Source organism: Triturus cristatus, chromosome 3_1, assembly GCF_964204655.1.
Source record: "Triturus cristatus chromosome 3_1, aTriCri1.1, whole genome shotgun sequence".
NCBI lineage: Eukaryota > Metazoa > Chordata > Amphibia > Caudata > Salamandridae > Triturus > Triturus cristatus.
In genome coordinates this window covers 558794158-558938336 of record NC_140583.1, presented here as the reverse complement: position 1 = coordinate 558938336, position 144179 = coordinate 558794158, and positions in this window count along the sequence as shown.

Here is a 144179-nt window from a genome sequence, read left to right as displayed (position 1 = left end):
GCCTGTTTCATGCACAGGAGTACAGAGTGATTGGTCACTCACATTTGCATCCTATGTTTCCTCCAATCCTTTCAAACCTAGCACAGTCAGTGGGTTCTTATTGTGTTTTTTTCTTCAGCATGATGTCAACCCCACAAACACATTGCAACAAAGTAGATTCATTCCAACTGACTTCTGCTGTGCACCTTCCAGAACAAATTCAAACTTAAAAATTGGTCTCCATGACAACCAGCATGCATGTAGGCCTTAATACTTGTCCCTCATGTGTCCCCTATGTAAAATTGAGCTTCACCCACAGGTACGGTGCGTTCCGGTCCCCTAGGGCACCCCAAATGCATAGCAACGGCCCGTACACGCGTGCGTACGTTCACTATCACCATGGGTGTCCTCGCGTATGCGTACTCGTACTGGTACGGCCCGTACACATGCCTGTACGCTCACTATCACTACGAGTACGCATACGCGAGGACACCCATAGTGATAGTGAACGTACAGGCGTGTGTACGGTCCGTACCACTATGGGTGTCCTCGCGTATGCGTACTCGTACTGGTACGTCTCGTACACACGCCTGTACGCTCACTATCACTACGAGTACGCATACGCGAGGACACCCATAGTGATAGTGAACGTACAGGCGTGTGTACGGTCCGTACCACTATGGGTGTTCTCGCGTATGCGTACCCGTAGTGATAGTGAGCGTACAGGCGTGTGTACGGGCCGTACCAGTACGAGTAGTGTCTGTCTCTGCGCTGCTGCTGTGGTGGTGTGTGCTGCCACTCTTTCACAATGTTGGCTGTTCATTAGCTGCTGTCATGTGCAAAACAGTGCCTTCACCCCCATGTGTTGATGCAAGGCGTCCGCCATTTGCTGGCGAGTCTTTCCTGTGTGGGGACACAGTGTTTGTCTGGCTGTGACCTAGGCCATATGGGCAGAGGGCATTGTTGTCTGCTTCTGAGTTGCACTATGTGATTTTTTGGGCCCACCCTCCCGCCATCCGGGTTACCGTGTCATGTGTTGGTGTCTTCTGTGGCCTGTGACTTGACATTGTCCAGCTGGGTGCATGGGGCATGGTGGCGTCAGTGGCATGTGCGTGTTCATGGAGTGTGGTTGAGTCATGCGATAGCTTGGCGTGGTTGCGTGCCTGTTTGTGAGTTTGGTTGTGGATGACGTTCCCCCCATGTGAGGTGCGTTGTTTGTGTACTCACCCGGGTCTCGGAGTCCTCCTAATCCTGCGACTGCCTCCACCGGCAGTATGGCCATCACCCTCTCCTCCCAGGGATGGTAGTGTACGGGTCTGCGGGACGGTCCTCCTCCAGTGACGTTGGCCTGGTTGTGTTCATCCGTCATCTTGGCTCGGACCCTCCTCCGCAGATCGTACCACCTGGCTTGGCATTCCTGCTTGTTCCTTCTGGTGTCCGCAACAGCATTCACAGCATCGACGATGGTCTGCCACATGGCTGTTTTTTCTGAAATGCTGGTCTGTCTGACCAATGTTCCAAAGAGCTGTGGCTCGACTCTGAGGATTTCATCGACAAGGACCTCCAACTCTCGGTTACTGAACTTTGGATTCTTGTTAGTGGGCATGGTGAGGGGTGTGGGTGTGGATGGTGGGGGGGTGGGTGTGGATGGTTGTGGGTGTGTGGGTGTGGTTGTGCAGGTGTGTGTGTGAACATGATGAGGGGGTGTTTATGAAGGTGGTTGTGTGAAGGTGTGCAAGTGTAAGGTGTGGTGAAGCTTCTAGTTTGGTGCTGTAGGTTGTCTGTGGGGTCTGGCAGCAGTGAGTCTGTTGCAAAGGCTCATGGTTTGTGTGTGTGGGCCCTTTTTATTGGTCCATTGGTGGGTGTGGCTGTGTTTGAAGTTTGGGTGGGTGTGTTATAAGGAGTGGTGGTGTTTGGGGCCTCTGTTTGTTTTTGGCAGTTGCAGGTCAGTGAATGTGTTGTTTTAGTGGTTGTTGGACATGTTTAGTGGCTTTGTGCCATACGAATGGTGTATTCTTGTGTTGTTTTGGTTTGTCCTGCTTGTGTACGTGCATTTTTAGCGTGTGTACGGGGTGTACATGGGCCATTTTGTTGTACAGTGCTGTCCTTGTGTGTGGCTTGGTACGACTCGTACATGCGGTTGTGATGTTGGGGCCTGGGGTGCGCTCCGTACTTAGGAGGTTGTGGTGGGGGTACGACTCTGACGTGATCGTGATCGGCACCTTAATATTAAATATATAAATTATTAGTATCTTTAACAAAATTAATTACATTTAATATACATTTTAACTAAATATAAAAAATAAACTTACATTAGAAAATATAAAAACACAAACATTAATTTTGTACATAAACATATATTTACTTTTAAATAATGTATTAACTTTATATTTATTTAATTTTTTAACTTGTACATTATATAAAAAATCAAATATATACATACATCAATAATTTAAAATAAAAAAACATTCTATAGTTAATTAAAACATTATACTATTAAAAAAATGAAAACGTACATTTCAAACTACAATAAATATAACAGTAGGGAAGATGTTCAATAGCGGAATAATTAAATATACTATTGCTACTCCAGGAAATACAACTGTAGGTAAAGTGTTGGCTAGCGGAGGGGTAAAAATTACTATTCCCACTCCAAAGAGTGCAACAGTAGGGAAAGTGTTGGATAGCAGAGGGTTCAAATTTACTATTCCCACTCCAGTGAGTGCAAAAGTAGGGAAAATGTTGGATAGCGGAAGAATTAAATTTACTGTTCCAACTCCAGTGAATACAACAGTTGGTAAATTGTTGGATAGCGGAGGGGTAAAAATGACTATTCCCACTCCAAAGAGTGCAACAGTAGGTAAAATGTTGGATAGAGGAGGGGTAAATATTACTATTCTAACTCCAGTGAGTGCAACAGTGGGGAAAGCGTTATATAGCGGAGGGGCAAACATTACAATTCCTACTCCAAAAGAGTGCAACTATAGGCAACGTGTTGGATAGCGGAGGGGTAAAAATTACTATTCCCACTCCAGTGATTGCAACAGTAGGGAAAGTGCTGGATAGCGAAGGGGTAAACATTACTATTCCCACTCCAGTGAGTGCAACAGTAGGGAAAGTATTGGATAGCAAAGGGGTAAAATGTACTATTCCCACTCCAGTGAGTGCAAAAGTAGGGTAAATGTTGGATAGCGGAAGCATTAAATTTACTATTCCTACTCCAGTGAGTTCAACAGTAGGGAAAGTGCTGGATAGCGGAGGGGTAAAAATTACTATTCCCACTCCAGTGAGTACAACTGTAGGGAAAGTTTTGGATAGTGTAGGGGTAAAAATTACTATTGCCACTTCAGTAAGTGCAACAGTAGGGAAAGTATTGGATAGAGGAGGGGTAAAAAATTACTATTCCCACTCGAGTGAGTGCAACAGTAGGGAAAGTTTTGGTTAGCAGGGAAACAAAAATTACTAATAACATTTCAACAAATGTTTTTTTTTTTAATAAACTTAATAATAAATAAAGAATATTTTAAAAATATACGATTAAATATATTAAACATATAAAAAGAGCACATATAATATTAATTACATATACCAAAAAGGTACAAATATTATATAAACTAAATTAATAAATACATTGATAAACAATATTTATTAAAAAGGAGCAAATATTAACAAACAAACAAATCATTTAAAACATAAATGTATTTATTTTATTTCCTACCCTATAACACCACACCAATAAAAAAAGACGTCATCATTTTTATTTAAATTCATTACCATAATTAACATAATTAATAATGAATTAAAAAAATATTGTTAATAAAAGTTTTTTTAATTGAGTACAAATTCTTTAACACTATAATATCCACAACACACACCTAAAAATATTTACCCAATTACCATAAATAATTAATTTAAATTAATTAAACAACTAATTAATAATTCATTAATAAAAAATAAATTGCTTCCAATCCCTCCCACCATTTACACCTATAAACACCTCAACACACACCTAAAATTAATTACACAATTACCAAAGTTAATTACTAACTAATTAACTAACAATTAATTAATAATTCATCAATTAAATTTTTTTTTTTATTCCCAACCTTTCTGCCATTTTCTCCTATGAACACAACACACTCCTCAAATGAATTACACAATTACCATAATAATTGTCAAATAATTAATTAAAATTAATTAACAACTAATTATTAAATAATTAATAATAAACTAATTTACACATTTAAGACTATAACATCTCAACTAAACAAATATTAATAAATAAAAATTATTGAATAAATGTAATATAATTAAATTACTTCCCCACTATTCCCCTATAAACCCATAACCCGCTATGGAACAAAAAACACAAGATTCAAATTAAAAACAAATTATTAAATACAAAAATTTTAACACATATAATAAACATTCAAACAATTCTTATGCAAAAAGAGTACATAACACACATAAAATATATAGTAAAATACAAAACATTTATACAAAAATCTATATTTTTAACAACTATATTTTTGCAAACAATATTAAACACTTCGATATAATTTTAAAATCAATATTACTTACCTAAAACCGATATTCTTGACCACGATAATTAGTCTGTCGATATTCCTGACCCACGATATTTTTGACACGATATTTGTGCAATTCAATATCTTTACTCGATATTCTGTCTCTGTACCGTCTGTAGGTTGTACCTCTAGCTATAAATCCCTTACTGCCGCCCACACTTGATCCCTTGGTAATGACTTTACAAGCAGTCAGGGCATCATTACACTCATGCATCTCCCAATTCATTCATCTTACTCAATAATATTTCCAGATAACAATAACAGTTTATTTATTTATTTAATTTATTTGAAAAGTTTTATAAAGCATGAACATGGCCCAGCATGGTATCAGAGCGCTGTACATTATTGCCCGCTAGTTAAGCTTGAGCGGGAATGCATAATCGAAAACCTACCTATAAACAGTAGAAGCAGATTACAGACAAAGGAAAATAGACATCAGCATCTTGAGCAATAGGTAGATTGCAATGAAGGTCAGGTAGGAGCTCATTTCAAATGGTATGTGAGGTCACAGAACTACTGACTCACATGTCTATTCATGATCAAGCCTTTGATTACTGACCCGGCAGGTAACAGAGCAATGTACAACGTTGTCTGCTGATTGGACTTGAGGAGGCAAAAAACCATCGTAAATTATGAAAAAACATTAAAAGCATAATAAAGGCAAATGGAAATGAAAATCAGCATCATGAACAGTAAACGGATTGCATCGCAGGTGTGGGAGGTCAAGTATGTAGGGTGATTTTAAAAAGTTTAGGAAGTTACAGAACTATTGTCTTCAGTGGCTCTTCATGAGCAGGCGTTTGACTTCTATTTTAAAAGAGGAGCACAAAGGGATTGTTCTGATTTCTGGCGGGCGAGCGTTCCATATTCTCGGAGCAAGCTCGGAGAAGGCGAGGTTGTAAGTACTCTAAAGTTTGTTGGCACGGTTGTAAGTACTTGTGTGTTGGCTTTAAAACTTCAAAGATTATGCTCTAATACATCTGAGATTGCGTCCTTGCCTTCCAAGAGGTTTTTGGGGGTGGATCTTGGTGATTGTCGTGTCCCCACAATCCCAAAAAGACGCAGGACACAGGTAAGGGTTATCTCTTTCCTTTATTATACTTCTTCGCAGAGCTGCTCATAATCACGTCTGTCCATGCTCCCTCGTCCCCTCTACTGTCCCCTCCCCACACCCTTGGCCGGATGTGGTGTCCAGTTACCCTGGGGTCCCGATGGTCCACAGCAGGGTCCTAGTGCCCTGCCCCAGGTCACTACAGTGATCATTGATGATAAGGCCTGGAAATACTGCTACTCTCAGATTAAGCTAATTTACATGAACCGCACCACTAACGTATCCATTTCAACATTTAGAATGGGATGTAATATACCCCTGCTATGATACATACATTTAATTGGTCCATTTGTATCAAATGCCTTAGATGCGCCATGGGGACACAGGCTTTCTTCATCCAGCTTGGCAGTGCCCAGACATGTTCTTTTACTTGGGCAGGGTCCATGAAATACTGGGTACCATTACAGGCTTTCCACTGACTCTGACCCTCGTGACAGGTATACCTGGCCACGAGACTGATGTCCCATTAGCTGTGAGATGGCTAATAGCACTGCTGTCGGCTAAATGTAGAGTAGCTATGACTTGGTTGAAGGGACCCTCCCCCCAACCCCCAATACAGGTGACTGGTTGTGCCTACTGCAATGACTCAGCCTTCATAACCCAAGGATACACAGGGTCTATTACAGGATTTTCTGGATAGAAAGAAGCAGTCTGATGTGCAAGAACATTAACTGAAATCTAGATTGACGGTATGACTGGAAAAAATATAAGCCTTTCCAACTGATTTTTGCTGTATATGTTCTAAAATAGAACTGGTTCACTTGTGCCGTAGTCTCTGCTATGCCTTAACCAGACTCTAATTTCATGTCCAATTATTCATTTCCAGAAGTATTGTACTATTTGAGGTGATGTCAAAATGCCTTGCACGATATTGTCCTATAATTATGGCTCTAATGTCTGTAAATTTACAGAAGTTCATGTGAAAATGAAGTAATTGCCGCTTTGATTGAGGCTGTATAGCTATGTGTTTCTGTTTTGGTTGTGGTAGTCTGAGAAAAAGATTTTTTTTAAATAAATCATATGGTCATGCACAGCTGTACCTGATGAACGGATGGTAGAGGACCGAATTGCAGCTGCTAGGATGCTCCCTGAGGTTACCAATGGTGTTGGCCGTGATAAGGATACCAGGGGCTGTTGTCTCACTGTAGGTACAAAGAGAGTCATACCATGTGGCTATCTGGTGAAGTTCGGAAACCACCCTGCGAGCGGGGGTTTGGAGGGGGGGGGGGGGGGTTGGGCCGGTTTGTGGTATTAAGATTTACAATGTTTGTCTTGTCTGGTATAAAACGATAAACAAATGTAATACCCAAAAAGAGAGCCATATACAGAGGAAAAAGACATCTAAAGACATACATGATGATAGTAAGGTGTTGTGCTGGTTGCACACTATGAGACAGAGTCTTCTCCTGGATTTTAACACAAAGCTAAATGGAAATATACTTTTGCTGCCATTACAATGCTAAATCGAAGGATAAAGAAAAAGAACAAACGATATCATATATCTTGCCACTTAAAAGAGATAGGTTGCACTCAAACCTCAAAGAACAGACTTTTTACGTGCCCCTCTGTGTCATCCCTCTGTTTTGTGTAGGTAGGCCTGGTTTCACCCAGCACTAGGAGCAGAAGTAGAGGTGGTGGAAGGCATTGGAGGGAACAACAACACAGACCTTTAAATCTGGATTAAAATAAAATAGTGCATACTCATATCAGTGTTATAACATGCCAATACCAACATGTAACACCAGTAAAATAAGCTGTTAGCATACATCAAACAAAGGTATCTTTTTAACTCTCCAAGAGACTTTCTTTTAGTGACTCAAAGGAATTACCGAAATTACTTTCTGCCTTTGGTGTACCGGCCTAAGTAAACTCTGTAGCAAAGTGCAAATGTTTCCGGATTGGGGCTCTTCGGTTGTACAATGTTTGTTAGGGTGATAGTTATTAAACTAAAAAGAAGTTAGATGCTGCACTGAAGGAAAACCAGCAAAGATTGCTCTAGTAGAGGCTTTTTCATATATACCATAAGGTCAGTGAAGTGAGAGAGAGAGAGGGAAAAGAGAGAAAGAGAGAGAGAAAGAGAGAGAGAGAGAGAGAGAGAGAGAGAGAGAGAGAGAGAGAGAGAGAGAGAGAGAGCACTCATGTCCCACATAATAAGTTTTCACGCTGGGATAGGGAAGACTGACAAGAAAAAAACCAGACTGAGGCCCAGATGTACGGCCATTACGTTTTGCGGACCCCAAACTGCGATTTTTTGCGACTCGCATTTTTGCGATTTATAAAACGAAATGTACTAATGTGTCTCAGACACATTTAGCAATTCCCAATTGGGTTCCAAATGACCTGCCTCATCAATATTCATGAGACAGGACGCAATATGTGACCCATTTGGAGTGGTCTACTATCACAGGGATGGTGGTACACCACCATGTCTGTGTTTGCTTTTTAGGTCGAGCATTCGAGACCTCTTGTATATACTTTAGTATATACCTAACTGTGTATGTACTTTGTGGGCTCTGGAGATCAGCCCTAGGACTTGTCTGCTTTTTTTCTGTTCAATTGCCTCTGTTTAACTGTCTTGATAGAAAACGATCAGTAGAGGTCAGTAAAATACCAGAATTTTTTTCTGTTGAGGGACTTTTCTTTTAAAAAAAATTTCTGGCAACTGCTCTATTTAACTTTCTTGATAGAAAATGGGCAGCAGAGGTCAGTAAAATAGCAGAATCACTTTATCAGCCTCTAGATTCCAGTCCATAGAGATTGTCTTCCATGAGCACCTGAAGACAATAATATTTTTTTCAAATCTTGAATTTTCAGTGATATGACCAACAAAGGCCCTCATTTTATATTAAAAACAGAGCTTTGGACTATACCATTTCCCGCTGAAAGGCAATATTTCTCTCCATGTGTTCCTGGCATGCCACGCAGTTTGATGCTTACTTTCCCTCCATGTTAAAGAACAGTAGATGTTTCAGCACCCAGGCTAATGTGCTGCATAGCTAAATACATATCTTGTCCCAAAAGCGAGACTGATTGCATTGCAAATGCTAGTTAAATAAAGCAAACATTTTTTTTTCTCGAATACAGCTCATTTTCCTGGAGTAAAAAAAGAAAATATTTTTTTAAGGGCAGGCAGTGGTCCGTGAGACCACTGCCTGCTCCTAAAAAATATGTTCCCTGCCAAACACAAAGAGGAAGAGGTCCCCCAGGTTCCCTTTCCCGTTTCCTGCTGGCTTACCAATTTGAAATTGGTGGTAACTGCAATTTTTTGCGACCACATTTGTGGTTGCAAAACAATCGTATATCCCCCTGAAACTATTAGGAAGGGACGCCCTGGACACGCTCCTTCCAAATGCGACTCGGAAAGCCTATTTTGCGAATCGGTAATAGGTTACCGACTTGCAAACTAGAGTTTGTACATGCTACAACAGTTTTCAGCAGTTGCAAACAGCCCAATTTTCCCTTTGTGACAGCTAAAAACAGTTGTACATCTGGCCTTGAGTCCCTAATCCATTAGTAATTATCTTTTCTGTTTGTTTATTGTTTTAGTTGAACCTCTTTGACCAAATCAGCAAGGGACTCACTGGAGACCGTCATTAAACTATTTGGTGACGATCACGATCCTGCAAAAACCGGGTACGAACCGTCGGACGGAGCATAATCTCCGCCCGACGCGTACCCGGTCGTCAATTTTTACAAACAAGGAATTACGATTCGCACGGGTACACCATTACCGTACGATTCGTAAAAAAGCCCGACCGAACAAAAAACACCTACCAATGCGATCCGGGAAAGCGCCGACCTGACGTCGGGACGCACGCAGCCAGCCATTCACGACCCAGGAATCACGATTCGCACCGACGTCACCCCGCACGGTGAATATTTTGCGGCAGCCAAAAACTGCCGGGAAATCAGGACGACGCGAACAAGGACCACCAGTACGCGACGGACAGACGCCGCCGCGAACAAGGAGGACCAGTACGCGACGGACAGACATGGACCCGAACCTACGAGTCATCCCTGCCCTCATAGCAGTACACCTCCTCTACAGGTTACGACGCAGACGCCGCAGAAGGTCAGAATAACTAAGGGAGGGGGGAAAGTGGGGTGGGGTGGGGGTGGCACGACCAGGGCAGGCCACAAAACAACCACATAAGTCACACACCACACATGGCCTGGACATACCTGACTCCCATGCCCTGGTCACCACGAGGGGGTGGGGGCGTGTCCTGATAAGCCAGCGACCGCCACAACGGAAGTCCGTCACCACGCGAACCGGCAACACAACCAGACAGGTACGTCCCGTACCCACGCCTGAAGAGCGTGGGTACGAGTCGGACCACGCCCACACACGTCACCCCAACAATGGCGGGACGGATCGCACCCACGTGGCAAAGGCCTGGGTACGGGCCGCACAAACATCACATAGCGTGGGGACGGATATGTACGGACCCTACCCCCACCCCGTATGCAAGGAGCGTACCCCCCACCCCAACAGTGAAAGTACGACCCGTACCCCCACCCGCGTATGCATGGAGCGTACCCCCACCCCAACAGTGTAAGTTCGACCCGTACCCTCACCCGCGTATGCATGCAGCGTACCCCCCATGCCAACAGTGTAAGTACGACTCGAACCCCCACCCACGAATGCAAGGAGCGTACCCCCCAGCCCAACAGTGTAAGTACGACCCGTACCCCCACCCGCGTATGCAAGGAGCGTACCCCCATGCCAACAGTGTCAGTACGACCCGTACCCCCACCCGCGGACGTACGGAGCGTACCCCCACCCCAACAGTGTAAGTCCGACCCGTACCCTCACCCGCGTATGCATGGAGCGTACCCCCCATGCCAACAGTGTAAGTACGACCCGTACCCCCACCCGCGTATGCAAGGAGCGTACCCCCATGCCAACAGTGTCAGTACGACCCGTACCCCCACCCGCGGACGTACGGAGCGTACCCCCACCCCAACAGTGTAAGTCCGACCCGTACCCTCACCCGCGTATGCATGGAGCGTACCCCCCATGCCAACAGTGTAAGTACAACTCGAACCCCCACCCACGAATGCAAGGAGCGTACCCCCCAGCCCAACAGTGTAAGTACGACCCGTACCCCCACCCGCAAATGCAAGGAGCGTACCCCCCAGCCCAACAGTGTAAGTACGACCCGTACCCCCACCCGCGAATGCAAGGAGCGTACCCCCCAGCCCAACAGTGTAAGTACGACCCGTACCCCCACCCGCAAATGCAAGGAGCGTACCCCCCAGCCCAACAGTGTAAGTACGACCCGTACCCCCACCCGCAAATGCAAGGAGCGTACCCCCCAGCCCAACAGTGTAAGTACGACCCGTACCCCCACCCGCAAATGCAAGGAGCGTACCCCCCAGCCCAACAGTGCAAGTACGACCCGTACCCCCACCCGCGTATGCAAGGAGCGTACCCCCCATGCCAACAGTGCAAGTACGACCCGTACCCCCACCCGCGTATGCAAGGAGCGTACCCCCCATGCCAACAGTGTAAGAACGACCCGTACCCCCACCCGCGGACGTACGGAGCGTACCCCCACCCCAACAGTGTCAGTACGACCCGTACCCTCACCCGCGTATGCAAGGAGCGTACCCCCCATGCCAACAGTGTCAGTACGACCCGAACCCCCACCCGCGGACGTACGGAGCGTACCCCCACCCCAACAGTGTAAGTTCGACCCGTACCCTCACCCGCGTATGCATGGAGCGTACCCCCCATGCCAACAGTGTAAGTACGACTCGAACCCCCACCCACGAATGCAAGGAGCGTACCCCCCAGCCCAACAGTGTAAGTACGACCCGTACCCCCACCTGCGAATGCAAGGAGCGTACCCCCCATGCCAACAGTGTAAGTACGACCCGTACCCACACCCGCGGACGTACGGAGCGTACCCCCACCACACCAGTGTCAGTAGACTCGTACCCTCACCTCGAATGCATTGTGCGTACCCCCACCGTGTATGTGCCAAGCGCACATATCCAGAAATCGGAGGTGTGTGTGCAGAGTCCACCCAGCAGTGCCCTGACACAGGAGGGGTGGGTGTGGAGTCCTCCCAGCAGTGCCCTGAGCCAGGAGGGGTGTGTGCAGAGTCCTCCCAGCATTGCCCTGAGACAGGAGGGGTGGGTGTGGAGTCCTCCCAGCAGTGCCCTGACACAGGAGGGGTGGGTGCAGAGTCCTCCCAGCAGTGCCCTGAGACAGGAGGGGTGGGTGCCTATCACTCCCAGCAGTGCCCTGAGACAGGAGGGGTGGGTGCAGAGTCCTCCCAGCAGTGCCCTGAGACAGGAGGGGTGGGTGCCTATCACTCCCAGCAGTGCCCTGAGACAGGAGGGGTGGGTGTGGAGTCCTCCCAGCAGTGCCCTGACACAGGAGGGGTGGGTGCAGAGTCCTCCCAGCAGTGCCCTGAGACAGGAGGGGTGGGTGTGGAGTCCTCCCAGCAGTGCCCTGACACAGGAGGGGTAGGTGTGGAGTCCTCCCAGCAGTGCCCTGACACAGGAGGGGTGGGTGTGGAGTCCTCCCAGCAGTGCCCTGAGACAGGAGGGGTGGGTGTGGAGTCCTCCCAGCAGTGCCCTGAGACAGGAGGGGTGGGGGCCTATCACTCACAGCAGTGCCCTGAGACAGGAGGGGTGGGGGCCTATCACTCACAGCAGTGCCCTGAGCCAGGAAGAGTGTGTGCAGAGTCCTCCCAGCATTGCCCTGAGACAGGAGGGGTGGGTGTGGAGTCCTCCCAGCAGTGCCCTGACACAGGAGGGGTGGGTGCAGAGTCCTCCCAGCAGTGCCCTGAGACAGGAGGGGTGGGTGCCTATCACTCCCAGCAGTGCCCTGAGACAGGAGGGGTGGGTGCAGAGTCCTCCCAGCAGTGCCCTGAGACAGGAGGGGTGGGTGCCTATCACTCCCAGCAGTGCCCTGAGACAGGAGGGGTGGGTGTGGAGTCCTCCCAGCAGTGCCCTGACACAGGAGGGGTTGGTGCAGAGTCCTCCCAGCAGTGCCCTGAGACAGGAGGGGTGGGTGCCTATCACTCCCAGCAGTGCCCTGAGACAGGAGGGGTGGGTGTGGAGTCCTCCCAGCAGTGCCCTGACACAGGAGGGGTGGGTGCAGAGTCCTCCCAGCAGTGCCCTGAGACAGGAGGGGTGGGTGCAGAGTCCTCCCAGCAGTGCCCTGAGACAGGAGGGGTGGGTGTGGAGTCCTCCCAGCAGTGCCCTGACACAGGAGGGGTGGGTGCAGAGTCCTCCCAGCAGTGCCCTGACACAGGAGGGGTGGGTGTGGAGTCCTCCCAGCAGTGCCCTGAGACAGGAGGGGTGGGTGTGGAGTCCTCCCAGCAGTGCCCTGACACAGGAGGGGTGGGTGTGGAGTCCTCCCAGCAGTGCCCTGAGACAGGAGGGGTGGGTGCAGAGTCCTCCCAGCAGTGCCCTGAGACAGGAGGGGTGGGTGTGGAGTCCTCCCAGCAGTGCCCTGACACAGGAGGGGTGGGTGTGGAGTTCTCCCAGCAGTGCCCTGAGACAGGAGGGGTGGGTGCAGAGTCCTCCCAGCAGTGCCCAGAGACAGGAGGGGTGTGTGCCTATCACTCCCAGCAGTGCCCAGAGACAGGAGGGGTGTGTGCAGAGTCCTCCCAGCAGTGCCCTGAGACAGGAGGGGTGGGTGCAGAGTCCTCCCAGCAGTGCCCAGAGACAGGAGGGGTGTGTGCCTATCACTCCCAGCAGTGCCCAGAGACAGGAGGGGTGTGTGCAGAGTCCTCCCAGCAGTGCCCTGAGACAGGAGGGGTGGGTGCCCATCCCTCCCAGCAGTGCCCTGAGACTGGAGGGGTGTAACACATGTGTGTGAGGCCAGAATTATCCACATGCATACTGGCTACAAGGGAACATGTCCCCATGAACTCATGTCAACAGACTCCACACACAAGTACAGTGATCACCAAGGATGCCACGATTGTCGCAGGTGGAGACATGGCCCTGCATGCATGGCCAAAGTAGAAGGGCTCCGTCACACACACAGCTCATGTAGACACAGCTCTGCGCTAAACATTGGGAACACCCTGCAGGGAAGAAAGCTGGGTACACAGAGGAAGGAATACACCCTGGGACAAGTGCACCATGCAGTAACTGCTTACATGAACAAAGAAAGTTAGCCAACACCTTGTGATGGCACACAGATCACAGGGTCCCACCAATGAGCAGTACACTACTACATATCCCACACACCCAAACCCTTACACACCACCCACAACCATGTAGCAGCCCCACCAACACCAATACCAGCATAGCAGTAGTGTGATAATGAAAACAAAATTAAGCTTTATTCAGCATGAGCACAATGTCCGTGGATCGCAGGCAGTTCAATCTTCACAAAGCCCATAGGGCAGTCAATGATTCTCAGCTGGATGGGGGACACAGTGGGATGCGTGTCCCCTACCTTGCCTGCACAGTCAAATGGCATCGTCTTCCACACTGGTGAGGGCATCAGGGGGGGGGAAGCAACAGGCACCGCAGGGACATCAGGGCAAAGGGGCGGCGTTGTGGGTGCAGGGATGGAGGACTCCACCACAGGGGGTGGGTCAGTGCCAAAGGCGGAGGCCAGGATGGCACTGCACACCTTTGCAAGGTCCTCCAGGGAGTCCCCTGCACCCAAAGGGACCTCAGGCCCCAAGGAGGGGGGGGGTCAGAGGGATGGGTCGCAGCGCCACCGGGGGAGGGTGGAGACAGGGGGGGAGACTCAACCACCCTGACCGGGGACCTCCTTGACCGCTTGCGTGGTGGTGTAACTGTGGGGCTCAGGGACAGAGCGGCCATGAAGGAGTCCTTGGGGGAGATGTGGCCAGGAGAGCTGAGGGGAGGGGATTTGGAGGGAGTGGACTGGGTGGAATGCGGACTCCCACTATGGCTGCGTGTCACACGTTTGCCCCCCGACCCAGTGGGTGTGCCTACCTCACCCTGTGTGTGCGTGTCAGGAAGAGTGCGGTGGACCTTCCCTGCTGGTGTGGTGCCCGTGTCCGTTGATGTGGGTGCATGCCGACGTCTGGGTGTACGTGTGACAGGCATGGGAGTGGGAAGTGTGGATGGGGCAGGGGTAGGTGGGGGGAGGTCGCGCTGCAGGAGACCCACTGCTGCAGTCAGTGTGGAGTCGATGGACCTCAGCAAGTTGCGTTGGTCAGCCTGCGATGAATGAATGCCCTCCAAGAAAGCCTCGATGTTGGTGAGGGTTTTGCCGTGGGCATGGAGGACATTAAGGATCGCAGCCTGACCAACCTGCAGTTGCCGCTGGATGTCCACAGACTCTGCATTGGCGGCAGCAGTGGAGACAGGGGCAGGGGGTGCGGTGCCTGGCAGGAAGGAGACATGCTGTGACCGGGCACGCTGGGAAGGGACACGAGCAAGTGGGAGGCGGCTGGTGGAAACTGAGGGGGCGGTGCGAGGTGTTGTTCCGCTGTCAGCTGCTGGTGCAGCCTCCGCCCACTCGGAGACATCGTCCCCGGACCTGTCAGCTTCGTAGTCTGATGTGCCAGTCGACAGGTCCTCGGCCACACTCTCCTCCGCCTCTGTCCCACTCGATGTGCCAGACCCGATGTCACGGCTGGCACTGGTGCTCGGTCCCTCCGCCTGGTCTGTGTCCATGTCTCCCTCTGTGTCCCCCGACGATGCTGTGGGCAGGGTGGAGAGACAGAAATTATTCAGACACCTGTACACATCTGTCACATGAGTCCAATCTACATAGGTAACATTGCATGGCCTGAAAAGGAAGATCCCTAACATCTACTGAACAGGGTACCGATGTAGGGCATGAAACACACAGTTGGTTGAGCCACCATGCCACTGAAATACCATGGAGAGCATGAGACAATAGCTAAACACAGGAAAAGGAGTCTGACATAGCACCCAGGCCCTGGGGACAATCCAGCACTGCATCTGCACCACACAGCGTTGGCGAAAATACCGATGACCAGGGACCATATCCATGAACTTGAGACACATGCTGCATAGGTAATGCTGAAAACATGCACAACATGACTCGGTCACTGCACATTGCGTGTGTGTCCAGGCACATCACACACTGCCCAGACCCAGCAAGTGGTAATCAGGATTTAACACATAGGCATTGCCCGCCCCAACAAGACCCTACACGAGGCAAATTGTTGAGACACAGGTGGCACCAACATCTCATAGTCTGGGTGATACACACAGGGGCAGGCAAAAAGCAAGATTGGACGCCAAACAGCCAAGGTGCGCCTGTACAAATAATGAGGTACCAGTGCCCATCCTCAGATGAGTATAACAAGACACACAGGCACTGGCAACTGTGAGTATGAAGAAGGACAATCAGGTCAGGCTGCACAGTGGACACCTGTACAAATTAGCACGTCTATATACATGGTGACAGGGGACAATGGCACAGAGCACAACTTACGCTGTAGACACTGACAGTGGCCACGTTTATGATGACACATACACCACTGAGGAAAAGGTGCCCCAGGGGACAGTAGTGGGCACGCAACTACATGCTACTGAATGGTAATGACTGCAACACACGTCACCATCCCTGCACTATGTGTATCGCACACTCATGCACATCATGTCACAGGCCACTACATAGGACATGCGCGCTGTAAGGCATGACACATGAGAGACCAACTCCCATGTCTGGAGTCAGCATCAGTGCCAACTGACATGGAACCCACATGCAGTGAACTTGACAGTGCACAGGCAAGGTCCCACAACCTGTTACACACCACCCCCACACATGATGCTACAGACATTGTTCCCGTGGACAAAGCGCCAGCCTACATTACCCTGTGAAGGAGTGACTACACACAGACCAGGGAACACATTGCAAGGAGGGGAAGGGTGGCAGGGGCACAGCGCTATACTGGGGCAAACAGGATCTGCACAGCACCTTTAAACCCTGCCAGTGGATTCATGCTACTGTGCCCTTACAAATGCCGGTGACACACAACAAACACACATGTACCTACCCCCTTCCGGCTGCTGCATCGCCTGTAAGCGCCTCTCCAGGTCTGGAAAGACCACCGGCAGCACACGCCTGTGGAGGTGGCTCAGACGGCGGCGGCCGCGGTTCTTGTGGCTCTCAGGTGAGTCCCCCAGCAGGAGCCGTGCAATCCTCCGCGTCCAGCACCGGATATCCTGCCAGCGTTTCCTCACCTGGGGCAGGCTCCGCCTCCGACCATCCACACCCCTCACGGCACTGACGGCGGTCAGCCAGATCTGCTCCTTGGCAGTGGCGCCTACCTGTGAGGAGGAACAAGTGACACCACATCAATACACCAGCCACATGTCACAGAGAGACATATGGGTACAAATTAGCTGGTTACAACAAGGCATGTCATGCAGCCAACGCATTGCACCTTTGTCATAGGGACATCATCCCCTGGTGAGGGAAAAAGCACTACGTGCCACAGTGGGTACACAGGTGGAATGATGGCAATGTCACAATCAATGATCAAGGCTCACACTGTGCATCACACCCACCCCTCCTGTCTCAGGGCACTGCTGGGAGGACTCTGCACCCACCCCTCCTGTGTCAGGGCACTGCTGGGAGGACTCCACACCCACCCCTCCTGTCTCAGGGCACTGCTGGGAGTGATAGGCACCCACCCCTCCTGTGTCAGGGCACTGCTGGGAGTGATAGGCACCCACCCCTCCTGTGTCAGGGCACTGCTGTGAGTGATAGGCCCCCACCCCTCCTGTCTCAGGGCACTGCTGGGAGACATCAGGCACCCCCCCCCTGGGACCCCCCCGACAGTACATGGCATGTGTGTTACACCTGGACGCAATGGCAGAAGTCACAGTCACCACATAGGGACAGTCTGTGGCAGTGGCCTATGCACTCACCTGATAACCTGGTCGCCCATACAGCATGGAGTACTGTGGGAGGATCACATCCAGCAGAGCCATGTTCTCCTCCAGGGTGAATGGCTGTGTCCTCTCCACAGCCCTTGACATGGTTCCAGGGAATCAGTAGCAGCAGCTGGGTCGACGAATGCAAAGATGTGCAGGCAAGTGCTCCCTCATGGGACCTGGCTGCCTTATATGTGCCCTTCTGCCCAGTCTCATGCACAGGAGTACAGAGAGATTGGTCACTCACATTTGCATCCTATGTTTCCACCAATCCCTTCAAACCTAGCAGTCTGTGGGTTCTCTATCGGTTTCATTCTCCTGCATGATGTCAGCCCCACAAACACATTGCAACAAAGTAGACAAATCCCAACTGACTTCTGCTGTGCACCTTCCAGAACAATTTCGAATTTTGAACTTGGTCTCCATGACAACCAGCATGCATGTAGGCCTTAATACTTGTCCCCTATGTAATTTGGAGCATCACACACAGGTACGGTGCGTGTGGGGGCCCTAGGGCACCCCAAATGCATGGCAACGGCCCGTACATGCATGCCTACGCTCTCCATCACTTTTGGTCTGCACGCGTATGCGTACTCGTAGTGATAGTGAGCGTAGATGTGAGTGTACGGTCCGTACCACTACGGGTACGCATACGCGTGCAGACCCATAGTGATAGTGAGCGTAGATGCGAGTGTACGGTCCGTACCACTACGGGTACGCATACGCGTGCAGACCCATAGTGATAGAGAGCGTAGATGCGAGTGTACGGCCCTATCACTATGGGTCTGCACGCGTATGCGTACCCGTAGTGGTACGGACCGAACACTCGCATCTACGCTCACCATCACTATGGGTCTGCACGCGTATGCGTACCCGTAGTGGTACGGACCGAACACTCGCATCTACGCTCACCATCACTATGGGTCTGCACGCGTATGCGTACCCGTAGTGGTACGGACCGTACACTCACATCTACGCTCTCTATCACTATGGGTCTGCACGCGTATGCGTACCCGTAGTGGTACGGACCATACACTCACATCTACGCTCACTATCACTACGAGTACGCATACGCGTGCAGACCCATAGTGATGGAGAGCGTAGATGCGAGTGTACGGTCCGTACCACTACGGGTACGCATACGCGTGCAGACCCATAGTGATGGAGAGCGTAGATGCGAGTGTACGGTCCGTACCACTACGGGTACGCATACACGTGCAGACCCATAGTGATAGAGAGCGTAGATGCGAGTGTACGGTCCGTACCACTACGGGTACGCATACGCGTGCAGACACATAGTGATAGTGAGCGTAGATGCGAGTGTTCGGTCCGTACCACTACGGGTACGCATACGCGTGCAGACCCATAGTGATAGTGAGCGTAGATGCGAGTGTTCGGTCCGTACCACTACGGGTACGCATACGCGTGCAGACCCATAGTGATAGGGCCGTACACTCGCATCTACGCTCTCTATCACTATGGGTCTGCACGCGTATGCGTACTCGTAGTGGTACGGACCGTACACTCGCATCTACGCTCGCCATCACGATGGGTACACATACGGCAGCACTCCCACAGTGATTTGGGAACATGCACAGGCCCTCTCAGCAGCAGTACGGCGGATTTTACACATCACTGTGGTGATAGGCGACACACATGTAGGAATAGGGCGGACATACTTGTCCATGGATGGACATACTTGTCCAGGAATGGACATCAAGGCATCGTCTGTGCATTACCACATGTGTGGGGCACAGGTGTCACAGGCTGTGATGTGGAACATGCCTCCTGAGTGGAGAAGGCACCAGATGTATGATGAGATGTGTACATGTGTACTGTGTGAGGGTGCAATGTGTGCCAGGCATGCCCTTGACTCCTTTGACATGTGTGCATGTGGGACTGCGCACTTGGGGTGAGCGTCACTGGCATGGCACGGACACCAACACACGGAAGTGTCCCATGATGCCCGGTACAGGGGTCATGACACATGACTTATCACTACCCACAGTGCACAATGTGACTATGCCATATACGTGTCCGGGATTTACATCAGGTTGATGTTGTAGCACCCTCAAAAGCTGCAGCCGTTGCAGCAACCAACATGTGGCTGTGTGTAGATTGTCATTGCACACTGTTCCCAACACCATGCCACATGTGTTATCGGATGTGAGGTGCACATGTATGCAAGGGACACGGAGTAGCGTGACAAGGCCATGTCAGCAAACTCACAAGGAATGTGTGGGGAGTCATGACATGTGCACCTTCATGGCAAGGTGTGTGGGCTGGACTAGTGTAATGTCATGTGACCTGTGGCTCAAGTGTTCCGCTGCCAGTCTCTGCAATCGGCATCACACTTCTGCTGATGTGTGGGTGTATGTCACTCCTGTCTTGCGTCGGGCAGTGCACTTGCACTGGGACACAGCTATTTCCATGGCGTGGCATGGGGAGGTTCTCAATCACCGTGTGTAGCTGGGTCTTGGAAGGAGTGTCACCTTGCATCCATACGTGTCCTGGGCATGTAGCACATGCCTGACTCCCTATGTGGCATGTGTGTATTGCCAGATTTACATGTGCTCAGTAGACATGAGTTGTTCTCGTAGTGCACTCACTCTTCCTTGTCACTTCCAAATTACTGCAGAGCGCCTCCTGTTGCCCGAAGAATTCCAGACTTGGCCACCATGCAGGAGAATGACAGGATCCGGCTCTACCGCTTCACCCAACCGTTGATTCTGGAGCTGACGGCGAGACTGGCACCACACCTGCAACCGCAGCACAGGTATCCTACGGCACTGACACCCCAGCTGAAGGTAATGGCTGCCCTACATTTCCTTGCCACGGGTACCTTCCAAAATACCATAGCTCATGTTGGTGGCATGTCCCAGAGCATGTTCAGCGGTGTGCTGCATGATTTCTTGGAGGCCATGTTGATTCACCTGGATGACTTCATCAAGTTCCCAACCCCTGAACAGATGACTGAGGTCAAGCGTGGTTTCTATGCCCTGGGAGGGATGCCCCATGTCATTGGGTCCATAGATGGGACACATGTAGGTTTGGTACCACCACACGCACGGGAGGTGGCGTACCGCAATCGGAAGCACTACCACTCCATCAATGCCCTTGTGGTGTGTCTGTCCAACATGGTGATTTCACATGTCTGTGCTCGTTTCCCAGGATCAGCACACGATGCCTACATCATGAGGCGTAGCGGGATGCCTGATATGATGATGCAGCTGCGCAACGAACGGGCATGTGTTGTTGGTGGGTACAGTCTGTCTGTCCTGTATTCTGTTTGGCCGAGCAGCACTACCGCTTCGCCAGTTCTAACGATATCCATGTGCTTTCCATTTAGGGGACGCTGGCTATCCCAACATGCCTTGGCTGCTGACACCTCTCCGCAACCCCATCACGCCGGCCCAGCTCCGCTACAACACCGCCCATGGCCGGACAAGGCGAGTGATAGAGAGGACGTTTGGCATGCTGAAGAGCCGATTCAGGTGCCTCCACAAGACCGGCGGCGCACTCCCATATGCCCCGGCGAAGGTCTGCAAGATCTTCATGGTCTGCTGCATGCTGCACAACATGGCAGTTGAAAGAGCTGTGCCACTCATCCTGAATCAACATGACGAGGACCATCCACCCGTGGAGGACGAAGGGCTTGGCAATGGGGCTAGTGATGTGGAGGATGTGGAGCCGCAAGAGGACATCCGGACTCGGCTCATACGCGACTTCTTTGCTTAGTGGTGAGTACCAGTGTCTGAGTGTGCACGCCTTGGTCCCCGTGTGGCATGTGTTGTGATGCGTGTCTCCACCTGCATGTATGGCACGTGAGTCAGAGGTGTGTGTGGGTGTGTCACTGGAGTGATGGTGGCAGTGATGGTAGTATTTCCCCACTCATAATTGTGACCTAGCATGTTGTCATCCATACATGTGTCGAGTCAATGCACATGCAAGTGGCTGTGCTTTTTGTGGCTGACTTCTTGTGTGTCTCTCTTCCCCAGGTACCTGCGCATGCCGTCTTCTGGTTGCATTGTTGTGGCACTGCTATTCCTCATGGACATGGCATCGTGGGCTGACTCAGCGTTACAGGCACGGACACGTTTGGAAGTCTCCATGGGGTAAGGGATGCATCTGGGGTGTATTGGGTGTGGCAGTTGTTCACGATGTGTGCACACTGCCCCGGTCGGGGTTTGGTTCCTCAGCAGACATGTGGCATCCCCATGGGACACGACATGCAGCTGGGTACACCTGAATAGATGGGCTGCCTGGTTGTCAGTCATCAGTGATGGGATAGTGGATTGTGATGAAGGCATCAATGTGTGTGACACTGCCCTCGGACACATACGGTTAACATTGTCTTGACATGGCGTGGGACTTCCACATCAGCGGATGTATGGTGTATGGCAGTCTCTCCGTGAGCAGCTGTGGGTATTTAGCTGTTAGCCGACACTTGTGTGCCAGTTCCATGGCTATCACGCATTTGTGCTGCAGAAGGGGGGTGCAGTGTTGGAGCCACATGTTACTCCACATGATGTGTTCATGTGTACTTCAAGTTGCCTCTGCAATCCCAAAAACATGACTATTAAAGGTGTCCCTATGCCTCCAAGGTGCCTCTTCTCAGTCAATGCTGGTGTGTTGGCACGGTGCATCCTGCATGTCTGGCATGGTATTCCCTGATTGTGGCTATGTGTCAATGTGTCGAGTGGCAAGATGCAAGCTGTGTGTGTGTGCTGAGACTGTGTATTGGGCATGATGTCCATGACTGTGTGGGTATTGTGACATGTGCCATCCCCATGCATCCAACGTTGTCCATGACCCCATTCTCTGCATCCACCGGACTCAAGCTTGCAGGACATGGTTCTGCCACCTGTCTACACGTACCTGGGTGCCCCCCAGGACACGGGCCAGGATCCCTGACCTCTGCGCATGACTGTTGCTGTACTCAATGTGTCTGTCAGCACGGTTGTTCGGCCACCCCCTCAGCTGGTTCTGACCATCACGGGTGTGTATGGTGCTCCATGTCTGTCTTGCCTAAAAAACTGTGACCCATGTGTCCTGTGCCAGACTCAGGCCCCAGGGTGTGGATGGTTGAAGTGAACAGATGACTCAGGCATGTTTAGACTGTACAAGACACATGTTAGGTAATAATGCTACCAGCAGGCATCTACTCTTAATAGTGTGATTTATTATTGGGGGGGGGGGGGGCAAAGTGAGGGGCTTTCCGGGATTAGGGAATCCAAAGTTCAGTAGGGGAGTTGGTGTCCTTGCCATTGGAAATCCTCAGAGTCCATGCCACAGTCTTTGTCAACATTGGTCAGCCAGTGACCAGCAGGGCCATGTGGCAGAGAATGTCTCTTGATGCTGTGATGCTGTTGCTCCAGTGGGCCAGGTGCCAGGCCAGGTGTCCTGGGAGATGGTGATGTAGCAGCCACCCTCACGGTCCTTTCCGTGGACGACCCGGCTTCCTGCGGGGAACCTCAGCAGCAGGCCGTGACGACGTCTGGGATGCTCCGTCGGATGTTTCCTCCTCCTCCTCATGATCCCTCCCTGTGGGTGGTGATGTTCTCCGCCTTCTGGCACAGGGAGGGTCGGCCATGGTGTCGGCCATCCGACGGAGTTCAGCGTGAATCCCCTGGGACGCCGTCACTTGCTCAGCCTGTCTGTCCTCCATCCTCCGTTGGTGTAGCTGTAGACAGGCTATTAGCTCCGCATGTTGCTGGGCCTGCTGGACCTTGATCCCCTCGAGGACGGACACAACCTGGGCCATGCCCGTGGTGTCCTGCCGGTATGAGTCCAGGATGTTACGGACATGGGAAAATACCGGATCCCCAGCCAACTGGTCAGGCTCGCGCCTCCGCCGTCCTCCACTCCCACCACCCCTGCCCACTTGCGTCTGGCCTGCACTTGTGGGCACATCGGGTCTCCGGGACCCCTGAGGGGTGGCATTGGCGTTGTTGCCTGCCTCCTCCTGGGTGCCCGGGACACCGTGTCCCTCCTGGCGAGCCTGGCTGCATTGTGGTGTTGGGGCAGGGATCCTGGGTGTCTCCTGGGATGTGGCAGGAGTGGGGGTGGTGGTTGGCACGGTTGTACCTGACGCAGGTGCTGCAGGTGGTTGGACACCAGAGGGGCCAGGTCGGTCGGGGTCGTCCGCAGAGTGGTGAGAGTGGTCGCTGCCGGTGGGATCGGTCTCCTGCAGATCCGGGTCCTGTGAGTGTTCCCCCCCAGTGTTGGGGGGTGCAGCACGACGTTGACCTGTGTGTGAGAGAGACAATGTTAATTTGGATCCATGCAACATCCATGTTTCATCCGTTACAAAGTTGGCACATTTCCTCTTGGAATTAGGATCTGTCTTGCATTCCACTCACAGTGCACTTGTGCATGTGTGTGTCCCTTGGGCACCAATTTGGCCCCTTTAACTATGTGTGGCACAGTCTTACTTGCTGCGTCAAGTGTGACTGCAGTCAGCAGTGGAGTGTGCATGTGTGCCGAGCTATGCATTTGCGCCTTCCTTGTAGCACTGTACATGTGCACATGGAGTGGATCCACACACTTATATGATGCAGGTGGCTGTCCTTGTGCTCGTGTACAGGTTGTAACATGGCCCTGCGTTTTGCCATGATGAAGAGGGGGGGTTCTGGCACTGGCCACCCTTGTCTACATGCACGCAGTCCACCTGCTGACGAGCAGACATTCCCACACACCAAAGGACTGATTTGCTCTCCCTGTGTCTCCCTCCTTCTCTGTCCCCCTCTCCCTCCCTCTCTGTCCCCCTCTCCCTCCCTCTGTGTGTCAGCCTCCTCCCTGTGTCCATCTTCCTGTGTCTCCCTCCCTCTCTGTCCCCCTCTCCCTCCCTCTCTGTCCCCCTCTCCCTCCCTCTGTGTGTCAGCCTCCTCCCTGTGTCCATCTTCCTGTGTCTCCCTCCCTCTCTGTCCCCCTCTCCCTCCCTCTCTGTCCCCCTCTCCCTCCCTCTGTGTGTCAGCCTCCTCCCTCTGTCCGTCTCCCTCCCTCTCAGTCCCCCTCTCCCTCCCTCTCTGTCCCCCTCTCCCACCCTCTGTGTCCCCCTCTCCCTCCCTCCGTGTGTCAGCCTCCTCCCTCTGTCGTCTCCCTCCCTCTCAGTCCCCCTCTCCCTCCCTCTCTGTCCCCCTCTCCCACCCTCTGTGTCCCCCTCTCCCTCCCTCCGTGTGTCAGCCTCCTCCCTCTGTCCGTCTCCCTCCCTCTCAGTCCCACTCTCCCTCCCTCTGTGTCCCCCTCTCCCTCCCTCTGTGTGTCAGCCTCCTCCCTCTGTCCGTCTCCCTCCCTCTCAGTCCCCCTCTCCATCCCTCTCTGTCCCCCTCTCCCACCCTCTGTGTCCCCCTCTCCCTCCCTCTGTGTGTCAGCCTCCTCCCTCTGTCCGTCTCCCTCCCTCTCAGTCCCCCTCTCCCTCCCTCTCTGTCCCCCTCTCCCACCCTCTGTGTCCCCCTCTCCCTCCCTCCGTGTGTCAGCCTCCTCCCTCTGTCCGTCTCCCTCCCTCTCAGTCCCACTCTCCCTCCCTCTGTGTCCCCCTCTCCCTCCCTCTGTGTGTCAGCCTCCTCCCTCTGTCCGTCTCCCTCCCTCTCAGTCCCCCTCTCCCTCCCTCTGTGTCCCCCTCTCCCTCCCTCCGTGTGTCACCCTCTGTCACCTTGGCCCAGCTTCCTGGGCACACACTGTTAGCAGATCTTTGAGTGGCCCTTGGCCTGTTGATGTGAGTTTGTTTCTGATCTCCAGGCACCCATTTTGTCTGCTGTGTGTCTGTGCGCTGCTGCTGTGGTGGTGTGTGCTGCCACTCTTTCACACTGTTGGCTGTTCATTAGCTGCTCGCATGTGTAAAACAGTGCCTTCACCCCCATGTGTTGATGCAAGGCGTCCGCCATTTGCTGGCAAGTCATTCCTGTGTTGGGACACAGTGTTTGTCTGGCTGTGACCTAGGCCATATGGGCAGAGGGCATTGTTGTCTGCTTTGGAGTCGCACTATGTGATTCTTGGTGCCCAGCCTCCCGCCATCCGGGTTACCGTGTCATGTGTTGTTGTCTTCTGTGGCCTGTGACTTGACATTGTCCAGCTGGGTGCATGGGGCATGGTGGCAGCAGTGGCATGTGCCTGCTCATGGAGTGTGGTTGAGTAATGCGATGGCTTGTGGTGGTTGCGTGCCTGTTATTAATTTTGGTTGTGGTTGCAGTTCCCCCCATGTGAGGTGCGTTGTTTGTGTACTCACCCGGGTCTCGGAGTCCTTCTACTCCTTCAACTGCCTCCACCGGCAGTATGGCCATCACCCTCTCCTCCCAGGGATGGTACTGTACGGCTCTGCGGGAGGGCCCTCCTCCGGTGGCGTTGGCCTGGTCGTGTTCCTCCTGTCTCTTGGCTCTGACCCTCCTCCGCAGATCGTACCACCTGTTCTGGCAATCCTGCTTGGTCCTCCTGGTGTCCGCAACAGCATTCACAGCATCGACGATGGTCTGCCACATGGCTGTTTTGGCTGCCTGGCTGGTGCTTCTGACCAATGTTCCAAAGATCTGTGGCTCGACTCTGAGGATTTGATCAACAAGGACCTCCAACTCTCGGTGACTGAACTTTGGATTCTTGGTAGTGGGCATGGTGAGGGGTATGGGTGGGGATGGTGTGGGTGTGGGGGGGGTGTGGATGTTGGGGGGGGGTGTGGATGGTTGTGTGTGTGTGTGAATGTGATGAGAGGGTGTTTGTGAGGGTGGTCGTGTGAAGGTGTGCAAGTGTAAGATGTGGTGTCGCTTGTAGTCTGGTTCTGTGGTGTCTGGCAGCAGTGGGTCTGTTGCAAAGGCTCATGGTTTGTGTGTGTGGGCCCTTTTCATTGGTCCATGGGTGGGTGTGGCAGTGTTTGAATTTTGGGTGGGTGTGTTATAAGGAGTGGTGGTGTATTGGGCCTCTGTTTGTTTTTGACAGTTGCAGGTCAGTGATTGTGTTATTTTAGTGGTTGTTGGCCATGTTTAGTGGCTGTGTGCCTTTCGAATGGTGTATTGTTGAGTTGTTTTGTTTTGTCCTTGTTGTGTACGTGCGTTTTGAGCGTGTGTACGGTGTGTACATGGGCCATTTGGTTGTACGATTTTGTCCTTGTGTGTGGCTTTGTAAGACTCGTACATGCGGTTGTGATGTTGGGGCATGGGGTGCGCTCCGTACTTAGGAGGTTGTGTTGGGGGTGCGCCAGGAACGTACTGGGGTGGGGGTACGACTGGAACGTACTGGGGTGTGGGTAGACGGGGCTATGACACGTCCTGGGGTGGGGGTGTGGCTCGCACGTACTGGGGTGTAGGTACACGGGGGGTACGACACGTACTGGGGTGGGGGTACGACTGGAACGTACTGGGGTGTGGGTAGACGGGGCTATGACACGTCCTGGGGTGGGGGTGTGGCTCGCACGTACTGGGGTGTTGGTACACGGGGGGTACGACACGTACAGGGGTGGGGGGGTGTACATGGACGGTGGTACGACACGTACTGGGGTGGGGGTACGACTGGAACGTACTGGGGTGTGGGTAGACGGGGCTATGACACGTCCTGGGGTGGGGGTGTGGCTCGCACGTACTGGGGTGTAGGTACACGGGGGGTACGACACGTACAGGGGTGGGGGGGTGTACATGGACGGTGGTACGACACGTACTGGGGTGGGGGGGTGTACATTGACGGTGGTACGACACGTACTGGGGTGGGGGGGTGTACATTGACGGTGGTACGACACGTACTGGGGTGGGGGGGTGTACATTGACGGTGGTACGACACGTACTGGGGTGGGGGGGTGTACATTGACGGTGGTACGGCACGTACTGGGGTGGGGGGGTGTACATTGACGGTGGTACGACACGTACTGGGGTGGGGGTACGACTGGAACGTACTGGGGTGTGGGTAGACGGGGCTATGACACGTCCTGGGGTGGGGGTGTGGCTCGCACGTACTGGGGTGTAGGTACACGGGGGGTACGACACGTACAGGGGTGGGGGGGTGTACATGGACGGTGGTACGACACGTACTGGGGTGGGGGGGTGTACATTGACGGTGGTACGGCACGTACTGGGGTGGGGGGGTGTACATTGACGGTGGTACGACACGTACTGGGGTGGGGGTGTGGCTCGCACGTACTGGGGTGTAGGTACACGGGGGGTACGACACGTACAGGGGTGGGGGGGTGTACATGGACGGTGGTACGACACGTACTGGGGTGGGGGGGTGTACATTGACGGTGGTACGACACGTACTGGGGTGGGGGTACGACTGGAACGTACTGGGGTGTGGGTAGACGGGGCTATGACACGTCCTGGGGTGGGGGTGTGGCTCGCACGTACTGGGGTGTAGGTACACGGGGGGTACGACACGTACAGGGGTGGGGGGGTGTACATGGACGGTGGTACGACACGTACTGGGGTGGGGGGGTGTACATTGACGGTGGTACGACACGTACTGGGGTGGGGGTACGACTGGAACGTACTGGGGTGTGGGTAGACGGGGCTATGATACGTCCTGGGGTGGGGGTGTGGCTCGCACGTACTGGGGTGTAGGTACACGGGGGGTACGACACGTACAGGGGTGGGGGGGTGTACATGGACGGTGGTACGACACGTACTGGGGTGGGGGGGTGTACATTGACGGTGGTACGGCACGTACTGGGGTGGGGGGGTGTACATTGACGGTGGTACGACACGTACTGGGGTGGGGGTACGACTGGAACGTACTGGGGTGTGGGTAGACGGGGCTATGACACGTCCTGGGGTGGGGGTGTGGCTCGCACGTACTGGGGTGTAGGTACACGGGGGGTACGACATGTACAGGGGTGGGGGGGTGTACATGGACGGTGGTACGACACCTACTGGGGTGGGGGGGTGTACATTGACGGTGGTACGACACGTACTGGGGTGGGGGGGTGTACATTGACGGTGGTACGGCACGTACTGGGGTGGGGGGGTGTACATTGAAGGTGGTACGACACGTACTGGGGTGGGGGTACGACTGGAACGTACTGGGGTGTGGGTAGACGGGGCTATGACACGTCCTGGGGTGGGGGTGTGGCTCGCACGTACTGGGGTGTAGGTATACGGGGGGTACGACACGTACAGGGGTGGGGGGGTGTACATGGACGGTGGTACGACACGTACTGGGGTGGGGGGGTGTACATTGACGGTGGTACGGCACGTACTGGGGTGGGGGGGTGTACATTGACGGTGGTACGACACGTACTGGGGTGGGGGTACGACTGGAACGTACTGGGGTGTGGGTAGACGGGGCTATGACACGTCCTGGGGTGGGGGTGTGGCTCGCATGTACTGGGGTGTAGGTACACGGGGGGTACGACACGTACAGGGGTGGGGGGGTGTACATGGACGGTGGTACGACACGTACTGGGGTGGGGGGGTGTACATTGACGGTGGTACGACACGTACTGGGGTGGGGGGGTGTACATTGACGGTGGTACGGCACGTACTGGGGTGGGGGGGTGTACATTGAAGGTGGTACGACACGTACTGGGGTGGGGGTACGACTGGAACGTACTGGGGTGTGGGTAGACGGGGCTATGACACGTCCTGGGGTGGGGGTGTGGCTCGCACGTACTGGGGTGTAGGTACACGGGGGTACGACACGTACAGGGGTGGGGGGGTGTACATGGACGGTGGTACGACACGTACTGGGGTGGGGGTACGACTGGTACGTACTGGGGTGTGGGTAGACGGGGCTATGACACGTCCTGGGGTGGGGGTTCGACTGGAACGTACTGGGGTGTACCTAGACGGGTGGGGGTATACATATACGGGGGGTACGTGTCGGACGTACGGGGGCTGGGGGGAGTGTTGGGCGCGTATGCAGGCACATGTCTCCATGGTTGCTGTAGGAGTTCGGTGCGGGCGGTGTTTTTTCCATACGGTTGTAACCTCGGACGCACGGGATGGATCGTGATTCCTAGGTCGGACTTGGTTTTTCACGTTTGTAAGGTAAATCGTCCGAGGACGTGTCGGACACATTTTCCGACCCGGGGACGTGTGGGGAATGATTCCCAGTGCGGTTCGTATGGACTTTTTACCATGCGAATCGTGATTGCCAGTTCGTACGGCACTTGTACGATTCGTACGGTAAAAAGACCCGATACGAGTCGCACGGGGGAATTTTTTACCGGATCGTGATCGGCACCTTTGTGTTACTTTTCTCAAATATACCATTCCCCTTTTGACCTATTCAAAGACTTGACTTGCCTTTCGTCATGAGTGTTGGGTGGGTTCAATAGGGGAAAATATTGGGAACAGACACGAGAAATTCGCTTCACCTCTGCAAGAAAATGAATGAATGAACGAATGAATAAAACATGATATGTAGAACACAAATTGATGCTTCAAATGAAGCATTCTGAGGCTAAACTGGCATTGCAAGAAAACTAACCAAGTTAAATTTCACGGAAGAGGAAATTCTTTAGGTGAGCCTAAAAAAGACCCTCCGTGGGAATAGTTGAGGTAAGCAGGTAAGGAAGAAAAGCAAAGGATCTGCCACATGCTCCGCTTTTATACATTTTAGGAATACGTAACAAATTTAAATTAGCAGAGCATAGAACTCTCTGGGGAAAGTATCTGATATATGTTTCTTGAATAAAAAATGGGCCAACTCGATGGAAATCCCTATAAGTAAACAACAAGGATTTAAATTTAATTCTCAGACTAACTGGCACCAATGAAGTTGTTTCAAGCCTTGTTGGATCAATTGTCTTGTGGGAATGTTCAAGACCAACTCGTCACTAGCCAAACTGACATACATGCTGCGTTCAACTCCCATTATTGATCACTCAATGATCCTCCCCAATAGACCGTCAAGTGTCAATCAAAGAATTCCTCAGCAAGATTACACTGCCTGTCATTGAACCAGTAGGGAGGGAAGACCTCAACACTCCCATTTCAGAACGGGAAATCCGAGGTGCCATCGGGGAGATGACACAAGTAAGAACCTGGGATTGGATTGTTTACCCATTGAGTTTTACAAAACATATGAATCCCTACTGGTCCCAAAGCTGTTAGAACTATATACTGCTGCTCTTGCTGCATGGCGTCTTTCCCGACACGTCGAGAGGCATTACTGTTTTGCTGCCAAAACCTGGAAGATATCCCTGGGAGATAACTTCCTGTCAGCCCATTTCTATGCTGGGTACGTACTATAAAATACTGAGCAAGATCATTACAGTGAGACTTCTTGAGCATCTTTCCCACGTGGTTCATCTGGATTAAAACTGATTTATACTGGGTTGGTCCACTGCACTTAATAGCCGCAGACTCACCGAGTTTTGGAAAATGCACCAGTTAAGTGGCTATGTGTGTCATGCGTAGTGCAGGACCTGGAAAAAGCATTCAACATTTTTAAACTGGGAGTACATGTATGCAATGGGCATAGGCAGAAGTATTTTTGCTATATGCAAAGTATTGATTTATGTGAGGGACAAATGTGAGGGAATTATTGAGATAATGGACATGCTGATGGAGTTTTGCATTTCCTCGGGACTAGAGGTGAACTGGTTGAAGACTTGTTTGTTTCTGGTTCACTTGTAGTGCCCGCCGCAGCAATTTGTGGTCGAGATGCATCCTCATTGCTGGGAACCCTACACCTTTCTTTGCTTGAGCATCAACATCTATCCCGCCACCTGTGACATCGTGGATGGTAACCTCACTAAAAACATTGCTTCTCTCCGTCCACAGATTGCGTTCTTGAGCACGGTCCAACTCTCTGTGCAGGGCAGAGTGTCACTACCAAAAATAGTGATACTTCCCCACCAGTTGTATTACTTTCACAATCTCCCGGTGAGTATCCCTCAAAGCACATTTCGTACCTTATATGCAATGCTGGGAGGTTTCCTGTGGAATAAAGAAAGGCGTATAATAGCACTGTTAATAATGCAGGTCCCAATGGAATGAGGAGGGCCTGGGACCCCAAATTTTGAACAGTATTACTTTACAAGACAATTACAGTGGCCCACTCGCTGGCTAGCGGGAACGTACGTGAAGGAATTGGGGCAAGTCTCCAGGTCCCATGCACAGTAGACAGTGAGAGAAGCTTTCCTACCACAGGTGGAACTCCATCAGTGGGCCAGTGGCCTATTATGAGTGGGCCACAGTGGGATTCATTTACGTTCAAACCAACCGTTCGGAGAAATGCTTAAGGTAGGGTATAGTGATGTGGGAGACAGCCGGGGTGGAAACCCTGGGGGACTTGTTCATCTGAGAGATAACAGGGGCCTTCCGGCGGCGCACTTCCTGGGCCATGGCTGGCCGGTGGCTGAACTTGGATGATTGTGGCAAATCATTGCCATAGAACCTGATCACCACCTGCCCACATACACCTTGTAAACTATGACAAAGGCCGTCACGTGATAACATGGCTCATGAAAGCCCTTTCACATGTATCACAGGATCCCTTAATAGCACTTTGTGTGGCCTGGGAAGGGGACATAGGCTGAGAATTAACGCAGAAGGACAGGGCCCTCCTACACCTGTGTAAGGTCTCCCATAATGCCAGATTCCAGCACAGATAGCTCAACATTCTGCACAGGACCTACCTCACTCTAGTGTGACTCCACAGGATCTTTACTGCATCATCATCAACTTGGCCAGAGTCTATGGACCTTGGGGTGGACATGGCACACGTGTTGTGGAATTGCCTGATGGTCAAAGATCTGTGGCTAGAGGTCATGGACAATGTCGCCAAATTAATGGGTCACACTCATCTTAATAATATGCTGAGTGAGATACTAGAACCATACAGGCACAGGCATGCAGGAAGCGCTACAACCCAATTCATAGACTCAGCGATGCTGATGGTCGATAGACTGATCGTCATGCATTGGAAAGCTAGAGTACTGCCCGGGGTGGGGCATGGGAAAGTTGGAACTCGTGCTCCTAAATCATCTGACTCAATGGTTCTTATTATGCAGCATGAGAGGTAAAGAGAAAACTCCTTTCACAAAATCTAAATTTAAAGTCCACGTTACCATGTAAGAATTCAGGACTACAGCTAAATCCAAATTAGTTTGTTTGATTCCAATTTTTTTTTTTTTGATAAACAAGTTTTTATTGTTTTGAACAGTACAACAACAGAAACAGTCTGGTATTCCGAAGCAGTACCACACAGCAATACATTAGAAAGCACACCCCGTTCCCCCCCGCCCCCAGAAGCCCCCCCCACCCTCCTAACCGCCCTACTAAAGTATGTTGCCTAGCCATTTCCCCCAAACTTTCCGGTTTTTCTTGGGGCAACCTCGTGCCCGATAGAGAGTCCGCTCCTGCGCCGCGCACCAGTCCACCCCAGCACCCCACTTAGCCACACTTGGCGGCAGCGGTTGTTTCCATGCCGCTGCAATGTCGCGCTTGGCCACCATCAAGGCCGTCATGAGAAACAGCTGCTCTGAACGCGTGCCATCCAAGCCATCTGTGATGCGCAGCAGGGAGTGTCAGGGGTCGTGCGGCACCTCCCACCCCAGGACCTCCGTAAGCTCGGTCTCAATGCCTCTCCAGAACCCCTCCAGGTCAGGGCAGGACCACACCATATGCAGGAAGTCTGCCGGCTCGGAACCACATCGGGGGCAGGCCGCGTCCCCGGAGAGGCCCGCACGGTGAAGGCGAGCCGGTGTGAGGTAAGCCGCGTGGAGATAATAAATTTGGATGAGTCGCAGCTTAGCGGAGGCCGTCACCAAGCGGGGGGCCATAAGGGCGTCCCGCCAATCGGCCTCATCCAGGGGGCCCACCCACCCCTCCCAGCGCTCCTTGAGGCCCGCAAGGGATGTAGGGGTGCAGTTGACGAGGGAGCGGTAAATCCTGGAAATGCCCCCCCTCCCCAGGTTGCCCAGCAGGACCTGAGCCTCCGGCGGGCTGTGATCTGGCAGCCGGACGTCCAGCGGGGTGTAGGTGCGTATGGCGTGGCGCAGCTGGAGGTACCTATAAAATTGAGAGGAGTGGAGGGAAAAACGCGCCTGCAGCTCTGAAAAGGAACACATCCGCCCTCCCCGCCAGACGTCCCCCAGCTGGGAAATGCCAATGAGGTCCCATGATTTGAAGCCTTCCAGCTTTGTGACCTCCCGCAACCACGTCCCGTGCCACAGGGGAGTGACCCGGGTCAACCGTCCCGTCCATCGGGTGAGGCGGAGCGCCGCTCGCCAGGACAGGAATACAGCCCTGGTGATGTCCGGGCAAGAAGCAGGGATGGGGGCGCCGTACAGGCGATCTTGGATATCGGAGAAACCCAAGCCGTTAAGTTCCACCCTGTAGGCCGGGTCAGACCAACCCCCACCAAACCAGTCGTGAATGACCAGAAGGCGGGTGGCCATATAGTAGAGGTAGAGATCAGACATGCCCAGGCCCCCGTCAAAGGTGGGTATGCGGCACGTCGACAGAGCCAGCCGCCGCCTCCCCTCGCCCCAGAGAAATCTCGTCGCCATCCCGTCCAGTTCGCGGAACCACGGTCGCGGAAAGGAGAGGGGGGTGTTTTGCAACACATATAAAAACCGGGGAAGGATCATCATTTTGTAGAGGGCGACCCTCCCTAGCGGGTTGAGGGGCAGCTGTTGCCATCGCGCCAAGTCTACCTTGGCTCTCTTGACCAGGGGGGCGACGTTGAGTGCCCAGCTCAGCTCCGGGAGGAGGGAGACCCAGATGCCCAGATATTGAAATGATAAGCGGCGCAGAGGGATGGTCTCCTGCCAGTCAAAGCATTCCCTGGATGGGTGCAATGGAACCAGGACCGACTTCCGCGGGTTGAGGGAGAGACCCGACGCCCGGCCGAAACGGCTCAGAATGGATAGTGCACGTGGCCCGGAGCGCGCTGGGTCCCCAAGGTACAGTAGTACATCATCCGCATAGAGGGCGATTTTGTCGGCTTCCAGGCCAGGCCATTCCCAACCCCGAAGGAGGGGGTCAGATCTAATCAGGGCGGCCAGAGGTTCCATCGCCAGAGCGAAGAGAAGGGGCGACAGTGGGCAACCCTGCCTCGTCCCCCGGCCGATCCGAAAGGGCCTTGACAACGCACCGTTAACCAAAACTCTGGCACGGGGCTGGGCATAGAGGACTCGCACCATCCCCACGAACTGAGGGCCAAAGCCCATGCGGGTCAGGACGTCGAAGAGGTAGATCCACCCCACCGAATCGAAAGCCTTTTCGAAGTCTACGAGGAGTAGAGCGAGGTATGGGGTCAGACGATGGCGGTGGGCCAAGGCCACGTGGAGACGGCGCAGGCAGTGGCGCGTGCCCCGAGCGGGCATGAAGCCACATTGATCCGGGTGGACCAAGGTCGACAACATGGGCCTCAGCCGTTGGGCCAGGACCGCCGCATAGAGCTTCACATCGGTGTTGATGAGCGAAATTGGGCGATAGGCAGCTCTATCGGTGGACGGCGGCGTGGATTTGGGCAAAACCACAATCGTGGCCAGGTCAGTCTCCGGGGGGAAGGAACCCCTCTCAAGCGCCTCCGCGTAGTGAGCTCTCAGCCGCGGGACCAGGGTGTCCCTATAGGCCGCAAAGAATTCCTGGGGAAAGCCGTCCGGTCCTGGTGTCTTCCCCGCTGACGTGCGCCCGATTGCCTCCCCGATTTCTTCGACGGAGATGGGGGCTTCCAGGCTCTCCATTTCGTCCGGCCGAAGCCGGGCCAGGCAGGCGTTCCCGGACGCGAGCAGGGCGTCCAGAGAAAGGTCTGTTGCACGCGCTCGGTAGAGCTGAGAATAGAACTGGGCAAATGCCGCCGCCATCGCCACGGACTGGAGCACCCCCGAAGAGTCGGTAATCGCCGGAATGATGCGCGACGCCCTGGGGTAAGTGGCCAGTCGGTGCAACAGTGCGCCGTTCTTGTCACCCCAGCCATACACCCTCGCTACCGAGGACTGCCAAAGAAGCTTGGCCGCCTCGAGGGACCACTGACAAATCTCCTGACGAAGGAGCCGCAGCTGTCGGTCCACCGCCGGGTCTTCATGCTCGGAGAGTGACTGCTCCAGCCGCAACGCCCGGGCTTCGCAAGCCGTGAGCTGCCGCAGCTGTGTCTGGCGGTGCCGCACCACATGTGCCTTGGCCGCCCCCCTGATGGTTGCCTTGCAAGCCTCCCAGAGGGTGCCCGCCGACGAAACCGAACCCTCGTTGGCACCATAATACTGAGTAATCTCGGTGCTAACCGCCTCACGCAATGTCTTGTCCTGGAGGAACCAGGCGCTGAACCTCCACACCGGCCTAGCCGCGTGAGGCGGGGGGCCCAGACCCAGGAGGACTGGCGAGTGGTCCGAAATGCCCCTGGGAAGGATGCGGACATCCTGGACGCTTCCGCACTCGGTGGGAGGGACAAAAATCACATCAATACGGGCGTGAGAGTGGTGAGCGGCTGAAGTGTGGGTGTATTGACGATCGTGAGGATGCCAAAGCCTCCAGGCGTCACAGAGGCCCTGGGCCTCAGCCCATCCCGCCAGTTGTCTCGCTCGTGCAGCGCGGGAGTCCGAAATCGGTCCCGACGAATCCAGCTGTGGGGCCAGGACCGCGTTAATGTCTCCCCCAAGCACAATAGCGCCCACGGGGAGAGATTCCAACAACGAGGCGGCGTGGGATAAAGCCTGCGACAATCCCGAGGGAGGCACATAGAGCGAAAGGAAGCTGACCGGGCGACCCTCCAGCATACCACAAATAACAATCCCGATTCCATGGGGCGCACGGGCCACCCTCTGAAGGACAAAGGGGAAGGAACGACGCAGCAGGACCGCCACCCCGCGGGAACCACGGGAAAACCCCGAGTGCCACACCCGGTCGTACCCATAACGCGCCAAGAATGGGCATTTTTCCCCAAGGAGATGGGTCTCCTGAAGGAGGAGGACGTCGGCCCCAACGCGTTGAGCATACTTAAGGACCGCCGTGCGCTTAAGCCTATCCAGCAGGCCGTTCACATTCCAGGACAGGATCCGCAGCTGCGCCCTGGGAGCTACGTCAGCCATGGATACAACGGGCGCATTGGGACGCCGCAGGATCGGAGCCACCCCGGGGGTGCCAGGAGGACATCATGCCGCGCTGGTGCGCAGGGGGGAAAGGAGGAGCGCCCAGGTCCCATGGGGGGGCAGGAGACAGGCAAAAGGGGGGACTAGGGGCGCCAGGCTGGGAGCGGGCGGCAACAGACCGTGTGTGTGAGTCAGCGTGGAGCGCTGCAGTAACGCCCGCGGGAGGCAGCTAAGGGGAGCCAAGACGGGAGCGGGCGGCAGCAGATCGTGTGTGTGAGCCAGCGCGGAGCTGTGCAGTAACGCTCGCAGGAAGCTGCGGTGCGGCGCACCCAGGAAGAACCAGATCCAAACTAAAAGGACCACCCTCCCTAGGAGGAACATCCAACAAAACCCACCCCTCAACCCCCAACCCCCCACCCTACACTTCGAGAACTGAAGCATCTGTCGCCCTAACTTCAACAACTATTACAAAAGCCCCAAGCGAAGCGCTCGGGTGTCAAGAGCGTGGTGGACCCCTCCAGAAGTACGGATGCAAGTGTTCCGGCCTAGACTACTACACATGAGCGGAGATCCGCTGAGTCCAGGTCCGTGGTGGAGGCCCCAGCCGCGGGACCGGGCCGCCAGAGCTGCTGCCAATACAGATGACCACCCAAAGTCAAATGGCCATGCTGCGGGAAAGATCAGAAAGGTCCACAGGCGTGATGAGGGGGGTCAGGGACGGGTCCGGCGGGCGCGGCGACCGGCTCCGGAGGCCCCCAGCCGCCTGAGAGGATGTCCCGGATGAGGCAGACGAGTCCCTCGGCCTCCTGCCCGACATGCTCGTGGAGCGAGGCCCAGCTGCCAACCCCCCCCGGGGCCGCCGGGACTGTGTGCGCCTCCTGCGGCGTGGGCGAGGGGGCCTGGTTGTATCCAGATCCAAAGGCCTCCGAGCTGGGGACACCCGCCCAGATTGGCGCAGGGGTCGTTCCTCAGTGAGCCAAGTCCAGGCCGCCCGGGGAGTGTCGAAAAACAGGGTCTTATCCTGAAAGACCACGCGGAGGCGGGCCGGGAATTGAAGTTGGTAGCGAAGACCCAAGGAACGCATCTTGTGTTTCACCTCCAGGTATGAGCGGCGTTGCTCCTGAACTTCCCGGGTGTAGTCGGGGAAAACCATGATGGTGTGGTTATTGAAGGACAAAGGAGACTGCACCCGCGCCTCCTTCAGAATAGCGTCTCTGTCTCTGAAGTTGAGGATCCGCAGGATGAAGGGGCGCGGCAGGGCCCCCACCGGAGGCTTGGCGGCCAACGACCGGTGCGCTCTTTCCACTACGAACCAGTTGGACAAGCTGGCCGCTGGCATCCAGGACTTAAACCACTTCTCCAGAAAGTCGTCGGTGCGGCCAGATTCGACCCCCTCCGGAAAGCCCACCAGGCGGAGGTTGTTGCGGCGGGCCCGGTTTTCAGCATCCTCCGCCCGCCGGTGGAGCTCCTTGGAATGGGTCGTGAGCTCCCGGACCTGATCTTGGAGCTGTCGGATGTCGTCCTCCGCAGTCGAAATTCGGGACTCCGTCTCGGTGATGCGGGCTGTGGCGTTGCGGAGATCCTGTCGTAGGAGCGCCACGTCCACCTTCACCTCCCCGACCATCCCCTCCAAGGATGTGCGGGAGGCGGTGATGGCCTGCAAAATGGTGGCAAGGTCCGCGCCGGGAGTCGGCGCCGCCTCCCCCCCAACACCCGGGGGATCGGAGGTCGTGAAACGATCAATCTTGGTCTGGTGGGGCGCGGCTGCCGACTTGGCACCCCTGTCCTTGCCCATGACTGCCCTCGGGGCGCGCGCGTCGGTACCCAGGCGCTGTGTGGCTCGCCGTCCCAATGTCCCAACAGCCAGCCGGTGCGGATTCGAGGGGCAGGAGTGATGCCCTCCCCCCGCTGCGAGGGGCCAAGAGACCACCGGGGGTGCCGCAGCCCCGCGTAAGGGCGATCCAGCGTGGTCCAGTCCCACCGTCGTCTCAAACGCAGGGCCCGTGTCCAATCAAGCCCCCACAGCGGGCTCCCGGGCACACTCCGGCGGCGCTCCCCGCCACGAGTGTCAACCAAACCCCCCCCAAGGAGGGGGAAGGAAATAGGGGCCCTCTCTGCCCTGCAGAGGCCGACTCCCACAGGCGGTGACGGGGGAGGGGAGCGCAGGGATCCTCGTGTGGCGATGGGCCCCCGCCGCCAACCGCCTATGCCAGTACCTGTTGTGGGCCCTCCACAAGGTCTCCGCCTGGGCGCTGTCTGTGCCAGTTCACGGCCGCCACGAGGAAGGAATCCAGGCCTGGCCCCACGGGGCCGCTCACGCAAGTGCGCGCCTCTCTCCGCAGATCGGCAGTGTCTCGGGGTCCCCGCAGGTCTCAGGCGTCCCGTGGGCACAGCATGCACCCCTCCAAACCGGGATCAGGATTCGGCAGCTCCGGGCAGGACCGGGACCCTCCTCCGCGGGTCCCGCACTGTAGGACCGGCCGCCGCCAGCCACACGGCCCGTGCCTCCCTTGGGCGCCGCGGCCTCGCGTAGCCCCCAGCGCCGGCCTCAGACACAGCCAGCCGCGTCCCCTGCGGCCGCTCAGCGACAGTCGGCAGAACTCGGGCCAGGGAGCAGGTAAACGGCCCAGAGTGTCACCGATTGTAGTGCCCCAGTGCCGCAGCAGATAGGGACCTCCGGGGCGCTGCTAGGTCAGCGGAACACGGATAAGTCCGGATGCGAGGGGTCGAGCATTGGGAGCCTCACGTAAGTGCGGCCATCTTGCAGTGCGCCACCTAGCGCTCCCTTGATTCCAATTTTGAAACAGATTTATATACACCAATCTGAGCATTATGGTGTAAGAAAAAAAAGTAAACAGAATGAAACTGAATCTCCTAAATTAGTTCAGTTTGTATAACAAAAAGAAAACAATTCAATTGATCACCGCAACATATGCTATCAAAAGGCAAAAATGCATGTTGGATTGCATCAACATTCTAGGTAAAAGCCCTACTAATCCCTCACTGTTCCTACACTACCTTGAAGTGAAAATCATAACCCAAAGTAAGTTTAGCAAAGGTGGAATATAGAAAGATGTCAGCTGTTAGACTTTTCCTAAGACATAACTCTAAGTAGGGTCATGTAGCATGAAGCGACGAAGCCAAATATAAGGTATGTACTTTGAGGAGTGTCAGCTGTCTCTATGTATATTACAACATAAACAATCCCTGAATTAAGGCAGCTCCCATTATGGTACCAGTACGTTTCCATTTCCAGCACCCTCGGCTTCCTTGCTCCGCCTCCATGTTCACACGCTGAAATATTCTGTGCATCCTTGGTGCCATCTCCTTCTGCCACGAGAACTCGTCCCCCATCCGTTATCACATTTCTCCTTCTCAAGCCACTCTATCTACTAAAAACAATAACTCTTTCTCTCAACTAATTAAGCTTTGTCTACCTCCAGTGGGAACACAAGATACATGCAACATTCCAAAATGCAAGCAAAATAAGAATTCAAACATTAGCTGGAAATTATATTAGAAATGCTTGTAAGGCCTACCGTTGGGCTAAATTAACACCGCACAGGTTAAAATATATGTGCACTTCTAAAAGCAGGTAAGTTATCCATTCAACATATACTTTAACAATTATAAACCGCAAACCATAAAACATTAATGTTTAATCATGAGGATGGTCAAAACATCATGCATTCCTCTTTTTCTTTTTCATTTATTAGTCACAACGAATATCTGAGTGCAGACTAACCGTGATTATTGTGCACTCCTACTGGAAATTAGTAAAAAGAGTCCAAACTACTCTCCTTCAATTCCCCCTTTGATGGCTTATTAAGCCATCACCAAATCTTTATCATCTTGTCAGATAGACCAAACTAAACCATTATTGTTGCAATTCTCTTTTTTTCAAATTCTTCCAGTCGTTTCATATCATAATAGTATTCATCTTGTGCCCTTTCTAGTTGTTTGTCCCCTGGTTTCCGATTCTTTCCCATCCTGTCTCGATATTTCTTGTGCCAATTATAAGCAAAGGTTTCAGAATTGAACCAACTATACCACTTCCCAAGTTTGCAAACCATCTCCCAACAGTACTAAATCCATTTCCAATTGAATACCAATCCACTTAAGTCCTTTTTTATGCCAATAACGTTCTTTATATATTTGTGTAAATGCCTACTCTTATCAGAGATATAAGAGCAACACTGCTGAACTTTTAGCATCCGGTAGACTCCGCCTTCTTTTGCAAGCAAAAGGTCTAATTGAATTGAATTGAATTAAATAGGCTCTTATATAGCGCATGGCTACTCGAAAGCATCCCAGCGCTTAACAAGGATCACCCAAGGACAGAAAGTACCGATAACTAGAGCACGGCTCTATGTCCTCGGAAAGAGCCAGGTTTTCAACTTCTGCCGGAACACAAGCAAACAAGGCTCCTGGCGAAGAGTCAGAGGAAGGGAGTTCCAAAGTTTGGAGGCATTCAATGAAAAAAGACGCCCACCAGAACGAGATCTATTTATTCGAGGGATCACAGCCAAGTTTTGATCATTGGACCGAAGATTTAGAGGGGATTTGAGGGGAATGACCAAATTTTCTAAGATGGGAGGGCCTTTCCCATGGAGGAGTTTGAGTGTCAAACACAAAGATTTAAAGAAAACCCGCTCTTTCACCGGAAGCCAGTGAAGGGTTTTGAGAGAGGGTTTGGCTGATGTGCGGTGGTTGACACCCATTAGAAGTCGCTTAGTCATAGAGGCTGGTACTCCTAAGTACATGGCATTCCCATAATCTATTCTAGAAAGGATCAGAAATTGTACTAAGATTTTTCTGGCCCTTTCTGGCAGTTGTGGGAGGATTTTTCGTATGGTTTTTAGAATCCCAAAGCAGGTAGCGGCAACTTTTCTGGCTTGAGTTCTGAACGTAAGTTCCGCATCGAGCCAGAGCCCAAGGCTTTTAATTTCTGATTTAGAAGTAGGGCCCGGCCCCATACACACAGGCCAGAGGGTTGCGTTGTCAAAGCTAGCCTGCCGTCCCAGCAACAACATCTCTGTTTTCCCATAATTCAGTTTGAGGTGGGACTGGTCCATCCAGTGTGCTACAGCCTCTAGACAGTTACGCAGCTGCAGCGGAGACTGTCTAAACTGATTCAAGGAAAACACCAGCTGAGTATCGTCGGCGTAGCTCACCAGCTGGACCCCGAAAGGGGCCACTATCCCCGCCAGAGGAGCCATATACACATTAAACAACGTGGGGCTGAGGGACGACCCCCTGCGGAACCCCACATTGTAATGGAACCGGACCAGAGCAAATGTCATCCTCAAAGACTTTAAAGAATCTGTCCTCAAGGAAAGATTCCAGCCACTTAAGAGCCTTGCCCGTGATTCCCACATTACTAAGACGGGTAACCAGAGTGTGATGGTTAACCGTGTCGAAGGCGGCGCTGAGGTCCAGGAGGATAATGGCTGCGCTGCCACCGTATTCCAGAATCCTCCTGGCATCCTCCACCACCCTCAACAGGGCTGTTTCTGTTCCCTGTCCTTTCCTGAATCCATTTTGTGATGGATGAAGCAAATTATAAGTTTCCAAAAAGGAAGCTAATTGACAAATTTCTCAGTAAGTTTACTGATGCCCGGTAGTAAGGAGATAGGGCGATAGTTGGAAAAATCCCCTGGGTCCAAACTAGGCTTCTTAAGCAAGGCCCTGACCATTGCTATCTTCCATTCTCTGGGCACAATGGCAGAGATCAGAGAGGCATTTACCATATTCACAATTGATTTGCTAATAGTTGGAAGGACAGCATTTAAAATGCTCATCGGGGCAGGATCACACGGGGAGCCACTCTTTATAGCATTCAACAAGGTGGGCAGGAGATCCTCCCTAAGAGGAGAGAAGGCGAAAAGCCTAGGATGATCCGATTGATACTGACTAACAGATGACGCTTTAGAGTCGATTGAGGAAAGTGGGGGAAGCGTATCAATGATTTTTTTAATCTTGGTACAAAAGAAAATCGCCAATTCCTCACATCGGCTAGCAGCTTCATCTGAATCAGGCCGCGGATCGGGGACTTTAGTCAGTAATTTCACTATTCTAAATATCTCCCTAGGAGCATTGGCAGAGGACTCAATTTTACTAGCAAAGAAAGCAGATTTAGTGTTAATCAGGGCGGTCTTGTATTTCTTTAGGGCCGCTCTGTATCTGCTTTTTTTTTCACCGCTAAACTCTCTCCTCCATTGCCTCTCTTCCCTCTTACACTCTTGTTTGAGAGCTCTTAGCTCCTGATTAAACCACGGAGGCTAGGTGAGGCCTTTCTTAGTTGTGATCGATTTTTTAGGCACCAAACTGTCCAAGGAGCATTCTATCCATCCTAATGCAAGCCGGTTCTGCGAAACCATTCATCTAATAGCAACTCCATAAGCATTCACCAGCAACAAAGATCCAGCAGTACTAGTGGATAAATTATCAACCATGGTAGACAGTTATTAAATCTTGATGTCGTCCAATATCACTGCAACACTAGGGGGCCGATTCCGGCCGCAAAACGAACCGACCGACACGGACCCGGACCGAATACCGACCGACACAGACCAGCGCCGTACGACCCGTGCAGTACGATGCAACGCGTGTGAATTAAAACCGACACATACGGAATACAAGCTGTACGACCGAGCCATAGGGAAAATAGTGATCCGGCCAGAAAACCGACGCGATTATCATCGACCGGCACGAACCCGGAATGAACCCGACCGACACGTACCCGCGATGTACGATTTGCGCAGTACGATGCAATGCGTGTAACACCAGACCGACTCGCATAGAGACCAAGCCGCACGACCGACACGCACAGACAACCCGGCACACAAGCAATAGAGACCGCCACGACCGATGCGTACCAAACACAGAAGATAGGCAGCATGAACGAGGCGGAGAAGCCCGCACAAGACAACAGCAGCATCCGTTTCCATGACATGAACGTCTCCTTCATGCCTACAAAACCCAAAGGAAAAAAGACAGAAAAAGGACCAAACAAGCAATGACAAAGCCAATAAATACCAAAGAAAAAAAGAAAGACACACCCACAACTCCAACTATATAAAGGACTACAATCACTACCATCATCCCTTGCAAACAGGAGACACAGTCAGCAGCAAACACCAGTACACAGCAACCACAGACACACTCACAACTCACCCATCACACAACTCACACACCATCAGCACCTCATACAAAAGCACACACACATATACCCAGCAAAACCAACACCAAACCACCCTCACTTGCACCCTCACACACACATCCCTCACCACCACCACCCATCACCATTCCCCCAAAGAAGAATCCAAAGTTCACAGATAGTGAGTTAGAAGTGCTGGTAGACGAGGTCATCAGAGTAGAGCCACATTTGTTTGGTACATAGGTCCAAAGGACCCCCATCTCACAGAAAACCAAGATGTGGGCGAAGATTGTGGACAAGGTGAACGCTCAAGCACCAGCAAGGCGCACAAAGGACGATATCCAGAATAGGTGGTATGACATGCGCAGGAGGGTCAAAAAACATCGGAAAAGATCACGCCCTGAGTCAGTGCACCGGCGGTGGCCCTCCTGCCAAACCAGTCTACTTCCGGACCTGGGAGGAGAAGGTGCGGGACATCCTACCACCAAAGAGTGTCCATGGCTTAACAGACATCCCAGAGCCTGGTGAGTACACAAACAACATACCCAAGATTGTGTGGAAAGGGGACAGTGAAACCATGCACCGCAAGCAAAGCTACACTAACCAATAGATAATCAGCCAAAGATGTGTATGCCAGTCAGACAAACACAATACCTGCCATCTCATAGTGACTGGGAACTGTGTCATGACATGCACCAACCTACAAACAAATAGAGCAAGCCAGTGGCACAAAGCCAAATAGACCCTGACAGACAGTTTGCCACCACAAAAACACCACCTTACCGTGCAGCTGACTGTCTGGAGGAATAGTGGGGATGCAGGTGAAGTGAGTGTATCCAGAAGCATGATGGGGCCTGTAGTCACAGATAATGCTCCCCCTCCTGATTGACCCATCAAGACCTCTCTGAAACATGCCCACATCACAGGGAGTGGAAAATGACTGACAAGATGGCTGACACTGGGTCCTGCTGTGGGGAGCACAAGGCCCTGCTCGGGGTTGTGTGCAAATCAGAAGCAGGACACCACTGACTGACATCCTGAAAGACAACTTGCACGCCCTACAATGGAAGCACGTTTCATGATGGGAAGGAGGACTGACAGCCCTGAGCATACTTACCAGCATGGGGAGACACCCCCCCAACACAAACTCCACACAACTCACCGGGTACAATGCATTTACACACACCTCATTGAAATATCAGCAAAAGATACCCTGTACTGGGTGCTGCTGTGTGAAGCACAGGGGCTCATTCTGGACTTGTAGCCAAACAAACACCAGGATTTCACAGTCAGCCATCTTGCCACTGCTGTCACACCCCCTCACAGGGGAGCAGAGTCAAGAGGGAGGAAGTATGGGCATGCTGGGAAGGGGGTGTAGCCAAGAGTATGATGGGACTCGCAGTCACAGACAATCTACACCCACCCACATGGCCCAGCAAGATCAAATTGAACCATACTCGCCTCACAGGGAGTGGGAAGGGACTGACAAGATGTCTGACACTGGGCTCTGTTGTGGGGAGCACAAGGCCATGCTAGGAAATGGCCAACAACAAATATCAGGACTTCACAGTCAGCCATCTTGCCATTGCTGTCACACCCACTCACAGGGAAGCAGAGTCAAGATGGAGGAAGTATGGACATGCTGGGAAGGGGGTGTAGCCAAGAGTATGATGGGAGTCGCAGTCACAGACAATCTACACCCACCTACATGGCCCAGCAAGCTCACACTGAACCATATTCACCTCACAGGGAGTGGGAAGGGACTGACAAGATGTCTGACACTGGGCTCTGTTGTGGGGAGCACAAGGCCATGCTGGGAAATGGCCAACAACAAACATCAGGACTTCACAGTTAGCCATCTTGCCATTGCTGTCACACCCCCTCATAGGGAAGCTGAGTCAAGAGGGAGGAAGTATGGGCATGCTGGGAAGGGGGTGTAGCCAAGAGTATGATGGGAGTCGCAGTCACAGACAATCTACACCCACCCACATGGCTCAGCAAGCTCACATTGAACCATACTCGCCTCACAGGGTGTGGGAAGGGACTGACAAGATGTCTGACACTGGTCTCTGTTGTGGGGAGCACAAGGCTATGCTGGGAAATGGCTAACAACAATATCAAACTCTGTCCGCAACAAGCTGGGAAAAAGCAGTGTACAGGCAGGCATCTGTTCGAAAAGTAGAAAAAGTCATGTTTGTGAACCATCGATGCATGTAGAAACATAACTCATATTGTGTGTCTCTTCCAAACACAGATAGTGCTGGGCACCCAGCACCAAATGATGAGGATACCCAGTCCCAGACTCTGGCGGACACTGAGATCTCTGGTCTGACTCTCTCACTGTCCTCTTCAGATGACGACGACCAACCTGGCCCCTCCGGTGTGAGCCATCATGCAGCACCAGCAGCATCAACATCTGCACCCCCTGTACCCACGCCTCCAGCATCTGGACACTGACAGGGCACCCCCGCCAACACGGACAGACCAAGGTCAATCAACACCCACAGCACAGGGACATAGGACCCCCTGGAAGCTACAGCAAACACCACCAGCAACACCACCCAAGGGGTCACAGTGTCACCTGTGCGTCCCGCCGCTGGTCCTGCCCGTGTGGATAGGGGTGCTGGGAGGGGTGGGAGACAGAGGGCGCGCCTTGCAGAGGGGTCTGGACTGCATGATGACCCCCACCTGGCATGCATCTTAGATGCGTACCAGGATAGCACCGGAGGATTTGGCCAGGTAGTGGGGATCCTCAAGGAAATGCAACACGAGCAAGTCGCCCACCATGCCCGCATGGAGGCCAAGTGGGATGCCATTACTGCGGTGCATCAGGACATACTCCAATGCCTCCGCCAGATCAACACCAACCTGTCCACACCTCCCTGTGTGGCCACAACATCTGTCGCAAGACCATCTGTCAGCACCACAGGGAGGGAGGAGGACTCTGGCGGAGAGTCCCTTGCACCGCAGAGGCCTGCACCTGAGGATCCCCCCCCTGGAAGAAGAGTGGTCGTCCGAAGAAGGACATGTGAGAGGCAGATGTCCCAGCACATCCCCCAGGGCCTCTAAACCTGTTCTGGACAATGTTCCTTGTGCGCAACCCATTCACCTTGTCCAATCACACACAACTCGCCCACATGACATGGAGGGTTCATGTTGGGCCAATGTAGCAGATGACTGTGGACTTTACTCTGGACATTTCATCTACCAGCACTTCCAACTCCAATGTGAACTTTGGATTCCCAAACCAATGTACAGCACCCACCATCCTGTGCACTTCCCACACACATGTTTGTAAATAAACTCACCAGTACACCATACTTGCCTCTGTTGTGATTCCAACTTGTAATGTTCAGGGAGATGTCGATCTGCTACACAACACAGTGCATGCCAAATACTACAACAATGTGGCCAAAGTAAGGTGAGTCATGGTGATGTGACACATGTGAGGGAGACACACCACTATGGCAACACAAAACATACTCACCATGGCCATGTTACTCATCACACACAATGGTGTTGACCTGAAACACATTGGCATGCACAGACATAACACCAACCTCAGTCAGTGGTAACAAGTCCACAGGTGAGGTAAGCAGATGTCACTCAGATGTGGAAAAGACAGACAACGCACATAACAAAGCGTAGCACAGGTTCATTACACATCAGCAACATGTTTATTCCACAATAGTTGCACGGTAATTCTACGTAACAGTGGACACACTCTCTCAATGTGTTAGAGAATGGAAGTCCAGGGATGTGTGGTACATCAGTTGATGGGAATTGTCAACTTCCACACTGGTGTTGGCTTTTGGGTGTTGGGGGTCAGTGTTGACCACACAACAGGCAAAGTAACCTGGGAAGGACAGACAAGATACAGTCAAAAGCACAGAAGTACAGGAGAGAAATGCAATACACATGCACAAAACGTGTTGCAAGACACCTACACAAACACTAGTTATCAGTACTACCCTATTGTGGAGTACACACCACCGGAATGGACACATCACAGCACGCATCCAGTCAAGTGGCACACAGGCACACTCAGACAGCAACAGAGCTGCCACAACACATTCCAGGCTACCTCCATACATTCACATAACAACCCTGGAAACTCACATTCAGGTGAAGAAGTTGTTGATAAGCTGTGAGCAGACGTCACCATCATCTTCATCATCACTGGCATCTTGGCCCAGGCAGGGATCCTCCACAGGTGCTGGATGTTGGTCATCGTCATCGTCATCCTGGATGAGAGACACCTCCTTCCGCACCGCCATGTTGTGTAGCATGCAGCAGACAAGGATTATTTTGCACACCTTTGCAGGCTCATATGAGAGGGCCCCTCCGGTCTTGTCCAGGCAGCGAAAGTGGCTTTTCAGGAGGCCGAATGTCCGCTCAATCACCCTCCTGCTCCGACCATGTGCCTCATTGTAGCGCAGCTCGGCTGGTGTCACAGGGTTCCTGAGGGGTGTCAGCAACCACAGCATGTTGGGGTAACCGGAGTCACCTACACACACAAAAATGAACAAGTAGCTGAGTTTTGTAGGAGTGCGGAAGACAACATTGACAAACACACACAATGAGAAACAGTCAGTACACACCGACAAGCCAGGCATGCTGAGCTGGCATCTGTGACATCAGCGTTGCAATGCGACTACTCTTCATAATGTATGCATCGTGCGCAGAACCAGGGAACTTTGCACACATATGCGTGATCGACATGTCAGCAAGACAGACCACCACAGCATTGATCGAATGGTAGTGCTTCCTGTTACGGTATGCCTGCTCATGTGCCTGTGGTGGTATCGGGGCAACATGTGTCCCATCAATAGATCCGATGACGTTCGGCATCCTCCCCAGTGTATAAAAGGCATCCTTTATTTCAGGGAGTTCAGCTGGGCTCGGGAACTTGATATACAGGTCGAGGAATTGCAACATCCCCTCCAAGACATCGCGTAGCACCCGACTAAGCATCGTTTGCGACATCCCACCAGCAGTAGCCCCAGTGTACTGGAAGGTACCAGTAGCAAAGAAGTGCAGGGCTGCCATCACCTTCACTTCTGGGGTCAGTGCTGTAGGGTATGTCCGGCCAGGTAGCAGATGTGGCGCCAACTGCTCCGCCAACTCCGCAATCAGTGGCTTGGTGAAGCGGTACCATCTGATGCAGTCGCGTTCCTGCATGGTTGCAAGGTCTGAGAACGGCCGATGGACAGCTGGTGCCCTGCAGTACAGAGATGCACAAAGGAAGATTGTCAGTTCATCCACCAATGTGGCCATGACCACGATCAATATCACATGCTAGATCATGACATTACACAATGTACTGAGGTGTGTGCTGTTGGGCATGGAGACATATGTCACCTACAAGACCACCACCTCACATCTCAATTCCACATGTCCACATGAGTCCCATGTAGTACAATGGCCAATCATCTGGCTGTGTCACCCAACCTGTGTGCTGCTGTAACATTCCAAACACACACCGCAGTGACAAGGGAGGCCTCATGTCTCCCAGGCATCACAGATCATTGCCATGCAGAAAACCAGGGTCCCTGTATTGCCACATCAACACAGCAATGGACATGGCGTAGCACGTACACACCACAAGGCAAGCGTACGTCCCACAGGTAGTGGCCACTGTTGTTCCTTCCGGCCCTACATGTACGTCTCTTAGACAAACACCCCATCAAGGGGGATGCATATACCACATGGATGTGGATACTGACACCCATTGGGCACATTTGATCAGACACATCTGAGACACAACATGCACACAGACTGTGGGTGCACATCAATATTGTGGCTACAGGTCTCACTGTGACGTACATGCCATCACCCCCAGGACTCAGGGTGTATGTGACCTTTCCTAAACATATCCAACCTGACACTGTGTCCGTGACTCATTACTGTACAATTGCACATCACAGTGGTAATTTGCACAACACACAAAGGATTCTGCCCCCATGTACACTGCACAGCCTGGGAGTGGCTGCACAAAGTGCCAGCCAAAAAAAACAGATGTGCCCCCCCCCAACACCCAGGGAATGCAGCCTTACATGCCATGGGACACTGTGTGGCCAATGCTGTAGTGTGGTAGGTGTGCACAGGTGTCCCTGGCCAGTATATGTTTGTTGCATCCGTATAATTGTCACACTAATGAGGTCCGACGCGGGTGACATTGCGTACGCATTGCACGGTCATGTCCGGGCCGTGCGTATGGTTTGTCATTAAATGCAATGAGGTCCAACACGGGTGACAATGTGTACGCATTGCACGGGTCATGATTGGGCCGTGCATACGCTTTGTCATTGAATGCACTGAGGTTCGACGCGGGTGACAATCATGCATACGCGTCGGACAGGCATGGTCCGAGACAGGTGTACACCTTGGCCATTGAATCGTATGGAGACGGGTGCATGTGTATATTCAAAATACGCGTTGTACAGTCAGTTGAACGAGCCGGGCGCACCCATTGGCTCCGGACTGTGATGGAGACGGATGCGGATTCAAAACTTGTACGAGTTGTGCACTGGAATTTCAGTTGGATGCCTACAACAATGTTGCAATTTCAAGTGTTCCATGAAGGTGAAGATTTGAACGATGCAGAAGGCGTGTACGAGTCGTACTTTTAAATGGATTGACCAGATTCATAGAATGCAACCGTGTTGGACCTATCACTTGGGACACATGGCACAGATTCTGCCTCTGCAGCACAGATATAAGGCTGGCTGGCCCCCAGGGAGCTCACTTGCCTGCACTACATGCTACTGGACCACATCTCTGCTACCACTGCTGCTGTCTCTGCATCTTCTGGCTCCTGCTATGGCACGTACTCTGGAAAGGGCCCCAGCCTTCACTGAGGAGGAGAACCAGGCCCTGCTGGATGGGCTCCTTCCACAGTACAGGAAGCTCTATGGGAAACCAGGGGAGCATGTGAGTGTGCAGTCCACTGCCTTCCTAATTATGCTTGTTGTCTGACTAGCAGCACTAGCAGTGTGTACACCAGTGGCAAGCATTCTCACTGACTACTTTCATCCCCCAAAGTCTGTAGGTACATGTAATGAATAGGTTTCCTGCTGCTAAAGTGCATTATTTCAAGCTTAAACTATCCAGGCATTGTTAACATGTCAGACATGCAGGTTATTTTTCCTTCCCCATGGTTGCACTACCTGTGTAATTAATTTCCCTTTGTGATGATGACATGTATATCCAAATGTGTGCAGCACAAATATGGGGCATGTGTGTTAATGTACTTTTCACTTTGCCATCCTCACAGGTTGATGCCCACCAGAAGCAGGAGATCTGACTGACCATAGCCCGGGCTGTTCGTTCTGTGGGGGTCTACAAGCGACGGATCCGCAACTGCCAGAAGAGGTGGCAGGACCTTCGTGGCTGGACCCGGAGGATAGCTAGAGTCCAGCTGAAGCTGTCACCTCCACGCAGGAGGGACGGACACCGGACCCTGACTCCCCACATGCTCCGTATCCTGGCAGTGGTCTTCCCGGACCTGGATAGGCAGCTGAAGGCCAGACAGCAGCAGGAAGGGGGTAAGTCCATGCCTGATCTGTGTACTATGTCTGAGATGCTAATAGCAGTCTTTTGGCCTGGTCACACTTCCACATTACGTAGGTCATGTAGTCCAATACTCAGGTCCCTCAATTGCGTGATGCACCCTCCTCATCTGTTCCACAGGTGTGGCCCCTACAGTCTGCTGCTTGTGTCACTAGGGCACTGTGTCCCTGCAGTCAGCTATGCTTCAGCTACTGGTCAGCATCTGTTCCCGTGACTCTGTTGTGTGTTTCATGGGTGGGTCAATTGTTTACACAATGCCTGAGATCTGACATGTGATCTGTGTGTGCCCTTGAGATGTGTACCAATTGCTGGTCTGACTCGCAACATGTGGCTGGGGTATTCCAAACAAAGCCATGCAGCAGGGGACTCCAATTTTTGGGCCTCAGGAGTATGTATATCAAGTATGTCACACTTGTTAGCCACCTGACTACTGTCCAGGGCCAAACACTGTTTCACGTAGACCTGGCCAGTCATGCCTCCTCAAGGGCATTTAGAAACACTCTGTAATCCCACTCCTGTGTATGAAATTGCAGGTTGTGTTTAGTGACATGTGCCCTCAGGTGTCTGCCTCTGTGTCATTAGGGTGTGGCTTGTTGTTACGTACAACTGGGGTGTCCATGATTCAGAGGGCCAGCATGACATCTGAGATGTGACTGTGAGAGACAAGACCTGTGTGACATATAGGCTTGTGATCATCTGACAGTGCACAATGGTGTATGCAACTGTGTCCTTCATGCAGCTGGGTTACATGCATGGCAGACTGTGATGTGTTAATGTACAGGGATTTGTGATTGCAGAGACTCATATGTATGATTTGCATGATGTGGGGTCTTCTGGGTCCTGGATATGTTGTTTTCATGGGATGGGAAAGTGCGCCGGTCATCTGCAGAGTTAGCTTTACCCCTGAGCTAGGATTGTGAGTCAGTGCATATTGTTGTTGTCTGGATGCCCTGCCCCTGTGACAGGAGACAGTGTTGACTGACTTTCAGGGCATCCCAGTGCCATGGCATTTAACTTGCTATGAGTGATCCTGCATTGTGTTCAAGTGTGCACCATGCACCCCATTGTGGCATTGCCCATCAGGACATGAGTACATCATAGTGTGTGTTGCTGGCATGCATCACAAGCATGTTAAATGAGTCTCTGCCCATCCCTTCATCCGGACACCTGTACTGAGTCAGTAGCAATAGATGTGCTGTGTGTATAGTGACATACTCCTACATGTTCACTTGCATGTACAACTAATGTGTGGGTGGTGCATGTTGGCACATTGGGGTGTTAGCATCCACCATGCAACAGACATATGTGTGAAAGTCAAGGAGGGATATGTGTGCCATGGTTGATGTTGAGAATGACAATTGTCTTACTGTAAACAGAGTTGGCACTTTGAGCTGTGTTCAGCTGATGATGCCCGGGCTTTCCCTGTGATGTGATGTACTCACAGTGGTGTGTGCAGTCGGTGCAGGTGACTGATGTTGTTCTCTTACTTCCTATTCCTATCCAGATACATCCCCGGCCACAGGAAGGGACAGCTCCACGGACCAGGAGGAGCCACAGAGCCTTACAGGGACAGAAGGAGAGGAGTCGGGTGGACCCAGTGTCACGGAGGGCGAGTGGAGCCACACATAGGAGTCGTCAGCACCATCCCCCCAGCTGAGGGCCACAGCAGCTCTGAGGATGACTCCCTTGTGGAGGCGGGTGTCAGCAGCCACCAAACCCCAGCTATTTAGGCTGTCCCCGCCACCACCACCACCACCACCCTCCCATCGGCTACCATCCCAGAGGTCCCTGTGGGCTCCCATGTTCGTGAGCATGTCTCTTTTGTGCCAGGCACCGCACCTCCTGCTCCTGTGTCCCCTGCTACCCTGAGTGAGGAGTCTGTGGACTTACTTAGACAGATCCATGTAGGGCAGACGTCGATGCTGAAGGTCCTCCATGCACACACAGGTCTGTTGACACAACTGGTGTCATTCATGGAGGGCATTTCCTCGGGCATGTCTGCCCTACAGAGGACCAATCAGTCCGTGGCCTCCTCCCTGATGGCAGCAGTGTCCCTCCTCTAACAGTCCCGCACCCCTCCTACCTCTGCACCACCCACGATTCCTAGCACCCTACCTGTCCAAAGCACAGAAACACCCAAACCAAGGTCTAGATGTGCACACAAGCAAGCGCAGGGGACTGATACCACACTCACAGGGGCTGGTTTGCAGACACACACACAGTCATCCACAACCACTCCGCAGTCCTCCGAGACCTCTCCCTCCCAGCCCCCTTCCCTTGCATCACCTGCAACCCCATCTCCCCAGAAGCTCTTCCTCTGTGACCTTGGCCTCTTCCCCACCGACCCAGCAGATCCTGATTACAAGGGAAAGAGGAAGTCCCCACACACAGAGGGGATTGCCCCTCACACCCGGACACCCTCCCCCAGGCGCAGTCAGACAGAGACCCCCACCAACAAGTCCCCCCGGTGCCAGAAGAGCAAGACCACCCCGCCACCACGCAGCTCCAAGGCAAAGTCTCCGTCCTCCATCCCCCAGGCCACCACTCCAGAGGTTCCCCTGCCACTCCCTGCCCCGGGTTCCTCCACCCACAGATACACCATCCCCAAAATGCTAAGGCCATCCCCCCCTAGCACTTGCTCCTCCACATCTGGTCAGATGGTTAGTGCCACTGATGTGGGGACCGTGTCCCCCCCGCCCTGCCGACCTCACCTGCCCCCCATTCCGCTCCCATGGATGTAGGCGCTGCATTGGAGTCCAAGACCACCCCGTCTGACTTGGGCACTGCAGTGGTGAGCCAATCCACTCCATCTGACCTGCCCACTGGACTTGTGCCGGCACCCACCCCATCTGACTTGTGCCCCACAGTTGTGACAGCACCCACCACTTCAGTCAGCTCCACTGCAGTTGCAAGTGTCTCGCCTGCATCCACTACCTCTTCACTGCCTCCTTCTGCTGCGCCCTGATCCTGTCCCATGCGGTGCCTGGTCTGCCCCCATGTATGCCCCTCTGAGGGGATGACCCGGTCCTTAGCAGTGCAGGCAAGCAAGGGGTGACAGTTGTCACTCTACTTCACTCCTTGGCATTTGGACATGGACTGGCCATTGGCCTTTTGTTTGAACAGACGTTTAACTTTTAATATGCTGAATAAAGCTTTTTTCTTTATCCCTGTGAGCTAGATTTAGCTGTACATTATGTTGATGATGTTCAACATGCCCTTGCACCTGTGATGCTTTGTTTACAATGTTGAATACTGATGTGTTGCTGTGAGGTACTCCCTGTGGTCCATGAGATATGTATCCTATTCTGGTGGGTATCCATGTCATCCTTTGCAGCTACCTGGGTGTGTCAGGATCAACTATTTGCGGACATCTCTCTGTGAGCATTTCATTTGCATGGTCACATCTCTGGCTTGTACCCCTGCACATATGATGTGCTTCCCATTGTCCAATGTGTCACTTCCACAGACTTTGTGCTCATCAACACTGGACCTACAGGTGTGGGCATCATTGGTATAGGAGCAACTGGGTCCTCTGTGCAACTTGCTAGACATATGTTTTGGGTATTTGCAGATGACTTAGGGGAGACTCACGTACACAGGCTGTTGTGACCAGAGCCTTCATTGTGTGGTAACTGATGGCTGACTGACCAAGTGTTCTGCAGACATGAGTGAGACTTGCGGGGAATATGTTTGGCACAGCTGAGCTTCCACAGGAGTTGGGTTCCCTCAAGTAAGTGTGTTGTCCAGTGACATGGCATGGGCCCATGGTGTGTGTTGTATGAGCATGTGTGTGTGTCCACATCCCTGTTCATACACAGTGTTCCCTTGACATGTTCCTGTTGTTGATGCTTGCTGAGTGGTACTGGGTTCATCCCACTACTTTTCCAATGGGCTAACAGATGTGTGGGTGCATGACACACTACTGTTAATTGGCGTATCATCATTGGGATTTGTCAGTTCTGAGTGGTGATGCTGTTGTCAGACACAGATGGGACACAGTCAGGGTTCCTCAAGGCACCTGTTTACTTGCTAAATCAAATAGTTGTCCCTTGGTGGTACCTTTCAGTGATTGAGACATTTGTATGTGTGTGTGACTGCTCCCACTTGTCGGGTTCATGGCTGCGATGCTGGCAGGTGTCAGCATGTGTACCTTGTGGTTCTCCTTGGCTTCTGCATTGTCCTGAGACTGTGGCAGCGATTCTGAAGGTTACGTGAGCTTTGAGGTCATGGCCATGTACCGCATACTGTGTAGTATGTCTGTCATTCCCCCGGGTTGTAAACTGTCCTTGTGTGATGTGTCTGTGCACCTTAGTTCCTCCCAACATTCCTGTGTTTGTCATGGGTGCATATGCAATGTCACCTGTCCATGTGGGCTTCACAGATACACATTGTTGCAGTTCAGGGTGTGTGGTGTTGAGGGTGGACTGATGTGAATGTTTGCATGGATGGTCCCCTAGCTCCCGTTTGTCCATGGATGAGGGGCCATGCTGAGTGATTTGTGTTTGTGTGATGTACGTTTGTGGCAAAGGACACACGTCTGGGTTTCCCAATTTGTACGACATCTGCCTTTGTCATCACAGTGGAGGTGTCATGCATGCTTGTGTCACCCCAATGTCTGGTCCCTGGGGATAGTGCTGTTGTGTGTCAGTCTCTTGCTGTGTTAGTTGGTTTACATTCCAGCTTGTGTCACATGTGTCTGTTGTGCTCCCTCTCATCTCCCAATGCCTGATTGCCCACTGAGGGTGTCCCAATGATGGTTTACTTGTGTATGGCACTGTGTCCACATCTGTGTCACTGTGGTTCTGCCCCCCTCATGTGTTGTGTAGTTGCCTGGGGATGCTGTGACACACACACACACATGCTGTGTCAGATGTTCAGTGCGAGTTTGCCTGTTTGGGTTTGTGCATCTGCACCAGTGCATTGGTATTGCTGTTGTGGGCCTTTGTCTGGACGCTGTTTCTGTGATTTTGCCTGCTGTCCCTGCGAGTCATATCACATCATTGAGCACATTCATCCTGGTTGTTAGGTGCCATTGCTGGCATGGAATGTGAGTTTGTGAGCTGACACCTACAGTCTACACATGTTGTTTTGATTGGTGTGTCTATTTTCGAGATGTGTGCATGCTTGGTGATGGCCACTTCTGCTCTTGTGTTATTGTACACTGTATGCATTGTCAGCCCCCATGTGTGGTGCTTGTCTTCACATGGCCGAGAGTGTGTTATGTTTTCACAGCACTGTTAGCCGCACCACATCTCTGTGTGTATGGGACACAACCACTAGTTTGCCCCAGAAGTGTTTAATGTGTTGGGAGCAGGGATCATACATGCTGTTTGTTATTTGCAGCTTTGAACATGATGACACTTACCTTTTGGTCACTGTGATGAGGGGGGGTTTAGTCCCCATCACCACAATGCTCAACATCTGCTGCATTTTGGAAGCCCACACTTAACTTCTGTTCTACACAGTGAGGGGGTGTTCTTTTTACATTGCCACAGTGCTATGGTGATGCTTGACTTGTGTATGTCACACTCATGTGTTGGTCACACATGTGCTGTTACTTACATTGTATGTTCGTAGTCATAATCACTGTTGTGGGCATTTGTCACTGACTACACACTGTTGACATGATGTTATGGGGGATGTATTTTGCTGACATACCTGATGTTGGAGTATGCTGGATGTGTTGCGCATCACCCATCCTATGGCTGGGGGTGGCAGTAGTGATGGGCAACATAAGCCCTATGGCTGGGGGTGGCAGGGGTGATGGGCAACATACCCCCTATGGGTGGGGGTGGCAGTAGTGATGGGCAACAGGTCCCCTATGGGTGGGGGTGGCAGGAGTGCTGGACAACAGGTCCCCTATCAGTGGGGGATGCAGTAGTGATGGGCAACATAAGCCCTATGGGTGGGGGTGGCAGGGGTTATGGGCAACATAGTCCCTATGGCTGGGGCTGGCAGTAGTGATGGGCAAAATAAGCCCTCTGGCAGGGTGGCAGGGGTGATGGGCAACATAGTCCCTATGGCTGGGGGTATCAGTAGTGATGGGCAACAGGTCCCCTATGGGTGTGGGTGGCAGGGGTGACTGGATACTGCTTCCGGGCGACTCAGTTCAGCGTTAGGAGTTACGGCTCGGACGGAAAATGGAGCTTCAATCACAGCCTACGTGTCGGTCGCGTTTTTGGCAGTTATGCGCATCGTACTTACTCTACAGGACGTACCGGCTCCGGGTACGTGTCGGTCGCACCGTAAGGCTACGGACAGCTGTCCGACCGGCTATCGGAATCGGCCCCTAGGTGTAATAGTCCCACAAATATCTCCTTCAATTTCCCCTGCACTCAAACCACGTCTATGTCTGGACTTCTCCTTTCAAACTGGATGGGCAAAATCATCCACATGATAAATTTGTAGAAATATAACACCCAGACAACAAGTGCCATAGCATCGACTAGGTAATTTGAAGTAACCATTCCTCCCACAAATAAAATAAACTCCAGGAATCACTGGGTCTCTTCCATCCACAAATAACTTCCAAGATCCATGGACTTCAAAGGTGTGATCACATTCACTCTTTCCTACACATATGGAACTGTGTGGGCAATGAAGGTGGGATGAAGGTGCGGGAATCCTGCTCTGTTTCTGCTATTAAAATTCAGGCTTTGGAGGTGTAGTTGCGGACACCGCCCACTGGGGCAAGGACTTTCACATGTGTTTCTGCAGCGATAAGACTCGGGGCAGCAAGTCTGGAAAATCGGCCCTCAAAAGCAGGCAGGAGTGTATCCACCAATCCATGCAAGATGCTCTGATTTTACAGTAGACATTTAATCCATTGGTGAAAACGACAAGAGACATCTGAGGAAGGCAAGGATGCCGAAATGCATTATGTCATTCGCTTTTAACTGCAAAACTGATAATAAACGAGGAGGAATCCAACTTACCTGTGTGGGCTCTTGTCTCTCAAGAAGTGGGGGGACCTTGGTTCTTGATGTTTGGTGCAGGCCACAAGCAGTCGAGCCCCCATCGCTAAGAGTTCGGCGGAGTGTGGCAACAAAAGGTGTGTGTGTCTCAAGGCGCTTGGGAAACGCCGAACCACCGTGCCCTACAGCGATTGCCAGGCCGGTATATCCTGGGTCATGACTTCATGATGGTGCCCATGCTCATTGAAGCGGTGGGCGCTCCGGCGCATTGTGGGCAATGAAGGTGGGATGAAGGTGCGGGAATCCTGCTCTGTTTCTGCAATTAAAATCCAGGCTTTGGAGGTGTAGTTGCGGACACCCCCCACTGGGGCAAGGACATCCACATGTGTTTCTGCAGTGATAAGACTTGGGCACTAAGTCTGGAAAACCGACCCTCCAAAGCAGGCAGGAGTGTCTTCAACAATCCATGCGAGACGCCCTGATTTTAAAGCAGACAGTTAATCCATTGGTGAAAACGACAAGAGACATCTGAGGAAGGCAAGGATGCCGAAATGAATTATGTCATTTGTTTCTTACTGCAAAATTGATAATAAACGAGGAGGAATCCAACTTACCTGTGTGGGCTCTCGTCTCTCAAGAAGTGGGGGGACCTTGGTTCTTGACATATGGAACTGTAGTCACTTTGGTCATGGTGTATGCAGTATTTCCTGCAGTCTGATGGTCTGTTTCTTCTTGTGTCCACTGCTGAACAAGAACTCCAATCTCAGCATTAGCTACCACTGCCCTAAATCTATCCTCTACTTCATCAATTAATTTATTTTCAATTCCTGTGATTGTACAAGTTAAGTTATGTGGGTGTGCAAAAGCAGTATCTATTGTCTGTACTGAAATTAAATATTTACCGGCAACCTCAGCCATTTTAGCATTTGCATATCTGTTCAGGTGCTTAACTAGTGGCACCTCATGAAGAACCACATCTTAATTTGAAAAATAGTGCTCAAAATGACCCTTGGTATAAAATATACTAAGAAGAAAACTACAACTAACACCATATGTCAAAGGAAGGTGACATTGACTAACTAACATTGTGTGGGAGTGACGCTTCGGGGGTGGAGAAACGAAACGAATTGGGAACTGTATTTTATTGTTGCCTGATTGTTAAAGTTGACCCACTTGCTTTTAAAACTTGCTTTTAAAACTTTATTGCTGCTGACTGCACTTTGCACAAAACCGCTTGTAAAATTGCATCTTTTTGCACACTCGAGCCTACCGTAACCAGCGCTTTTTACTGGAGGGTAGCGTTCCAGTCTTTCTGTGCCGGCGCCTACTTAAGCGTCACCCTGAAGCGACCGCGCACTAACTAACATTGTGTGGGAGTGACGCTTCGGGGGTGGAGAAACTAAACGAATTGGGAACTGTATTTTATTGTTGCCTGATTGTTAAAGTTGACCCACTTGCTTTTAAAACTTTATTGCTGCTGACTGCACTTTGCACAAAACCGCTTGTAAAATTGCATCTTTTTGCACACTCGAGCCTACCATAACCAGCGCTTTTTACTGGAGGGTAGCGTTCCAGTCTTTCTGTGCCGGCGCCTACTTAAGCGTCACCCTGAAGCGACCGCGCACTAACATTGTGTGGGAGTGACGCTTCGGGGGTGGAGAAACGAAACGAATTGGGAACTGTATTTTATTGTTGCCTGATTGTTAAAGTTGACCCACTTGCTTTTAAAACTTGCTTTTAAAACTTTATTGCTGCTGACTGCACTTTGCACAAAACCGCTTGTAAAATTGCATCTTTTTGCACACTCGAGCCTACCGTAACCAGCGCTTTTTACTGGAGGGTAGCGCTCCAGTCTTTCTGTGCCGGCGCCTACTTAAGCGTCACCCTGAAGCGACCGCGCACTAACTAACATTGTGTGGGAGTGATGCTTCGGGGGTGGAGAAACGAAACGAATTGGGAACTGTGTTTTATTGTTGCCTGATTGTTAAAGTTGACCCACTTGCTTTTAAAACTTGCTTTTAAAACTTTATTGCTGCTGACTGCACTTTGCACAAAACCGCTTGTAAAATTGCATCTTTTTGCACACTCGAGCCTACCGTAACCAGCGGTTTTTACTGGAGGGTAGCGTTCCAGTCTTTCTGTGCTGGCGCCTACTTAAGCGTCACCCTGAAGCGACCGCGCACTAACTAACATTGTGTGGGAGTGACGCTTCGGGGGTGGAGAAACGAAACGAATTGGGAACTGTATTTTATTGTTGCCTGATTGTTAAAGTTGACCCACTTGCTTTTAAAAGTTGCTTTTAAAACTTTATTGCTGCTGACTGCACTTTGCACAAAACCGCTTGTAAAATTGCATCTTTTTGCACACTCAAGCCTACCGTAACCAGCGCTTTTTACTGGAGGGTAGCGTTCCAGTCTTTCTATGCCGGCGCCTACTTAAGCGTCACCCTGAAGCGACCGCGCAGCGGACGCTTGCAGCGGGCGCGCCGATGGCGCGCCAAAGGCGCGCCAAAGGCAAGCCCGTCTGCGCCCGTCAGCGACCAGACGCGGCCCAGGGCCCGTCCCCCTGGCCATACCATCTCAGACCAGTGTGGGATGATAGCATATACGAGGCAGGCGTTACTACATCTGCGCAAGGTACTGCCGTCTGAATGCGCACACACGCTGCACATGGAGCAATGGCCTCTGAAGTGTGAGGGGTGCGGCTATACTATTCTCAGAGACCAAGAGATGAGTAAGGAAGGTAACAAACTTTCTGCCTTTCTGCTGAACTGTCGATCACTGAAACGGCATAGCTTGAACATATATGACATGCTGATAGATGACAACCCTGATTTGGTATTCCTGACAGAAACATGGTTGGATGAGCAATCCCTACCTGATATTATTGAGGCCCTTCCCTCAGGCTATAACATTCTTCAAATTAATAGAGGGAGTCAGAGGGGGGGGGGATAGCTATTGTCCATAAAATCGAGCTGATATGTACTCTCGAACCGACTGTCATTAATAACTGTGAAGCTGGACTATTTTCCATCTCGATCAGCCCTAATTGCACTATTAAGGGCTACCTTATCTATCGCCCTCCTGGTGTGGCGACCGCGTTCATTGAGAGCCTCTTGGAGGCTCTAACGCAATCTGCTTTACGCCATAATAAATTTATGATTGTAGGAGACCTTAATGTGCATTGGATGATGTCAATTGCAGAGAGGCTGTAACCCTGATGAAATCGCTAAGAGCTCTTATGTTTGTGCTGGCCGATAACAGTGCCACCCACCAAGCAGGGCATTTGCTGGACCCAATCTTTGTAAATTGGGAAGATATAAGCGTATCTACCCCGGTTAAGATTCTGTGGTCAGATCATTATTTGATCCCTTTTAAACTTAGAAGACCGCCTAACAGAGGGTCTTTACAGAAACCCCCTGCTACTAGGCGCAGAGACTGGAGGAAATTTAGTCACGATGTCTTTAGTCAAGCCCTAGACCTGGAATCCCCTAAGCTCAGCGACAACTTGATTGAGGCGTGTAGGATGTATGATGAATGGGTTGAGAGTGCATTGAATAAAGTTGCCCCCTGGACTCAGAAAGCCATGGCTCGGAGCACGAAATCCGCTCCATGGTTTACTGCTGAGCTGCGAGCCGCCAAAGCCAAATGTAAGACTCTTGAGCGTAGATGGAGAGTAGAATACGCCCCTTCACTACGTGAAGTCTACAAGAGTGAATTAAAGTTTTATCATAGACAGATTAGGAAATCTAAAAGAGACTACTATAATAAGAGGATCGACTGCTCAGAGAATACATCTAAAGAGCTATTTATGATCTTGAAGGAACTTTCCGCCCCGCTAGCTAGTTCAGAGGCAGTCCCCCCCTCGACAGAGTCATGCAATAAGATTGCAGATTTCTTTATAGGGAAGGTAGAAAAGATCTATGTATCTTTTCAGACTATTACAGAACCTACATTTTCGCCTAACGCTAACTGCGAAAAACAGGTTATGAACAAACTTAGGAAGTTTGTGGTCCCCCAAATAGAGGAGCTAATTAATATCTTATCGGACATTCACTCTGGCTCTCCCTCAGATGCGGTCCCAGCGAGGACTCTTCGCAGTCATCTTCCCCAGGTAGCGGAGCACATAGGTAACATGGCCTCCCTTTCCTTCCAAGAATGTCTAGTTCCGGACGGATGGAAATTGGCCCAAGTTGTCCCGATAAAAAAGAAAGCCCATATTAGCATAAATCAACTAGACAATCTCAGACCTATCTCGCTCCTCCCTTACTGTGCGAAGGTAGTTGAGAAATTGGTTAACCGACAACTGGTGAGCTTTGTGGAGGAAAATAAGCTCCTCCACTCGTCTCAGTCGGGATTTAGAGCCAAACATTCAACAGAGACCGCTCTCCTTCTCTCTACGGAACTGTTGCGGTGCCAGGCGGATGAGGGTCACACGACCGCACTGGTCCTATTGGACTTAAGTGCGGCGTTTGACACCGTATCACACTCCGTATTACTGGACCGTCTGAGCGAGAAGGGCATAACCGGGCCTGCTCATGAGTGGTTGATTTCCTTTCTTAAAAACAGGAGATTTCAAGTGCATTGTCCACCATGTAAATCCAGTATAAGATGTCTTAGACAAGGGGTTCCACAGGGCTCGATTTTGAGCCCCACGTTATTCAATCTGTACATGGAACCCCTTGCCAAACTGGTGGAGTCATATGGTGTTGCCATAGTCTCTTATGCAGACGATACACAACTGGTGATCAACCTGTCTCGTGATCCAGTTGTGGAGGCTGAGAAATTCTCGGCTTGCCTGGTGGCACTTGATGGGTGGATGAAGCAGAACTATCTCCGCCTCAATGGTAGTAAGACGGAAGTTCTCATTGTTGGCCCTTGTCCTTCCATCTGGACATCTGCCTGGTGGCCTATAGAACTGGGCTCTGTCCCTGTCCCGGTAGACACAGTCAAAAACCTCGGCATACTCCTTGATTCTAATCTAGCGTACACTAATCATGTGGGCAATGTTGCTGGTAAATGCTATGGCATTTTGAAGGTCCTGAGGAAAATCCTGGACCCACTGCCTTCTAGCACCAGAAAAACAATGGTACATGCCTTGGTTACCTCCCATTTAGACTATGGGAATTCCCTCCTATGTGGACTCAGTAAAAAAGGTCTAATGCAGCTGCAACGCGTTCAAAATGCAGCTGCCAGGCTCGTTCTGAATCTCCCTAGGAGGGCCTCTGGGAAACAGGCATTGCGTTCCCTGCATTGGCTTCCAATAAAGGAACAAATTAAATTCAAAACGATGTGCATTACCCATCGCATAGCTCATATAAAAGCACCTTCATATCTTCAGGATTTGCTTCCTATCTACCGTCCTTCACGCCCTCTTAGGTCGATGGGCAGTATGTTATTAGTAGTTCCAAGGATTCACAGAGCAAGGATGGGAGGACGGTCCTTCAGACACCTTGCCAGTAAAGGATGGAATGACCTACCCATCGAATTGAGGATGGAACCGTCCGAAATTAGGTTCAGACAAAGGTTGAAAACCCATCTTTTCCCCAAGACATAATTCAGTATAGTTTTCCCTGGCCCGAGTGCTCCACCTCCGTGAGCTACGCTCGAGAAATGTTAGTGGGATTATCAGCGCGGGGACGCACTGTTCCTTGTGCAACCATGCGCTTAATAAATGCCATTAATAATAATAATAATAATAATGGTAAGTGATGCCCTCAGCTGCTGAGGCAGGTAATTGCATGCATACATAACAACGCCTCACTTCCATAGTGTCCACATACTCATAGAGCAGCTTACCATAAGCATTTAGTGTAACATCCCTCCAGACAGATCAGTATATAAGTGTTTCTCTCTTAATACTGTTAGTTCCCCTTTGGCTCAGCAAAGGTGTATGTGCAGGTATAGATATCTCCATTACACTACCTGCAAGTCTCAAACAGCACTACAACTAACACTATCAATCCTATTACTATAAATGTTTTGGAAGTGCACATTGTGCATTTACGCCTACTAATGGAACAATTTGTTTCCATTCTGCTTTAGACTCAGACCAAGTTCAACAGAGAATTAGAAGCTACAGAATCTTCTCTGTTGTTATCCACCTGTGCAAAGAGCAAAATAGTCTCTTGTTCACAGTTCAATTTATTTACAATAATATACAATCTTCATGAGATTTACCTATCCCTGCTCCGTATTCTTCCAAATTGTCATACCCTAAATGTTTTCTTCTTCCACTTGTGCCAAGTGTTCTTCTTCAAGCACTTTATAAAAGTTCATAACATGCCATTCAACATCTCTTATAAGTTCTGATCCCAATCTATTTAGGAGCAACTGTAACAAATCTGCTCTCAATTCGGCAACCTCTTCAGGTGATTGCTCTGGGCTTAAATGAGGAAAAACAGTATCATTCAATATCAAGTTTCACAAGCCACTCAGTCTCAGGGAGTCGGGACCAGCAAATGAAGGAAGAACATTCAAATCAACCCCCTGAATCTTCAACAAAACATTTATAATCAGCACTGAAGTTCCATTGCTCGAGCTCATTGGCATTTGAGGCTAGGGATGTCCACTCAGGAGAAACATGCTCTCTTCAACACATACATGATGCCGCTGGCGACTGTCATCCGCACACACACAACATCAATATCCTCTCCTACGCCAACAACATGCTAATACTCTCCCTCCCAGGTAAGACTAGCAGCACAAGAAACAAGTTCACCACCTGAATTAACGAAGTAATTAACTGGGTGAAAGCAAACTGTCTCAGGCTCAACTTAGACAAGGCAGAAGAAATGATCTTTGGCCAGGACACCCCACCTAAGAGACTGCAACCGGTGGGCAGCCTAACTCAGACCCACATTCAGCACCCATGCCAGGAACCTCAGAATAGTCATTGACAGCAAACTTGACATCATCGTACCAGTCAACACCATCACTGCATCCTGCTTCTACACCTTGAAGATGCTGAGGAAGATTGTCAATTGGCTCCCAAGCAACACAAACAAGGTGTCAGACCCTAGTCATCAGCAAGTTAAACTACAGGAACACCTGCTATCTCAGGATTACCAAGCAACTTACTAGAAGAGTACAAACTGTCTGGAACTCGGCAGCCAGATTCATCCTCAACCTCCCACAAAAAACTCACAACACAACACACTTCAGAGAGCTCCACTGGCTCCTGGTACACAAGGGCACTAATTTCTAACTCCTCACATTCACATTAAAGGCACTATACAACTTAGGCTCCCACTTACCTGAACAGTGGCGTCTCCTTCCACCAACCATCCTATCACCTCCACTCTGCAGGACTCTTACTCACACACATTCCACACATACACAGAACCAGATCAGGAGAACAGGCATTCTCTTACTTCGGTCCTACAGCTTGGAACAACTTCCAACTCCACATCTGAGCCTCCTCCTCTCTTTATGAATCCTGCAAGAAGCTGAAGATCTGTCTTTTTAGGTCGAGCCTAGAATCAGTGTGCATGCACTGCTCTGCTAGACATGTACTGGAGTATGGAATAGATGCCCTGCCCACTCTTCACACATATTTGTCATTGGCTTGTGTCATTGTCCTTCGTAAATGCTGGTTTCTGATTCGTAAATAGGCTTGTTATTCCCTCCTTAGTACAGCCTTGTCTTCGTTTGTAACCTCTCATGGCGGCTGGCCCTTTTAGTTGGCTTGTTACACAGTGTGCGTTATAAGCAGGTGAGCACTATTTTGTTTATTGCTAACTAAGGGGACAATGGCGTCTGCTTTTTGTTGTATTTGCGGAGCGCCTTGACTCAAAACTCACCATGACCAAACAAGTCAACGCAGTCTCCTCTACCTGCTTCAACAACCTCCGCATGCTCCGCAAGATCTACAGATGGATCCCGACAAACACGAGGAAAACAGTCACCCAGGCCCTAGTCAGCAGCAGACTGGACTACGGAAATGCCCTCTACGCCGGAGCCTCGTCCAAGCTCATCAACAGACTACAAGGAATCCAGAACGCCTCTGCACACCTAATCCTTGATGTCCCGCGCCACGACCACATCACCCCCCACCTGAGGAACCTGCACTGGCTCCCCGTCGACAGAAGAATCTCCTTCAAGCTCCTGGTCCATGCACACAAGGCACTCCACAAAACCGGCCCAGCCTATCTCAACAGTCGACTCTCCTTCTACGTACCCAACAGGAAACTCAGCTCCTCTGACCACGCCCTGGCCACGGTCCTGCGCATCTGTAGAACCACATCCGAAAGCAGGTCCTTCCACCGCGCCGCCAAGACCTGGAACACCCTCCCCCTCAACCTACGACAAACCAAAGACCTGCTGACCTTCAGGAGACGACTCAAGACCTGGCTCTTCGACCAGTAGCAACAGCACCCCCCCACCCCCCTTCAGCGCCTTGAAACCCTCACCGGTATGTAGCGCACTTTACAAATGTTTGATTGATTGATTGAGCGCCCACAAAGGACAATAGCGCCGGCTTTCGTATGGTGCGCTATGCTGCTCTAACTTTAAAAGTGGCTGCCCCCTACCTCCACAGTACAATAGCGACACTTCCACTTCAGGGACACCGTGCTTTCATGTACCTCTATTTCTTTTTTTATATAAACCTAGCATGCTGTGCACGGCACCTGCTTTAGGGTTACCACGCTCGAGCCTGAGTCAAGTCAATGCGCATGCGCATGCGCTGCTCTGCGAGACCTGCTGTAGTAGAGTATGGAAGAGAAGCTCCACCCACTCCCCGCCCATGTTTTTCATTGGCTTGTGTCTTTGTCCTTCGTAAATAATGGCTTCTGATTGAGTAATTGGCTTGTTATTCCCACCTTAGTAGGGCCTTGTCTTCATTTGTTACCTCTCATGGCTACTGGCCCTTTTACTTTGGTGTTTACACAGTACGTCTTTTTGAGTCTGTAAGCACTACTTTCTTTAATTAGTTTGTACTACTGCAGGCACCACATGCTTTCCTACAACATTCAGCACACATTGGCGCTTTCAATTACCAAGCAGCCCGTCACTTGTTTAAACCAGCCTTGTTTCACTGCTTCCAAATGCTCAGAAGAAGGGAGAGTTTAAAAAAAAGTGTTTACAGTGATAACACATACAGTCTGTGTATATAAATATAGGCAGTAAACATATTTAATCATAAAACCTAAGCAGAAAGGATTTGATTCATGCAAAAGAAGCCCTCTGCTACACCATTTTCATATAGTATATTGGCCATTATTCACAAAGAACACTCCTTACTGTTTGACGCTTGAGTGCCAGTTGATGTGGTGTGCATTCTAGAGGGATTCTGTGGTTGTCATTTAATGTTGGTATCTGTTAAAAAAAATCAATTCCTTCCTGTGATTCAGATGTCAGTTTTCTCTGTTTGTGTCTGTTTATGTGTCTCTTGCCTACCCTCATTCCAAACACAAGGAGTGTTCTTGGAGTGTTATGCGAAGTTCCTTTAAATCGCAAATGTCACTTCACCTCCAAAGGAGCTAGGATAGTTGCACAGTTGCATGTGTTATCTTAACTAATTGATCACATTCACAGACAAGCATAACCTGGTTGGCGCATGGCATAAAACCTCTGCACATCTATGTCCAATGGTAATACAAAACATTATTTCCCGATGTATATGTGGTTTTATGTCTGGCAAAGAGGTGTGGTCTTTTCTAAGGATTGTGAAGCAATTAGTTTATTGATATTTCCTGTAGCACCAATCCTACCAAATATCTATGTTTTATTGGTATGTTTGGAAATTAATTAGTGGCTTACTCTCCCTTAACTTAAGTCAATCATTTTGAGTTGTGATGGTTATACGGTGGCTGTTTTCCCTTTGATTGCCCATCACAGTTTTTTTTCCAGGTGACCGAATCGGTACTTGATAGCATTTTGTAGAGAAACGCTGTGTTTGTTTCATGCAACATCCATAAAAAACATTTATTTTACAGCAAAATAAACCTGACATGAGAATTGGGAGGGTGTCACAGATCGTTCCAGTGGTATTAGTTACCTACTGCTGTTACAATATTGAAAACACAACACTATCCCTGAATCCACAACATGCCACATGATTCCACTCCACACAATTATACACCACACCATGCTGCATAATTCTACACAACGGCACACAATTCAGAACCACATAATTCACCACACAGCATAATTACACTCCACATAATACCACTAAACACCACATAATTCACCTTCACATACTTGCACTCTACTCTAACCACATAAATACAAGCCACATAAATCCTGTCTATGTCAGGTAGCAACACACCACATAAATACACTCTACACCATGCAACATAATACCAATCAGCACAGCTTTCACTCAATGCCACACACTTCCACACCACACAATTCAACTCTACTCATTTCCATCCCACACCACATAATTCAACAAGCCATATAATTCAACTCAACAACACATTTACACAACACAACACACCACATAAATCCATACCACACCACAACATTCCACATCATGCCACAAAATTCACCAGCACACCACATACGTAAATTCCAAAGCATACCACTCCACAACACACAATACCATTCCAAATAATTACATTCCATGATACAAAATCCCACTCCACATAATTCCAGTACACTTAATACCACATAATTACTATCCACATAATTCCACTGCAAACTTTGCCATATTATTCCACTACACAAATCGACTCCACACCACACAATTCCACTAGACACAATTCTCCAACTAACATTTCCAATCCAAGCCACATATTAATACTTCACACCACATACATTCACTTAAAAAATAAAACATATAGGTAAAATATATTGTCATTTACAATGTCAATAGCTCTAACTCACAAATGCGAGACCTGTTTGCATTGCAAATGCTTGTTGACTTTACTGGTGAGCGCAAAGCCCGCTTCAGGGACACCACGCTCTGTTTTTTTTTTTAAACATTACTGTTGAGTGCAGTGCTTGCTTCAGGGACACCATGTTCTGTTTCTTTTTTTAAAAAAGTTTACTGGTGAGCGCCGTGCCTGCTTCAGGGACACCACCCTCTGTTTCTTTTTTTTTTTTTACTGTAATGGTGAGCTTGGCGCCCGCTTAACGGACGCCACGCACTGCAATTCAATAGGTCTCACTTTTGATGAAGTTTGACCTATTGGCATTGCAAATAACAATGCCTTTTAATATTATAAAAGGCATTGTCATTTACAATGCCAAGAGCTCAAAATCTCTCAATTGTGAGACCTATTGCATTGTCAATGCTTGTTAATTAAACAACCTATCTTAGGGAGAGCTAAGCACACACACATGCTCAGCACCAGGATACCCTTGAGGGTGAAAGTGTGCTTTACAAATACACATAACATAACATTATTGTTTGGTGCTGCAGAGTAAGCAGCTACCCGGATGCCGCTCCGCCAGTCCGGCCTCTAAACAGACTAAACAGACTCCTAACATATCAAGTAGGGGGATCTATATTGCAGAGCAATCACGGTTAAGGCTCTGAAGGTTACCGGGCAATTCTTACCGCATGGACCGGCATAGCCCGCACAACAGCTGTTGCTATCTTCATTTTCAGAGAGCAGAGGGAGCGGCGAGCAGCAAAGAGGCGTCTGTCTCCGGTATCATGAACAACGAGCCGCGCTGCTCCTTCTCCTGCATCCTCACTCCACATCGCCCTGCGGCTGCTTTCGGCGATGTGGCATTCCGATGCAGCACTATCGGCAATCAGTGAATTCCTGACGGCTCTCCCAGACTCGGCGATAAGAGCTGGACACAGCAGCGGGCTCCAGCTCAAAATTCGAAAGTGGATGACACACTTCTCCTAAAGCTACTTGGCAACAAAAGGAGAGCAAGTAAGGATGTCGGGACGTGGGGGAGCAAAGAATGTTAAAGCTAAAGATATCCATGTATCAGCGTCCATAACGACTGAAACTGGGAAACAGACTTTTCCAGAAACCCGTCCAAGGCGACCAGAAATGCGGGCATTAAAAAGCAGGGAACACGATGACTGGGGGAACTCCACAGAAAAGCTTAAGCGGATAGCTAACCAAGGAAAAAGAGTCCAACTTAAAAAAAAATTACGCTCACGGACAGTGCCCAGATGGTCGACTCTCAGCCCCTAATATCTAATATATTTGGCCCGATTGTGGGCGGAAGAATGCATAATGACCTAACCATGGAGGTAACAGCGGAAGGGCAGTCTAATTTAATTACCTCAGCAGCAGTTGGGGAGTCCTCTCAAGACCCCGCGATCCCCAGGCTGGGGATTTCACCAGCATCAGTAATGGCCTCAACAATTTTGATATCTAGGGAAATGGAAAATGCAGGGACAGCCGCAACCATAGAGCCAGATAAAAGCGCAGGATGTGCGCAGAGTCTGAATGCCCCTATGGCCCCTCTTTAAAATTTGGAAATAAGAGCATGTGGGGCAGAGCTTGATGTCAAGGAGATTCCAAACTGCGCAAATACTGAAAGCATTTCACAGGGAATTCAGTTAGCCTGAAGAGTACTGTGTCCCAACAGCTAGAAACCCCTGAATGCATGGAAAAACCCAACTCAGTTACGGATGAGTCAGAGAGGTACGAGACTGGTATCTCTACCTCCAGCGATGGCGAGAGGCAGGACTGGGGTAGCAGTACGGACTCAAAGAATTCAGTGGACTCTTGGCAAAAGATTGCACAAAAGAAGAAACTGGAAAAGAAAAGGAGACAAAAAAAAAAAGACAAAGTGAACACAAGAGTGGGGAGACCACGGATCAAGGGAGTAATACCGAGCTCGGCTGGGATTATTCATCCTCTCAGTTCACGACCCCTTCAGATCAAACAGTATGCTCAGGCGGCAACCCCTCAACCATGGGTGATTGGAGAAGTGGAAATTCTGGAATCCTCAGAAATCAGGAGGAGCCATCCCTTGCCGAAGTCTTGCACTCAATCTAGAGTTTTCAAGAAGAGGTTAAGCTGGACAAACGAAAAAACCGACACGCTACCCAGAAACTTCAAGGCGCAATAAGGAAAGTGGGCCGAACATGTGCTGAAATAGCTGATAGAATGTCATTGGTCGAAGTGCCTCCCTTAAAGGACAGGGGGACGTGCATGACGGCATATTAAAGGATTTAATGCAGAAGACTGAGGAACAAGAGAACAGATCACGCCGCAATAACTTTCGCATTCTGGGGGTTCCCGAAGGAACGGTTGGGAGCGACCCTAGGGCTTATATGATAAAACTCTTCAAAGGCACATTTCCCGAGTTGCAATCCTGGGACTGGGATAAGGAGATTCAGCGTGCTCACCGCTTCCCATTAACTCCCTCTAAGTGCCCTATGTCCTCGTGCAATATTGGTATATTTTGGTAATTTTCTTCTACGCCAGGAACTCTTTGATCTAGCAAGACCCACCAGTAAGAGGGAGTTCAATGGTGTTACCTTTTTTAGCAGGCCTGATTTTGCCCATGCCACAGTTGAGCGAAGGTGGAGGATGAGGCAACTCTTTGCCCCTTTTCAACAAACTGGGGCAACGGTTTACTTACAGAATCCAGCACACCTAAAGATCATCTTTAATGGAGGGACGCGCAGCTTTACTTCTGAAGTCCAGGCCCAAGCCTACTTACGGGAGATTAAAGAGCCAAAAAGAGACGGAAGTAAGGATTGAACCATCCAGTTTTGTGCTTTAATGCTTAAACTAGTGGTATCTATGTGGTATCTAAGTGAGGGCAGTGGCAGGGCAGTGAGTGGAGTGGATTTAACTGATTTTGTATAGACAGAGATTGGACCCAGCTATGGTCTTAGCTAAGGATTAAGCTATTTAAATTTTTAAGTGCCTTAAATTGCACCTAACAGTGGGCATCTAGGAGAGGTCAATGGCTATAAATTGATTCTGCATAGATAAAATGGCTCGTTTTGTGAAGGGGTCGGACATGGGCAGGGTGGCACGGGACCCTGATTGCCCAGATGTCCTCATCCTGGTTCTTGTTGAACCAGGTTGCCTCAGTGGTTGGTGGCGGGTGGAGGGGATCCAGGGGGGATGGGGTAGGGCCAGGGCAAGGGGGTGGCACCAAGAGGGCTGTTTCGGATATTCTTTTTCTTTTCTTTTTTATTTTTATTCTAGCCTTTCCCGTCTTCTCACTTTCTCTCTGAATTTTGTGCAGCAATATGGGGAAATTTAGCTATACTGAATGAGTAAATTACGCATAGCAACAATCAATGTGTGTGGCCTTAACGATATCAAGAAACGACGCAATATGGCTGCAGCACTATGGTAACTTAAAGCAGATATTCTTTGCTTAGAGGAAACTCACATAGAAAGCACTCAGATTCACCTTTTAGATTCGCTTGGTTTTACTGTAGTTGGGGCTACAACTCATAACGCCAGGATACGGGGAGTGGCAATACTATCTGCAAAATGCTCACTTCAATTTACACGTACATTAACTGATCCAAATGGGAGGTGGGTCATCACGGTGTGTCAAAGGGAAAATGGGAACTCCTTCACTGTATGTACCTTATATGGAAGCATTGCCGATGACCCCACAATTTTTGATTTTCTAAATAATGAATTGGCTGAATTGCCATTACCTTTAGTTATCTGCGGGGATTTTAATATTAATCTACCAGCAGACAAGAGTATAACCTCAGATAAAAACTGGACATATAGTGGTCGAAAACCAAAAGTTTTTAGAGCCCTGAGGACTTTATGTAGGGAACAAGCACTCACCGATATTTGGCACTCACAGCACCCCTCCGATTCAGGCCATACTTTCTATTCTTTTCCGCATAATAAGTTAGTGAGACTAGATTATGTCTTTGTATCACAGCCCATTCTTCACGAGTGTTCAATAGAGAATTTCAAACATACGAGACACTGGATCCCACAATTCATTAAGGATAATCTAGGCAGCACAGGGATTGACGTGGTTTGGGATGCACTAAAAGCAGCAATTAGAGGTGAGACACTGTGCTTTTCACTCACCTTAAATAGAGAAAAGTGTCAATTACTAGATAAACTGCAACTTCAGTTGGCGGAGGCCGAAGAAAACCTAATCCTCTTGGACTCGGCAGGCGCGCAAGCAAGAATAATATCAGCTAAATCGGCCGTCATGGAGGTAATCACTAAAAGAGTGGCAGACAGATTAGTAATCTGGAACAGGGAGGCATATGAATTCAGTGAGCAGGTTGGACACCACCTCGCAGTTAGGGCAAGACAAAAAGCAACTAGGAATATTATTACTGAGGTCAAAAACTCTCCGCAAGAAATAATCTCAGATCCAGAGGACATTCGTAAGGAGTTTCTTGCGTATTACCAAGGTCTATATCAGGAGACGACTACGGCACATTTAGATGAGATTGCTACCCATCTAAATCAAATCCCGGCGGTGCAACTATCGCAAGAGGGCCAGGCTCAACTTGATGAGCCCCTCCAATGGATTGACACCCTGCTCTGCATCAATAGTCTTCCTAATGGAAAAGCCACCGGGTTGGATAATATTCCAGGGAAATTTTATAAAAGCTTTTCCTCTGAATTAAAAAAGATCATGCTCCATTTATTCACTCATATGGTTAAGGGGGGAAAACCACCCGAGTCATGTTCACAAGCAAAAATCATTATTTTTTTTAAAAAGCATAAATCGGCAATCGATCCCGCTTCATACCGCCCTATAACCCAAATAAATGCGGATAGCAAAATTTATTCTAAAATTTTGGCGGTTCGACTAGCTGGGGTAATACATAAAGTAATATCTCCTAGGCAGCATGGATTTATACCTGGACGCGGGACCATAGACCATATTAGGAGGACTATCTCTTTGTTTGATGCAGCCCACATTTCTGGAGATCCAATGGCACTCATCCTTCTCGATGCCGAGAAGGCCTTTGACAGGTTTTCCTGGCCTTTTTTATGGGATACCCTGTCAAGGGTTGGAATAGGTCAGGGATTTATACAGACATTTGAGATGCTGTATTATCGACCCACCGCAAGATTATTTTTAAACGGCGCACTTACCGGTACTTTTAAAATAACTAGAGGTACCCGCCAGGGGTGCCCGAGCTCACCACTCCTGTTTGCATTGTACATAGACCCTTTTTTACGCACGCTGGAAAACAACCCGAAAATTAATCCCATTATTTCACATAGCTGGGAGACGAAAGTATTGGCCTACGCCGACGATATTGCCCTGGTGACTGCTAATCCTGAAGTATACATGGCAGAGGTCGAGCTAGAAGCGTCTAGGTTTGGAAGCCTATCAGGATATTCCCTTAACAGGTCCAAAACCCAGATAATCTGCAAGAATGTTGATATGGGGGATGACACTAGACAGGTGGAAAAGGCAACGCATCTAGGGGTGGAAGTTATGGCCAGTGTTGAAAAGATAGTTGAGTGCAATATTGATCCCCTGATTGATAAAATCAAACCTGAATTAACCCGACTACACAATCTGCATCTCTCGATAATAGGGAGATGCAATTTAATCAAAATGAATTTTTCCCCCAAATTTCGGCACTTTATAAGAGCTATCCCGTTAGAATTTAGCACCATGTGTCTAAAAAGGATTGAAGACCTGTTCTCACGATTTATATGGGCTTATGAAAAGCCTAGAAGAGCTTATAAATATCTCTCACTACCAAAAGAAAGGGGTGGGCTGGCTCTTCCAAATATAAGACTCTATTATTGGGCAACCACTCTTTTGCACAATTTCACCCTTTTATCAGATAATCCAATTGATAGACCTCTGGGAGATATACCCACACCTATAGAACGTATAATGGGTAAAGATGCATGGAGTTGGATCTGGAGGATTTTAAATGATTCCCACTATAAGAAGGTATGCTTTAAGATACTGGCTGCTGCGTTCAAAAGTATGAAATCTGTTCGAAAAATGCTAGGTCTGGGTCGTCTGAATTACTATACACCGATGTATAACAATTTTTTATGTTATGTTATGTTAAGTTATATTTAATTTATAAAGCGCACGGCTACTCAAAGTGTCCCGGCGCTTTCTCCAGAAAGTAGACTGCACACAGATCAGAAGCTAAAAAAGCAATGTTTTAAGTTTTTTCTTAAAAAGCAGTGGGTCCTGAATGCCCCGGAGTGCCAACGGTAGCATGTTTCAGGCCAAGCCGGCTTTATGAGCAAAAGAACTCCCACCGAGCCTTTGGCGATTGAACCTGGGGGTCTGTATCAATAGCTGGTCGGACAAGCAAAGCTGTCTACTAGGTTTATAAAAGGCAAATCTCTTCTGAAGATAGATGGGGCCTAGACCATAAAGGGCCCGATGTGCAATGGACAGCATTTTGAATTTTAGCCGAGATTCAACTGGGAGCCAGTGCAAGTTACGCAGATGGATACGAACACTATGTCTAGATGATAGTCCCAGTAGCAATCTGGCTGCTGAATTTTGGACTACTTGCAATTTCCTTGCAAGATAGCCTGGACTGCCAACCAAAAGAGCGTTGGCATAGTCCAATCGGGACAGGATCAGAGCCCGGACCACAGTTTCCTTGCACTATCAGGCAGAAGAGGGAGAAACTTCCTCAGGATTTTCAAAGTGCCAAAGCAGGTCCCTGCCAGTTTCTTCACTTGTGTTGAGAAGTTCAAGTTTTCGTCGAACCAGACACCAAGATTTTTAGCAGTGCCCTTACCCACGGAGGGTCGGGGGAAATCAGGAGGCCACAGCCTTTCTCTGAAGTCCACTGGGAATGAGCCATACAGGAGCACTTCAGATTTTCCTTCATTGCACTTCAATTGTGCACTCGCCAACCAGTGAAACACAGAGGACAAACAGTGCTGTGCCGCCACAATAGAGTCGTCGCCCCTCCTCCAGGAAAACAAAAGCTGCTTGTGATCCGTATAGGCCATCACTTTAGCCCCAGTGACTCCGCGAGATAAACCTGCCCGACATTTTAAAAGATTCAATACTCATAAAGTGGCAAGATAAGGAACTGTCCAAACTGGGGGATTTATACTCCACATCTGATGTAGTTTCTTTTGAAAATCTTAAAGAAAAATACAAATTGGACTGGAAAGATTTGTATAAATATCTGCAAGTACGCGATATTTTAAAGAGAAAGTGTGGCGGTCCTGCAGGATTTAGTAATAACTATATTATTGACAATTTGTGAATGAATCATCCATCTATTGGCACCGTGTGCAACTCTTTTAACCCCTTCAGTGCCCGCCCCTTTCCCCGCCCTGTGCCGGCCGTTGCATTAGCGGGCGGGGGCTATGACGAGCTGGACTCGTCATGGGCACAGCGCAACCGCGGCCCATGACGAGTCCAGCTCGTCATGGGCACTGAAGGGGTTAATACTTTAATGCCGGATGATTTGGTAACGCGAGCTAGGAAGTGGAAAGAGGAAATTGATATCTCTGAAGACCTATTCTTCCACTCAACAGAGCTAGCACAAAGTCTGCTGATTCCAGCGCAGCTTCAAGCCCAGTATTACAAAACCTGCTTTTCGTTGTACTATACTCCGAAAAAGATAGCGAAATGGGAGACGGGGAGAGGGACCCTTTGCCCACGTTGTTCTCTGTACCTGGCGGACCTCAATCACATGTTTGCCTCTTGTGAAGTATTAAACAATTTAAAACTTGAGATTACAATCTTTTTTAAAGAAGTATTAGGGAGGGACATATTCCTTTCTCCCTCCCTGATCTGCCTAGGGGTAGATCAGGAGGTTCAAGGCAAGCCTGGAGAGTATTTGATTTTTATAGCCATGGCGATATACCGACTTTGCCTTGCTTCAGCTTGGCTTGATCCATCCCCCCAGGGTACTACCAATGGCTAACTCGGTTAGTGGCAAACTATAACTTTGAGAGAGCCATCTATGAAAAAAGAGGCATCCAATCCCGTACGAAAGGGTTAAAGATTTGGGAACTTTTGACTAAATGGCTTGAGAGACAGCACCGGGTTTAAAGCTAACTCCAGCCTTTCTTTGTTTTTTAGTTTTTCAAGCTTATATAAATATGTGCCAACACCAGGGGGAGGGAGGGTGGTAATGGGGGTTTAAAATCGATAAATGTGTGCATGATGAATAATTGCTGATTAATATTAATTCTCATTTACGATTTGCAGCTTGTATAATTGGTACATGTTACCTACCTGTGGGGATATAATACTTGCATGTTCTGTTTTTATGAATTGATTGAAAAGTGACGTGTTATTTGTAACATGGTAATCATGCACCAAAAAAACCCACAAAAAAAACCCATAACATTATTGTCTATTTTCTTCCTCTTTAGTAGCAGTTGTTTTTGATTTCAATAATTAGTTTCTTTGGGAAAACCATAAACTATCTACACCAATGACTGCTTGCTGAATTCAATATTTGTCTTCTTTTCAGCAAAGTCCTACTTTCATGTGTTTTACACCTCTTCTCCCACCAACTACAAATATGTAGAAACTGCAAAAAAAGGCATATTGATTACCACTCACTAAATTGCAAAAACTCTAGTTAAAGCAATTTTTACAACTCAGCTGTTCTTGAAAGCTGGGAAGAGGCCAATATTAGTACAGCAACCCTTTTTTGCTGTCATTTGTAGAAAAAAACATACGTTTTCTGGTGCTATATGTTCTCTCTATTTTTTTTAAAAACAACATTTCCCTACATTTTGGCTATTTTGTCCGTCCCCTCCAGGAAAATCCACAAACCATGGGTACCTGTAGCTTCCTCAACATGTGGGGAAAATAATGTACATTTTTCCTGGACGACCTTTGTGGAAATAAGTTGTGAAGTGCTGGACTTGGCCCTTTTTGCAGGGTCATTCCAGAACCTTTTGCCTTCCTCCTGTGTTTTGCCTGACCTATTGTTAGTGGTTTTATGACTCTGGGCAATTTATCACTGCTGATCAGTGCAAAAGTGCATGTGCTCTATATGGTAAACCTGGTAAGATTGGTCTACACCTGTTTGGCATATTTAATTTACCTCTCAGTCCCTTGTACAGTGGTATTGCATATACCCAGGGCCAGTAAATTAAATGCTCTTGGTGGGTTACCAGCGCTGCTTGCGCCACCCACCAAAGTTGCATTTCAAACCTGTTGTAGGGCTCTGACACTGCAGGGCCTGCACGCACAGTTTAATGCCGCTGTGGTGTAGCTATGAAGTGGTTGGCACGTCTGCAACTGCCCTTTTGCTACATATCAGTCACACCTAAGGTAGGCCCTAGTTAGCCCTATGGGCAGCATGCGGTGTAGGTAAAAGGTAGGTCATATGCCTTAACTGTGTGGCATGTCCTGGTAGTGACAAACAGCCTATTTGGTTTCTAACTGCTGTGAGTCTGCCCTCTCATAGGGATGCATTGGGGATTCCCTGATATGTGCTTCAGTGGTAATTCCTGATATGAGAGGGGTAGAGTGACCATGTTTGGTATGTTTGGAATATCAGTGATACATCCTGCTTATTGGTGGAAGCAGATTTATTAGTACTATATGCCACTTTTAGAAACGGGCATTTCTGTGTGCTATGTGTCTTTGTGCCCTGCCTGATGTGTATTGACCATCTGGTTCTGACTGACAAAGGGTAGAGGGAATGTGCATTCACTCCAGCCAGTGTCTGGAGGGTTGTGGTGTGTCCTGCACTGCCTGGGTGACTCAGCGCTAGGCTGAATAGACCTTGGCTGAATTTGGATTAGCTGGAGGAGATTTCCCATGCACCTGAATAGGCCTGGTCTGCATTTGGAGTGGTGCTAGGAGTAGCACCTGCACCTGAATAGGGCTGTGCATGCCTCCCACAATGCTGGCTCCGTACCCCTGTGGTGGTTCCGGAGCCAAGCCTTACACTGTGAATGAGGGGTGTTGTGAACTACAATAGAATTTTTCTTTTTATTAACCAACAAAAGTCGACCTTACAGGGCACTGAAATTGAGTACATGCTTCGAGTCTGGAGCGTACATGGATACAAGCACACAAATGACACCGAGTAACAACAAAAACTATGGCGTAAATTGGTCGTCTGTAACAGGGTCCAAGGGGGGAGCACAGATACATCCACGATAGTTATTCAATTTGTTCCATATGGAGGACCATTTTTGGGGACACCCACGGGAGACATATACAGTTTTTCTCTGAACATGCACCAGCCCATGTCGTTTTTCCAGGAGTCCACCCTGGGCGACTCCTTTGCTCCCCATAGCTGCGCGACGTTCCGTTTAGCTATCATTTGGCCCAGAGTAGCCCATATCTTATCTCTACTGCTGAGGTCAGTGGGCTCCCAAATGTCCAAGAGGCATCTTTTGGCCTCGGGCCGTCTATCAACTCCCAACACCAGACTCATACATTTGAGCACTCGTGACCAATATAACTGGACAAGGGGGCACTCCCAAATTATGTGCATAAATGAACCAATCTGCCCACAGCCACGCCTGCAGTCACCACCCCCCATCCTTCCCATTTTAACCAGTGTTGGTCCAGAGACATATACCCTGTGGAGGATCTTTAGCTGGACCAAACGTAATCTAGAAGAGATGGCAACCTCCGTTGGGGAGGCCAGAGCATCCTGCCAATCCTCGTCATCTATCTCCAGCCCATCTCCCTCCCAGCGCTGTCTCAGGAGTGTCAGGGGATCCGGTGTGTTGTTAACCAGCTTTTTGTATGTCAATGAAATAGCCCCATCCAGTAAGTAACCATCTAAGAGTCTGTCCTCTAGAGGCGAAGCATCAGACAGGGAGACGTCTTTTGGTAGATATGACTGTAGTGCGTTTCTAACTTGCAGGTAGCGGAAGTGGCTCTGTTGCAAATCGGCGAACAACATCAACCCCCTGTTTTTCCACAGGTCTCCGACTGTAGATATTCTTATCAAGTCCCACTTGTCAAAGCCCCTTGTGGTGCCCAGTGTGCCCAGTCGTTCCGAATCCCCCAAGGGGGTAGAAGAGTGAGTTTCCCATCCTACCCTAAGCTCCTGCTAGCCACATGCCCTACAGCCACCGAATGTCTAGACGTGCTCGTAAGATGAGACCGTTTGGGCCTGGAATAAAGAGCGCTGTAATACGTACCCCCGGGAAGTAGCCATTTGTCCATCCGGTATGCCGTATCGTTTCCGAGCTTGTATACACAATGGTTTATGGCCGCCAGGTGTTGAACCCAGTAGTATCGCTTTATGTCAGGTAGACCGATGCCCCCTTCATACCAACCCAGGACCAACTTTTGCAGCGCAATGCGGGGCCTTCCCTCCCACAACAAGCTTCTATGCAGGGTCTCTATCTCACCAAAGTAACTGGCTGGGACTGGGTCAAGGGAATTCTGCAGGGCACATACGAAGCACGTCAGTGACATAATTTTAAATAATGCCGCCCTCCCCAAAAGTGAGAGCAGAAGTTTCTTCCAGGTGGCGACATCACGTTTGAGCCTCATAAGTGGGGGGAGTAGAATACGCTCGTAACAGAGCTTGGGGTCAGCTGCAATAAAGACACCCAAGTAGCGGAAACCCTCAGTAGCTATTTGCATGGGACAGTAACGGGGCAGGGGGGGTCACCGCTGAGGACGTACAGAAGAGACTTATTCCATTTAATGCTATAACCAGAGTACCTCCCAAAGATAGTAAAAATGTCAAGAACGAGGGAGGACCTGAGGGAGGCCAAAAACAGGAGGATGTCATCTGCTTATAATGAAATGCGGACCTCCCATCCCGCCGTCCACTTGAGCCCTCTGATTGAGGGACTCCAACGGATCCACACCGCCAGGGGTTCCAGTGACAGGGCAAAAAGGAGAGGCTAAAGGGGTCAACCCTGACGGGTCCCCCGACTCAGATCAAAGATCACAGATTTTTTATTGTTGACTACCACCTGTGCCAGGGGCTCAGAGTACAGGAGCCGCACCCAGCCAATGAAGCCAGGGCCGAAGCCCAGCTTAATCAGGACCGCAAAAAGGTAAGACCGGTCAATCGTGTCAAACGCCATTGAGGCATCCAACGAGACCACCACCGCCGCCTCTTGAATTGTGTCCAGTCTGCCCAGGACGCCGTGAAGGCTTCGCAGGTTTAGCGCTGTATTACGATGGGGCATAAAACCCGATTGGTCAGGATGTATGAGTTTACAAATCACTTGCACAAGGCAGTTTGCCAGGGCTTTGGCTAGGATTTTGGGTTTGGCATTCAACATGGGTCTATAAGAGGAGCATTGATTCTTGGGCTTACCATCCTTGGGTATCGTCACCAGAGTTGCTACACGCTGGTCGTATGGCAGAAGTACCTTCTCTCGGCTCTCATTGAAAATATTGCACAGGTGGGGAGCAATAGCATCCGGCTTCAGTTTGTAGAGCTCGATCGGCAGTCCATTGGGGCCTGAAGCCTTGCCGGGGCGAAGGCCCCGGATCGCCTGCGCCAGTTCATCGTCCGTGAATGTACTGTCAAGCGCATCCCGTTCGTCAGAAGTAAGGGCCGGCGTGCGGATGTCCCTGAGGAGCAGCTCTGAGTCTACGACGGAGAAGGTGGAAGTCGACCTGTATACGGAGCTGTAGTGGTCTGCGAACGTGTTGGCAATTGCTTGTGGGTCAGTCAGTGTGTGTCCCCCTTCGTCCAGCAATACCGGGACCAACCTTCTGGCCAGTTCTTTCTTATCCAGCCAAGCCAGCAGTTTCCCGGCCTGGTCCCCAAGGTCATAGAGTCTACCAGCTTTTTCTCTCCCGAGAGTTTTGGTCATGTCAGTGGCAATGGTCCTGTACTCATCCCAGTTAAGCTGCAGGGTATGGAGCGTCTCCAGTGTGAGTCCTACCGCCTCTGTTTCTTCGAGGTGAAGGATCTTGCTCTCCACCTGGACTAGCTCTTTAACCTTGTCCTTTCTAGTCCCTGCAATTGAGGATAGGACCTTTCCTCTAAGCACCATTTTGAATGCTTCCCACAGAACCTGTGCAGATTGGACCCGACCCTCATTGTCACAAAAGTAGTTGACAATGGCCTGGAGGAGTGTTTTTTTGACAACGTGGTTGCAGAGATACCACGAGTTAATGAGCGCAACCCTCCCAACCTGCACCCCCAGGACCAGATGTTCCCAGAGCAGAGAGTGGTCTGAGATGCCCCTTGCTATGTGCCTAATTTCCTGTGTCTCCATTATCAGGGCCACAGGGGCCAGCAGATAGTCACTAAGGGAGAAACTACTGGGTGCACCAGAATAAAAAGTGTGTTGAACAGTGTCAGGGTGGAGTGTAAACCACAGGTCTATCAATCCCATAGCATCAAGGAAGTCAGGGAGCCATCGCTGTGAGTGTCTGATGTCCCGTGGGGGTTGACGGTCCAGGAGCCCTGTGACCACAGAGTTGAAGTCCCCACCCAGTACTAATCGGCTCTCGGGAAGTGAGAGTAAGAGAACACCCAGGTCCCTAAACATCAGGCTCTGCAGTCCCGGAGGGACATACACGGCCACTAGGCTAAGAGTTGAGCCCTCCCTTTGGCCGGACAGCGCCGCATACCTTCCGATGTCATCTACCCAGGTGCATTGTACAGAGAGCGGGAAGGAGGCCTTTACCATAATACCAACTCCCCGGGATCCAGAAGTAAACCCAGAGTGAGCCACTAGTCTATAACCCCACCTTTTTAGTGCTTTGCAGGAATTGCCAACCAAGTGTGTCTCCTGGAGGAGCACTACATCCGGGGAGTGATGTTCAACATGCTGTAAGACAATGCTGTGTTTAAGTTTGACCCCCAGACCATTGACGTTCCAACTTAACAGTCTGATATGCCTATCTTGGCTCTTCCCCATTTTGACTGACACAGTTCTCACCCAGTTTCGCCAACTCGAATAATAGGACAGTCGACATGGATAAACAAATAATAAAATTCCCCAACCCTACCCAAGATCCCCCCTCCCTGCTCCCCTGCACTCTGGGCCTAAAACTGCCCATCAATAACATTGCAGAGTGCCTGTCGCCCAATCTGGTAACTAACGGTAGTTTAACTTGAGGGGTGGGTGGCCGCCCCCTCGTGAACCCTCCCCTGTAAGAAGAATCATTTAGGCTCCCAGAAACATGACTACAGGCCATGAGTTGACCATTAACCAACACATTTCCCAACGTTGTAATGGCTGGCTCCCACTAGAGTGTCCACAAACCGAGAATGTTCCAACTCAGGCCTGACTCCCCCCCCAAAAGTCCCAAAGTGTGCATCTTATAGTTCAGCGGTAGTCAGAGTCCCCAGGTGGCCCACGGGCGTTCTTCTGCGACCATCCTGTTCCTCTGAATGTCTCAAGCCCTCAAGCCAGTCTGTGGCGTCCTCAGGGCGATCAAAAAAGAAAGCTCTACCATCCGCTTCCACCCGGAGACGGACTGGGAACAGCATTGCGTATTGCACCCCTCGCTCCCGAAGCTTCTTTTTGACTGCCAAAAATGATCGTATCTGTTTCTGCACAGCAAGGGTGAAATCCGGGAAGAAGGAGATCTCAGCATTTTTGTAGTGAAGTGGCGGAGCATTCCTGGCGAACTAAAGGATGACATCCCGGTCCCGGTAGTTTAGTAATCTGGCCAGGATTGGCCTGGGCGGCGCTCCAGGTTTCGGTCTCCTGCCGGGGACCCTATGTGCCCTCTCGACCACGAAGAATTTGGAGAGGCCCTTGGGCTGGAGGTGGGCAAGGATGAGGTCTTCCACAAAAAGGTCCATCGCCTGACCTTCCGCTTTCTCAGGGACCCCAATAATGCACACGTTGTTGCGGCAGGTGCGCCCTTCATAATCGTCCAGCTTCTCCTCCTCATACTCCTGAAAGGTCTGGAGGTCCGCAACCTCGTGCTGCAGCTGGGACACGTCGTCGACTAGACTGGATATGGTAAGTTCCAGTTGTTTTACCTCTCCCCGATTTGCGTGAGGTCGGCCCTGAGAAGTGTCACCTCCGTCGCAATAGTGTCCATCCACTGCTCAAGGGACACCCGTACTCCAGAGATGGCATTTAAGATGTCCTGGAGCGTCAGTTCTGCGGCAGTCCCTTCCGGGCTCTTTGGTGACCGCGTGCTGTGGATCTGGAGGCGTCGCCTTCGAGAAGGTGTATTTAACGAGTTTGTTAGCTTGCACCATCTTCTGGCCCCTGGTCCCCGACATCGTCGCTGCAATGCACCAGTCCCCTACGACTCCAAAGCCACTATGTGCCCCAAAGTGCCCCCCAGCGTGGGTCTCACTCAGCCCTGAGGGGCCGCGATCAGCTGCGGTCACCAAGAAAGGAGCCACACAAAAGTAGTCCAGTCCACCAGGAGCCCTGCCTCAGACGGATCCGAACGCCGGGCACAGGAGGCACTCCAGGCAGATCGCAGGCAGCTCCGGGGCACTCGTGAAGTGAGTACCTCTATGAGCGAGTATATGGCGCCCAGAAGCGATGTTCGGGATTTTGGCAGCACCCCCCACGCAGTAATCAATGCAGCGATGTGTGGGCAGTTAAGGAATGTCTAGTCCCAGCTCCCGCCAGTGCAGAGATCCAAGAAAGCATGCACTGTCCAGCATGTGTCCCCGCTACTCAGCAAGTGCTGCAAGTCACCACAAGAAGCAACTCTGGGCTCCAGCCACCCCCGGAGCTCTTGAAGAACAATGCTGTGGGGGGAAGCGTCCCCCCTAATTAGGGGAGGCCAACACCAGGGGGCGAGGCACCCAAGCCACGCCCTCCGAAGGCAAGGTTGAAAAGAAAGGAGCGGGACACCGCTCCGGCAGGTCCACTCAGCAGCCTCCAACACCAGCCACGCAGGGTCCGAGGCCTCATCGTAGCAGCCCCAATGCGGCCAGGAGTGCTCACCTGGGTCTTCCCATGTCAATCAGATGGCCACAGGACCCTCTGCCGCCCAGGACTACCACCAGGCAGGCCACCGCGCCAGCCACGGGCTTCACTAATTACAGGCGGGCCGCAGGCCGCAAACACAGCCTAGCGCTGATGACTGCCCGTCAGCGCGCGGCGCCATGCCCAGGGCTCCGCACACTTTTCAAAGACGGGAGGGGAAGCCAGCCAGGTCTCAGTCTTTTGCCGGGAGTATCTCGATCTGCGCCCGACCCCGAGCCTTCGTCGCGGGCCGAGGCCAAATCTGCAAGGTTGTAGGTGCGTTCCAGGTGCGATGGGAGCCGGATGAGTGTAGCGGATTGTCAGGGTAGGTCTCACGGGTGCCAGAGCTCTAGAGACTTGCGGCCATTTCATTTTGTGGCTAGACCACGCCCCCTGCAATTGAATTTTAAGTGCCACCAGAACAAAGACACTAGAACTATAAGTAACCGAATGATCGTAAGGAAGACACTGCTTGGACTGTATCCAGAAAAACTTTCAGGCTGCCAGGAGGAACTGCCACTTTCACTTTGCCTTGTATGTGCTGGCCTCCTGTTTCTGAAGACTCTGGGACACCAAAGACTGCATCCTGTGTATTACACTTCATGCAGGGATTTCTGGTGCTTTTCATTATTTGGGAGATCATTGGTGCTGATCTGAACTTCTTGCCACTGCTGAGTAATTCATGTACCTCCCTGGAAAAGCTTCCTAATGCGTCATCACTGGAAAGCTCCCTGGCACTGCTGAGAGTGAGAATTCCTGGTGCTTACTTTGTTTGAAAGCTTGTGAGGAGCTCATTTTTGGTAGCCGCCCAGTGCTTTGTTTAAGTAACACAAGCCTACCGGGGCTTGTCTGGTTTGGAGCTTGCTGACACTACGCAGCCGAGGCCTGCGCAGCAGGAAACTTCCTCTGTTGCCCAAGCAACCGGCAGCCACCTTATCACATTCAAAGCACTGCAGACCGGACTTGGGTGCGGGCGTTGCTAAAGAAGGTAGGAGCCTCCTTCGTGGCACCAAACCACTTGCAGCGAGACAGGAACAGCCTTGCGCCCATTCCTTCAGAGACCCGAGGAGGGTTTCTTATGCAATGATTGTGTACCGCCCCTTAAGCTTCCAACAGCGAGTTGTGTGGAGCCTCGCAGCCGCACCTTCAGAAGGCTCCAGCTGCTGTGGTTGTGATCTGCCCATCCTCACTGCGGAGCTGCACCAGAGTAATTGGGGCTCTATTTCTACCCGGTCTCAATATTCCCTGATTAGCGCAAACACCAAGGGACGGTGTGCTCGCGCTAAGCCTATGGATCTCCAGGTGGGAGACCTTTTTACTGCCTTTCGTGCCCCATGGCGCGCCTCTGTAGTTCCTAGCATTTCCCGGCTCCTACGGAAACTGGTGGAGCATTTCCTGACCGGAGGAGCAAGAGAGGGAGGGCATGGGGAGTGGTTGGTGATTCCTATGCCCAGAAGGGTTCATCTCTCTAGTCTTGCTGGGATTACCGTAGCTCCCCTAGGAGGAGTGCAGAAATTCCTGTAGGGTGGTTAATCCAACAGGTTATGGTGACCTTTTTCATGTGGCTTGTATTGCCAACTGTGATGCCGGCTGAGGGAGGTTATTACTGCATGTCAGTCCCTGAATGACATAATGTATATTGTTTTGGTGTTTCTATACTGTTTGCAACCAGCCTGCATTTACTTGGGTTTCACTGCTTGTGTTGCCATGACTGTAGTCCGATTGGCCAAGTTCAAGATTCATGAACCTTGTGATGCTATGACAATTGCCTGATTGGCAAAGTGATTTGTGTAATCCCTGTGGTGTCATGACAAGTGCCTTGTGGCACAGTGATATATGTGATTGTGATCTAATGTGTTTTTATGGATAATACAAAGGATATTTCTATATAACCTTGTTTTCGAGTTTCTTTTGTGGTGTGCCTAGTGTGTCACTGCTGTGTTAATGTGTTGCGCAAACGCTTTAAACATTGCCTCTGGGATACGGCTGACTACTCTGCCAAGCTACCAAGGGGGTGAGCAGGGGTTATCTTTGTGGTGTAACTCCCTCACATTGACTAGAGTGGTGAGTTTTGCCTGGCTTAGGTGCATACCCTAGCCTACCAGAAAACCCATTTCTAACATGAAGGCTTAAGTGTGAATTGCTCCAAATAATAAAAAAAGAGTACAGGTGTGTGAAGGGTGGCCCGTGTGTTTAAGGGGTTAAATGTGTTTGTCAGGATTCGAATGCAAGCTTTTACCATAAGGATCTTTACCACCACCACCTTTTAACACCATTACTACCACCATTATGACTACCAGCACCATCACTACCATTATCACCATCGCAACTGCATTTGTGTATTCCAGTGTTTGCATGTTTTACCACATGAAACCCAGACTTATTGGCGTTGCTATTGCTTTTTTAGGTCGAGGGTGAGCCAGCGCGAAAGCGCTGCTCTGCGAAGATCTGTGGTAGTTCAGTATGGGACAGAAGCTCCATCCCACTTCACCGCCCAAACTTCTCATTGGCTTGTGTCATTGTCCGTCCTAAATGCTGGCTTCTGATTCATCAATAGGCTTGTTAGTCCCTCCTTAGTTCAGACATGACCTGATTTGTCACCTCCCATGGCTACTGGCCCCTTTACTTGTTTGTTACACGGTGCATGTACTTTTTATGTATTGAGTTTCTCTTCGGGCAATGAATCACATCACAGACCGATGGGGTTAAAAGGTCGCTTTTATTTCGGCAACAACAAACTCAATACAATAATGCGATCAATGAACTTGCATGTAACCCTACCCCCACCACCCCTCCTTGATCCCCCATGAAATATCCCCATATCGATCTCCCATGAATTTTCCCCCATATCAATTCCCCATGAATTTTCCCCCATATCGGTCCCCATTAAATTTCCCCCATATTGATCCCCCATGAATTTTTTCCCCCATATTAATCCCCAATTTTACCCCCACCTTGATCCTCGACCCCAACCTCTTAGTTTGTCCCCCTTCCTACCGCCTGCCTTATTCCTCTGTCCTCTGTTTTCCCTCTGTCCTAAGCTATTCTGCCTGCCCCAACCCTTCCTGCCTGCCTCAATCCCATCCAAATCTGCCGCTAGGAAAAAGAAAAATACAGCATTAACCCGGGAATCCACCCCAAAAAGAAGTGCAACTGAAAAAACTAATTAAAGGGAGGGTGGGTGGGGCACCAAAATGACCGCGCTGCCTCCTACCTCACATCAGGACCCCAAACTGGCACTAATTAGAACGCAGCATTTGAAACTGCTGTGTTCTAAAGCAGGCACCTCGCTTGCTCGCGCTCACTCTGGGCAATACTAATACCCGAATAAGCCCGGGGGTGGACATTCTTTGAATGCCACCCCCAAGCCCCCCATCAGGCAATGAATCACATCACAGACCGATGGGGTTAAAAGATCGCTTTTATTTCAGCAACAACAAACTCAATACAATAATGCAATCAATGAACTTGGATGTAACCCCACCCCCGCCACCCCTCCTTGAGCCCCATGAAATATCCCCATATCGATCCTCCAAGAATTTTACCCCATATTGATCCCCCATGAATTTTCCCCCATATCGGTCCCCCATGAAATGTCCCCCATATTGATCCCCCATGAATTTTTCCCCCATATTGATCCCCAATTTTCCCCTACCTTGAACCTCAACCCCAACCCTTAGTTTGTCCCCCTTCCTACCTCCTGCCTTATTCCTCTGTCCTCTGTTTTACCTCTGTCCTAAGCTATTCTGCCTGCCCCAACCCTTCCTGCTTGCCTCAATCCCATCCAAATCTGCCACCAAGAAAAAACCCTGTAAAGGCGTTTTTCCTGTCCCCCCTCCAATTTTTATGCTTTAGAAATGAAATATAAAATGCTATGCGATATAGCAAGCATTAAATAAAATCCGTAACTCCCAATCAATACCAGAAAGCTCAAACCAAATCCCCCAGAAAGGAAAGCCGCTTATGCAATCCTTCAACCCCACGTATGCAGGCCCAAAATGTAAGATCATTTTTCTTTAATATTAACCAGGTATAGTTCATTCACAATGAAGGACAGATGAACCCCATCCGGTCTGAAAAATTGAAAATCGTCTTTACCAATGTCATCATGCGATAGCCAGCTGATATCGTTAATGATACAGAACTGATGAAGCTCTCTATTGAACTTGCAACTGGCTCTGTCGATGGCAGAACACTTATCGGCACCCCTCCAAACCCGCCTTGGAACCAGGGCAGTAAATATGATTTTTGTAGAAGGCCAGGATGTCACAATTTTTGCCAAGTCAGCTTTAACATCCAGCAGAAGAGCCAGGCCCGACAGCTGTACCAAATCCTTCTCACCCAAATGAAGCAGCAAAACCTTAGGTGATGGCTTACAAGAAACCAATTCGGATAAACTGGGCAACAGCTGACCCCAATGCATACCACTCTTACCATAAAATGTCAGTGTCCTCAAAACTAAAACCCAAATTTGAACCATAGTGGCTTCTCTCAGCTTGTTTGGCCGCCCATCTCACGAATGAGTGTCCGACGATCCAGACACTCGCCATGGATGCGGATGAAGAGATTTGGGGACCTGGAAAGAAACAAATGTTAGCATGAACAAAATGATGTCTAAAAGTCATTCAAATCTCTAACATATTTTAAACAGCAATTTGATGTCCCGCGGCCTAATATTCGCAGCTGCTGTAAGGAAAAACCCCTCCTGACAGCTTCTGAAGCTGCTCCTATTCTAAAAGAATGGGTACCAAATTCTAAGGGGTTAAGACCTAAAAAAAGCAAACATTTTCTCAGGACCTCTAAAAGCTGTGAAGCGTTTAATGCAGATCCATCCTGATGCTGAAAGATAAAATTATTATTATTTGGATAACTTTCAAACTCTTTACATTTTAACCAAGCAGACCATGGGCATAGTGGACCGCCAAGCTTCCGCAACACCACAGTAGCCCCTTTACCTCTTTGGTCAGTCTTGGATGATTCTAAATGAATACTTAGTGAATTCGGTGAGGTTGACACATTGGAATCATTTAGCTCTTGAATAAACAATTTGCCTACCAGCTCAGATACCCTAAAGGCCCCAAAGAATAACCATAACATGCAAAGTTTAAACAATGCAGCTTCGAATTTGGAATAACAAAGTGTAGGCAGTGTTGGTAGAATTCCCGCCAGTAAGGAAAAAGATATAGGTGTGCGCAGTACTGTTCCATGTCTCTCTTTACTTTAGACCAACCTAGTAAAATTCTCCTTCCCAACTCACCCAAAAAGGGGTCATAACCCCAAAAGCACTTACCATAGAAAGAAATGCCTGAAAGCTTCCCCGCAATGTTGCTCAGAACAAAATGCAGTATGTCATCGTTAAGTAGTAGAGAGTCTATTTGATCATTGTTACGACAAGCTGCACCTGACTGGAGAAATTCAGCCCATGCCCTTCTGTAAGCTCTACGTGTGCTGATAGCAAGAGACTGCTGCACCAACATCTTTATCTTCAGTCCGCTAGAGACCATACTTCCTGAGGAATTTGAGTCTTTTCTGGACCTGCTGTGGGTGCCAAACCACGGAATCTCTGCCACTGAGAGCGAGATAACGCATCTGCTATATTATTGTCCAGACCAGGAATATGCTTCACTCTAAAAGTTGTATTAAACTTTAAGCAACCCAGCATAAACCTCTGCAACCCAGCATAAATCTCTGCAACAATTTAAGCAGACGTTTCTCTTTTGCCTTCTGACCACTAACTAAATCGACAACAGTTTTATTGTCGACATGAAAAAGCACTGACATGTTTGCCAAAAACTTGCCCCAAACTGTCAAAGCTACTATCAAGGGAAAGAATTCAAAGAATGTAATACTGCGATTCTCATGCACTCACTTCCGAGGCCATGATTCCGCGCACCATTTTCCATCCCAGAAAAGTCCAAACCGTTAGCTCCTGACGCATCGGAAAAAATTTGTATTGACCAAACAAAGTGTTCACCCAAAGACCTGATAGGAACACCTTTGAAGCCTTTAAGGAACATCAAACAGACCTTAAACTCGGATCTCATGGACAGAGACACTCTAACCCTGTGATGGGGTAAGGAAACACCAGCCGTAGCAAAGCCCAACATTTCGACAGAAAGATCTCCCAACCTTTACTACTCTGCAAGCAAAGTTTAGGTGCCCCAATAAACGCTGCATCTCGAACAGAGTGAGTTTTGGTGACATCTTAGCATGATCCAAAAATGTTACATTTTCCTGCACCTTAACAACTGGCAACCTGGCTTCCATTTTAACTGTATCAATCTCAATACCTAGAAATATGAGACATGTCTCCGGTCCTTCTGTCTTCTCTTTTGCCAGAGGCACACCTAATTCTTGCATCAAGGCTTGGAAAAATTGGAGTGCCTTGCCACATTGTTGTGATCCCTTTGTGCCAACAAAAAGAAAATCCTCCAAATAATGAGACAGTTGCATGTAACCTGACCTGAATGATAAAATCCATTGAAAAAAGGAGCTAAAGTCTTCGAAAAGCTAACAAGAGACTGTACAACCCATAGGTAACACTTTGTCAACAAAGAAATGTCCTTGAAAATGGATGCCAAGTAATTCAAAGTCTTGCGGATGAACTGGAAGTAACCTAAAAAGGGATTTAATATCACATTTGGCTAACTCCGCTCCTGAGCCGGCCTTCTTCACCAAATCAAGAGCTACAGCCACTGAAGCGAACTACACTACCGTGTCTTCTTTGGCGATAAAATCATTCACCGACAAACCCTGTGGCCAGGATAAATGTTGTATCATGCGAAATATGCCTTGAGTCTTTTTAGGAACCACTCCTAAAGGAGAAATGATAAGATTGGTAAGAGGCCAAGAAAGGAAGAGGCCGGCTATCCCACCTTCAGCAATTTCAAAGTGTAATTTGTGAGCAATGACGTATGGGAATTGCTTTGCAGATTTCAAGTCTTGGGCAAACCTGTGTTGTCTAGGACCCTGATAATCAAGCTTAAAACCCTCCTTAAACCCCCACTCCAACCTTAAGGCTTTTTCCCTGAGAGGGTAAAACTGAAGCCAATAATAGAGCTTGGGAATATTAATTGGTGTAACTGCTTTTGAAGTAATGCTGGAATGGGGCGCCTCTCCCTCTACCTTGACTGATTGGGAATCTGGATGTTTGTTCGCTAAAACATTGCAAAATATCGTGTTTTCCGCCGCATTTAGATCATTCGTGCCTGAATTTACATGGATTCTTCTGGCAGAAACCCCTGTTAAAATTCCAGCAGGCTCCTGTAGCGAAAGATGAGGATTTAGCCCAAGTGCCCACTGTAGGAGAGTAGGGTCTGCAATCCTATGATCACCCAGATTTTTTGCTTTTGCTTCATTGGTTTACGACTTTCCCCGGCTGCGGGCCTGCCAATCAGACCCACAGCCTAGCTGTTCTCTCTCGAAATTAACACACATGTACATTAGGTGCATCCACTAATTGGAACGGGGCCGCCTTATCAGTCCCTGTATCAGCATACCACAGGTATCCAGGGCATCGGTGTACCCAGGGCCTACCAGGGGCTGCAGCATGTATTGTGCCACCCCTGGATGGCCGCCCAAATCTGACACAACTGGCTGCACAACAGCTGGGGCAAGGTGGTGTAATCACCCGTTGCTGTAGGTGTAGTATTCCTATACCTAACCCTAAAATGGGCGCATGGATTCCTGTCAGTCACTCCTATGGCAGGCCTTATCAATCCTGAAGGCAGAGTGCTGGGAATCATGTGAGATGGTGCTCTGGCGCGAGCTGAGCCCGTCGACGGCTTGCGGAACCAAATCCTAATAGCCGTTCCATGGTGACGCGGGCCAACTACCTTAAAGTGCATTATAATCCTCGCGGTTATTTGCTAACTTTGGCATCGCATCACCCAAACATGTCGAGTAAGGTGTCATACGAATTGGAATACGAACCCCTCGCCAGTTCTGGCGACGGGGTTAGCATTCCACCCTTCTAGAGGGACACGACATGGAAGTAACCTTGAACCCCGGTTAAAAGTTGACTCAAGCCTCAGCATCACAAAATGGATGCTGCCACCAGACACAAGTCTGACCTCCTGCTGCTGGGAGACCTTCCAGCGAGGGGAGCTTGGACAAAGGGTTTCCTGTCGAGGGCGGTGTTAGCACCATCCCAGACAGGGTTTGTGTATCCCAGGTAGGCAGGGCTGAAAGGAAGGTGATTGCAAGTGGCACCCCGGTGCTCACTGTGCATAGCCCGGCTCAAACCAGTTTCAGGGGCACACCAGCCCCTGAGCTGGGGCGAAGCCGGACAAAGGATAGGGGTGTAACCACCCCCCTCCTGGTCCCACCCATAGGTAGGACCTAGTCACGGGCCAGCCCCTTTTCTTAGAATAAAAGTAGGAGCGAGTCCCCTTCCCAAATTGGATAATTCTGAATCTTGAACTACTTTCCACGAAAGGAACTCTTGACTATTTCTGAAGACTCTCCCTTGTGGCTAAGGAGTAGCCACCCTGCACCAGCAGGCACCACCTAAGCGCTTGCGGTTTGCTGCACGTCTCTCCCACGGATCAAGACTGCCCAGCTCGACGAGACCCGGACTCCCTGCCATCTCTGACCTCTACCTACATCGTCAGCCCAGCTGAGATTCGTAGGTGTGACGAGACCTGCGGGGCCGGCCATCTTCAGAACCTGCACGACGCTTATCTAGCACGCCCACCGAGCGACCCTCGAGTGAGTGCACCTAGGGTTTGAGAAACCCTAACCCTGAGCGGCTCCAGCACCGAAGTCTGCCTCCCCAGCATCCACGAGATCTGCGTGGGGGCCCTTCTGCTCCTTGCTGCTCACCGCGTTGCCCGACCACTCGCCGACCGGCTTGTGGCCCTCTTCACGACGCACCACGACAGACTTCCCTCACTGGTCTGGTTGCTCCTGACTGGCTCTTGCTCCCCTTCAACAGAGGAGTACCTCGGACCCTCCTGGTCCACTCCCGACGCCATCGTGACTCCACCGCGTGGGTTTGCCACTGCCAAGACCTGCTGCCCCATTCCTGGGCCCAGCATCATCGACAGCAGACACCTTCGTGGGACAGCTCGCCCTCCCTCCGGGTCGCCGCCGCGCCTCCTGGTCCAAGGAACAGCCGAGTCCGACGTCATCCACTCACCTGGTCGAGGTGACTTCAGCCGGTACCTTCCTGGTACCCACACGATCGCTGGCTAGCGGTTGAGAACTGAGTCCCCTCTGCTTTCAGGTTTCCTTCATCACCGATCCAGGCTTGGATCTCTCTGAACATCGACACTGGTTGCCTGCCAGCAACTTCTTCTTTCAGGCTCCTGAGACTACAACGAGGACTCCCGACATCTTGCTGAACCCCACGCAGCCGCAGCCTCTGGGCTAGGTAACTCGAGCATCTCGGTGCTCCACCGTAGGTTCACTCTACAAGTGTCCAGTTCCTTTTTCGTTTAGTCCCACTGATCGGATTCCTCCGGAATCAGTAACTTTAAACTATCTAACCTTTCCCATTCCACTTGCAGTGTATATGGTTTCGTGCCCTCTGGGCACTGGTGTAAATTGTGCAACCAGAAGTATTTTCATAAGAGTTTTGTAGTGTGCTTAGCTCTCTGACTCATAAAGAGCCAGGGTAGTCTTGTTATAAATAAATATCCTTTATTTTCGTAACAGCTTGTGTGGTGTCCTTTCACTTGGTGTTCAAGGGATATATGTGATGGTAAACAGCTGGCTTAACACGCCCTCTAGAGTTTAGCCTAAAGACTGCTCGTATCCACGCTACTAGGATAGCTGGTCTATAAGGTTGACTTACAACCAATCATCAATAAGGGTCGTTTGGAATGATACACAGTGATCACTAGAATAGTGAGCACTACATATCAGGCCAACTTCTCACATTGGTGGCAGCGGTTGGGATTTGAGCTTGCTGTTGGTTACCACACACGTATCCTAAGAATATCAAAGTGAAAGATCACATAAGTACCCAGGTACATATAACTTAACTTAGAATACTCTGAGTTCTACTGAACCAGCTGTTGTAGTGTAACAGGGCTTAGCACACCCTGACTACAACTCTTAGCAAGGGATCAGTAGGTAAACGAATAGTGTAGGTAGGTGCATCACTTACACCTCACTAGAAAGCATGTCGGTCCACGGAGAGTCTGCAGAGACTCCCTTAGTGGTCAGTGACCCTCCACAGGTCGTGTCACGATATGCAGCTCTTAGCTTCAAGGAGATGAGACAACTGTGTGCCTCCAGGAAGCTAAACCAGGGTTCTAACCCTACCATCGCATTTCTGATAGGTCTCTTAGAGACGTACGATGCTAGGAGGTCCTCTAACACAGGTCCCCCCAATGCTGATGGGAACATGCCTCCCTTAGAGGGAGCCCTTGGTGACCCGGACCTCGACCTCCATACAGAGGAGGAAGACGAGGAGGAGTTATCAGGAGACGAGGCAAACAAAGGTCCAGTGGTAGTCGGCAGGCTTACGAGGACCAACTTAAGCAGGCATGAGAATGGAACCGGGGGAGCCCCGGCCCCACGCTCAAGCAGGCCTAACATTGGGAACGGACGAGCTAGGTCTCTCTCCAGAGGCTCTAACAGATCTGTTCGTACACATGTCTCTCAGGCATCTTCTCAGAGAGGAATGACGTCCCCTCAGAGAAGGGAGCATGAAGCGAAGATGAGGGAAGTCAATCTGAGGATCGAGCGGGAAGAACTTGCCCTCGCCAAAGAAAGACTTGCCTTAGCCCGAGAGCAGAAATTAAGTGGGTTAGATCCCACTGGTGGCAGCATTCTCTTTAGAGAGAAAGACAGGGGTATAGATACTAGACACCTGAGTAAAATAGTGCCCCCCTTTAAACAAGGGGACGACATCCACAAGTGGATAACTGCTTTGGAGAGGGCCTGCACTGTCCAGTGCGTCCCCCAAAGTCAGGGGGCAGCTTTACTGTGGCTCTCCTTTGAGGGTAAAGGATGAGACAAGCTCCTCACTACTAGAGCCGAGGATGCGAACAACTACCAAGTCCTGAAGAATACACTGATTGATGGGTTCGGCTTAACCACCGAGCAGTACCGGGTGCTGTTCAGGGACACCCAGAAGATTCAGTCTCAGGATTGGACTGACTTTGTCGATTGTGCCACTAAGGCTTTGGAGGGCTGGTTGCTGGGTAGCAAGGTTACTGATTACACAGGATTGTACAATCTTATCATGAGAGAACAGATTTTAAACAACTGTCAGAACCAATTGTTGCATCAGCACCTTGTCGACTCGGATCTGACCTCTCCCCAAGAATTGGGAAAGAAGGCAGACAGATGGGTCAGAACAAGGGTCAAGCAGAACCAGACTCAGAACCAGGGTGGTCAGAAGAAAGCAGACCAAAAGGGTAGTAACAAGAACGAACAAAATGACCAGAAGTCTTCGACAGGTCCCCAACAAACTAAAGAGGGTGGGGGTCAGGCTTCACAGAAGAAGAAGACTCAAGAAGGCCAGTCAAAAAGGTGGTGCCAATACTGTAAAAGTAAGACTCACTGGTTTAGTGAGTGCACCAAGAAAGGAGGGCAAACTCCTGCCACTGCAGCCCCTAAGGCACCTGCACCCCCTAGTACAGTCAGCAGTGGTAGTGCGCCTCCCAAGGCATTAGTTGGGTTAACCTTGGGAACCGAGGGGAGTGACGACTTAGTCAGCACGCTCACTCAGGCCGTCCTTGTCTGTACAGGGGATATGGATATGTCCCCTGGTGCCAGTCCCAATACTTTGAGCGAATACAGACAGACACCTTTGATCAATGGAAAAGTGGCTCAGGCCTACAGGGACACTTGTGCCAGTGTCACCATGGTGACGCCTAACTTTGTGGACCCTGGACAGATCATGCTAGGTACCGATTACCTAGTGACCAATGCCAGCAATGTCACTACCAATCACAGTATGGCAGTTGTTGATTTCTCCTGGGGAGGGGTAAGTGGCCCGAAAAATGTTGTGGTTTGTTCAGACCTCCCCGTAGAATGTCTGTTGGGCAATGATTTGGAAACGTCACAATGGTCAGAAGTGGAGCAGAGGACTCACATGGAAATGTTAGGCTTGCCAGCACATGTCCTTGCTGTGACCAGGTCACAGGCCAAAAGATGCCCCACTGAACAGGTGCTGGATCCTGGAAGAACGGACCAGACACCTTCCAAGAAAAGGAGCAGTAAGGGTAAGGCTTCGCCTTCCCCCTTGCCCCAGGTCGTGGATCAAGTCTCTGAGGAGGCTGACCTTAAAGAACTGAGGGAAACTGAGCCGAAAGAGTTTGAACCTGGTCAGGTTGAGTTTCTGGGCTCAGGGGGACCCTCCAGGGAAGACCTGGGGAAGGCACAGTTAGACTGCCCCTCACTTGAACCCCTCAGACAGCAGGCTGCTGCTGAGGCTGCAGGGAACGCCACAGGTACCCACAAAGTGTACTGGGACGATGGACTCCTGTACTCCGAGGCAAGAGACCCCAAGCCTGGCGCGACCAGGAGGCTGGTCGTCCCCTTGTCTCTGAGAGGTTTCCTCCTTACCTTGGCCCACGAGATTCCCCTTGCAGGTCACTTAGGCCTTAATAAGACTTGGAACAGAATTGTTCCACACTTTCACTGGCCCCACATGTCCAAAGATACGAAGGAGTTTTGCCGCTCCTGTGTCACTTGCCAAGCCAGCGGTAAGTCAGGTGGCACGACAAAGGCCCCCCTTATACCACTACCGGTGGTGGGGGTACCCTTTGAACGAGTGGGGATCGACATTGTCGGACCAATGGAACCCCAGACAGCATCAGGGCACAAGTTTATACTGGCGGTGGTGGACCACGCCACCAGGTATCCTGAAGCTATTCCCCTTAGGACCACTACAGCACCTGTTGTGGCACGAGCCCTAGTTGGAGTGTTCTCCAGAGTGGGCTTCCCTAAGGAGGTTGTCTCAGACAGAGGTGCAAACTTCATGTCGGGATATCTGACTGCTATGTGGAAGGAGTGTGGTGTCATCTACAAATTCACCACACCCTATCACCCACAATGCAATGGGCTTGTTGAGAGATTCAACAGAACCCTCAAAGGGATGATTCATGGACTACCTGAAAAGCTTCGGCGGAGATGGGATGTCCTGATACCCTGCCTCTTGTTCGCCTACAGAGAGGTCCCGCAGAAGGGGGTTGGCTACAGCCCTTTTGAACTTCTGTTCGGACATCCTGTAAGGGGACCCCTTTGTTTGGTAAAGGAAGGATGGGAGAGACCTCTCAAAAAGCCGGCATCAAACATTGTGGACTATGTGCTCGGTCTCCGCTCGCGGATGGCTGAGTACATGGAAAAGGCATCTAAAAACCTTGAGGCGAGCCAAGAATTACAAAAAGCTTGGCACGACCAAAAGGCTGTCCTGACTGTGTATCAGCCTGGGCAGAAGGTGTGGGTGCTGGAGCCAGTGGCCCCAGCAGCACTCAAAGACAAATGGTCTGGGCCCCACACGATCATTGAGCAAAAGGGAGAGGTCACCTACTTGGTAGACCTGGGAACTCCCCGGAGCCCCCACAGGGTGCTCCATGTAAACAGGCTCAAGGCATATGTCGACAGGGAGGGCATGGGCTTGCTCATGGCCACAGATGAGGGACAGGAGGAGGAGAGTGACCCTCTCCCGGACCTGCTCTCTCAGAACCCTGACGATGGATCAGTAGATGGTGTTGTCTTTTGTGGCAGCCTCTCTGGACATCAACAACAGGATTGTAAACAGGTTCTTCAATCCTTCCGACATATGTTCTCTCTGACACCCAGTCAGACCAATTGGTGTACCCATGAGGTCGACACTGGGGACAGTCTGCCCGTAAAGAGTAAAATCTATCGACAGCCTGATCATGTCCGAGACTGCATCAAGACAGAGGTGCAGAAAATGTTGGAGCTGGGAGTCATTGAGCCCTTGGACAGCCCCTGGGTTAGTCCAGTAGTTCTCGTGCCAAAACCTCACACCCAGGGCGGTAAGAAAGAGATGAGGTTTTGCGTGGACTACAGAGGCCTCAATGCAGTCACTAAGACTGACGCCCACCCGATACCGAGAGCAGACGAACTTATAGACCGGTTGGCTTCGGCCAACTACTTAAGTACGTTTGACCTGACAGCTGGGTATTGGCAAATCAGGTTAGCTGAGGAGGCCAAGCCCAAAACAGCATTTTCTACCCCGGGTGGGCATTATCAGTTCGTGGTAATGCCCTTTGGTTTAAAAAATGCACCTGCCACCTTCCAAAGGCTGGTGAATCGAGTTCTCACTGGGTTGGACGACTTCTGTGCGGCGTATCTGGACGATATCGCTGTCTTTATCTCCACCTGGGAGGATCACCTGGTCCACCTGAGGAAAGTGTTAGAGGCCCTGCAAAAGGCAGGCCTCACTATCAAGGCCACTAAGTGCCAGATAGGGCAGACACAGGTTGTATACCTGGGCCACCTTGTAGGTGGAGGCCAGGTTCAGCCATTGGAGAGCAAAATACAGGCCATACAGGACTGGGCTCCTCCAACCACCCAGACTCAGGTTCGAGCTTTCTTGGGCCTGACTGGTTATTACCGGAAATTTGTCAGAAATTATGGATCCATTGTGACCCCGCTAAACGATCTGACAAGTAAAAAGATGCCAAAAAAAGTTCAGAGGACAGCCAGCTGTCAAAAGGCATTCGATGACCTAAAGCAGGCCATGTGCACAGCGCCTATCCTAAAGAGTCCAGACTACTCCAAAACATTCATTGTCCAAACAGACGCTTCGGAGTTGGGTGTGGGAGCTGTTCTATCTCAGCTGAATTTTGATGGTCATGACCAGCCCATAGCTTTCATTAGCAGGAGGCTGACCCCCAGAGAGAAGAATTGGTCAGCTATTGAGAGGGAGGCCTTTGCTGTGGTTTGGGCCCTGAAGAAGTTGAGGCCATACTTGTTTGGCACTCACTTCAAGATTCAGACTGCCCATAAGCCCCTCTTGTGGCTAAATCAAATGAAGGGTGAAAACCCCAAACTACTTAGGTGGTCCATTTCCCTACAGGGGATGGACTTCACAGTGGAGCATAGACCTGGCACTGATCATGGCAATGCAGATGGGCTCTCCAGGTATTTCCACTTAGAGCAAGAAGACTCACCTGGTCAAGGTTAGCTTATTGTCCCAAAGTTTGGGGGGGGGTCATGTAGGAGAATAGGGTCTGCAATCCTATGATCACCCAGATTTTTTGCTTCATTGGTTTACGACTTTCCCCGGCTGCGGGCCTGCCAATCAGACCCACAGCCTAGCTGTTCTCTCTCGAAATTAACACACATGTACATTAGGTGCATCCACTAATTGGAACGGGGCCGCCTTATCAGTCCCTGTATCAGCATACCACAGGTATCCAGGGCATCGGTGTTCCCAGGGCCTACCAGGGGCTGCAGCATGTATTGTGCCACCCCTGGATGGCCGCCCAAATCTGACACAACTGGCTGCACGACAGCTGGGGCAAGGTGGTGTAATCACCCGTTGCTGTAGGTATAGTATTCCTATACCTAACCCTAAAATGGGCGCATGGATTCCTGTCAGTCACTCCTATGGCAGGCCTTATCAATCCTGAAGGCAGAGTGCTGGGAATCATGTGAGATGGTGCTCTGGCGCGAGCTGAGCCCGTCGACGGCTTGCGGAACCAAATCCTAATAGCCGTTCCATGGTGACGCGGGCCAACTACCTTAAAGTGCATTATAATCCTCGCGGTTATTTGCTAACTTTGGCATCGCATCACCCAAACATGTCGAGTAAGGTGTCATACGAATTGGAATACGAACCCCTCGCCAGTTCTGGCGACGGGGTTAGCATTCCACCCTTCTAGAGGGACACGACATGGAAGTAACCTTGAACCCCGGTTAAAAGTTGACTCAAGCCTCAGCATCACAAAATGGATGCTGCCACCAGACACAAGTCTGACCTCCTGCTGCTGGGAGACCTTCCAGCGAGGGGAGCTTGGACAAAGGGTTTCCTGTCGAGGGCGGTGTTAGCACCATCCCAGACAGGGTTTGTGTATCCCAGGTAGGCAGGGCTGAAAGGAAGGTGATTGCAAGTGGCACCCCGGTGCTCACTGGGCATAGCCCGGCTCAAACCAGTTTCGGGGGCACACCAGCCCCTGAGCTGGGGCGAAGCCGGACAAAGGATAGGGGTGTAACCACCCCCCTCCTGGTCCCACCCATAGGTAGGACCTAGTCACGGGCCAGCCCCTTTTCTTAGAATAAAAGTAGGAGCGAGTCCCCTTCCCAAATTGGATAATTCTGAATCTTGAACTACTTTCCACGAAAGGAACTCTTGACTATTTCTGAAGACTCTCCCTTGTGGCTAAGGAGTAGCCACCCTGCACCAGCAGGCACCACCTAAGCACTTGCGGTTTGCTGCACATCTCTCCCACAGATCAAGACTGCCCAGCTTGACGAGACCCGGACTCCCTGCCATCTCTGACCTCTACCTACATCGTCAGCCCAGCTGAGATTCGTAGGTGTGACGAGACCTGCGGGGCCGGCCATCTTCAGAACCTGCACCTGGTCGAGGTGACTTCAGCCGGTACCTTCCTGGTACCCACACGATCGCTGGCTAGCGGTTGAGAACTGAGTCCCCTCTGCTTTCAGGTTTCCTTCATCACCGATCCAGGCTTGGATCTCTCTGAACATCGACACTGGTTGCCTGCCAGCAACTTCTTCTTTCAGGCTCCTGAGACTACAACGAGGACTCCCGACATCTTGCTGAACCCCACGCAGCCGCAGCCTCTGGGCTAGGTAACTCGAGCATCTCGGTGCTCCACCGTAGGTTCACTCTACAAGTGTCCAGTTCCTTTTTCGTTTAGTCCCACTGATCGGATTCCTCCGGAATCAGTAACTTTAAACTATCTAACCTTTCCCATTCCACTTGAAGTGTATATGGTTTCGTGCACTGGTGTAAATTGTGCAACCAGAAGTATTTTCATAAGAGTTTTGTAGTGTGCTTAGCTCTCTGACTCATAAAGAGCCAGGGTAGTCTTGTTATAAATAAATATCCTTTATTTTCGTAACAGCTTGTGTGGTGTCCTTTCACTTGGTGTTCAAAGGATATATGTGATGGTAAACAGCTGGCTGAACACGCCCTCTAGAGTTTAGCCTAAAGACTGCTCGTATCCACGCTACTAGGATAGCTGGTCTATAAGGTTGACTTACAACCAATCATCAATAAGGGTCGTTTGGAATGATACACAGTGATCACTAGAATAGTGAGCACTACATATCAGGCCAACTTCTCACACCCACCCCATCTGGGGTGGGTCTGTTGAGAAAGGGCCGGGGAGCAATAGCAAGCCCACTGGCGGTATGCATCGTAGGGGGAGCCTCTGTGGATACATCCATTGCAGCCATAATTCTTTATCCACTTCATCCCAAAGTTTCTCTGGAACTATCACTAGACAGACTCTGAACTCTTTGTCATAATGTAGCCAGGTAAAACCTCCAAATTCTGCCTGAGCCTTTCTAATTGTATCCAAATATTTGAAAATTGAAACCAAATGATCTGGAAACCTTTCGCAGTAAACACTTGCAAAAATCAGAAAGGCTGAGGTCCAGGAATCAATATTAGTGGGAACCTTGGGCCTTTTCGCTAGCTCCCAATCCTCCTTCCTAGAACCTTCCTTGGATTGGATTTCCCTATGCAGTAACTTGAGAACATTCACAAGTTCTCCATTCCAAATTCTTTCTTTAGTATGCTTATTAAGATGTGAACCTAAGGGCATGGACAGCCCCATGCAGGGAAGTCGTTTTAAACCTATGGTTTTGTCCTTACCATCCTTCTCCCCTTGAGAATTTGTGTTAGATGCCAACACTTTGTCTTGAACTGTATCGGGTTTAGGAGAAATTACATTCTGCAACCTTGAAGGAGACTCACAACGACAATAAACCTTAGCCTCTGCGGCTTTACCGCTTTACGTTTCCTAAAATTGGACTAAGGATGACTATCAATAATCGGCTCACCTGCTTGGCAGGGCTTGTCCAGCCTTGAATGCCTTTTCGTGTTGGCGCCGTCAGATGCCTTGGAAAACCGCTCTAGCTCCTTCCAACTCCTTGCAGATTCTTTAATCTGCAAAATATTAGCACGGGAAATCTTGTTAGTAATCCCCCCTGTTTGAAGAGAAAAAGGCTGTTAGACAAATCATCCTCGCTAGCAAGCTCACCCTCTTCCAATCGTCACCAGTAGGATGAACCCCCTGTCGAGCCCCACTGCAGGATGGTTGAGCTCCATCACCTACACCAGAATCAAATTGTCTCCAGTTCACTGACTTTTTGAACTGGGAAAGTTTATGGTCGGGTAAAGGCGTTGGGAAGATCACTTCAGAATTTTTTGCGTGGTTGCGACGAGGTGAACAGGACGCTTGAAACCTGCTCAACGGCGGTTCACTGCACCTGATGCCATTTTGCAGCCTCGAAATAACGTTGGCCTCCAAGTTGCCATTACCTGCAGACATGGGGGGTTGTTTTATTTGGCCGGCACCACAGAGCTACCCCTATCCTCAGTATCAATCCACACCCACCTACCCATCCTAGCCCTGACAGCATCTACGCCACCAACCTCATAGGCTGAAGAACTAGTCTTAGCCATCAGATTTACAGGCAAGCCAAAACAGTTTAGATCAGAATTTACCACAGAATGACAACTTGGACAAACCTTTGAGGAAACCTCAGCCGCACTATTCAATGATAAATTGCTAGTATCAGAAGAAATGACAGGCGAAAGGGACCACTTGCAAGAACCAGAAACCCCAGCCTTAGCCAAATTAAATGTAGTTCCAAAAATAGGATTGTTGCATCTGGAAACCAAAGTGGAAGAAAAATCATCCTGAACATCACCAAAACTGTTTAAATGTAATTCGCCACTAGATGGCTCCAACGCCTTACCGTCATCCAAAACAACTCCTTCAGAAATTCTAGATATCCCTTTAAGGGAGGCTAATTTTCTGGCACACTTGCCTCTGACGGAGCGTGTGCGAGCCCTCCCCCTCCCTTTCTCCACAACAGAGGAAGCTGGCTGCTGGACAGAAGTAAGAGGGGAGCTCCCTTTGAAACTTTATTCATGGCTTTATTAACTTTTGCAGGCACAACTTCAGGGGAACTGTCAGACAAAGCACAGGCAACCACAGCAGCAGACACACCCTCAGAAGAAGTCCTTTTCTTCAGTGAAATACCAGCCCAAGCGACCCAAAACACCAGGGACTAACAAATCCTCCCTCCCAGCCTGGCACAAGACCGTTAGAGCCTCCTTCACATTATCAGAGGCTTCAGCCATTTTATTAAAGGAAAAGGCCTCCCAAAAGCAAGACAAAAGTGACAGGAGAGGCACCAAAATGAGTGCGCTGCCTCCTACCTCGCCTCAGGACCCCCAACTGGTACTAATTAGAATGCGGCGTTTGAAACCGCTGCTTTCTTAAGCAGGTGCCTCACCTGCTCGCGCTCGCTCTGGGCAATACTAATGCCCGAATAAGCCTGGGGTTCGAATTTTTTTTAATGCCACCCCCATACCCCCCATTCTGCCAAGGTTCCTGCATGGACACGGATCTGCCGTATCTGCTCTAAAATGCTGTTTGGTGGCACTTTGCTCATATTGTAGCCTGTGAATAACCCCTTGATGCTGCATTCCAGCTCGGCGCTCTCGTGGGCTGGGTGTCTCCAAGTTGGGCTTGGTTCCGCGCACATGTGACAACAGTAATAAAGTGTGTTCCGTGTGTCTCTGGCTCTCAGCTGCTTGAGTTATTTGGCCTGCAAAGTTGAAGGCAGCAGTTGTCACTGCAGCACAGCCTCCTTTACGGCTGTTGACACCGGTCCCCCCTACCGTCCATTTACGCCAGTGGAGCGGCGCAGAGCGTCTCCAGCAGCTGGGCAGAGCCAGCACCACCAGCCGAGCCAAAAGTGTAAACAGATGAAGGGAAGCTCTGTGGCAGTTCATCTTGACCACGGAGTGGGCGCTATCATCGCAGGAGGCCGAGGGGCTCACAATAAACACCAATGCCATTTATGCAAGCCGAAAGAGGCGGAAGCCTGCCCAGAAAGCGTAAGATCGCCCTCATTGTTTTCTGTCTCTCTGTCTCCCCAGTGCCATTTCTGCAGGGTTATTTAAGAGCATTTTGCGTCATCGCCTCCTCATGTAATGGGCCGTAATAAACACTCCTCTCCTAAGAATAGGCCTGGGCGAAGCACTACGCTACGCTCGCGTAGTTTGCGAAGTTCGCGCTACTTCGCACTACGCGAACTGCACGTAGCACAGTGCGAACACGTAGTGCTGCGGTCATTTTTTGCTTGCTCGCGGTCCTCAACGTCAAGTTGGCGACCGCGAGCAAGCAAAATGACATCCCGGCGAGACTTTTTCCTTGTTCGCGATCAGCAACATCAAGTTGGCGATCGCGAGCATGGAAAATAAACCTCCCGGCGAGATTCCCAACGCGAGGAGGTCAGTTTTCTCATTGCGAGGGGTCGCGTATGCTCGCGACCGCTCGCGATGAGAAACTACCAATTCGCGTTGAGAAAGCTGCCGCTCGAGTAAAAATCTACTCGAGCAGCAGAAAACTACAGCTCGCACTGTGCAAGATGCCATTTTCAATGATTGCACAGTGCCGGTTGCTTGTCCGCACTGTGCAATCATTGAAAACAACATCTTGCACAGTGCGAACATGTTACTACGCAGTTCGCGAAGTGCTACGCGTAGCTCGCGTAGTGCGAACTTCACTTTGCGTAGCTTCGCGAAGTGCTACTTCGCGAACTACGCCCACCCTTACCTAAGAATAGCTGCACGCAAGTTAACATAGTGTAGCACAAATACATTAATTTGTATTGCGGGGCTGATAAAACCCATTTTGGGGAAAAGCAGTGGAGTGCAGTAAATACTATAGCTGATATAAGTACACAGTAGAGTACACACAGCGCCTCTGAAACAGGCAAGAGGTAAACCTGCTGCTGCATGCCTGCGTTGTGTAATTACTGTTCACTAAAGGATTGCACATTGTGCTTCACCCTTCCGCTTTACCATAAGCCCTCCTTATCTTCGCACCGTTTCCCTATAATAGAAGGCTCTGCCTCCCAGGCAAAAATTAGGGCCGCTTATTTTCACTTTCACATACACAGGCAGATGGCACCATGGGAATTGCAGTCTACGGGAAAGGGGAGGACTGTGCTTACACGTGCAGAGGGAGGACTAGCAATGACGTTTAAACCCTCACATGTTACCGGAGTATGGGAGCCGATGCACTTTGAAATGTCACAGGTGTATGGCAGCCTAAAGGAGCCAATTACTTAAAACTCAGACTGGTAGGAGTTATATTTGCAAGCCTCACGCATTCAAACCCTCAACTGTAGACTCAGATTTACTTCAGCTGCTAACAGTTTAGCCACTGGGTTGCCCAACATTTTATCACTTTACTCCCTCCTTTCTCTTAACCCATCCCACCATCCTCCTTCCGCTGCACATTCTTTTTTCCCCATGTTCCTCATATGTGTTTGCCAGCCCCAAAACCCCCCTGCGACTTTACAACATTGCACTTCACTTCTTACAGGTGACTGATGACTGATTATTAGTATTACACATTTTCTAAGTGAAACATACGAGAGGGTAGTAGTGTTGCCCACTATGCTGCTGCGAGTAAACTTCGCTATGAGCTGCCATGGCTGTCTGTGTGTGCTCACCTGGGTTTAAATTTAATAGCACGGACTCCGAATTGTTTGCTGCCCTATTTTTCATGTTACATAATTCTCAGTTTATCAATTTCAAACAGGGCTGCGCTTTACACAGTCTCTAAACTGGGGTGTTAAGTAACCCTGCACAATGTTAATGCTGTGAACGAATTTATGAAGAAGGAGAAAGGGGATTTAGGAAGTGGGAGGTCAATTTAGAGCAAAATGCACACGCGTCCTTAATATTGTGCGAGGTGTCATCTCCTGCTGCCACAATCATAATAATCGTGCACTGTTTAATGGATTCTAACTCATTCTGCACTCGTCATTTGACTGCTTGCCAAATTCTCTTCTTTATCTGAATATCTTCGCATTAATACAACACTGCGGCAGACACTCACTCATATAAGGCTTCATTTGTGCCAGAAACCTTTTTATTTGTAATCTGTTTGGTTTGGTTAACTTTAACATGAATTAAAAGGTTTGCTGCAATTATTTTGAGAGAACATAATAAATTGCCATTTCCACCGGCCTCATAAATTAAAGTAGTTGATAAGTACCGTAGTTGCTTATGTGTAAACATTTCTGTTCTGAAAAGATTGCTTGCAACGAACAGGGTCTACATATCTTTGCATGCTGTTAGACTTCGCAACCTTGCTGTGTCCCTATTCATACATCCACTAAACTCCAAAACAAAACACATAGATAAAAGACATTCTCATTTACAACGTCAATAGCTCTAACTCTCACAAATGCGAGACCTATTGCATTGCAAATGCTTGTTTTTTATTGTGGCCGCAGGGAGTGGAACATTTTCTTCTGACAAACTGTGTTACAATAAATACATCTGTGTGAAGTACAGAAGTAGAGAAAAAATACAGCTGAGGGTCCTACCAATTTCATACATCAAATCCAATCCAATGGGAATTGTTTCTCTTTAACACCAGTGCTACGTATATGTGTAGAGGAAGTTGTGTATTTCAACTTGTTGCAAATGAGAGCAGTACAGATCTCAGGTAATTTTTACCATCTATTATTTATGAGTAAGGCATTATGAGACAGACCTGGACAGGCAATAGTAGACACAGGTCATTTTCCCGGTGGGCTGGAGGAGTGTGGGGGTGCTGTTGTATTGCTGGTTGAGGCTGTTTTTGCTGCTGAGTACCGGCTGCATTTCTTGCCTGCAGCACTTTACAAACAATGCAAAACCAATGGTTTTTAAAACCTGCCGTTCGGACAACGCTTGCTTGAAACCCACTTGCTTTTGCACTTGGGTGGTTCCTGTCTCCTGCAGGGTCACACTGAGCAGTTCTGACCTTGATGGGAAAGGTGACATGAGGAATCTGCTATTGCATGGCTCAGAGAGTTGAGTACTGATATGTTAAAGACTCTTGAATTAAAAATAATGTATTTCTTCATTATGTGAGTGTTGCAACCATTTTCAGTTTAATATGCTGAGTTATATCATTGTAGTGAATGACAATTGTTAGAAGTGATTCTAATCATAAGAGTACAACATCGGCCTCCAACCTTTTCTATTATGAGAGCTACTTTTGATCAATGAAATTCATTGTGAGCTACTGAAGGCTAAGCAACTTGCGCATTGTTACCAGAAACCCCATCCTAGCGTTGTTGTCTTTAATGCTAATGTCTGTAGAGCCAGATACTATGGTCTGAACAAATTACTTTAACTAGGAGCACCAAATGGGTCAGTGAGAGTGTGGTCTATGGGGATGTATGAACATGTGTATGTATGAATGAGATATATATGAATGGGTGACTGAGAGCCTTGTCATATGTACTTGTGGCACAGGCCATACCTTTTGCCATGTGGATCACTATCACAGGTATAACACAAAGATACAACCATTTTTTTAAATTGGAGACATTTAAAGTGCAGAGAAATGTTCAGCAAAAATATTCATAGTATGGAACATACATCTTCCTGCACTTTATATTCCTCCCACTTAAAATAATGGCTGTATTTTTCAGTTATAAGTATGGCACCATGTCTACCAGCTAATGGCAGCTAAATGCCTGCACTGTGTAAAGGCGACACTTTGAAAAGGGAGAAAATTAAACTGAAGAGTGATCTTTAAGGGTATATGGATTCCATAAAACTCATCATTTAAATGTTATCCCATTTTCAAGTGTCACATTTACAAACAGCAGGCATCTTGCTCTCAGTGACCTGTAAACACGATGCCGTATTTATAACACAAAAATACAGCCATTTGGTTAAATGGAAGTAATTTTAAGTGAAGAAACATGCTTCATAAAGCATTAAGACATAATTGGCAGGATTGAAAGTGGGGAAAAACAATAAGACTTAATATTTAAAAGTAATATTTTTCTTCACTTTAAATTTCTCCCATTTATAAAATAAATGAGCATATTTTTCTGTTATAAATATTTCACAGTGTCTACTGGCCTTTGAGAGCAAAGATGCCCTCTGTTTGTACTGTTTGTGAATGCAACACTTTGAAATGGGAGAACATTAAAAAGAAGAGTCAACTTAATCATTAAGGTAACTTTTAACTTTAATTTTCTCCCATTTAAAAGCATTCAGGAACATTATTTTGTTCTCACGCTCCAATACTAAATGGACTAGGACTTTTATTTAAGAGTTAAATACCTCAGTGCTTCAGTTCTTCACATCTGTGCCCCAGCGCGGGTCAGTAATCTGACTGAGAACTGCTCATTATCAGGCCCTGATAACTGCAACTTTATAATAATAATGTTAAAAAAAACCACAGCCGTCCCTTAACTTTAAAAGGAAAATGTGACCGTGTGATTCTTTAAAAATGAACTCAAGGCTGGGAGCTACTCTAAAGGTGACTGAGATCTAATTAAACATAAATTACTTCCCACCCTTTATCCCTACAAACACGTCAATCCGCACTGAAAATTAATTAAACAATTTCCATAATTAATTTTAAATCTATCAATTAATATTAATTAATAAGTAATTATTAATTAATCAAACATAAATTACATCCCACCCTTTACCTCTATAAACCCCACAACTCGCACCTAAAAAAGAAATACACAATTACCATAATTAATTACCAATTAATTAATATTAATTGACACCAAATTACTAATTAATTACAAATACATTACTTCCCACAATTAACACTATAAAATCTAAATAAATAAATATTATAAATAAAAAATAATCATGAATTTTTTATAATTAAATTACTTCTTACCCTATTCCCCTATAAACCCACAACCCGCTACCGAACTAAAAAAACGCAAAATGTAATTAAAATAAAATTGATAACTACTAAAAATGTAACACATATATTAAAAAACTGACAATACTTTACAAAAAAATACATCACATACATTTAAAATATATACTAAAATACTAAACACTAATCATAAAATCGATATTTCAACAACTATATTTTTGCAAATTATATGATTGACTTCTATATTTTTTTAAAAAAAATTCTTAACTTAAATTTGATATTCTTGACCACGATATTCTTGCTGTTGATATTTCCCACTGACAATATTAAGAACTCGATATTCCTGTACTTCGATAATTCCAACTCAATATTTTGTCTACACATCTTGTCCAAGTAGGGACCCTTGCTTCTAGTCAGGGTAAGGAAGTTACACACTTTGATAACCCCTGTTTCACCTCCTTGGTACTTTGGCACGAGCAGACATGCTTATCCCAAAGGCAATGTGTAAATTATTTGTACCAGTGGCATAACGAAACTTGAGGGGGCCCCACTGCAGGGTACGTGGAGGGGCCATCTCCGGACTCAATCTGCAGCTCTCTGGCCGAAGTGCAGTGCTGAGGGGGGCCCTTGGAACTTGTCCCCCCGCACCGCGGGGGCTGTGGAGGCCACAATCATATTCCAACAGTACCATGTGTGTCCTCTGTGTGGTGTCCTTTTATCAGTGTGCAGCCCTCGCTTGTGACCCTTATATAAATCGCTGTTCACAGACTGCACGCGGCTTCTGCTGGGTCCATTGCATCACGTCGGTTTATAAACACTGTGAGACATATCAGTGAAAGTAAAGCAGGACTTTCTACCGGTTTAATGTAAATATCAACTGAAACACACAATACCATTAGACACCAGTACAAATATAATGACATTAAAAACTAGTTCGAAGCTGCAAATTGAATTTCCTTCTGGGTATAAAAATACTACTGTTTCTTATGATGTTACGTACTTCATTTATTTAGCTCATAAACATAGTAATTGGTCAACTTGAGATATGCCCAGGGGCGTGGCTTCAGTAGGTACTGTGCAGGGCTTTAAATGGGCCGGGTTCTGCCAGTGCTCAGCACCGGCAGTTCTAAAAAGCAGGTGCTGCGACGGGTCCCTACCGAACTCACCATTTTTACCCTCACCTTCAGGGTGAGAAAAAAAATATTAACTCTGCAGCAATCCCACCCTTCACTGCATTTGATGTAACTTCAAAGCGACTAGCTAAACTTCTTTAACAGTCTCGTCATTTTAGAACTGAGGCATTTTCATTTTCTATACAACAAAGCCATAGTTGTTGCTTACTTATCTTATGCAACTAACAACAATTGACAAAGCCAATAGTGCTGGCTTGTTGTGCGTGAAATGTTACTTGTTATATTATATATTTCTGATGTAATGACCGAAGCAGCAAAATACCAGTAGGACGGCACACTCTGCTAAACAATTTTTTTAACTTGCGTGTTTTTAAGTCATGCTCTTAATTTTATTGGCCACACCCCTCTGACATCCCCCCTCCCGTTTTTTCATCCCACTTACAGCCCTGGTACAGCGGCAATGGACCCAGAAGTGTTGTGGGCACACTACACCCCAGTTATGGCAGTGCTTTAGTACCGGCTGCGGCTTGGGATCCTGTTGTATTTGCTTGCATGTAGACCCATAGCGTCGCTAGATTTGCCTCATCAATAGGTGCGGAGAGTAGGTGGTAATCTTTTTATTTTTTGCAGTTTTATATAGCGCAAACTCGACTCCAATGTATTGGAGCACTTTACCCGAGCACCAGTTACATTGCACAAGGATACGTGAATTTTTGGTAGGCACAGGGAGATTAAGTGATTTGCACACGATTTTGAGCCGACACGAGACTCGAACGTGCCTCCCCAACTCCAAAGTCAGCAGTTCTGGCTGTTATGCCATATTCTCTCAATTATTTCCCAACTCACTGGCTCTAGGAGTCGTCAACGTCCATAGCTGTGGCTGTCTGCCTACAATATAATACACAGGTCTCAACAATGAATGTATTATCCCACTGCGCTGTCTTCGAAATACCCTGGTCAATTCTCACTTAAGCCCTTATACTACAATCAGGAATAGCGACAGTGTTCCATTAATGCTAACGCAAAGTTAACAACAAACTGACTATTGCTGAACTGCCAACATATCACGATTAGATGATGAAAAAACCTGCATATATTTAACTTTAACCTGCTGGATCTGAACAATTGCTTACAAAGAACAAGGAAGTGCTAAATCACATAGCTGACCACAAATCAACTGAGACATCAAGGTACAATGAAGCACTGAAACACATGACTGATCACAAACGGACTACAACTGAAAAATTAGTGATATATTGCAACTACAATATGCTAAAATGTTCAGGCACCATCTAAACACCTAGAACCGAAAAAACAATATAGAACAATAATGACATGCTAAAAGATATGGCTGATAATAAACTGACCATGCATGCAAAAATGGACAATTCCACACAAAAACTATAGCCAATCACAAACGAATGTCCTCGCAGAGCTAGTACAGTGTAAGAAATTGCACCTTCCATTCTTCCACAGGGAATGTTTATCGTCATGACACTGGTTTTCTTGAATTACTGACCTAGCCTACAAAGGTCAAACAGCTTTGAAATGTCAGGCCAAACTACAGAGCCTACCGGGTTCTCAGAACAGAGGACTGGTTGGATGGGAGAAGTCGAGGTGGCTTGCAGAAAAAAGTTCAGTAGCAAAAACGTAAATTCTGTAGTTCAACAAATTCCGGGCACCTTCCATATTTCATTGGAAAGACAAATTTACCCCTTATAATCCCACTAGGCTTCTTAGGTCCAGTAGCCAACTTCGACTTAAAGTACCTACCATTAAGAGGAGCAAACAAGGTGGGAAAGCCTTGTCTGTGGTAGGTCCAACGCTATGGAATAATCTCCCTCTTGAGCTCAGGCAATGCTCAGAACTCTTGGTTTTTAGGAAAAAACTCAAAACGTTTTTACTCTAGTAAATTCATCAACCGTTTTTCAGCTTGTACGCTGTATTGTGCTGAATTGTGCCTTCCGTCTCCTGTAACTGCTAAATTTTCTTTCCTTTCTCCTCTTTTTCTGTGCGCAGAGATACTCTTGTTCTAAGAGTCGATTCTAGCGCGATATAAACTCATAAATAAATAAATAAATAAATCCTGCCCGACATGTAGGCAGACAAATAAATACATGCTTGGCCCTTCACTGGGTTCACCAAAGTGAATTTGTGCGAGCCGTGCTAGAAGTGTGGTGCTGAGGGGGGACCCTGGAGCTTGGGGGCCCCCCGAACCGCAGGGGCTGCGGGGGCCTGTGTTACACCCCTGATTTGTACTCGAAACATAGAGTAACACAGTGAAAACACCACAAATGAACACCACACCAGTTTAGAAAAATAAAGTATCTTTATTGAAAAAGGTTGACAGCTACCCTTGAGGCGGAAGCCGGGGGTGTTTGCTCCTAAACTTTTTAACCCTGTAAATCGCGCTCTTTGCACATTGCTTATTTTTTAATATTGTGTTGTTGCTGAATTGCTTTTTACCTTGGTTCTGGTGCTCTTGGGCTGGTCATTTCCCCGGACTGCTGAGCCAGTGCTAGTGTGGGAAGGGCGAGCTCCAAACCGCCATCGCCACCCTCAAGACACCTGGCCACGCCCATCACAGATAGCCACGCCCCCTTTTCAGTCGCGTTAAAACGCCGTGCTGACTAACGAGCCGGTGTTGACAGCTACCTTTGAGGCAGAATCCGGGGGTGTTTGCTCCTAAACTTTTTAACCCTGTAAATCGCGCTCTTTGCACATTGCTTATTTTTTAATATTGTGTTGTTGCTGAATTGCTTTTTACCTTGGTTCTGGTGCTCTTGGGCTGGTCATTTCCCCGGACTGCTGAGCCAGTGCTGGTGTGGGAAGGGCGAGCTCCAAACCGCCATCGCCACCCTCGAGACACCGGGCCACGCCCATCGCAGATAGCCACGCCCCTTTTCAGTCGCGTTAAAACGCCGTGCTGTCTAACGAGCCGGTGTTGACAGCTATCCTTGAGGCGGAAGCCGGGGGTGTTTGCTCCTAAACTTTTTAACCCTGTAAATCGCGCTCTTTGCACATTGCTTATTTTTTAATATTGTGTTGTTGCTGAATTGCTTTTTACCTTGGTTCTGGTGCTCTTGGGCTGGTCATTTCCCCGGACTGCTGAGCCAGCGCTGGTGTGGGAAGGGCGAGCTCCAAACCGCCATCGCCACCCTCGAGACACCGGGCCACGCCCATCGCAGATAGCCACGCCCCCTTTTCAGTCGCGTTAAAACGCCGTGCTGACTAACGAGCCGGTGTTGACAGCTACCCTTGAGGCGGAAGCCGGGGGTGTTTGCTCCTAAACTTTTTAACCCTGTAAATCGCGCTCTTTGCACATTGCCTATTTTTTAATATTGTGTTGTTGCTGAATTGCTTTTTACCTTAGTTCTGGTGCTCTTGGGCTGGTCATTTCCCCGGACTGCTGAGCCAGTGCTGGTGTGGGAAGGGCGAGCTCCAAACCGCCATCGCCACCGTCGAGACACCGGGCCACGCGCATCGCAGATAGCCACACCCCCTTCCCCTCCCTATAACTATGCACACGCCTAGGAAGCGCAGCGGACGAGCGCAGCAGGCACGCCCTCAGCACGCCGAAGACACGCCAAAGACTTACCCGTCAGTGCCCGTCCGGGCCAGTACGGGGCATGGGGCAGAAGGCTATGCTCCCCCCGCCCTCAAGAGGCTGGTAAGATCGTCGTCGGAACTTCGAGCGCTACGCCCAATTCCTTACCCAAGTTGCACCCCACTGAATCTTAAAAGTACTGGGATTACTTCCTGTTACAAGTGCAAACTCACTACTACTATCCTTCAACCTTTCCCTGATGCTGTTAGGAGACATAGGAAACATAAACAACATTGCATCAGAGAGGGAAAGAAATACGTGCTTTACAGTACGAACTGCCGCTCACTACCCAAGCACAGACTGGACATTTTCAACCTTTTATTGGAGGCAAATCCTAGTGTCCTCTTTTTGACGGAGACATGGTTGCACGAGAGTGCGGGCCCTGATGTGGCTACTGCCCTCCCTGCAAACTACGCTATCACTAGGATTGACCGGCAAAATCAGTCAGGAGGTGGAATAGCTATCATTTTTGATAGAGACCTGAAGTGTACTTTAGAACAAATTACCATCCCTGACTGTGATGCTGGTTTTTTCAAAATCTCCTTCTTCCAAATGGGCACCTAACTTAGCCAACTACATCACTCCTTATTATATTGCATCTAAAAAAATTTCACTCATTGGAGATTTAAATTTACATTTGGAGGATCCTTCCATTCCCGTTTGCGCTAACTTGCTTGATGATCTTAAGGCCCTAAATCTGACCTTAATTAATACTGGTCCAACTCATAATAAAGGTCATCTGCTTGACCCCATTTTTACTAACTTTACTGAGCTCAAATGGCACAATACGTCTCCCATTTGTTGGTCGGATCACTATTTAATAGAATTGAGTATTTATCTTCTTCCTACTGCCTTCACGACACCCGCCGTTACTGTTATGTCGAGAAAAAATTGGAAGCCACTTGACATGGCCAAATTCAATGAGGCACTTCACGAAAATCCTCCCATGAACAGCCTGGCGGAAGCCATTCACAAATGGCTCAGCGATGCTGCTGACTACTGTCTACCTACCACTTCTATTAAAGGTAACAGACACCGTCTTCCCGCTCCATGGTTTAATGATCTACTAAAAAGTGAAAAATCAAGATGCAAGGCATTGGAACGTAAATGGCGCAAAGACTACGCCCCTGAAGCTAAAAACATCTATCACGAGGCCAGGAATTTATATCACGCTGCCCGCTGCCTGTGCAAAAACCCGTGCAGCTTTTGTTTCCCACTCTATCACGGAAGCAACTAACAAGTCGAAAACTCTGTTTAACCTGGTCAAGGATTTAGCAGGCGCACACACCACAGCCTTAGGCCCCCCCACTTAATTCACAACAATGCCAAGATTTGGCAGTTTTCTTTTCTGAGAAAATTGAGAAAATTATTACGGACATTAACACTAACAATACCGTATCTCCCCCTCTCATTGATTTGGAACTTGCCTCCCCCGGTGAAAATACCTTGGAAGTCTGGCCCCTTATCACAGTAGATACTATGAAAACTATACTTAAAAACACTAAATCTGGTTCCCCCAGGGATCCCATCCCGATTAAATTCCTTAAACAACTTGATGACCAGTCCTTAGGAGTCTTCGTTGAGACACTCAACGCTTCATTTGAACTCTCCTCAGTTCCAACTATCTGGAAGCACGCTATGGTTACGCCATTGTTAAAAAAGCCTTTAGCTAATCCGGAATGTTTGGCAAACTATAGACCCATATCCTTGCTCCCTGCCTTCTCCAAGTGCCTGGAGAGACATGTCCATACGGCTTTATCCACCTATGTCGAAAATAACTCACTCTTGCACCCCTCACAATCTGGTTTCCGAGTTGGTTTCTCGACTGAAACCACTCTTCTCGGAGTTACGGAACACATCCGTAATCTCCTTGATAAAAGTCAGACGGTCGCGCTCGTGCTTCTTGACTTGAGCGCGGCCTTCGACACCATATCCCATGAAATTCTTATTAAGACATTGTTTAGAAATGATGTCCGGGGTAAAGCACTTGAATGGATCCGTTCTTTCTTGGGAGACCGGACCTTCCAAATAACATCCTCTACGGCCTGCTCTGACATTTTCAATGCACCCCACGGCGTGCCTCAGGGGTCTATACTTAGTCCACTATTTTTTAATATTTATCTCAGACCCCTTGCTGACTTAGCCGAAGAATCCGGACTCTCCCTTATGACCTACGCTGATGACTCCCAAATTATTTTTTCCCTATCGGAACCGGGTTCGTCCTCTTCATCTCCCCTCAAACTCGGGCTTCAAAACATCCTTAATTGGATGACGAGAAACCAATTAAAACTAAATGGAGACAAGACAGAGGTTCTTCTCTTAGGAAAACAGCAAGAACTCTGGAATCCCTCTCAATGGCCTGACCAGTTGGCCGCTTTTCCCACCCCAGTGACGCAGGTTCGCAACCTGGGCTTCATCTTGGATAGTGCCCTTTCCATGAGTAAACAGGCCAATAAAGTTGTTGGTCTCTGCCTCACCATCATCAAATGGTTGAGGAAAATTATCTGGATGCTGCCCTCTTCTACTCAGAAGACTGTAGTTAATGCCCTCATCACGTCTCGACTTGACTATGGTAACATTTTGTATCTCGGGTCAAATAAAGCAGTAGTCAGTCGACTGCAACTTGTGCAGAACGCTGCAGTCCGTTTGCTCTGCAAAATCCCTAAAAACTCAGGGGTCTCAAACTATCGCCGTGAACTCCACTGGCTCAGGGTGGAAAACAGAATTCGCTTTAAAGCCTTGACATACATGTTTAGAATCAAGGCAGGAACAGCGCCTAAATACCTTCTAGCTTTGGCCCAGCCTTACATCCCCAAACGTAGTCTTCGTTCACAATCACATTCCAACTTTTGTGTTCCGAGATTTAAATGGGCTAGAATGGGGGGCAGATCATTTGCCTACCTTGGTCCGTCCCTCTGGAACGCACTCCCTCCTTTCATCCGAAAAGAGGAGAACTATGTCAGGTTCCGAAGGCATGTTAAGACCTGGTTATTCGAACAATAACTTAGAATAGCTTGCATTTCGCCCCTGACATTTTTTGCTGTATCTCGGCGCCGGGAAACCCTTTTTGGGTAGCTGTTGCACCTGACATATTCAAAAAATAAATAAATAAAATAAAACAAACAAGACAAAAATTACAAAAGTCAAACATACATATATCAAATTATGACTTTAGAACAGTTATTTAAAAAACAAAACTTGTAGAAACAGAATAGTTCCAACAGGGGCTATTACGACGCCGTGGCAGGCATAAATCCAAAGTACCACGCTGACCACGAGATGTACAGCATCAGGCACAGAGTCACACGGACCCCCAAACAACAGTACCTTGGAAAATTAAGTCTATGGATGATGCACGGTGCAGTGGAGGTGAGGCGTCGGTCCCGAGGTCGAAGCCAGTTCCCTGGTTGCTACAGGGGAGGCAAGGCATTAAGGGGCAGATTTACAAGATACTAACGCAGCGCGGTGCCACAAGTCATTTTGCTGCGCTGCGCTGCGCTGCTTTAGTTTCGGAAGCAGAGGGATGCAACATATTTACAACAATATGTCACAACCCCCTATGCTAGCGCACAAACTGCTGCCGGCACACTTGCACAAAAAGAATACATTGAGGTGATTTCCTCTTCCAATGTGTGCTGTAGAATGCAGCACGCATTGAAAGAGGAAAAAACGAGGAGAAATAAAATCAGTTCTCCTCGTTGCACCTCACTACGCCACCCCTATGGTGGCGCAGCATTCTGACACATTTCCAGATTTAGGATTTCTCATAAATATGGAAATACATCAGTGGACATAGGTGTTGCGTGGGAACACCCACAGCATCACCCATGTCACGCCCCTAACACGCAAAGTGTTGAGTGAACAGGGGCAATATTTACAAGCACAGGTTAAGTCACGCATGGTGACTTTAACTATGCTTGTAAATATCACTCAGCAGACTTCGCCACGGGTGCGTCACGCAAAATGATGCACTGGTGGTGCAAGAGGTTTGTAAATCTGCCCCTAAGTCTGTGAGGAGATGAGGCATCGAATCCTGGCCAGGGGAAGTTAGGCGGCGACGGCAGTGAGGCGTCGGTTCCGGAGAGGCGATCCGATGCGAAGGCAAACAGTTCGTTAAGTCACCCTCATCAGTTATTGGCTCCACGACACAGAGTTGCAGGCGCTAGCAGTGATGAAGTCAGAGCGAGCGCTGACATCGGGAAGGCTGATGAATGCAGGCATTAGCAGGCGTCGAAGGGCATCGGAGCTGTGGTGCAGGTAGGGCGGTGAGTCGTGCACTTACCAAGCGGTGCCACTGGCCATGTTGCAGTTCGCAGTGTCACTGGCAATGTCACTGATGGCGTTGGGGTTGGTTTTCATGCTTTGCAGCACCAACCACACATTTCCCAGGAACTGGAATTGGTGCCCCTTTGAATGTAGGAGTCAACAGAAGATTCCAGGTGCTGGTTAGTGGGTTGCAGGTGAAGTCTTTGTGGCCCTGAGACTTCAGAACACACAGGCCCATGCAGATTCTTCTTCAAGCAGGTTTACAGCAATGTTTCAGTCTTTTTTCTCAACTTGACAAAAGCAGCAACTGCAGGTCAACCCAGCCAAGTACACAGCAAAGGGGCAGTATTCCTCCTTGCAGTTCTCCAGCTCTTCTCCTGGGCAGAGGTATCTCTTGAGTCCAGAAGTGATCTAATTTTCTGGGGTTTAAGGTCCAATACTTATACCCCATTTTCTCTTTGTTATCTTTGTGGCAAGGGTCTGTGAGCCCAGTCCAAACCAGTTCTGTCCTTTCTGGTGCAGCATCATTACAGGAGGTGGAGACAGCATTATGCAGAGGAGACACTGGCTATTCAAGTGCTAGTGAAACTCCTCCCACCACTATAAATGCACCTAAGGTCTATTCATCTCAGCAATCACCCAGGATAGGCAGAACACACATCAACCCCCTTTGACAGTCAATATACAAACAGTAGAGGCACACAGAATAATTAAACTAGAAAATGCCTACTTCCTAAAAATGTCATTTTCAGATACAATTTAAAAATCATCTCCCTAAAAATATGTGTCATTAAATTCTGAGTTCAGAGAGCTTAAACTCCATTCCTCTATCTGGTCCCAATCGAAATTTATATGTGTAAGATGTTACAAAGTAACTCCCATGTTAGCCTATGGGACTAATAGTGAAAATCGAAATTGGCAGTATGTGTGGCACAATCAGTGCAGCAGGCCAACTAGTGCAAAAAGACAATTGATGGACAGAATGCTGACCAATATCAAACATTCGCCCCGGTACAGAGATCTGGGCCTTAATCCATTGTTTTTTTTTGTTCCCCATGCCATTCCAGTTTAAACCCAACCATATGCAAATCAGTCTTGACTCTGTTCCCCATGGGAACAGTCCAGCCCAAACTGCCAGGCATTTCCTCCCTAGACTGGAAACAAGCATCCTGAGACCAATTTCTGGGCATCACGTCTTATCAGAGAGGCTAGCTTGACTCCAGTGGCATGGTGAGCATGGTAGCCCCATCGAGCTGACAAATGTAAAAAGAACAATTGATGGACAGAATACCGACCAATGTCAAACTTTCACCCCAGTACGGAAATCTGGGCCTAAATCCATTGGTGTTTTGCCCCCCATGCCATTCCAGTTTAAACCCAGCCACATGCAAATCAGTCTTGATTTTCTCACTAGTAGCATTTGATTTGTAGTCCCTGGGAATACACAGAGCACTATACTATGGACTTACCTAGTAAACCAACTATATCAAATATGCCAATCATGGATAACCAATAACAATATATACAGGAAGCACTTGCACTTTGACTCTGTTCAGCACTGGCAAGTGCCCAAAGCATCTAAGCCAGCAAAACAAAATCCAGCATATGATCAAAGTACAGGGGGTAGAGGCACAAATTCAGGGGAAGCCACACCAAGGATGCCAAGTCTAACAAGTAACATTATAGTTTTTTGTTTTTGCACCACACACACACTGAAGTATTCAAGGTGCTCTCATGTATTGATAAATGGAAAAGAGGCAATGTTATATTTTTTTGCCTAGGATCACACAATCTGGTCAAGCGTAATCCAGAATTGCTGCAAGGTTTTCTGTTTTCATGTCGTGTAATTTGGCAACTATTTATTTATTGTGTTCTTTCTTTCATTTTAGACCAATTCTTAATGCTTTGTATTTAACTCTTTGAGGAACGAAATCAGCACACTGTGTTAAATACTTCCAGGCTAGAAATGTTCCACAAGGATTTGTGAAGTAGCCCTTGATCACTGACCTCGTTTAGACACTCTCCCCTCAAACGCTGCCTCAACCACCTGGCTCACCCTGACAGTGCGGATGTTCACACCTTTTGTAGCCGCAGGTTTCGGTCCCACTGCCTGGGACAATGTTTCAACTCCCCTCACTTCTAGGTACTTTTATTCCATTTAGTGCCTTGGATTAAGTTACTTTTCTCTGTCCTTGTATTTTTGTGGACTTACTTATTGTACTTACTGTATGTATTCCATTGTTTTTCCCCTCACCATTCCTGTTTCGGCTCATAGTCCTTCACCGCAGCCCCCCACTGTTTTCCCCTCAGGTTGCCAGCGCCAGCAGGTCTCCTGCGCCTCCCCCTCCTGCCTCCCGGCCAGCCCCTCTCACCACCCAGGACTACTTATGGAGGCTTCTGCATGACCATACAGCAGGCACGCCGCTGGCATGCCAAAGGCAAGCCACTCTGATCCTGGACCACGCCTGGCACCGGCAACCTTGGCCCAGCCGGACTTCCACAAATACTCTGCAGCAGATCACTGACCCCTGGACCCCAGACGCAACAACAACTGCTGCCTCGCATCACCTCACTCCACAGCAGGATCATTCACCTGCATCCGCTGTGGGTTCACCTCTACCCCACCACCGCAGCAACCTGCGCTACACCGGTCGCATCGGCCGAGACCTCAGTGGAACTACTCATCTGCCTCCTGATCAAAGCCAGAACGCTCTGCAAACATCTCCTCCCTTGCCCCTGATGGGACCTTCATCACAGAGACCTGGCTCACTTCCACATCGGCCCCTGACATCACTACCTCAACATCCATCGGCTACAGGATGAAACACTGTGACCGCACCAACATACACAGAGGTGGCATCACAAGGAATCGACCACTTGCACCACTACTGACGAAACCACGCCAAACATGGAACACATGAGCTCCAGCTCAGCGCCAACGAAAAAAACACCATCAAATGCACCCTCACATACAGACCGCCAGGACCAAGAACTGACCTCAGTGATGTTATTGACTAATGTATCGCCCCTCTCGCCATTGAAACCGAATACTACATCTTCCTGGGAGACTACAACTCCCACCTGGACAACCCCACCAACACTAACTACACCAACCTACTGGAAAGATTGGGCAACAATGGCCTCAAGCAGCTAGTCACAGACTCCATGCACAAAGCAGGACACACTAGACCCCATCTTCACATCCAGCAAGAGAATCAGATACAGCCACACCAAGGAACTCACCTGGGCAGACCACTCATTCGTACACTTCACCCTCCCTGCACCACCCCCAACCACCACAGTGCCCCCATCAGCAGCTGAACCAAGGTCACTCATCACCAATGAATTGACACCCTTAGCATCACACAGTCCAATGCCACCACCAACTTGAACCAAGCAGTAGGGAACTTTAATGTCTGATTCACCAGCGCCGCCAACCAAGTTGTCCCCAGCAGAACAGCCAAAGCGCACAGATCCACCATACAAACCAGCTGGTATACCCAACATCTCAGCACGTCGGTGTAAACAACTTGATAGAAAATGGCGCACCAGCAGGAACCACACCGGTCGAGGTACTTTCAAGTCCGTCCTCAACAACTACCACCACCATCTCAAAGCCACGATGCACCACTGGATGAAGCCATCTCAAAGCCACTGGATAGAGACCAGTGCCAACCAAACCAAGAAAATCTTCTCCATCATCAACGGGTTCACCTGCCCGTCAGCCACTGAAAACTTGATCACCTCCTCACAGGAACTCAGCGACTCCCTCGCCGACCAATTCCACAACATAGCAACCATCTACATAAACTTTGATTCTCAACCTATCGATCTCCTCAGAACCACAACGACCACTACTGCATGGGAACTACTCAGCACACTAAACACAGCTACTCAAATGAACTCTATCCACTCAGGAGCACCCACCGACCCATGCCCCCACCGACTTTTAACCTTGGAAGAGATGAGATCAACCATCAGCTTACCACTATCCTCAATGCCTCCATCACCACAGCCACATTTCCAGATGACTCGAAACACGCAGAGGTGAAACTCCTGCTCATGAAACCCTCTGCAGACCCCAGCGAGCTCCAGAACTACCATTCCATCTTAGTGCTCCTTTTTCCCACCAAAGTCCTGGAGAAGGCCATCAACCTCCAACCCACCAAACACCTGGAAAGAAACCATCTGCTGGACCCTTCCCAATAAAAATTCTGAGTTAATCACAGGATCGAGACGGCCCTGATTGCCGCAAAAGATGACATCTGCATCTTACTTGACAGAGAAGAAAGAGCCTCCCTGATCCTGCTCAACCACTCTGCAGCCATTGACACCGTCTCCCACCACACATTCTTCGATCGACTGCACCAGATCAGAACCACAGACAACGTGCTGAGATGGAAGGCATCCTTTCTCATGTGGTCAATGCAGAGAATCAGTCTCCCTCTCGTCACCTCTGAACCCAAGAACACCATCTGCAGCATCCCTCAAGGCTCGTCACTCAGTCCAACCACCTTGAACATTTACATATCACCACTCGCAGACATCGTCAGATCCCACATCATCAACATCATCTCCTATGTTGATGATATCCAACTCTTCTTGCCCCAAGCGGACCCCAGCTCGACAGAGACCAAATTCCACAACTGTATGAAGAACGCTGCAGCCTGGATAAAGAACAACTGCCCCAAGCTCAAAACAGACAAAACCGAAGTTCTGATCTTTGGCAGACATATCGCCCTATGGAATGACTCCTGGTGATCACCCGATCTTGGTCCCACATTCGCTCTGAAAGACCACACCCGCAACCTCAGCATCATCCTGGACAGTGAACTCTTCATGAAACATCAGGTCAGTGCCGTCTCCTCATCCTGCTTCATTACTCTCCGCATGCTCTGCAAGTCTTCAAGTGGCTCCCGTTCAGCAACAGGTAAACTGTGACACAGACCCTCCTCACCACCAAACTGTTGAAAAGACTCCAGACGATCAAGAATGCAGCAGCCAGAACAATCCTAGACCTACCCAAGAGGACTCACACCATCCAACAGCTGAAGGACCTCCCCTTGCTCCCCAACCAGAAGAGATATCAATTCAAACTTCTAACCTATGCCTACTACGTCCTCTACGACCAAAGACCCGCTTATATGAACCACCTCTAGAATTTCCTCCATCCTCCCAGGAACCTTTACTCTGCTCACCTTGCCCTCTCACAGATACCACGCATCCACCGCTGCCGCTCCGGAGGACGCTTCTTCTCCCACCTTGCTGCCAAGTCACGGAATACCCTCCCCCTCTACATCCGCACTTTGGATCACAGACATAATATCGATTACCAAAATATAGACCTACAAAAATATCGATGCCAAAATATCGAATGCCAAAAAATCGAATTAAAATATCGAATTTTTTTAAATGTATTAAAAGTAATGTAAAAATAATAAAATAATACATATAATTAACTAAAACATATTTAAAAATACTTAAATAACCTTACAAATATTAAATAATTAATGTAACTTCAAAAAAAAAAACTTACATTTTTATTTTTTAATAGATATATATAAACGTAATATTAATACAAAATAATTAATATTTTTACCGTAGGAGAGCGGCTGGGTAAAATGTACCATTACCACTCCAGTGAGTGCACAGTAGGGAAAGCGTCAGATAGCGTAGAGGTAAAAATAACTATTCCCACTCCAAAGAGTGCAACAGTAGGGAAAGCGTTGGATAGCGGGAGGGTAAAATTTACTATTCCCACTCCAGTGAGTGCAACAATAGGGAAAACGTTGGATAGCGTATGGGTAAAAATTACTATTTAACAACTGACATGAGATACTCAGTCTATTTAAACTGAACAGATACCTGATGAGAATCGTGAGATAGAATAGTGAAACTAAAAGTAGAAACCTGAGAGATCAGATAGTTTGCTCATAAATCGGTAAGATTATAGAGTCCATCAGCCCACCCTTATTGGCGGAGCCTCGTCATCTGGACCTATAGGAGAACAGGATTCCGGCCACAGTCTTGAGCCACCAGGCCCTGCTGGGAACCTGACCCTGATACTCCTGAAGAAACTCTTAGCCAGATGTATGTTCCAAATATGTGAAATCCAAAAAATATATATGTGCAGTGCTCTAGTGCAAGTGCTAATTAAAAATGACTACTGGGGCAAGAAAATCTATGTTTATTGTAAGTATGTCCAAGTGTCATGTCTAAAATAACCTAATAGTCTTGAAATATATAGACTAATTCCTAACTAAATACAATTGTGGTCGAAATGTTTCAGCCGGATGGGTCACTCGACCCGGCTTTCTTCAGGACCTCAAAAAATATAAGAAATAAATAAAAATAGCTACTGCAAGGTGAACGCAAATCGTGCAAGTGTATATATAAGACAGTTCTTATAACAAATAATAATGCATGTGCTGGTCCGACCAGTCTGTGGCAATAGCCACCCTACCAGATAACCGGACCCAGTATTTGGAAGGTAGGAATCACCTCTTCTTTCCTAAAAAAATAATAAGAATCAGACTATCACAACCTTAATAGCTACAAAAATCCCTATCTCAAAGGAACACTATCTCAAAAAGTACCTGTTAATTAATGCCAATTATGCACTAATATTTAGGAAGAAAACCCCACAAGGTGGTCACATTTATCCAATCAGAATCAGCCTGTAACTATATTGGACTTACCCAGCTTTGTGTGGGAGGACCGCCTCACCTCACCCGGCTGACTGCTCGGAGAAGGAGGCACCGCTCTGTTAGTAGATAGAGTAAAAACAGAAAAGTTTGCCAAAGGCTACCAATCTGACTACATACTCCACCCATGTATAAAAAACACTGTAATGACCCAAAACAGGCCTAAAACCAGCAAAACACACAGCCCCTGATTGGTATGCCTGTGCAAGAAAAAGCTTAGATGGAACCCCTTATGATAAGAAAAAGCCTCTAAGAAAGTCTGATGCTAAAGAGTTCTGCAAACTGAAGAACTACCAGGGCCCAAGGGAGCCCTCTGTATATAAACACTCACTCCTTGTTGTTGAAGATAAAAGTTAACAACGAGATAGCGTAATAAAGGGAGTTGCTTGTAAACAGATACAAAACGCCATCAAACTAGGAGTTAGCATTAGAACAGGAGAGGGACTCAAGAATATGATTGAAAAAGATTGAAAAACTCTCCTTACTCACCTATCCGTCGGTACTTCAGGCCAGGCTGCGAACAGTCTGGGAGGTGACGGTAGGCGGAAGGAGAGCTCATTTTAAACCCGCCGTAATTGGCACAGAAAGACTAAATTAGTAACAGCTGCCACTGTAAAGCCTGTCAGTGGGCATGCGCCTGAATTCGTTCAGTGCGCAAACAGAAACACTGATTCTCACGCATGCGCACAATGGACGTGGGTCTGGCTGTCGTACCAATCATGACAATTCGGCATGCTCAAGAGAAATATACTGATTGCCACGCATGCGCACAACAGCAAAAGGTCTTACTGTCATACACGCTGGTGGGCTCGCCATGCTCAAAAGAAATGAACTAATCACTGCAACCCCGGAAGTAACCGGAATTAAAGAAAAATTAGCTGTGTTCCCATCCGTGCATAAGCATAGGGAACAAGAAACAATAATGCTTAAGGGAAAGCAGCGTCGGCCAAAGACCTGGCACGAACCCTCTCATAATAAAAGTGCCGTGATAATGACCCAGTTCAATGTTGGGACCATGAAGGTAATCTAAAGATCTAGGCGTCCCTAACTTAAATGTAGAGGATCTGCTTAATCAAAACCTCATCTGGGGGATACACAGGCACCATGTGTGCCGTGCTTGTCCCAAAGTAAAAAGTGTGAAAAAACGTGAAAAAACCATAAAGTCAAACATCCCAAAGTGGATGGTAGGGCGTAGTTTACTCAGTTAGCGGATGCTTGAAGGTAAAATAAATTGTGTTCCATGGAGGTAAACACAAAAGTCAAGCATCCACAATGAGAAATAGAATTAACTTAACCTTGCTCAGAAAACGAGTACCAAACTGCAATGTAGACGATCTTCTTGATCTGAGTTGTATCTCGTTGGGGTACACAGACACCATCTGGGCCGTGTTTGACCCCAAATCGAAATATGCAAAAGCCATGAAACATACATCCCCAGGTGGATGGTAGTACGTGTTTACTCAGTCAACGGATGCTTGGAGGTGTAAAGAGTTGTGTTCAATGGAAGTAAACACAAGAGTCTAACAACCACAGATAAGCAGTAGACTTATATAAACCTTACTCAAAACGGGTACTACATATAAAGTAAGGGCAATTGATAAGACGTTTATGTGTCATGTCAGTTCAGAATTTCTTTCAAATTAGGACGTCTTAATCAACGGCAAAGGGATAATCAGAATTTCAAATCAAGGACCAAGGAATGTTATCATTCAAACCCTGTGTGTCAGTTTTCATTCTGAAAATCCATTTCTGCTCCTTAAGAAACAGAAATCTGGACGTGTCTGCCACGTGCTGAGGGATCACCGGACGTTCAAGCACCAACCATCGCAGATCATCGGCCTTGTGATTTTTTGCAAGAAAATGATCGGTGAGGCAAGTGGACTGCTTCTTGCACCGGATGGTACTTTTGTGCTCACTAATACGTAACTTGATTTTACGTGTAGTATAACCAATATATTTGAGAGCACAAGGACACGTAATCATATAGATCACGCCGTCGGAGTTGCAGTTGGTGTGACGCTGCAAAATCCATGGACGACTAGTACCTATATCTACTGATGTAGTTTTAGTCGTCTGGGTGCAAACACTACATGTGCCACATGGATAATGGCCTCGTACCGGACTCAGTGCCCACAAAGTGTTGACTTCGCATGAGGGCTGTGATAGGGGTCGTGTATGGACCAAGCTGTTCCGCAGACTCGGACCTCTCTTGAACTCAAACAGTGGGGGCGGAATGTTATCCGATGTCACATTCAAGATCCGCCAATGTTTCCTTACTGTTTTCTGCAATTGTTTAGATAACGTGCAGAAAGTAGTCACAAAAGTCAGCCTGTCATTAATAGTCTTGCTAGGATTGTGATCTAACAGGGCATCGCGATCATTATTCGATGCTCTCTTCCAGGCTTGATGTACCAGACGCTTCGGGTAATCACGCGCCAGTAGTTGGAGTGCAAGTTCACTGGCATGTTTGTCAAAAAGTTCTCGGAGAGCAGTTCCTTCGGGCCCGGAGGAACTGGCCTACCGGGAGGTTCTCCCTGAGAGCCCTTGGGTGATGGCTATCAAAAGATAGCAAAGAATTCCTGGCCATTGGTTTTTTGAATAGTTCACAATGCAGATTCCCTCCGTTTGGAAAGATGGAAATATCTAGGAAGGATAGTCGTTGTTGACTATACTCGATAGTGAACCTTAAGAAAGCATTTTGTTGATTTAGCCAGGAATGGAAAGCCAACAGCTCAAGGTTGGTGCCGCGCCAAACCACCAAAACATCGTCTATGTACCTCTTCCACAGCACCAGATGTTGACGATAAGGGTTGCTGTGGTTCAGTACATAGTTTTGCTCAAAAAGATGGACATAGAGGTTGGCGAGGCTGGGTGCAAAAATGCTACCCATAGAGGTCCCGGAGACCTGGAGAAAGATCTGATCCTCAAAACCGAAGAAGTTCTCCATCATTGCGATTCTGGCGCACTCCATAATAAAGGTGACAGGAGTTATGCTATCCAAATCGCGAGCCTCTAATAGACCCTTGATACACTCCAGAGTCTCTAGTTGAGGTATGCAAGTGTACAAAGACTCTACGTCAAAGCTGGCCAGAATGTCAGTGTCAGTATTGAACTCTATCTCAGGCAAAAGCCGTAACACATCCGAGGTATCTTTGAGATAGGTGGGCATTTCCATAAAAATTGGTCTTAAAAAGAAGTCAATGAACTTGGACAGAGGCTCAAGTAATGAGCCTATCCCTGAAATGATGGGTCGTCCTGGTGGTGGTCGTTGACTTTTATGGATTTTCGGAATGCAGTAAAAATAGGGCATGACAGGGTTTGTATTGACCAAAAATCTGGCTTCATGTGGCGTGATCCACCCTTCAGCCTCTCCTTCCTCAACTAGATGTTGTATCTCCAAATTGATCCTAGGTGTGGGATCTGTGTGTAAGATTCGATAGGATTTAGTATCATTTAGCTGTCTTAGACACTCGGTCCGATAAACCAAGATGAATTAGAAGTTGCATATGATCCATGGCCTGGGCATGTTAGCAATTGTGACTCTATATTTGATAATTGTGACTGGCATTGACAAAAGGTGTTGTGACCTTCCCTGCTTGTACTCTCCTTCCCTGACTTGGGGAATGTTGAATTGGATTCCTGTTTCTCACCCCTCTTCCTCTGTTCAGATCATACATCATCTCTCCATACCTGAATTATGTCAAAATTTGAATATTTAACCTTGATTAGAAACAACAATACAGCGCTGTATATGTTGTAATGGGACAAAATGATCCACATGTAATGTATATATTGAGTGTTTAGGAATAAATTATGGAAACTAGCAACATGCTGATACATGTGTAAAAAGAAAAATAAGAAAAAATCACGGAAAATCACAGAAAATTGTCACCTAAGTAGTTTGTAGCACACACAGGTGTGGGTTGTATATATATATTTGTATATTATGTATATTTTGTTTTATATGTATGCTTATGTATATTTATATGTTTGTGTCCAAACAGCCCTGAAGAAGTCCGCTTCAAGGACGAAACGCGTCGGCTGTATTGTCAAGAACAGACTGTATTTATATTCCATTGTTTTTAAAAAAAGAGATCAATTATGAATGTTGTGAATAAAAAATGACTTTTTTCAAAATTACATTTACGTTGGGAATGAATCATATTATTATCTTCCCCATTTTTTCAAAGTGTGGTGCACCTGTGCTTTTGGTCTAAAATTGTAAGGTCCGTTTGGACTGGCATTGTATCAGTGGGTGCGATTCAGTGTGCACACTTAACCCTAGCAAGTATATAGGGATCTGTATACAGAAGGGATAGCAGCTTAGGTGCTGGCATATAGAGGGCTCCACTGATCTGGTATGTTTCATACCTTACTTTTAAATACACGTAAAATCAAGTTACGTATTAGTGAGCACAAAAGTACCATCCGGTGCAAGAAGCAGTCCACTTGCCTCACCGATCATTTTCTTGCAAAAAATCACAAGGCCGATGATCTGCGATGGTTGGTGCTTGAACGTCCGGTGATCCCTCAGCACGTGGCAGACACGTCCAGATTTCTGTTTCTTAAGGAGCAGAAATGGATTTTCAGAATGAAAACTGACACACAGGGTTTGAATGATAACATTCCTTGGTCCTTGATTTGAAATTCTGATTATCCCTTTGCCGTTGATTAAGACGTCCTAATTTGAAAGAAATTCTGAACTGACATGACACATAAACGTCTTATCAATTGCCCTTACTTTATATGTAGTACCCGTTTTGAGTAAGGTTTAGATAAGTCTACTGCTTATCTGTGGTTGTTAGACTCTTCTGTTTACTTCCATTGAACACAACTCTTTACACCTCCAAGCATCCGTTGACTGAGTAAACACGTACTACCATCCACCTGGGGATGTATGTTTCATGGCTTTTGCATATTTCGATTTGGGGTCAAACACGGCCCAGATGGTGTCTGTGTACCCCAACGAGATACAACTCAGATCAAGAAGATCGTCTACATTGCAGTTTGGTACTCGTTTTCTGAGCAAGGTTAAGTTAATTCTATTTCTCATTGTGGATGCTTGACTTTTGTGTTTACCTCCATGGAACACAATTTATTTTACCTTCAAGCATCCGCTAACTGAGTAAACTAGCCCTACCATCCACTTTGGGATGTTTGACTTTATGGTTTTTTCACGTTTTTTCACACTTTTTACTTTGGGACAAGCACGGCACACATGGTGCCTGTGTATCCCCCAGATGAAGTTTTGATTAAGCAGATCCTCTACATTCAAGTTAGGGACCCCTAGATCTTTAGATTACCTTCATGGTCCCAACATTGAACTGGGTCATTATCACGGCACTATTATTATGAGAGGGTTCGCGCCAGGTCTTTGGCTGACGCTGCTTTCCCTTAAGCATTATTGTTTCTTGTTCCCTATGCTTATGCACGGATGGGAACACAGCTAATTTTTATTTAATTCCGGTTACTTCCGGGGTTGCAGTGAGTAGTTCATTTCTTTTGAGCATGGCGAGCCCACCAGCGTGTATGACAGTAAGACCTTTTACTGTTGTGCGCATGCGTGGCAATCAGTATATTTCTCTCGAGCATGCCGAATTGTCATGATTGGTACGACAGCCAGACCCACAACCATTGTGCGCATGCGTGAGAATCAGTGTTTCTGTTTGCGCACTGAACGAATTCAGGCGCATGCCCACTGACAGGCTTTACAGTGGCAGCTGTTACTAATTTAGTCTTTCTGCGCCAATTACGGCGGGTTTAAAATGAGCTCTCCTTCCGCCTACCGTCACCTCCCAGACTGTTCGCAGCCTGGCCTGAAGTACCGACGGATAGGTGAGTAAGGAGAGTTTTTCAATCTTTTTCAATCATATTCTTGAGTCCCTCTCCTGTTCTAATGCTAACTCCTAGTTTGATGGCGTTTTGTATCTGTTTACAAGCAACTCCCTTTATTACGCTATCTCGTTGTTAACTTTTATCTTCAGCAACAAGGAGTGAGTGTTTATATACAGAGGGCTCCCTTGGGCCCTGGTAGTTCTTCAGTTTGCAGAACTCTTTAGCATCAGACTTTCTTAGAGGCTTTTTCTTATCATAAGGGGTTCCATCTAAGCTTTTTCTTGCACAGGCATACCAATCAGAGGCTGTGTGTTTTGCTGGTTTTAGGCCTGTTTTGGGTCATTACAGTGTTTGATACATGGGTGGAGTATGTAGTCAGATTGGTAGCCTTTGGCAAACTTTTCTGTTTTTACTCTATCTACTAACAGAGCGGTGCCTCCTTCTCCAAGCAGTCAGCCGGGTGAGGTGAGGCGGTCCTCCCACACAAAGCTGGGTAAGTCCAATATAGTTACAAGCTGATTCTGATTGGATAAATGTGACCACCTTGTGGGGTTTTCTTCCTAAATATTATTGCATAATTGGCATTAATTAACAGGTACTTTTTGAGATAGTGTTCCTTTGAGATAGTGATTTTTTTAGCTATTAAGGTTGTGATAGTCTGATTCTTATTATTTTTTTAGGAAAGAAGAGGTGATTCCTACCTTCCAAATACTGGGTCCGGTTATCTGGTAGGGTGGCTATTGCCACAGACTGGTCGGACCAGCACATGCATTATTATTTGTTATAAGAACTGTCTTATATATACACTTGCACGATTTGCGTTCACCTTGCAGTAGCTATTTTTTTTTATTTCTTATATTTTTTGAGGTCCTGAAGAAAGCCGGGTCGAGTGACCCATCCGGCTGAAACATGTCGACCACAATTGTATTTAGTTAGGAATTAGTCTATATATTTCAAGACTATTAGGTTATTTTAGACATGACACTTGGACATACTTACAATAAACATAGATTTTCTTGCCCCAGTAGTCATTTTTAATTAGCACTTGCACTAGAGCACTGCACATGTATATTTTTTGGAGTTCACATAATTGGAACATACATCTGGCTAAGAGTTTCTTCAGGAGTATCAGGGTCAGGTTCCCAGCAGGGCCTGGTGGCTCAAGACTGTGGCCGGAATCCTGTTCTCCTATAGGTCCAGATGACGAGGCTCCGCCAATAAGGGTGGGCTGATGGACTCTATAATCTTACCGATTTATGAGCAAACTATCTGATCTCTCAGGTTTCTACTTTTAGTTTCACTATTCTATCTCACTATTCTCATCAGGTATCTGTTCAGTTTAAATAGACTGAGTATCTCATGTCAGTTGTTAAGTCTTTGAATGGGGATTGGAGATTGCTCAGTCTGTAATTATTTTCCCTATGACCCTTATGTACATATGTTTGTTAGTTAAAAATTACTATTCCCATTCCAAAGAGTGCAACAGTCGGGAAAGCGTTGGATAGCGGGAGGGTAAAATTTACTATTCCCACTCCAGCGAGTGCAACAATAGGGAAAGCGTCAGATAGCGTAGGGGTAAAAATTACTATACCCACTCCAAAGAGTGCAACAATAGGGAAAACGTTGGATAGCGTAGGGGTAAAAATTACTATTCCCACTCCAAAGAGTGCAACAGTAGGGAAAGCGTTGGATAGCGAGAGGGTAAAATTTACTATTCCCACTCGACTGAGTGCAACAATATGGAAAGCGTTGGATAGCGTATGTGTAAAAATTACTATTCCCACTCCAAAGAGTGCAACAGTAGGGAGAGCGTTGGATAGCGGGAGGGTAAAATGTACTATTCCCACTCCAGTGAGTGCAACAATTGGGAAAGCGTCAGATAGCGTAGGGGTAAAAATTACTATACCCACTCCAAAGAGTGCAACAGTAGGGAAAACGTTGGATACCGGTGGGGTAAAATTTATTATTCCCACTCCAAAGAGTGCAACAGCAGGGAAAACATTGGATAGCGGGAGGGTAAAATTTACTATTCCCACTCCAGTGAGTGCAACAATAGGGAAAGCGTTGGATAGCCTATGGGTAAAAATTACTATTCCCACTCCAAAGAGTGCAACAGTAGGGAAAGCTTTGGATAGCGGGAGAGTAAAATTCACTATTACCACTCCAAAGAGTGCAACAGTAGGGAAAGCGTTGGATAGCAGGAGGGTAAAATTTACTATTCCCACTCCAGTGAGTGCAACAATAGGGAAAACGTTGGATAGCGTACGGGTAAAAATTACTATTCCCACTCCAAAGAGTGCAACAGTAGGGAAAGCGTTGGATAGTGGAAGGGTAAAATTTACTATTCTCACTCCAGTGAGTGCAACAATAGGGAAAGCGTTGGTTAGCGTATGGGTAAAAATTACTGTTCTCACTCCAAAGAATGCAACAGTAAGGATAGCGTTGGATAGCGTAGGGGTAAAAATTACTAATCCCACTCCAGTGAGCGCAACAATAGGGAAAGCGTTGGATAGCGTATGTGTAAAAATTACTATTCCCACTCCAAAGAGTGCAACAGTAGGGAAAGCGTTGGATAGCGGGAGGGTAAAATTTACTATTCCCACTCCAGTAAGAGCAACAATAGGAAAAGCGTTGGATAGCGTAGGGGTAAAAATTACTATTCCCACTCCAAAGAGTGCAACAGTAGGGAAAGCGTTGGATAGCGAGAGGGTAAAATTTACTATTCCCACTCGACTGAGTGCAACAATATGGAAAGCGTTGGATAGCGTATGTGTAAAAATTACTATTCCCACTCCAAAGAGTGCAACAGTAGGGAGAGCGTTGGATAGCGGGAGGGTAAAATGTACTATTCCCACTCCAGTGAGTGCAACAATTGGGAAAGCGTCAGATAGCGTAGGGGTAAAAATTACTATACCCACTCCAAAGAGTGCAACAGTAGGGAAAACGTTGGATACCGGTGGGGTAAAATTTATTATTCCCACTCCAAAGAGTGCAACAGCAGGGAAAACATTGGATAGCGGGAGGGTAAAATTTACTATTCCCACTCCAGTGAGTGCAACAATAGGGAAAGCGTTGGATAGCCTATGGGTAAAAATTACTATTCCCACTCCAAAGAGTGCAACAGTAGGGAAAGCTTTGGATAGCGGGAGAGTAAAATTCACTATTACCACTCCAAAGAGTGCAACAGTAGGGAAAGCGTTGGATAGCAGGAGGGTAAAATTTACTATTCCCACTCCACTGAGTGCAACAATAGGGAAAACGTTGGATAGCGTACGGGTAAAAATTACTATTCCCACTCCAAAGAGTGCAACAGTAGGGAAAGCGTTGGATAGTGGAAGGGTAAAATTTACTATTCTCACTCCAGTGAGTGCAACAATAGGGAAAGCGTTGGTTAGTGTATGGGTAAAAATTACTGTTCTCACTCCAAAGAATGCAACAGTAAGGATAGCGTTGGATAGCGTAGGGGTAAAAATTACTAATCCCACTCCAGTGAGCGCAACAATAGGGAAAGCGTTGGATAGCGTATGTGTAAAAATTACTATTCCCACTCCAAAGAGTGCAACAGTAGGGAAAGCGTTGGATAGCGGGAGGGTAAAATTTACTATTCCCACTCCAGTAAGAGCAACAATAGGAAAAGCGTTGGATAGCGTAGGGGTAAAAATTACTATTCCCACTCCAAAGAGTGCAACAGTAGGGAAAACGTTGGATAGCGGGAGGGTAAAATTTACTATTCCCACTCCAGTGAGTGCAACAATAGGGAATGCGTTGGATAGCGTAAGGGTAAAATTTACTATTCCCACTCCAGTGAGTGCAGTAGTAGGGAAAATAATAATGTAATATTTTTATTAAAATAATTTATTTATTAATACCAATAAAAAAATTAGTAAAATTAATTACCAATAACAAAATATTTAATAATCAAATAATTATAAATACCAATAAATATTGTTTATTTAATTAATTACCTATTAATAATTAATTAACAAACAATTAATTTTCAATACCAAAAATGATTAAATACAAATAATACCAATTAATAATTAATTAATATTAAATGAATTATCAATATACGAAATTAATTTCAATATTTAACTATTTAAAATTAAATTACTTCTCACCATATTCCCCTATAAACCCACAAACCACTACAAATAATAAATTAAAACAATTAACATAATTATCAATTAAACAATTAATAAAAATTAATTACCAATTAATACAAATTAATTACCAATTAATGATTCATCAACAACTAATTACCAATTAATACAAATTAATTACCAATTAATAATTAATCAACAACCAATTAATTTTCAATAACAACAATTAATAAATAATTAAACAATAACAATTAATAATTAACAGTAAATTATTTATCAGTACACAAAAATATTTTCAATAATGACTTCATTATAATTAAATTACTTCCCAGCATATTACCCTATAAACCCACAACCCCCTCCGAATAATAGATTAATACAATTCATATAATTATCAATTAACCAATTAATACAAATTAATAAAAAATAATTACCAATTAATAAAATGTAATTACCAATTATTAATTAATTACAATACATTAATTATCAACACCAATTAATAATTACTTAATAACAATTAATTTACTTCCCACCCTATTCCCCTATAAACCCACAACCCGCTACAGAAGTAAAACACAAAATTAAATTTAAAATAATTAATAATTCCGAAAAATGATTATTTAATGTACTATAATTAAATTACTTCCCACCCTAATCCCCTATAAACCCACAACCCGCTACGGAATTAAATTACACAAATATTTAAATAACATTAAATTCATTACTTTAAAAATAATTAAACATACATTACAAAATCTAATATACACTTGTAACACATATACTAACATGCAAAACACTTTAAACAATCGATATTAATGTACATTCGATATTTTTTAATGCCTATATTATGTACTTCGATATTACTTACCTGCAATTCGATATTTTTAACAACTATATTATGTCCATTCGATATTATGTCCATTCTATATTTTAGACTCGATATTATGTCCATTCGATATTTTTTTTTCGATATTATGTCTGTTTACCCCGCACTTTACCCTCACTGTACCACTTCAGCAAGGGACTCAAGACCTGGCTCTTCGTCTGATACCCACATCACAGCACCTGCATACCCTCTCGGGTGATAAGCCACAATATAATAGTACCTGATTATTTGATTGATTGATTGATTGAGGCAGAGTTTGGGGAGGGTGATGTTTTAATGCATGTGGTTAAAATGAACTCAGGGCACCCACCTTTGGTTAGTGCATTGAGACCATTGACTCCACGCAGCTCAAAGTCTTTATTCATCGTCATCCAGTAATGAATTAATTCATTTACTCACTTATCACCTATCCATTTGTTAATTAATTAATTAATTAATTCATAAATCCTTTGAGCCATGTAGCCATGTCTCCAATTTCTATCCATCCAATGATGGTGCAAGGATCTATAATGAGAAATGTGTTCTAAAACACACCATATCTGCAATTTATTTTCAAAAATGTTCTGGGGGGAGAACCCTCCCGAACCCTTCTGTCTTGTGGCGTTCACTCACTACTTATACTATGATGACTCGCCTGACAAAATTTGCCAAGGCTGCTTTTAGTTCCCACTGCTGAGACTTATCTCTAGAGAGGGCAGAACACGGCATTAACATTCTCTCTGTACAATAGGTTTGTCGTAGCAACCCGTCCCGCTACCTTGGGCTGTTAAAATTATCAAGGAGAACCGCTGCCACTTGAAAAAGCAATTTGAGCAAAGCCATTAATATTTTTTGACAAGCTCCTTATCTGTCCGAGTTCCTGATGAGGATGCACATTAATCTAAGGTGTCATCAGTTCTAGCCATCACTGGTGCAATTCAAAAAGACTCAAACCGCGATTACCCAGGGCTTAATCAATAAAACCTATTTCACGCCCCTTTAAATGTGTACACGCCATATAAAAGCATAGAAACACGTGGAACATTGTAACTGCCTGGGCGCGTGAATGCTTCTGATGAAGCAGAGATTTACTGCTGGTAGCGCCAGCGAGAAGTTGTCTCTCTGCCTTCTTTTAATATCATTCTACTTTCCCGAAACACCATTCAAGAGAAAGAGTAGGATTTCTTCCCTAGTGTACAGAGGCATTTCGCACTATCGACCACCAGGTGGCACTATATGGCTAAGATTTTTTTTTTAAAACGATTCTCCTTTTTATTTTTATTTTTTATTTTAAGACATTTTCTTCACAAAATCTACACGTCGAACTTAAAAGTAATAAAAGGAAATTCATGTCTGAAACTGGCCGAGAAGATGTCGTGAATAAAAAGTGAAACATTTCAGAATGGGTATTAAACTTTAGTTAGGTAAAATAATTGAGTTGTAGTTTCAATGTTTAGGTCTGTCGTTAGTCATGTCAATTTGGTTTTAATAAAAATATATATTCAATATCTAATTACGTAAGGGGCTTTTAGTTTGCCCTCTTCCTTCATTGGTCTAGTGCAGTGTCATTCCCCTTTACTTCTGTCCACCATAGCATACAGCTTGAGAAACAGGCTCATCCCACTTCAGTCACTGAGTACCTGACTGTGAGTAATGGCATTATTTTCTAGAACAATGTGCACACCTGTACAACATGTAATCTCATTCAGTGCCCCGGACTATTGGTACAATGTGTGCTTTTATGTTCCAGAAATATATACTTTGGCTTTTAGACCATTCGTGTTTAAGCCAACACTGCACCTGCACACTCGGTATGACAGGCGCCCCCCGTACCTAGGGGAGGGGCGCCCTTAGTAGCGCCACGGGGCTGAGCCTCCTCCGGGGCCCCTGGACAAAGGAGGGGGTTGGCTGCTCGGGGTGACGTAGAAATGAAACTTGCAAGAAATGAAAGTGGCTATTTAAGGCTGTGCCACGGGGGTTTTGCTCTCTTTGTCCCCTTGGAGTACAGCCTGGATTAAAGGGGCGTCGTCGACCACCCACCCACCCGGCAGAAGGGTAAGGCGTTGCGGAGCGCTGACAGTTAACAGCGAAGACGGATGCACAACAATGGAGGTGCAGCCATTCCATGGACCCCAGGCGGGGGTAGATTCCACGTTTGCAGTGGGTCGGCGGGGAGGAGGAACTGACCTGCTGGTAGTCCTGGATTCTACTGCCCTAACCCACGACGTTTGGACTGAGAACAATCTTGGGGAGGCTGCCTGTGGGCACGTACCCCAGAGGGACGGTGTGTTATGCGGTGCCCTGGATCTCAAGTAGTGCAACTGTTGGCTGTAGTGCGTTGGGGCCTGCCGGCACAATGTGCGCAGCAGAGTGGGACATTGGTGGCCAAGACAGCCAAGTTCAAATGTACGCTCAAGTTCTAGTGTACGGCCGAGTTAAAAAGTTAAAGTGTAAAGTTCAAATGTACGGCCAAGTTATTCTAGTGTACGGCCGAGTTAAAGTTGAAATGTAATGTCGTACTTAATTTCCTTACTGCCGTTAACATGTTGATGCAGCTAAAGTGTGATGCTGTGAATAATTTGTATATATCCAAGAAGGATACTTTCCTTGGTAATGGTCTGTGGTTAATTCCTGTGCTTGATGTGAATAAAAGGCTACGCTGTGGACAACCTACCTTGATTCTGAGAGTTCTTGGGCGTAATGGGGCTAAGGTGACAGAATTTGGGGAGGAGGGAATGTCACGTTGTGCGCATACTATGTGTGTTCAACTAAAAATGATTAATAAAAACAATAATCCTTTATAAAAACCAAAAGGTTTGCAGGCAATGTCTGACATATTCTTTTAAAACAATGAGAGCGTTAAAATAAGCCTTTTCTTCCTCTACATACTTTGGTCTCAGCCGCGGCCCATGGAGGGTGTTCCGTGGGGCGGAAAGGCGGGGCGGGGCGGGTGAGGGGCAAGGTGGGGGGTACTAAAAACCGGAATATGGATAATTGGAGGTAAGTAAACCATTAAATAAATAAAACGAATTTCGTAGCGCGCGCTGCATCGCAATTTGCGAGACACAAGAAAACAGAAAAAGAAAAACGAAAAACAAGAAAAGGGGGCAGGGTAGAAACACCCTGACCCCCTAGGCCTGCTCACGGGGTCCCACAAGGACCCCCAGGGTCAAAAAAAGCATTAAAAAAAAAACAGCGAGATTCATGCACCCAGCGCGAATTTCGGCCGAAATAAAAAAAAACCGAAGCGTGGGCTCCCGTGCTTCGTTAATATTTAGCCCCCAGGTGGGCCAGGTCCCGGGGGCAGAGAAAAATAGTGTGGGGGGGCCCCAATCCCCCCAACACTGCCCCGGGGACCACCACCTCCCCGGGGCTTGGTTAAGGATTTGGGGCAGCCCCGGGGACCTCCATCCCCGGGGTAAATTTTGAAATGTGTGGGGGGTCTCTAAAGCCCCTCCAAGCCCCGGGGACCACCACATCCCGGGGCTTTGGAAAAAAAAACCTGTGTGGGGGGGCTCGAGCCCCCACACACGCCCCGGTGACCGCCACCTGCCCGCAGCACTAAGTATGCAAATTGGGGGGTCCACCCCCCATGGCCGGCTCCTGCAGTGTCCCGGGGTGCCCACCCCCAGGACACTGCTGTGTGCAATGACAGGGCTGGAGCCTCACGGCTCCCGCCCTGTCATTGCAAACTGCTTTGCTTCATTGAAGCGATAGCAGGGAAAACTGCTCTCGCTTCAATGAAGCAAAGCAGCTTGCTTTTCCACACGGGGAGCTGCATGTTAGCAGCTTCCCATGTGGAAAAGCAATGCCGGCTCCCGCAGGATGCAGGGAGCCGGCAGGGACCATGGGGCATTGGGGCTCCCCCCACGGTCCCCAACAAGGTGGCCAGGCCGCGGGTATGTGGTCCACAGGGCCAGAAGTGGCCAGGGAGGGGGGCCACGTGGACCCCTCCCCAATAATAATTTTGACAAAAAAAACGCGCAAAGGCCGGCCCCGGGGAGTGGGGTCCCCGGGGCCATAAATGGCCTGAGGAGGGGGGCCACGCAGCCCCCCTCCATAACAATATAAAAAAATTGGCCAAGCCCCGGGGGATGGGGTCCCCGGGGCCCGGAATTGGACATGGGAAGGGGGCCCACGCGGCCCCCTTCCCGTTAATACATTTTTTTTTTAATTTGGAGGTTGGGCCCTGGGGGATGGGGTCCCTTCAATACTGGGGGTCCCTGGGGGCCAACTAGCCCACCAGGTACCTCCAGTAAGCGCCACAGGGCTACGTTGCAGAGAGGTGGTCCAGGCCACGCCCCTTTTTACACCTCTCTGCAACACCATCCTGTGGCGCTTACTGGAGGTACCTCATGGGCTAGTTGAACCCCAGGGACACTCAGGTTTCAAGGGGACTTAATCCCCCAACTTAAAATGCGCCACGGGCGTGTTTTCACAGTGGTGAAGATAGGGGGCGGGGCCTGAGGTGACATGTGTGCAAACACGCCCTGTGGCGCGTTTTACGTTGGGGAATTAATTCCTCTTCAATCCTGAGGGGCCCTGGAGGCCAACTAGCTCACCAGGTACCTCCAGTAAGCGACACAGAGCTGTGTTGCAGGGAGGTGTAAAAAGGGGCGTGGCCTATGAACACCTCTCTGCAAAGCAGCTCATCATCATCATCATCATCATCATCCAGTGACTGTGTGTTTCTGTAGAGTTTAAATATGTTTAATATATATAGGGAAAGGCGAATTGAAGAATGAGTGGGTGTATGGATGATTTAGTAGGTGCGTGACTGAGTCTATAAATGAGTGATTAAATGTATCTTACTGAATGCATGGGTTGGTGAATAAACTGTGTGAATGTCTGTATCCATCTGTCTGTTGGTGTGTAAGAGGCTGCATGGGATTGTGATTAGCTACATTAGTGTCTATATGAGTTATTAATTGGTTGTCTGAGTATCTGTATGGGTGCCTGAGTGTTTGTGTCAGTGGGGTGTATGTGACTCTGTGCATAGATGTGTGAGTGGATGATTCACTGGGTGCATATTTTCAAGAGTGCATCTGTGATGGACTGCATGGGTGGGTGAATGTGTGTATGGGTGTGTTAGTGAGTGAATGTATATCTCAGTGGTACATGTGCGAGTAACTACATATGTAAAAGGCAGTATATATGTGTGTTAGAGTATTGAAATGGCTATAAGTGAGAGTGTGTGATTGTGAGAGTAGCTGTATGCATGAGTGTGTGCTTGTAGCAGTGATTGTATTAGAGCGTAAGAATGTACTAGTAGTTGTATGTGTAAGTGAGCTGGTGTGTGTATAACTGTATAGGTGAGTAAATGGATGTGTGATTATTTATTTGAATGGCTGACTAGATGTGTGAATACCTCTATAGATGAGTGGCAATGTGTGAGTGTCTATATAGGTGTATGAGTGCATATGATGATAGTCCTGTACTAAGTGACCATACGTATGAGTGACTGTACGGATGAGTGAGTGGATGTGTGTGTAGACCCAAGAATCAGTGAGTGGGTATGTAGTTATTGGTGTTGGAGTGTCAATGGTTTTGAGAATGGCCGTCTGTAATTTTGAGTGGGTGTATCAAAGGTTATATTAGGGTGTGAGAAGATGCATCAATTTATCACATGGATGATGTCATCATTGATGTTATCAGTGATGTCATTTGAGATGTCATCAGTGATGTCATCAGTGATGTCACTGACCATGTCATGAGTGATGTAATATGTGACATCATCAGCAGTGCATTGTGGGGGCGTGAGTTATAACATAACATAACAGGTGTATTTGTAAAGCGCACGATTACCCGTAGGTGTCCTGGCGCTGAATAACAAATGTTTATTGTTACCCAACTCAATGGTACTCATTAGCTGAACTAACTATAACGGGGGAATTTCTATGGTTTTGTACGAGTGAAATGTCCAACTAACTTTCCCTAAAACCTATGGTTTTTTCAGTGAATATATGTATATATATTTTATCTACTGGCGGTCGTCAGTAGATAGTTATAGTTAGGACCGAGTTCCCATAGGAAATCTGAAAATTCTATTTTGAATAACTTTGGCGCCGGTTGACTTATCTTCGTGAAATTTTCAAAACTAATGGGGCACTCCACTCAGCTCCTACCCTGAAAGTCTAGGGGTGATTCGTCAAGCGGGGGCTGAGAAAAAAGGGGGGTCCCAAAACGCGTTTTCCCCATGCATTTTCCCATAGGACCTTTAGTCGAAGGTACAGCCCGAACAGCTGAACAGAATTACTTGAAATTTGGCAAAGAGGTAGTCCTCAGGTCAGGCATGTGCCTTTTGCTTAAATGGTGTAAATCCGTTCAGTAATTCCTTAGAAAATCAAAAGTAAAATCACATATATATCTGGGCGGAGCCTAACCACACATCTCATCGTGAGATCTGATTGGCTGTCAGCACTTCATCCAAGAAGTGTTGGCAGCCATCTTGGGACCAATATACATGATAGCACCTCATTAAAAAGCATTGCAGTTAATAGAAGGTTTTAAGACTTTAGTAATCATTTGTTGATGGTACCATACTCATTTTAGGAATTGTGGTGTGTTCTAAGGTGATTTTACCATGTGAAAAAGCCTTCTGCTGTGATATCATGAATCATGTTTGAGAGAAAACTATTTTCTCATGCTTTTCCCACAGAGGTTTGGAAGGTGATCTATAAGCTAACTGAGAGCATATTTTCTGTAAATTCACATTATCTTTCTCAGTCATGTGAGAATGAAGTCTGACATTCTCAGTAAAACATGTACATCCAACAAGGGCAGAGACTGTCAGTTGATTCCTTTGTGTTCTCCTGCAGCTTCCCAGAGTGTTCTAAAGAACAACTAGAGCGCTAACAGTCCTACTTATGACAAACGTATGGCACACCTGAAGCCATCTTGGTTGGAATAAAGTGGTAATTCTTAAAACATTTAATTTAAAAAGGAACAAAATGAGGGGGTTCATTTTGCCATAGAAAGTATGATTAGCGCTGCAGAAAGAAAAATTAGGGCACATTTTGAGTGACTTCTCAAATCCTCTTCTATTTCATTAAAAAATTCTGACATGCAGACTGAAACATGCACTTTCAATACCAGCAGCAGACTTCCCTGGTGAGCAGCAGCTTTACTACAGTGATCTAATAAGCAACTAGAGTGCTAACATTCTGAATTTATGGCAAATTCGTGACACATCTGAATGCCTTCTTGATGGAATCAAAGTAAAAAACTGAAAGTATTTCCTACTGAGGAGACTGTAGTAAATGAGGAAATTAGGAAACATCATAACAAATAAGTCTCCCAAAATGGCCACTAGAGACAAAAGAGCCCAAATGTAGCCCAAATATCACCCAGATGTAGCCCAAGTATAGCCCAATGACAGAATGTCCCAGAGTGTTCTAACGAACAACTAGAGCGCTAACAGTCTTACTTATGACAAAAGTATGGCACACCTGAAGCCATCTTGAATGGAATGAAGTGGTAACACTTAAAACATTTAATTTACAAAGGAACACAATGAGGGGATTCATTTTGCCATAGAAATTATGATTAGTGCTGCAGAAAGAAAAATTAGGGCACATTTTGACTTCTCAAATCCTCTTCTATGTCATTAAAAAATTCTGACATGCAGACTGAAACATACACTTTGAATACCAGCAGCAGACTTCCCTGGTGAGCAGTAGCTTTACTACAGTGATCTAATGAGCAACTAGAGTGCTAACATTCAGAACTTATGGCAAATGTGTGACATATCTGAATACCTTCTTGATGGAATCAAAGTAAAAAACTGAAAGCATTTCCTACTGAGGAGACTGCAGTAAGTGAGGAAATTAGGAAACTTCATAACAAATAAATCTCCCAAGATGGCCACCAGACACAAAAGAGCCTAAATGCAGCACAAATATCACCCAGATGTAGCCCAAATGTAGCCCAATGACAGAAGTGTGCAAAACACTTATTTTTTGTGTATTTGCAGTTGTATATAGTGCAGACTTGTCAGG